Raw genomic sequence first — 116,536 nt, forward strand, 5'->3', positions numbered from 1 at the left:
AAAAGAGCAGTGGGATTTTGTGGAGGAAAATCCACGTTGGCTGCTTTACCTCCAGGGAAAGTCTGTTTGTACTGAGCCCCACACTCTTCTTTCTACTTCCTACTTGATGCTTTTCAGCAGGGCTGTCCGGGCGTTCACAACCGCTTTGAAGGCATCTTCACTGCCAGGAGCCACACACTTGTCAGGGTGAAGCAGCACGGCCAGTTTCCGGTACGCTTTGTTGACTTCGTCCCTACGAGAAGGAGCAAAGCTCGATGTCAGAAACAGGGTCCGCCCCACGTGCTGCGTTCAGCTGTTTGGATAACGTAACAGCTCTTGCAGTAAGCATGTCCCAAACAATTGCTACCCTTTCCAAAGGTGGGACTAGGAAACAAACAAATAATATGTAACATACAAGTAGAAAAAATAAAATGCAAAATGAATATATAAACACTAAGAAAACAGTCAGTAAAGGAAGGGTCAGATGAAAACAGACGGGACTTGGCACCTGGCAGCCACTTGGCAAGTCTTTACTGATTGAGCAATGAGGCCATGGGGCGGTCAGGGCAGGCCCCCTGGACTAGAGCTCTGAAAGGTGGGGCTTGGGGATTAACACAGGGGTGGGGAAATACAGAGCAACAGGGAAAGAGCTGGCAGAGGCTAAGAACAGAGCGTGGGCACGGCGTGCAGCTCCATGAGGAACTTGTGCTGGGAAGGACAAGACAGCAAGTAGGCCAGGGAGCAGGGCCAGTGAGTGAAAGGCCATGAAGGCAGAACAACAGAAAACCAGACTTGATAAACAGTAACAGTGGTAGGCAGCTCACGGCAAACGGTGCTGCGAGCGCCGTTTCTTGAAGTTAGGAGAAAGGTAGGAGGTTGTTACCATAACCCAAGCATGGGCGTGTGAGTTTCGATATGGTGTCTGTGGAAGATAAAAGAGGTAATATAAAGAGAGAATTGGCAGAAGCAGACGATGAGCCAGGTAGACAGGTGGATAAAATATAAGAAAAAGGGCTGGAACGAGTTCCAGTTTCAGGGGGAATCTGAGGCCCGGGGAAGAGGGTGACACCAATGGCCAAGAAAGGGGCATGGAAAGGGGTACCTGAGAGTTACAGTGGCTCCTTGAGACAAGAGAAAAATTAATATCATCCGGAGAAGAAAGGAGCAGCAACAATGAATATTTCTCCAAAGACCAGCAGAGCTCCAGGGGAGATCTTTAGGTTTCTGAGGTCCTCAGTGAGCAGGAACTAGTGGGGAGGGGCTCGGGGACCAGCTGTCCCTGTAACCTTGTCTGCTCTTCACTATCCTCAGGTGTCAGGCCTTCAGAGGGTTCTAAGTCCCCAGCCATGACCCTGGTCAGAGTCTGGCTCTGTCTCTCCCAGACGGCTTTACCTTCCACCTTCCTTTTGTAGTTCAGGGTTCCCTTATCCCATAAGCCTGAATGTGGTACTTTCCCGAATGCCCTAGCTTTCTTTTCTCCTTAATTTTTATCAGGAGGACTGATAGTTTGGCTCTGCAAATTAGGGGCATGTGGTCTTTGATATCTTGATGAGACATAAAGTCTTGTGTCAACTTAGAGAGACAGAGGTCACAGGGCCATGTTAACAGTTCTCCGTGTCCTGAATATACATTCTAAGGCTTTTTCTGGTTTCTGCTCTTAGGGAGTCCTGCATTTTCTTGTTTTAATCTTGCATGTAGGTTTTCTACATAGATCATTTTGATATTAGCTAACAAGAATCACATTCTCCCTAACGGGCTCTGTCTCTGAGGCAGGTTCAGCATCCTCTCTATTCCCATGAGTGAGTCCTGGGAAGGCCCCTCTAGCCACTCTGCTTCCTGAGGGAGCATGTACACAGGGGGTTAGTAGTGAGGCCTGGTCCTCTGCACTAAGAGTGCTTTGTAAGAATTCTGGTGGCAGGGGAGACTGTCAAAAGAATTCTGAAGAGACAGGACTGAGTAAAGTATATAAGAGATATATTAATTCTACTGAAGATGAAGATTTTCTTAAAGTTCAAGAATAGTAAACAGCATTGAACAAACATTAAAACTGTCTATAACTTAAAAAATTATTTTTAGGTTTTGCCTAAATGTGCTCAATGCCATACACAATTAGTTTCCTATACCCAGAGGAAAAAGGTAAGAAAAGTACGTGTTTCTATTGGTTAACAGCATGGAACTTATGGAGGTCCTATAAATTCTGGTAGATTCCAATTAACCACAGTGAATAAATAAGAAACCAAAGTTTATTTTTCCATAATAAATATTGTTCAAAGTTAATTAATAAGTAAAGTAACAGTTTCTTAGTTTTAGAGCCAGTATCCCTTGAGGATGAAATGGAAGAATTTAGAATGAAAGTCTAAATGTCCTTTTAACCTTTTAGACCATGGAAGTCTAAAAGGACATTTGAAAGATACCAATTAACTCTGTGCTATATACATGAGGTCATCTGAATTCCTTCCTTTTTAAAGCATCTCTAGTAATGCCTGGAAGTCGAGGTGACCAATGATTTATTCTTGCATAAGCAACAAGAGTAGTGACTGCGTTTCTTTTTCTCCCAAATAATTCTTTTGGCTAAAATAAAATAAAAAAAATACACACAGATGAGGAACTAGCAGGATTTTTTTGAGAGAAAATGATGAGAAAGACACACACACACACACAGTGTTCAGGGTCAAGAACCATTCTACCACTAACTCCTGAGGTTACTGAATGTATTTAGTCTCACTACATAGTTCCCACATCAGGCAACTGCTAACAAATGAATGCCAAAAAGACAAAGTTGTTTTTTTGGTCTTCAGTTAATTAAGTAAAAGAGCATTATTAAGTAATCTAATGTATTTCCACACATCTTCATATTTCTAGACAATTACAAGAAGATGTATTGTACCTGCAATTTTGACACTTGAGACTTTCTCTCTAATATAACTCAGCACTAATATCACAGAGCACTGCTTACCTGGAGGCCCCAGGTTTGACTCCCAACATGTCCCAACTGTCTTTACTATTTCGAATTCTGCGAATGGTGTCTGCTTGTTCTTTGGTGAAACTAGCAACGCTATTTGTGATAGGACGTTTCCCACCATTTTCACATAAATCAACTATGGAGGCATAAAATGTCTGCAAAAAGAAAACACATATCACAGAAAAAATGATTTTGCGAAAATAAGAATTCCTTTTAAGCATCAGCTTAAAGGATTTTAATATATTCCAGTAACTCTTAAAATTCATAATAAAGCAAGTGTTTCAGAGGTAAAGGAAAATACCATCAAAGAATTAAAGGAAACTATGCTGTTAATGAGTGAAAAGATAGAGAATCTCAGCAGAGAATTGGGAACTACACAAAAGAACCAAATGCAAATTCAAGAACTGAAAAGTGCTGAATTGAAAAATTCTCTCAGTGGATTTAACAGCAGACTGAAGTCAGAGCAATAGAGACTGTGCAATCTTAAACAAAACAAAACAAAACAACAGAGAAAAAATGGAATAAAAATAAACAGAGCCTCAAGCATTGTGGGACAAAAGCAAATGATCCAATATATAGCTGGAGTCCTAGAAAGAAAAGAGAGTGCGAGTATGACATATATACATACATATATATATATATATATATATATATATGCACACACACTTATACATATGTGTGTGTGTGTGTGTGTGTGTATATATGAAGAAATAAAGGTTAAAAAAAAAATCTCCCCAAATTTCCTGAAAAATACCTAGGCACATAGTACAACTGCTGAAAACCAAAGAGAAAGAGAAACTCTTGAAAGCAGCTGGAGGGGGGAAAAAGACATTATACACAGGGGTGGGAATAAGAACGGGTGCTAACATCTCATGAGAGACAAGAGACCAAAAGAGAATTAACTAACATCTTTTAAGCTCTGATTTAACCTCTAACAGTTACTATTTATAACTCCTGGACAAATCACTACTATCTAGGTGCCCTCCTACCTGAAATGAGAATGATACCTGCCACACATTGTTCAGTCTTAAATGTGATGAAATATGTAAACCCCTCCAGAATTATAAAACACTATTCAAATAGTTAAGAATTATTATTGCGCATATATAGGTACAGACCCACAAAGGTCTATGTATGCAAAAAAAGAGAAACCTGGCAAACCAATATCAGCCTTATTTGGTCTTGAAATAGAAGCTACTGATGCCCAATTCAGCCTGTCAGCTGAGGATGAAACCTGTCTTCTAATAGGAGGGGTGACAGCTTGTGAGGAGAAAATTCAGCATAAAAGATGAAGCAAAATCCCACTCAATAATTAAGAACAACTCTTTACAGTATAGCTACATTATTTGAAATGCTAAAAATTCCCAAAATATCAGATATATTCATAAGAAAAAAATGCATTATTCATCCCACCACTTACTTCCAAATGGATCATCAAGAGTTGACTTGACTTTATAACTTAGTATTTAAATAGCCTCCTCCCCTTTAAATTATTCAAGTTTAGTAAATTTTAAAAAATGACCATCTATTCAGGTTGCAATGTGAATACGCCCTTCTATTGTCTACTTGGTTGGTGAGACCTAGTTTTTCTGTGACTGACAGGATTCTGCAGTGACCGTCTCCTGTTCTCTGACTGCACCCCCAGGGCTACAGCACAGGGTTATCTTAGCCATGGCAAGGCAATTCTGCCAGAGTAACGCCTCCATTTGGTTATGCATACAAATGGAACCAAAGGTGTTCTGGAAGGAATTCTTTGTCCCACTTAAATAAGTGTGTAATAAGTGTTGTTAAACTTGATAATCATCAGAATCACCTAAAAAGTTTTTTCAAAATACAGATTCCTAGCTCCATCAAAACATTAAGCGTCCAGCAGGTCTGGAAACCAGCAGCCTGTATTTTGCAGAATTTCCCCAAGTCAGTCTGATGATCAGCCAGGTCTGGTCTAAAGTAGACAGCAGACAGATATCACACATGCACCCATACTCATGCCCATATTCTTTCTCTCACCAGCTTCTGAAAAGGAAGAGCTTATTCCAATGAGAAATTCCTTTTTCACTTCTCATAATTTAAACTAAAATTTGGCATGGGCAGCCTTGAGACAAATTCTGAAACAACAAAATGCCGGGTTACCTGGAACATCTCATTAATTCCTTCTCCCGTTTGCGCTGAAGTTTCAAAGTACAGGAACCCTTTGCTTTCGGCCCAAAGACGCCCTTCACTTTCGTCAACACAGCGGTGCTTGGTACAATCGATCTGAAAGAGCAAATTGAGGGGCAGAGAAGAGTCCCACTTTGTCCCACCAGAGGAGCCCAGTGAGGCCTGTCAATCCTTTACTAAGCAAATACTATTCTTAAATGAATGCCAGCACTAGCACATAAAGGTACCAGGACCAAAGGGACAAACCAGTCACCAGTGTTGACTGGGGACTGATTTTCTGCGGCAAAACAAGTGCCTTTTCCCGCACTCCCCACTTCATCCCTGGAGGACTGCTGCTGGTCACCCCTGAAAGCTGCCTTCATTACAGCTGACACACTCCAGGGGCCAGGTCTGTTCTTCACCCCTTTCCACACAGTCCACTTTTCACCTAACTAGCACCCCTCCTCCAATCAGACCAGAGTGTGATAGTGAGGGTCTACCTCCCCTGCTCGGTCACCAGTACCATTCCCCACATATGTCCGGCACCAGACACAAAACTGGGTGAAAACCCTGATAGAACAGGCTGTTATTTTTATTGTTCTTGTTTTAGGGACACCTGTTCTGAGAAGTTGTTGATTCCTATATTACCAAATAAGGAATTTTTCTTTTCTTTTCATCTGTTCCCCCAAACTCAGAGCTGCCCTCTTGCCATAATCAACCTAGAAAATTGAGCGTACCATTCCCAAGCAGTTACCTTATTGGCACACACTACAAATACAACATTTTCCATGCTCCCATGGGGTCCGAGGTCCTGCTTCATTTCTGCCAGCCACGCATCCAGGGCATCAAAGGAGTCCTTCTGCCCGACGTCATAGACCAGCATCACACCCTGTGTGTCCTTGTAAAACTCGTTTCGTACCTTCACAGAAAAGAACAGATGCACATAATCTGAAATAGCAAGTTGAGGGGAGGTTGTGATTTTATAAAAGTATCTCTCACAGTCATTAACTTAGCAAAGTATGTTCTTTAGTGTATTCACAGTATTTGCTGTCGTATCTCAGTATCTACTGGTCTTTAGGGGATTTTTTTATAAAATCAAAGTAACACGACTTTAAAAATCCGTTAGTTCAGAAGGGCTTGTAATGGAAAGTCCAGCCTCCTCCCCTACCCCTTCTCACCTCCAGTTCTACTCCCCAGAGGCAGTCAATCTTTAAGTGTTAACAGACCTTAAAAGAATACAAATTACATAAAGTTCTTCTCAGGAAGAACATGAGAGTGAGTGGACAATTAAGAAGAGCTTAAGGCAAAAATGACACAGAGATCAGCAATAGGTACAGCCATTTAGACATCACATCCCGAAGTCAACTCTCCAAGGATGCTAGGCAGGTTTCTCTATGGTTGGATCTGTACCAACTTCAGACTCCCCACTCAGAGCCTCGGTGTAACGCAATGGAAAAGAGCACAGGCTCCGGAGTCAGATCTGGGTTTGGATTCACACTTAATGATTATCATGTGATCTTGGGCAAGCCACTTAACCTCTCTGTGCCTCAGTTTCCTCATCTGTAAAATGGGGATACTACTACTTACTCCACACGGTTGCTATGAAGAGTAAATGAGATGAAGAGGCAAAGCACCCACATGGTGCCCAGAAAACCATGTGTATCAGCACCTTCTCCCTTCCTTCCTTTCATTCATTCTGATTGTCCTCCTTTGGTATTTTCATCAGAAATGGCAACTTACTCACCTGGGGCATATCTATAATTCTGGGAAGAGGCGGCCTGGAGTACAGGGCACGCTCAAGTGGCAGAGGCAATGACAGGTGGCGTGGGTGAGATGTAGCATTGACAGATCTGGGGTTTCAGTGGCAGAGGCCATGCATTATATATTCTTTGCAAAGTATTCCAGCGCGTATTCAGACACACACTGGATGTGTAGTAAGAAATAAAGGTGTTTTATACTCATCACGCATGAAGTGCCTGGAGTTTTCTGAGCATAGACACCTGGACCTAGAATGTAAGTGCCTATTAATTAGTAGAAACATAGGAAGCTATTCCCTAAAACTAAAACCAACAAAATCAGTAAGAATTTAAAGTGACAGAAACCAGGCGTCTTCTCCCTTGCACTCATGGTTGTTAGCTGCCTGCAGCAGTAAAAAGCAGGCCCTTCCTTCTTTCCTGAAACTTCGCTGCCTTGTTTCCCATATAACACACTCCCCAGGCTCTTAACTGACCCCTCTTTCACCAACTCCTCCTCTCTCCATGGTCCTCACTCCAGCCTGCCAGCAAAATGCCCCAAATGGTGTCCTGGGCCCTCTTTTTTCTTCAATATGTTCGACAGGAAACCCTCTAACTTATCCTTCCTAAACTTTTCTTTCTCTTGAACTTCCAGCGATGAAAGCAGCAGGCCACTCAGTCGTTTCGGCTGAAAGCCTGGTGCTAACCTCGTTCTTTCCTCTCCTTGGCTCAGCAGATTCCGTCGGTCTTGTAGAAGCCACCTCCACCATACTTCTTGCACCTGTCACTTCCTTCCCATTTTCACTGCCAACATTATCTCCACGAGCCTTCTAAGTAATCTCCCCAGCACCATTATACGCTGTGCATATTTATCTTTTCAAAACCCTGGCTCAAAAATTCTCGAGTGTTTCTCCACAACCATCTCCCCAAAGTTCCAACTCTCTTAACTGACGTTAAAAGTTTCTGATGAGTGACCAACTTCTCAGTGTTATTCTCCTGCTGCTCCCCACACTTCAAACTGGATAATCTCTCATCCCCCAACCTACGCTACGCCTTCCTAACTCCATCGGGAAACGGCGCCTCTGTATCTCCCACCTCTCAAGGCCCAGTTATAATCCTGTCTTTCATGAAGTTTTTCTGCCCTGCTGCTCGCCATCCGACTCCTTACCCCTGCCAGACAGAAGATAACCTCTGAATCCCTAGAACACCGCAGCATCTCGTACTTCTAATGGTGCTCAAATCACTCCCTCTCTGGTCTTACAGTTAGTAGCACATCCGCTGTCTTCCCCACCAGACTCAGTGCCACGAAGGCGGCACCCTGATGCACCCATATTTGTATCACCCGCTGAGCCTGGGAGGTGTACAGATCTAAGACATACATGTTTGTTTAGTCAAACAGCTGAATGTGGAATGGCAGAGAACAAAATAGAGGCCAACGTGGAAAAGAATTTCAAAACACAGATTGTGTTGTCCAGGGGGAGGTTTGTTTATAAAAAAAAGACTTCATCTTGAGTTAAGTGATTTTATTACCTCAAGCCTGAGTTTCCTCATCTGTAAAATGACAAGGCCAAAGTAGATTTCTCAGTGGCCACCTACAACTCTCTTATTTTGGTCTCCCAAACAGCTTTCTAATGTTAGTCTTGGCAGACTTGCTACAGCCAGAGTTTAAGTAAATAGGATGCTACAAGAATTGGGATTATTTGATTCTTCTTTTTTTGGGGGGGGATTATTTGATTCTTAAAGCAAAGATGGTGAACTTTCTAGTTTGTAGATTAGAAAAAGCTGTTAATCACTCAGAAAGTTTCTATGGACCCTCTAACTCACCCCAATAAACCCCAGTGGAAGCACGACTGGTGGGTGGAGACAGGCCCCACCATTCCCTTGGCGGTCCTCTCTTTGACACTTGCCCCTGAGGCTGTTGTCTCACATACTAAGCAGACTGTCCTTTTTCAGTGGGCCCTTTGGGTAAACCTGTCAAGAGAACTGTGACAGGGGAGGCTTCAGTGGAGGACAGGCAACAAGGATTCGAGGACGCCGGGGATGACAGTGGCCGTGTGTGCTTCACGAGGTATATGCTGAGCAAAGGTATACTTCGGCCAACCTAAAGCTTAGAAAGAAGACGATGGCTTTGGGCTTGCCAAAAAAGAGGGTTTCAGCTACAGACAGCAAGTACTTGATAAAAAGGAGTGATCAAGCCTGTTTTGGAGAAAAGCATCTTCCGAAGTGATGATTTCAGGAGCTGCTGTTAATTACATGACCGCTTTTATGAGCTGCTATTAAAAAAAAGGTACTGCGATTTCAGGTTACATTATGAAGGGTAGTGTCTAATGATAGAGAGTTGCAGAACACTCAGTGTTCTCCCTGGTTAGACACTATCTGGAATGGTGTGTTCAGTTTGCAGCTCCCTATCAGCTAACTAGAGTTTATCCACAAAGGATACTGATAGGTCTAGCTGTGGCAGGAATAAAAAAAATGTTTTACCTGGACAGGAACAAATTAACAAATATTAGAAAGGCTCTTTTGTACAAGAACAAACTCAGTGTATGTTGCTTCAGAAGCAAGGTGAGCCCTGGCTGGTGTGGCTCAGTTGGTGGAGCACTGGCCAGTGCCCCGAAAGGTCGCCGGTTCGATTTCCAGACAGGACACACACCCAGGCTGCAGGTTCGATCCCGGTAGGGCAGCCTGCAGGGGGCAGCCAGTTGATGTTTCTCACATCGATGTCTCTCTCTCTCTTCCTCTCTCTCTAAAAATCATTTTTTTAAAAAACAAACATATCCTCGGGTGAGGATTAAAAAAAAAATCTAAGCTCCCACCTCAGGGACCTAGAACAAGAAGAACAAAACAAGCCCAAAGCAAGCAGAAGGAAGGAAATAACGAAGACAAGAACTGAAGTAAAGGGCCAAATGAAAAAAGAGAAAAAGCCTCCTTAGGAAAAATGGAAAACCTAAGGAAGGCAAAACAAAAGAGAACCGCCCTGAGATTCACTTTGAGAGCTTAGGAGTGACAAACAGATGGAAGTAAAGCAAGTGGGGTCCCCCCTGGGAGAGGCTCACATGGCCGAGGCGGAGGTGGGACAATCACTAGTGCCCTGCTGCGAAAGAGGCCACAGGGCTGAATTTTAAGTCCAGTATGAATGTAACTATCCTTTCACATCCTGGGCTCAGGTACAAAGTAAAAAGCACAGTCCCTTGAAGGGTAAAATGTCTTCCACCAGCTACATTTACCTATTTCCACACATGATTTGAATATGGGTTATTTCAGATAATTCGGGATCTTCGCCTCAACCACTGAGAATATTGGATAGAGGTGTTCTCAAAACGGTTTTCTTACCTCATAGAAGAAGGGGTGTCCAGCCATATCAAAGATGTTAACTTTGATTTCTCTGTCTCTGACTTGTACCCTGAAATGTTCAAATGAAAAAAAATCCCAAAGGAGGTCATAGTTTCTGCATTCACATTAATATTTGTCACTTATAAATATTTGTCATTTATAAATTTCAAAAGCATACGTGTATGAGATTTAAAAGAGCTCCTTAGTGCCTCCTCTTATTCCAGATCATCTTTACAACAGGAGACAGCAACTGGGCAGATAATCCTGCCTCCTTATTTTAATAACATTGAACCCACCTGGAACTAGTGCTCTCATTTACCTTCAGGTTCCTCAGACACTTCAGTCCACACTCCTTAACTAACAAATGGTGGCTATTACTATGGTACTAAGAAAAATTGATTTGGGACAAGTAGGAGCGTCTGAGATGAAGGAAAACAAAATATTTCATTTCCCTTAGTAAGACATCTTAATTACTACTGGTCATATTTGGTTACCATGCAGAACAATAACAAATATTATATTATTAACATCTGTTTAATTTTCTTGTAATCTTCATTCCAGTACCAGCAATAGTCAATGTTTTCAGAAATTTGAAAACAGAGAAAAGAACAAAAAGGGAAATAACAACCATTCATATTAGAATTAACTACTGTTAACATCATAGCATATTTGCTTCTAATATTTTTTAAAGGAAGATCACTACTGAAAAATAAATGAATAAAACATTATAAGTAATTCAAACACTAAAGAAAAATACAAAGATGAGAGCTTAAAAGTAAACCCAAATCATGTCACCCAGAAAAAACCTTTATTAATCTAGATAAAAATCACTGCAGGCTTTTTTTATGCGTAGATAAGACTAATATGCAAAAATTTTAATAAATATGGGTATACTAATTTAAAATAGAAAGCATAAAATTTACATTTATTGGATTTAACAAAAAGAAAAAGAAACAGAAACTGAAGCTAATTAGGAGGAATTATTGAGCTTAAATATAAGTGTATCCTCACCACAGAAATATTATTTCCCAAAAGATTCCTCTAAGGTAAAAGAATAGAGATTATTAACAATAAATTAACAAATGAGAGTCTTTTTGAAAATGACATTTCCGTTTTAGACAGCATTGGTACGACTCCCTCCTGTGGAATACACGGACATCAGCACTTGCGCCCCTTGTCCCTCTGCTATCTTCTGGTTCATTTATTACTATTCTCTGTCCAAATTTACAACATCTACTTTCAGTTCTGAAACCCGAATTCCCATGGTTGTTTTCTATTACTTGTATATTTAAACCAGCACTAAACATCTTATCATGATTTCCTCATTGCTGAATTCTCTACCATATCGCATCAAGTTTAAGAGGCATATTTGTGTGAGAACAGCAAAATAAAACAAAACAATAAGAGTTTGAGGGCATCTGGAGATCTGGTATAATAATTTATATTAGAAATTTTACTTTAAAGAGAGAGCATTTGAGAAGGGATGGAACTGAAGTATATAAAGGCAGGAAGTAACACAAGTGTGTTCACACGCTGAAACTCAAAAGAGGTCAACTTAATTTAGAAGCCAGAGAAAATTACCTTAAGGGAAATGGCAAGGCATTACCGAAAGGCAGTGCTTTCTCAAGGTGTGGCCTGAAGACCACCTGCCTCATGATTTTGGGGGGAGGAGGGTGTTAAAATGCAGACTCCTGTGCCCCACCTCAGACCCAGGGAATCAGAATCTTAGTGGGCGGGTCCTAGGAATCTGCATTTTGACAAAGTCTACAAGTAATTCTTAAGCATACTGAAATTTAAGCTTCACCATATTGAAAACAGGACAGGTGGAATGGGCATCTATTATTTTAATGGGCCAAAAGAGTGCTCCTCTGCCCCTTTTTTCTCCCAATTGTGATGCAGAAGGGCTCTGCCGTGTTCTCAGTGATCCCACAGCAGAGTTGGGGAAAGGCGTCTGTCCCTACCTGACAACCAAAACCTTCCCTGGGGTTTTTTAAACTTGGAATATTAATTTTGCTCCCTCTCTGGAAGTAAAATTTACAATGTGAGCCTGAGAGCTGCTGGCAGCTGTGCAGAGAAAGCCTAAAGGTAGAGAGAGATGTAGTGAAATGATCTGGCTTATTCTGTCCCTGGTTCCAGTCATCTTGAGGCCCAGCTACATCTGTGTAACTGGATTATGTGAACTAATGTCCTTTTATTTTTTTGCTTGAGTTCATCTGAGTTGGGTTTCTGTCAATTATATTCTCCTCCATGGGATGACCATCTTCTCCAAAAATAATCCCAGCCAGAAATAGAAGAGTGTTGAATAAATCACAGTTCTGTGGCATAATATGGTGATTCTCATTTCTTAGATGGGAAAAATATCCTCAGGTGAGGATTAAAAAAAATAAAAATTAAAAAAAGATCACAAATCAATACAGCTCTCTGGTAGAAAATTTTCCACGTCATATTTAGACTTTTTCAGAGAGAATGTTTCAAAATGCTCTAACAACATACCTGCTAACGGGACCTCCTTCCATAGAAACAAGCTTCCTGCAAAGCGACACGTGCCAGTTAGGCTCTGTGTTGACATGCTCCACACTGTAGCCCTACACCTAACACAAGGCCTGGCAAGGACAGTGTGCTCAGTGATGAACTGATAGTGACAAACGATACGATCTCCACATATCTGCAAAGGCTTCATTTCTATTCTTTCCCGATTTAGCTTCAGAAGCTCTATTTCAAGACATCATTTTAGAAGAGTTCTGAATTTTTATGTAATTTACAAGCCCAAATAAATGATATACTTACTTTGTAACTCCATAGTCAATTCCAATTGTCGCAAGGTATTTAGACACAAATCTTTTCTCACAGTAGCGCTTTATAATACAGCTCTAAAAAAGTGAAAATACATGCTTTCAGTAAATATCCTCTGGGAACATACATAAAATAAACACATTTCTTCATATGGTTTCCTCATTCATCACTATAAGAAAACATTTTTAAAAGCCAAAGGTATAAAATAACTGAAACAAATGCTAAAAGTGAAGATGTTAAAGAAAAATTATTTTTAAATTCTCCCCTTAGTATCAAATATGGGTACGCTTTTAGTTTAGTTCTCAATCTCTGTGCTCTTTTCTTTGAAGACCCCTCCTGCTTTCAATAATACCTCAACAAATCTAAGTCCAGCTCTGACCTCCCTCCCAAGACCAGGTCCCCACCTCCAAATATTTGTTAGACTAGTTTCTACTTAGATGTCCTGCTGTTACCTCAAATTCAACAAGTCCAAAAATAAACTAATTTATACGTAAAACAGCTCATCCTGCTGACATCCTAGTTCTGTTAATAATACTACCATTTGCCCAGTCACAGAGGATCAAAATATTAAAGTCATGTTTGACTCTGAGCCTTTCTAAATCTTGTGAATGTTTCTTCCATCTTTCTCTTCATTCCAGCTGCCATTGATAACCCTTTGGTTTAGGTCATCATCTGCTCCTAGACAACCGCAGGAACTTCTTTCTTGGTCTTTCTGATTCCTTTCCCTCCCAACTTCAGCCAGTACTGCACATCACTAACATTATTTCAACTCAGAAATCTTCAGCGGCTTCTCATCGCCAAGAGTTCAAACCCAAATTCCTTTGTCTGTTAGTCAAGGTCCTCCGTAATCTGTCTTCTCTGTCTAAACCCTTCTACATAAACTCTCCATTTCTGCAAAATTCGCAGGACCCAACTTCCTGACTTTTGCCATTACTTTTCCTTCTACTTAGAACATGCTTTCCCTCGTCTTTTCAAATCTCAGTTACCCTTTAAGGGCCAGCTCAAACTGAGCATGCGAGTCGTAAGAGCTCTTGTCTGCATCTGAAGTCCTCCAGCACTTCGCATGTACACTATGACATCCACATACGCCCTGCATTTGCCATATGTCATACACTGCCTTGCACTGTTAATCGCCTTTTCACATGTGTATATTTACCTTATGTCTTCAGCTAGACAGCAAACTATGTGCAGGCAAGGGCCAGTATTTTACTTCTTTATAACTTTTACAGAATTAGCTCAGTGCCAATGAGAAACCAGTTTAAAATGACTTGTATATTTATAATAATCCTTAGCACTCATGAAGCTTATAATTTACTTGAAGTGCTGATAATGGAGTTTATTCTGCTCAAATCCTTTCCTGATGAACCTCAATCTAAATTAAATAGGACAGTTACTATAAAAAGGACTTAATGAGCTCATTGTGAACTAAAGGAAAAACTTCTTTGGAGTGACTACTGCTAAGAGGCTACACTTTTAACAACACATTATAGCTTGAAAGCACTTCACAAATGTTTTCTCTCACAATATACTAGAAAAATATAGTCTTTTTCTAAATTATTCATGAGATTAAGGGGCCTGGAAGTCCTTTAACTCTATACGCTATGTAAACACTAGTCCAGAGTGTTTAAAGAGATATACATTACGCCCTAGCCAGGTGGTTCAGATGGTTGGAGTGTCGCCCCAGACACCAAAAGGTTTCAGGTTTGATTCCCAGTCAGGGCACACACCTAGGTTGCAGGTTCAATCCCTAATTGGGGCGCATTGGGAGGCAAGGGATTGGTGTTTCTCTCTCTCCCTTCCTCTCTCTAAAATGAATAAACACACCCTTTGGTGAGGATTAAAAAAAGAGAGAGATACACATTAAAATAATAACGCAAAGAGACAGGGTTCCTGGTCCTTAGGCTCTTAGGAGCTAAGTTAAATAACATAAATTGAATTTGTTTGCTTTCACTATTTTTCTTAAATAGATTTTTAAGGCACTTTTCTTTTTTAATGCACTTCCAATTAAAACCTTAACAGCTTTGAGTCTTTTAAAAATTTTTTCTTGGTTATTTTCATGTTTAATTTTTCATAAAGATTTTAGTATCTTTTGTTATGGGCTGAAGAAAAACCCTATTGAAAATGTAACTGGAATTGAATTACATTTGTGTACTATTTTAAAGAATTAATATCTCTACAATACTGAGTGATCCTAATTAAGGAGAAATATCTTTCCATTCACCTAAGTAATTTTATGTCCCTTTGTAGAGTCTGAAATTTTTCTTCATATAGGTCCTACCTATTTCTTCTCAATTTTAAACCTAGGCATTTATTTTGGCTTTTTATTGTAAATTAAAATAGTTTTTAATCATATATTCCAAACAATTATAACTTTATATAGTAAAGCTATTAATTTTTGTATATTAGCTTTTCCTTATTGAGTTTTCTTGTTACTAATAGCTTTTCAGGTAATTATCTTTGGGTTTCTAGATAAACAATCATATATTACCAAATAATGATAATATTGCCTTCTTCTTTCCAGTACTTCTATCTTATTTCTTTCTCTTATCTAATTGTACTAACAAATGAATATAGTGACACTGGGCATTTTGGGCTATTTCTAATGTTGCCCCATTAAGCATAGTAAAATTACAAAAGTGATGCATGCTCACTTTGCCAATTTAGTCCATGACCTTCTAGAGGCGTTTTATTCTTTCCTTTTCAATGCCTGGCACATAGCTGACGTTCTGTAAATGTTGACTTTCAGTAAATGCTATGTTAGTACTTCCATTTATACACACTGATACAATAAGTAGTAAAATGCTGCTAACTAGAAATAAAGACACTAATAAACATTTAATGAGCATTACCTATGTGCAAGCTCTTTTAACATGGAGATCCTATTCCCAGTTGATTTTGACAGCATGCAACCATGGAAAGAGCTCTGCAGTGGGAGAGTGAAGACCCAGGTTCTAATCCTGTCTCTGTCACTAATTTGATGAACTTGAGAGGTCCTTAACCAACAGCTTCCACTTACCCAGGAGACAATTTGGGCAAAGAGGAGGCGGTCTTATAATTCATTTAGGGAAAGACCTCCGCCCCCCCCCCCCCCGCCGCCCCCCCCCCATGAGAGAGCTTTAGCTTGATACCCCATGGACTGAGAGTGGAACTAAGGCTTCTTTGAGAGAACAGATGTGGTGACATTACCAAAAATAAAAGCAAAACAAGCATGCAAAGCAAGGTAACACAGGCTCCTTGACGTCCATCGCATCTCGCAGTTAAACATGTCAGCATCAGTTATGCTCTCTTACGACTGAAATGCTGAATTCTGGGCTCCAGGTCTGCAGAGAGACATTTTACAAATCCCCAATCCTCACACGTACCCCAGTAAGTTCCCTTGGGCCCCCAAGCACTACCTGGGGTAACTAAACTTTTATTCCCCACCTCTAAGCCCTGGATGGGTCACCTGGACGCAGCAGACGGTCTGACCTTAGGATCTAGGCCTCCATACTCTCTGTGGAATGCATTCAAGGGTTAAGGGCCACAGAAGGCACCTTCTTAGGGAGAGTGACGTCGGTGGAGGAGGTGACAACCCAAAGGTCAAAAAGGTCAGGAGAGTTTTCCTGGAGGAAGCCAGTCCCCCAGGAGGAGACCCGGGCCTTCTCAGGGGCGGGGAGGCGGCTGTTGAGTGGCCGCCCGCCCAGCCAATCGGCACGCCGCTCCGCCGCGCGGCGGTCCCGCCCCTCCTAGCGCAGTACTCACTTTTCCCACCTCGGCGTTGCCCATGGAGATGACTTTGATGCGCAGGGACTTGCCAGGCTCCTTCCGCTTCGGCACGCTGGCCTCCATTGCCCTCGCTCTCTCGGGGCCACACGCCTCTGCCTCTGCCCGCTCACCACGCCGGCCCGTCCCTCAGGCCTCCTCGTCCAATGGCGGAACCGCTGCTGGCGTCACGGCCCGGGCTCCGCGGCTCGCCATCCCCGGCGCTGCGCGGCCGCGGACCTGGCGGTTGGGAGCGCAGGGAGGGAGGGGGGCGCGGCGGCAGGGGGCGGGGGGAGTCTCGCGATGCTAGAACAGGGAGGCGTGACGTCATCACCAGGTCCTGGAGATGAGGTTGTGGTTACCTGGTCCCTGGCGTGCGGCGGCGGAGGCCGGGCCGTGTGCCCGGGCAGGCAGGCGCCCACCGGGGCTGGCTGGGTTTACCCTGCGTGGAGTGTGCGGCTTTATGCCCAGGGGCGCCAGGACATAGCATTTATTACGTTCGTTGCCAAGTGGTAGAAATTTATAGGCTGTTTAGGGCAGATCTTACTGCTTGGGTGTATCTGGAATTATGGCTTAATTAGTTCAAGGCTCAGCAAGATAAAAATTCGAAGTAGACCATGGTCCGTTTGGGGTTGTTTTCTGGATTCTTCAGTCCACAGTGGCCGGGCCACTCACCCCTCACCTTCCAGTATTATGTTTCCCCAGCTCTGGGTCCCAAAAAGGCAGAGCCGGGAGCCAGGGAAATGGGGAAATTGGAGCCCTGGCTCTGGAGGAGGGGCAGGTCAACAAAAGGTCTCTGCCCCCAGCCCAATGCCAAAAGTAGTCCCCAGTCTGGGGTGCAGAAAAAGGAAAGACTTGACTCCAGTGAACTTTGCAAACTGGGAATGCAGCCTCCCGTGAAAATCACAAGGAGCTCCCGCCGAACATCCAGAGGTCCGCTCAGGCAGGGAAAAAAAGCTGCCCTCGCCCCGACTGGTCCCTGGTTATGCAAATAAGGGATCCAAGAGTTCACAATTTAATTGGTCCAAATAGCACTGTCCTGATTGGTTGGAATCATGCATTACAATTGGTCGGTAAGTATGCAAATGAGGATATGGTTGCTTAGTTCTGATAGAATGGGCGGGTCTCAGCCCACTGGTCAAAATAGATTCCAAGAACTGCTTTACGAGGTTCTGCTGGGGCGGGATCCCGGTGGAGGGGGCCTGACGGATCCGGCTGTGACTTTTCCCTCATATGCTGGGGGGGGGGGGGGGGCACTGTGAACAATGGCTGCTAGACTCTGGATTACTAATTTGGATCCAGTTAACCGCAAGGAGTCCTTTTCTTTTTTAAAAAAATATACCTTTATTGATTGCAGAGAGATGAGAGGGAGAGAGAGATAGAAACATCAATGATGAGAGAGTCATTGATCGAGCCTGCAACCCGGGCATGTGCCCTGACCGGGAATCGAACCTCGATCGCCTGTATCCTAGGTCCATGCTCAACCGCTGAGCCACGCCCGGCTGGGCAGAAGTCCTTTTCAGCAGATATATTCCTTCTGGGGATCAACGCCTTAGGCAAGATCTGAATCCTGTTCCTCTCATTAAAAAAAAAAAGTCCATTTGATGTCAAGATGGGTTTAAGGTTAGGCCTTACTCTTCTGTTATGCAGCTCTAATGTGCAGGAAAGCTCAGGCTAGACTTTCCTGAGCTCCCCCAGCTCTGTCCAGGTGTGTGTGACGGCACCTGTAAGCTCTTCATTTCCTCCGCTTCCTGCCGCTCACCCCCAAACTTAGCCCCATCTGTTCGCAACTTTCCTGTAGCCGACAACATGACAGTCAGATAATAATGAATTTTAACGTAACTTTTATATTCTCTCATTCCAAGGGATAAGAAAAGCATCTGCTTGATAAAAATCAGTCTAAAAGGAACTGTAATTTTTTTTTTTGCATCAATATCTTCAGTTACAGAAGATAAATAGAACTTGATAAATTGTTATTTAGTGCCCTGACAACAAATGGCTGCCAATTTTGCAGTAAGTTACAAGGGCAGAGGTAGTATTGCTTGTGTTCCCACAAAGCTTAAAACATCTCAAATGCACTGCAGGAAGACAGTGAATAAAGGCTGAAATTCTCATAAGTTATTTTAAGTTAGATTTTCAAATAGTTCAATTTAAAATTTTAATTTTAAAACATTATATGCTTTTCAAAAAAAGCCTATTCTGTACTGTTTTCATAACCAGCAAGTAATATGACTTAGTTCAACGAAGCTTCTATAATTCTTTACATATATGAAATGTACGTCATGGTTAGAATTTTGGTGGTTTTAAGCTTAAAAGAACTGTATTTTAACTGAGTCTCCAGATGCTGGTCTCTCAGTCTCATTTAATAAAGTCAAGAAACATCTGTTTCTTTGACAGTTCACCTTTGACCCTCTAATAGAACTGGTATTGTGGTAGAATAATTGCAAAATGTCAAGTCTTTAACTATTAAAGACCGATTGGGTGTGATACTCTTGAGCATAAGGGCAATAAAACATGCTGAAGTTTAAAATTTATTACCAGTTTTTCATATTGATGCTTTCAAAGTTTGAATATGAATAGCCGTATTTTCTACTGGGTGTGTTAACTAGTTTGGAATTGAAAGAGCAAGAAAGTAGCTTTCTTTTCCAGCCTTTAATGTAGAAAGAAGGAAGAGAAGCATGAGTTCGCTGCATCTGGTGTGGAATATTTTACATTCGAAATTCTCAAGGCAAATCAAATGAAATCTAACACCATCCAGACCTACTTGCTTGAGGTTTTTGCCATTTCTACAATAGATGGCGCCATAGGACTTAAATATGTCCTGTGGGAAACTGATAAAACCAAGTACAGTGCAAAAATCAGTGTGGACCAGGAAGTTAGAGCGGCATTGTCCAACCTGATTCCAAGGTTTGCAAAGTCGTGCAGTGCCCAACAGGTGCACAGACACCATTAGTAAGTAACTGTGGTTAAGAATGAAATAAAAAATATTTTTGTTCAATTTACATGTAATATTTTTCCAAATAGCAACTAAATTGTTAGGGCATAAATACTTAATAAGTTGCTTGGATCTAGATATTTCTTTTGGCCAAGGGAGACCATGAAAAAAATTATTGAGACACTGAGGGTACCTTAAACCCAGAATATTTGGGAAACTTTGATCTAACCCACAAACAGTTCATATTCAAATTTCACCATTTGTCCAAAATATCCTTTAGAGTTATGTTCCCCTTCTCATCCCTCACCTCCTAGTCTGGAGTCTAATCCAGTATTATTTAATTGTTATCTATTTTCAGTCTTCTTTCACCTGGCCTGGTTTCTCAGATTTTCTTTATCTTCCAAAATGACAGTTATTTTTAGAATATTCCTCATTTTGTGTTTGGTGAATCCTTTCAATTAAATTCATTTATGTTTGGCTGGAATGTCACAGAAAGACATAATGTTCTTTTAAGGGCATTAATAATCAGAAGGTCGGTGGTTCAATTTGTTCCATTTATTAATGATGTTAACTTTAGTTAGTTGGTTAAGGTGTAAGGTAGTGTTCACTAAAGTGAGTTCTTCCCTTTGTAATAAGTAACTTGTAAGGGGGTATTTTGAGGGTACATAGATATCCTTTTTTCATTGACCTTTCACCCACAGATTTTTAGAATCCAACGAATTCACAGCTGAAGAGATTATTACCATAGTGGATGCAAAAATCATGATTTTCCAACTCCATCATTCCTCCTACATTTATTACTTGGTATTTTACCTTCAGGGAGAGCTTTCCTTTCTCATTTGTTCATTAATTTATTAATTTATATCAGTATGGACTTGTATATGCTTATTTTACTTCATGAATATTGTTTTATTACTATTATTTATTTTGATGCTCAAGCTGGCTTTTATGTCTTTTTAATATGTCTCCACTATTTTTTGAGCACTCCCTTGCTTTCTGGCATAACTAGGAGCCCTGGTTCCCTAAGTCCTTTTAGTGGAGAATGGTATTTAGAAACCAAGGTATGGATGTTAGGTGTGCTCATTGATACTAAGGTGTCTTTGCTTTGGGCCCTTTTAGTTGACCGAGCCAAAAAAATACGTTTACATACATACATGCATCTAAATCCATATATTAAAATATAGTTCATACTGATATTCCCAATTGATTTTAGCACAACAGGATTCATTCTGATCTTCTCCCTTTCCATATGTAGAACTTCCCTCTTCACCAGTGAGAGACTTGGCTCTCATCCCTAATATTTTTACTCACTTGCTCAGTCCTACAGTACACAGGAAGTAGTTTAAGAATTGCTAACCCATTTCACAAAACAGAAACACTTCGAATTAGAGTTCACTATTTGCTCATAGTTATTTTTGCCTTAGACTGACATACAGTTTATCATGATTTTATGTAGTATGAATTTTGTGTTTAAAAGTTAATTGGGTTAGCCCGGCTGGTGTTGCTCAGTGGTTGAGCATCAACCCATGAACCAAGAAGTCCCCGATCAGGGCACATGCCTGGGTTGCAGGTTTCATCCCCAGTAGGGACATGCAGGAGGCGACTGATTGATGGGTCTCTCTCATCTCTCTATCTCTCTCCCTTCCTCTCTCTCTAAAATCAATAAAAACATATTTTTAAAGATTAATTGGGTCATTCCTTTCCCCCCCCCTTTAGTGTGGTTATGGTTTTCATTTGAAATATAGTTAAGTTCATTTATTTCTGTTTATATGTTATTTCCGTTTTCACCCTCCATTACTGTTGACTTTATTTTATCATTATTTTTTGGATATGTAAAACAATGTTTTGAGAGTCAAAAAATGATACGTATTAGCATACTCAGAAAAGTGTCACTCTCACCTCCATCCCACTCCTCTTTTCCTCTCCCACCTGTGGGCAACCAGCCACCCCAGTTTATTCCTTCTTGGGTTTCTTTTTATAAAAACTAAGCAATTACATATATATTTTCTTATTTCTCCTTTCTTACATGAGAGGTAACTGTACGTATGTATGTTCTTTTGAACTTTGCTTTTTTCATTTAACAATATATCCTGGAAAGCACCCCTGCTAAGTCACAAAGAGCATACTCATTCCTTTTTACAGCTACACAGTGCTCCATCAGTGGATATGCCATGGCTTTTTCAATCAATATACTTGGCATTTATGTATTTTCATATTGTTGTGGGTGTGTCTTCAGGTCAAATTTCTTAAAAAGTGAAATTACTCGGTCAAAGGTAAACATATGCATAGTTTTGTTATATATTGCCAAATTCTGTAAGGTAACATTTGAGAATTTTTGCATCAGTGTTCTTAAACATATTGGAATTAAGTAATATTCGTAAGTAATGTAATTATAAGTTAAGTAATTTGTGCTACCTTTACCTGGCATAAATATTAATGTTATACACTGTACTTGCTTAACAAAAACATTTGGAAGTTTTGTTTCATTTTCTATGTTCTAGAATAATTTATGTGACAAAATTCATACATGTGTAATAGCAAAGAGAACAAAACAGTCAACAATTCATGTACTCATTTCCCAGCTTATGTATAATCTTGTTTCATCTATACTCCACGAAGATTATTTTGAGCCAAAGATCTATAACTGTACTTATTAGAAGGTAAGGCTCTTAATTACAGACATACCAGGGGCACATTGTGATAGGCAGAATTCCCTGCAGACCAGCTCTTCCACTGATAACTATAAACTCTGGGAAAAGATGCAAAACAACTACCTGGGGATCCTGAAGAGTAATAAACATCAGGCAGGTGGTAAATGGGAGTAAAAAATACTTGGAGGAGCTCCTGGGCTGAGATGAGTTTCTCCTGAGCAATACAAGGACCTTAGAACATGCTGACTGATGAGCCCTTTCCATCTGACACACCAGGGTACAGGATTTAGTTCTGAGCAAGCTCTGCACCCTGTCAGAGGAGTAAACATGATGCTACCATGTGGACATCTATGGGCTCACCCTCCTACTGTTCCAAGGATTGTGTGGCAGTTTGTATTTTCCACAAATGGCTGCACAGTATCTCCCATCCTATATGATTCTTTTTTAAAATTATGGTAAAATTCAAATATATATAACAAAATTCACCAATGGTGAATGAGAGTCCCAATTGTTCCAAATTCACATTGGCCCTCAATTTTGTCAGTCTTTTAATTTTAGCTTTCCTTACAGGTTCGTAGTGGTATCTGCTACTAGTTTTAATTTGCCTATCCCTGAAGAGTAGTGAGGTCAGGAGCATTTTCATATGTTTATGGGCCAATTCCTCTTATAGGAAGTGGTGGTTCAATTATTTCCCCCAATGTTTCAGTGAGGTTTTTTTTTGTTTTACCAATTTGTAAGAATTATTTGTATATTCTAGGTATATATCCTTTATCAGATATATACACCTTGCACAAGGATATTTGTAGCAGTATTATTAGTAATAGTAAAAAACTGGAAACAACTCATTTGAATGCTTGTGTGGCTTAGAAAAGCTAAGTCTGGGGGTGTGGAACGGAGCATGGCTTTATGCACATTCCAGAGAGAGCACTACCAAATTCATGGGAAGCCCTTTCCTACTTATCTGAGCCTGGACACGAATTTCATTTTGCATAAACACACACAATAAATGTACATTGTTTTAGTGTATACTAAGTTTTCCACAAATGCAACTGCTAGTTAAATTGCAAGAAGATTGCATTTTGTTCTGTTGGGAACTTGACCAAGGGTTGCTCCAAGTTTCAGAAAATCATTTCACGGATGGCAACGTTGCTCGTGATATTTGAGTCAGCACATTGGTGTCAGCTTGCATTTGTGTCTCTTCAATTCACAGCACTTTTATGGATATGTAGAAGCATGTTTGTTTAACCTTTATTTCTAATTGTTAACTACGAAGATGAAAGGTCGACAGTATGCAGGTGAATATTGTCTTGCTTTTCTTAAATCCAATCTTACTCATTGCGAGCAGGTGTAGGCATCTGCCTGTTTTATTGTATCTTCTAATTTAGCTGTGCCTGAGCATTTATATATATGAAAATACAAATTATTTCATTTTAAATTGTTTTCCTTTATTTCTCCTTTACATCACAGGTATAGATCAATTTTAGGAAATTATGCGATTATGTAGGCTATATTGCTTATGAATTTCATTTTGGTATTATCAATTTTTTAAAATAAAAAGTTGATATTAGGTCTTATAGAACTGGAGCAACTGTCTTAGAATATTAAATGAACTTGTATTTTCTGTATTTTTAATGTTTATATTGATTTTAGAGTGAGAGGAAGGGAGAGGGAGATAAAGAGAGAAACATGGATATGAGAGAGAAACATCAATTGATTGCCTTCTGCATACCCTCTACTGGGGATCAAACCCCAAACCCAGGCATGTGCCCTGACCAGGAATCGAACTGGCCACCTTTTGGTGCATGGGATGATGCTCAACCAACTGAGCCACACTGGCCAGGGCTAAACAAACTTTTAAATGTAGTTGTAGAGCTATAGTTTACACAAACATACCTATGTGTCCATACATACTGCACATACAGAGCAAATCCACTCTTAACAATTAGATATAAAATATGTCAAGTGATATAACAACTTCCTGTGGAAAAACTAAATATCCTTCCTGGCCAGACTTACATTCTTGGAACAGGACCAAACTAAAACAGTTTTGGTGAATATTATTTTCTAGCTTCAAAGGAACCATAGTTCTTGTCAGTAAGATTCCACAGTCTGTATATCACTCAATTTGCGCATGCAGTATACATTATATTGCATTGCATATTATATTATACATTATATTGCATGGCAAGTTACAATAGTTGCAATTACAGTAAGATCCTTTTATAACTTTAGCTTTCTCTTCCTTCTGAAGTAACATCAAGCTGGACTGCAGGACTGTTGCTGGAACATATTTAATCTCATCATTTTCTATTTTAGGGACTGCAGAGGCCATATAGGAGACCATTTTTGAATCTAGAGCACCTAGATTCAAAGTTCAGAGGCCTTTGCTCCTCTGCCTTCCCTCTTCTTCCTTCCCACCCCCCCTTCCCCCCCCGTCCCTCTCCCCCCCTCCCACTCTTTCCTCCCTTGGCTATGCCTCCACAGTTTGAGTCACAGGCTCCATCCGACTTAAAGGCGTGATCATTAGTCAGGGATGCAGGCTCAGCCTCCCCTGGCTTTCCCTGGCTGTGGAGAGCCGTGTGCAGCCGGTGCTGGCTCTCTGCGGGCATCTGGGGAAACTGCAGGGACAGCTCTGGCAGCTTGCACAGCCCAGGTACCTCTGGAGAGCAACTGAGGCCAAGGGGCAGCAGTGACAACGAGGATGGGTGCTGGAAGCTGACGAGGCTGTGCAGGGGAGGCAGGAAGGGCAGGTGCATGTGGGCCTGGCAGGTGGCAGGTCGAATGGCAGATCAGGGCTGTCACCTGCCTGCCTGGGGAAACCTGCTCCAAATGCGACCCACAGGATGTTAGGCCAATCATCTTCCTGTGGTGTCACCCGGCCCTAGGGATGGCCATGATGGGGAGCGAGAGTCCACCCCAGCAGTGCCTGGGCCAGCCCTTAGCCTCGCCTCTCGCCTCTGTGCCTCGGTTCTCAGCCCTCCTCCAGCTCCCTCTGGGAAAACAGTGCGAGTGCACACACGTGTGCTACTTTTCAGTCGTTGCTATGAGGTAAAGCTCTGGAATCCCGGGTACTCGAATTATATAAACCAGGGGATTGGGAGGAAGTAAGTGGGCCCTCAGAACCCAGTCCTGCAGGCAGGAAGCGAGCACCCTTTTTCCTTGCCTTCCCTACGCTCACCATGCTGTTCTCTTGAGACGTGGTCACCACCTTTCCACGTCTTCCTCAGCGTAGAGTCCAGGCAGGACTGAGACCTCGGCATTGCTGAGTAAACGGGGGCACAAAAGCTGAAATGGCTGGAAGGGTGTGGCTTCCTATGGTGGTCTGACAGAGCTGCGCCCCCCGGGGGCACTGGGTGGACCATGGAAATAGCTTCCAAGAGAGAAAGTGCTCTTCTCCGTGTGTTTTCGTCGTTCTGAGTCTCTCTCAGGGAGGAAATTTGGTAGCAAGTATCAGAGACATAAATGGTGGACTCTCAGCATTTTTCACCCTGGCATCTCCAGAAAGGACAAATTGGGGCTAGACCAGCAGCTCTAGCCGTCAGTAAGTTGTGAAGATATTGCAGTTTATCTTGGGTGTCCTCCTTTCTTTTCTGTGCCTCTCCCTGATTCCTCTCTCCTTTCAGTCCCTATGCTGTCATTGCAGGGGATCATGTCCCCCATATGGCTCTGTCGGGAAGTGCCCAGCCAGACCTCCTGGGGTAGGAGTGCCTTCTATCAAATGACTTCTCTTTTCTCCTTCCACACGTCATCACAACTCTGGTTACCTTGGGTGGTTTATAATTTTTGTTTTGTTTGTTTGTTTGGTTTTAGAATGTATTTTTATTTGAATATTGAATATGGGTATCCCTAATGTTCTAAGAATCCATAATAATTAAAATAATATTAAGAAAACAGAAGAGAAACTGTAAAGCTGTCAACTCCACATCTTTATGAAGTTAAGTCAGCAAAGAGGTGATGATATAATTAAATATGAAAGAAAATTTCTTAAGGTAATCAAGCCATTTGCCTATGATACTATATTAACATCTTTTTTTTCCAGTTAAGTTTTTAGCATTATTTTATTTATTTATTTTTAAATTTATCTTTATTGTTGAAAGTATTACAGGTGTCCCATTTTTCCCCTCCAATTGACCCCCTCCACCTCGCTCCCACCCCCTCCCAGGCCTTCACCCTGTTATTGACTGTGTCCATCGGTTATGCTTATATGCATATAACTTCTTTGGTTAATCTCTTCCCACCCTCCAACCCCCTTCCCTCTTCCCTCTGAAATATGATCGTCTGTTGCCTGCGTCAATGTCTCTGGATCTATTTAGTTCGTCAGATTCTTTTGTTCATTAGCTTCTTCTTAAAGAAGACCCTTCAACATTTCCTGTAGTGCTGGTCTGGTGGTGATGAACTCCTTTAGCTTTTCCTTGTCTAAGAAGCTCTTTATCTGACCTTCAATTCTAAATGATAGCTTTGCTGGGTAGAGCAATATTGGTTGTAGTTCCATGTTTTTCATCACTTTGAATATTTCTTGCCACTCCCTTCTGGCCTGCAGGGTTTCTGTTGAGAAATCAGCTGACAGTCGTATGGGTGCTCCCTTGTAGGTAACTAACTGCTTTTCTCTTGCTGCTTTTAAGATTCTCTCTTTGTCTTTAACCTTTGGCATTTTAATTATGATGTGTCTTGCTATGGGTTCCTCTTGTTTGGGACCCTCTGTGCTTCCTGGACTTGTAAGTCTATTTCTTTCCCCAGGTGGGGGAAGTTTTCTGTAATTATTTTTTCAAATAGGTTTTCAATTTCTTGCTCTCTTTCTTCTCCTTCTGGCATCCCAGTAATATAAATGTTGGGCCTCTTGTAGTTGTTCCAGAGGCTCCTTATACTATTTTCATATTTCTGGATTCTTTTTTCTTTTTGCTCTTCTGGTTCGGTGTTTTTTGTCTCCTCATGTTCCAAATTGCTGATTTGATTCTCAGCATCCTCTACTCTACTGTTGATTCCCTGTAAATTATTCTTCATTTCAGTTCGTGTAGCCTTCTTTTCAAGTTGGTACTTTATTATGTCATCGATTTTCTCAGTTATTTTTGTATAATTCTTACTATGGTTGAGCATCCTTATAAACAAAATTCTGAACTCTGTATCTGTTAGCTTGCTTGGATCTATTTCATTTAGTACCTTTTCTAGAGATTTCTTCTGTTCTTTCCTTTGTGACATGTTTCTTTGCTTCCACAGTTTGGCTGCTTGCAGGTATTTGCTTGTATGTATTAGGTAGAGCTGCTATGTCTCCTGGAATTTGTAGAGTGGCTTTGTGTAGTAGGTGTCCTGTAGGGTCCAGTGGCTCAGCCTCCCCAGTCACCTGAGCTGGGCCTTCTAGGTGCTCCCCTGTGTGGGCTGTGTGCAATGTCCTGTTGTAGTTGAGCCTTGGTTGCTGTTGGCATCCCTGGGAGGAATTGACCCCCAGACCAATCAGCTGTGAGGACCAGCCACAACTACAGCCAAAGATCTTCTGTGCTGGAGATACCCCTATGGAGCAGGATTTACTTCAGTGGAGCTTTGGTTCACCAAGTGCGCCTCTTGAGTGTGTCACTCATGGATGTGGTAGGGCTGTAATCCAGCATGGTTGAGTCTGACCACCAAGTGCACTGTTTCTGGGGCCTCCAAGGAGGTGCAAAGTCAGCCTCTGCCAGTGCCTTGCCCAGGGCCACCCAGCCTGAGCAACACAGCAAACCGTAGTTGGCTGCTATTTGTGCTGGGCTTGTCATTGTCTAAGAGGCCAAGCTATGAGCCAATGCAGGCTGCCATTAGTGCCAGGCCTGGGGCCACTTATCAAGCTGTATGGGGCATGCTGCTGCTTGTTTGAGGGAAGGGAAGTCCTCACAACTTGTTAGGAAAGTCCTAAGCATGAGGCTCAAGAGGCCACTTGCATAGAAAAGCCCCTGGAAATGGTCTGCATGAGCCTGCAGGGGAGGGGCGGGGACTCTGGGAATCACAGGGGCGGGGCAAAGGTGTGAGTCAGGTGCTGGAGAGTCAAATACAGCTCCTGCCTGCTGGCTCTGTGCCGGGGAGGGCTCACCACAGGAGTAATGGCCTCCGCCAGCTCCTCTGCCTGGGAGAAAGCTGCCCCTCCACCTCTCGCCCCGATTTCAGGCAGGTTAGTTCCTCCCCGAGTGTCCCAGGTCCTTTCAAGCTGCTGCCCGGCGCTGGGCTCAGAGGGAGCGCGTCCGAGGAGTCTGTGCGCTGGCCCTTTAAGAGGAGAGCCTGGGGCTCCTGCAGCCTCCGAGACCCTCAGCGACAGTCCCCGCTGGTTTCACTGCCCGGAGTTGTGAGGACGTCTCTTCCCGGCCCTGGAGCCCTGGGCTGGGGGCCTGCTGTGGGGCTGGGACACCCCACTCCTCCGGGAAACCTCCACCACTGAGATTCCCTCCCAGGTTTACCGGAGGCACCGGGTGTGGGCCCGCGGCCCTGTGTCTGCGATTCAGCCCCGATCCGCCCGTGTCTCTGCCCCTCCTACTGGTCTCGGTGCTTCTTCAGTCCCCTGGTTGTAGGGCTTCTGTTCAGCCAGGTTTCAGGAGGTTCTGAGTGATGGTGGTTCTGCATTTTAGTTGTAATTTTTTTTAAAAAAACGTATCTTTATTGATTTCAGAGAGAGGAAAGGAGATGGAGAGAGAGATAGAAACATCAATGATGAGAGAGCCATTGATCGGTTGCAGCCCGCAACCCGGGCATGTGCCCTGACCGGGAATCGGACCCCGATCGCCTGGATCCTAGGTCGAGGCTCTACCGCTGAGCCCCGCCCGGCCGGGCTTAGTTGTAATTTTGATGTGGCTGCGGGAGGCGGCGGGTGCAGCTGTTACCTGTGCTGCCATCTTGTTTCCTCAGGTGGTTTATCTTAGTAGTTAGGAGAGAAGCATCTAATTAAACTAATTCAAATTAAAGTCAGGGAAATGCTCCTCTTAAAGAGCTTGGCTATTTCTCCTTACTCCTAGAGACAGCCACGGAGAGCACCCAACTGAGAAACCAGGCTTGAGGGAATCTTCTTTAAACCTAGACTCTCCTCTTTCCCCCTTTTGTGGTCTACAAACTCTGTGGGCAACTTTAGAGAAGGCCAGCCTTACCTCCCCCCCTCACACCTCACTGAGAAGTTGCCCAGATCTGAGGTGAGAGCTGGAAAATATCCCCACTAGTGAGTCCCTGAAATGCACTTGGCGTGTTTAACTTGGTGGGTCCTTGAGGTGGCCCTGCTCCTTACCATCCACCTTAGACTCCTCACATCCCCAGAAAAAAGCTTCCAGAAGCATAGTAGATTGTTGTTGACCTCAGAAGAAAATAGATGCAAATCGGCAAACATTTTGAATGCAGGGCCACAAGCATGATATGGCCAAAGGTGTGCACGTGTGTCATGAGAGCCCCCCAAAGACACCTATTCAACCTTAGGCTCAGAGGAGCTGACGCATGAACCAAAGCTTGAAAAGCAAGTGGGGATCAGATGACGTTAAAGGGTAGGAAAAGGTATCGTGGGCAGAGGGACTATGTGTGCAGGGGTACAGGGCTGTGAAGTAGGGTGCTGTGGCTGGAGAACTGTAGATAGTTTGAATGGAGTACATGAGGGGATGCAGGGAGAGCTGAACCCGAAGGAGCCAGCTCACAACGGGCCTGTGCCAGGCTCACAGATTTGAGCTTGTCCCTGAAGGATTTTAAACAGGGTGTGGACGTGTCCAGATTTGCAATGGAGCATGCTGCTTCTGGCAGCAGGTGGAGTGGAGAGAGCCAGACTGGAGGCAGGAAGGGTAGTGAGAAGATGGGGGGTGGGGGTGGGGAAGCACACAAGGTGTGATGAGGACTTCTTTACAGAGAATGCCAGCTAATAAAATAGGAGAATTAGCAAAAATCACCATTTGCCATCCCAATTCAGGCAAGGACTGTGATTATCAACAGATGCTAGGAGATTCGTGTGGTCTCAAAGCCTCACTCCACAAATTATTAAGAAGGGGAAACTGTACCTTTACAACGAAAGATCTGCTGGTCATCACCTTAACCTAGAGGCCAACTTAACACAGCGGGACGACCCAATGTTATGTGCTTTCTGATGTGACACAATAAGAGACAAATACCTTTCCAAAGATGATCAGTCTGAACCTAATTATGAGGCAAATCCAGAATGTGGGACATTATCTAAGAAACCTGGCTGGAACTCTTAAAAAGTTCAGTGTCATGAAAAACAGAAAAAAAAACAAAAGGTGAGGGGACGGTTCTAAGTCAAAAGAAATTAAGGGCACCCAACAACCCCATAAAGTATGTAACCCTTGCTGAAATTCTTAAAATCTTGAAACAACTATAAAAGACATTTTGAGGACATTTGGGGAAATTTGAATAGGAACTGAGTACTAGATACTTGTTTTCCTAGGTGTGATAGTGATATATCTATGTAGAGAAATGTCATCATTCTCAGATGACGCTGTAGGATTGAAGAGTTAAGTGTCTTGATGTCTTCAACCTATTTTCACATGGTTCAGAAAATGTGTAATGTACATGTCTGTACATATGTGATATATGTGGACGTTTTTACATATGTATGATCTATTTATGACATGTATGTGCTCGTACATATATATGCTATGTATGGCGAGTGAGAGAGAGAGGTGACAAAATGGTAATTTTGTTTAAGAGAAGGAAACATTAGAGTTCTTGCACTATGTCAATTTTTGGGAGGTTTGCCCAAGACAGTGGCAGTAGGTTTGGGGAGAAAGGTTGGAGTCAAGAGAAACACAGAAATAGTGGGAATTAATCGAACTTGGAATAACGTTAGAGGATCCACCTGGAGTGAGGTTAGGGAGCAGACCCAGTCAGGAGCTCAGTCCTGGTCAAAGGTTATGCGATGTGCATTCTCAGCGCAAACACTGGCAGCAACCAGAAGAACAGAAGCGTGTCACACACTGGGAAGCAGAGAGCTGCAGGGCCAAGAGCACCGACTAGGACTCAGGACGCTGGGGTTCTAACCCCGGCTCCACCGCTAAGCAGCTGTGAGCGAATGAGCTCAGCTTTTCTGGGGCTTTTCTTTGAAAATGAGGTTGGACCAGCCATCCTCTGAGGCCCTGTTTAACCTTTGAAAGTGCGTAGTTGTAGTTGCCCTTCCTTAGTGAAGCTCCTCAGGGCCAGCTGAGGGGAGCATTAATGAGATTTTGTCACACCTGCCTCTTCATTCTCTCAGTCTTAATTTATTTCTCCTTTTTGGCCACCCTCCGAGGGCCTGCCCTTGACTGGAGAGCCTCCCTGAGCATTGCTTCCTAAGTGGAGCTCCTGCCCTGTCTGCCCCTTGACTTAATGGCAGGGCTCTTTCCCAGGCTCTTGGATACTGCTTTCTATTAATAACTCTTCTGATTTTCTCTTTGTTGTAGAGCTAATGCACACTTATGGTAGAAATGTGGAAAAATTGGAAAACTATATAGAAGAAAACTTAAATTGCTCACAATTTCACCATTTCACTATGTGTGTAGCATAGCCGATCTCTTATCATATACGTATTTTGTATTCTGATTTTTTAGTACTTAATAACATATCTTGATCACACTCTCTTGTGGGGGAATGGGACAGATCACCAGCCTATAATTTCTTTTCCAGAATTTTATAAGTTTGGAATGTCATTTTGGAACCTCATTTTTAACAGCTCTCAATATAATGAGATACATTAAATACTCAAGATATGTAATAAAATAAATGAAATATTAAATATGTTAAGATGAGATATGCTAAAATTAAATATTTAAACACATTCCTTTTTTGTTATTTGTATCTCCTTATATAATGAAAGGATTCATCATTTTCATATCAGACATTTTCCAAATGATTTGGCAGCTCTTTGCCCATTTCTTCTTGATCCGATCGAAGGCTTGCCTGTTACATCATCAGTACTGCTGGGGAAATGTGAGGATAAAGAAAGGACAAGGGAAAGGAATAGGTTCAGAATTTCTCAGTTTATGATACTACATCTATAATGTTGGGTCCATAGAACCGCTTCTGGGTGGTCAGGATGGATTGTGTATGGGGGGTGTGGTGAGTGGGGAGTAAGGAAACAAATTAAAGATGATGGGTGTTGAGGAACATGTGGCAACTACTTTGGAGATTCCTTCTCTGCTGTTCTTATGCCAAATAATAGAGTCTAATTTCAATGTACTGTGTATGTACATGTATGTATGTGCATATGTGAGAGAGAGCCATAGGGGAGCCATTGGAGGAGTAATGCATTTTAGAATCTTTTTAAAAAGAAATCAAACCCAGCACTGATCATGAGCATTTTCTAATGTCATTAAATTAATTCAAAAACATCGTAGCAGTCAACAGATGGATACTCTTTAATGTCTCCAAGGAAGAACCTGAGCCATTCACTCATCCAAGCATCTGATATTTTGATCCAAGAAGTTCAAAGCACTTAATTCATCCTCATGGCTCCCCTGGGAAAGAAGGAGAAAGAAGAAATTAATCTCCACTCTTTCATATGATATATGCTTAGATATGCTTACATTTTCATTACGCACTTGTCATCACAGAAAAAGAAATCCCATAAACCAAGTACATCTGTTCAAAACCACTTCTAACCCTCATTAAAATGTATACATTCACTGTGCATTCTCTTTGTCTTTCTGAATTTTTTCAAATATACACATTTCAATGACTCTCATACCTATTATTTTTAAAGGCTATATAGTATTCCATTTTATTGGTATGTCATAGCTTACTCAATCATATCTTTATTGTTTTAGGGGTTGTTCTTAAATTATTTTAAGCACCATAAGTAATACTATGAATGCATCATGTGTGAATAATTTTTGTTCCTTTTGGATTTTTTACTTGAGTCTCACTGATGCTGGCTTTTATTTTTTCGCTTTTACTAGACTTGTAGGTATGTAATAGAATCTCTGAGCTGTTTGACTTGCATTTACCTAATGTCTATGGATGGTTTAGACCATGGTTTCTATCTATTTTCTGTGTATAAAACTGTCTGTCCTTGACCTTTTACACTCTGACCAATCGCCAAGTAGAAGCTAAGGATTAGCCATGTAAATTTTTATTAGATCTAGATTTTTTTAGAAATGTAAGATTTTAAGAGTTATGCTTGTCATGAATCATGGTCACATTCTGTCTTCCTTTTTGTTTTTGTTTTTTGTTTGTTTTTGTCTTCCTTTTTAAACTTTGCTCCATTTGTTATTTTATGTGATGTGTTCTTAGATGTTGAAAAGGGATGTAACAGGATTTACTCATGGGCTCTTTTCCAATCAATTACTTCTACTGCCCTCAGAAACCTCCATGTCACCCCTGAAATTCCAAATACCTGAATCCTCCAGTGTCATAGCAAGAGAGTAAAATACCATCGACTCTGGGATATCCTAGGAGCGTGGCCTCTTCCGTGGGGAGCGTGGCTGAGAGCTGGGCTGTCAGTCCCCAGGGACATTGCTATCAGCACTCTTCCTTTCGACTTCACTATTTGTTCCACCATGGCCATCATGATATCTCAGAATTAAATCTCTGCCTGTCCCTTAAACCATGTGGTTCAGGGCCAGGAATAATTACTCCCAGAGCTGCCTCTGGGTCACCAGGGGAGAAAGGAGGAAGGCCAGACAGCGTGCTTCCTGGACTCCAACATAATTGCTCTGGGCCACTGTGATGACACAGTTGTCTCCCTTCCATTATCCTGGGCCTGAACCAGGCAAGAACTGGAGTGGGAATATATTTAAATATCTGAAGAATTCAGGGAACCCTATACCTCTAAACCTCACTGAGTCTCTGTCACTAGCAGAAAGCAAACCTGTTCCTATGTCTAATGAGGCCATTATTGCTTAAGGCGAAGATGCACCTAAAGAAGTAACCTTGCAAAAGGAAGCCAACTACCTGTATGCTCTTCTCCCTCCACTCCTCATGATCTCCAAACACATAACTAGAGTTAGGTTCCAGTGTGCCCAGGGGGGCCGATTATAAGGTATAGCCCAGGAGTCAATGAGGAGCACATGCTGAGGATAAGATGCATCCACACACCAAGATTTGCTAGTTTCATGACTGTGGGGGAAAGACACACGGGAATGGATTTCCTAAGGAGGAAACAACAAAATTTTAGATTCAGGCTGAATTTATCAACATGGATGTATTTTCTAGAAATTTGGATTTAACACATTGATTTGAATAGTTGGAAGTGTTTCTAAATATTTTCTTGGTTGGTTGCCTAAAACGTAGTCACAATAGAGGAGTGCTGTATGGGGCTGAGACACAATGGGGTATAAAGTTGAGGAAGGAATTCAAAGATGTTGAGAGAAATACTGAAGGGGCACTTATCATGTCCTCTTTCCACATCCCAAAGGTGGCCCACAAAATAAATACTCGAGGGTGCTTCAGTGGCTAGTCTAACCTGTGATACCACCGCTGGGCTGACCCCGCTGTTTCAAGCACAGTGGACAGACCCTGGCTCAGCAGAAACCAAACGATGGCATATAAACGCTAGTGGCATGGAGACATGATTTCCATCTTGGGCAGCAAGGCCAGCGCCATAATCAAAACCTTCCAGGTTTGTTGGTCATGGGTCCTCAGTGGCAAAATAAATCATTAACCTCTAAAATCCCATTTTGTTTAAAATATATTTAAAAATAAATAATGCAAAAATTTAAAAATCGGACCTCGGGTCTGCTGAAGGAAAACATCTGGCTCAAGTCATGACAATAGAGTGACAGTCCCACACCCAATTACTAGACCCAAAACTCCATGCAGAAGGGAAGCCTGGGTACTTTTAAATATATAGATATATATATACTGATTTCAGAGAGAGGAAGGGAGAGGGAGAGAGAGATGAGTGAGAAATGGGCTAGAGATTTAGAAGCTGAGAACTGGGGCTGAGTATCAGAGCATTCTTGTGGCTGAGCAGCATCCAGGGAGGGGCAAATGGGCATAGGTAGGGATTCCTTACTGCAGGGCTGCCAAAGGCTGAGCAGGTGAGTCTACAGTCAGCATTCTTCAGGGGAGCAGAAGGGGTGGTTTCAGGGTCCAAAGCTAACACAAGGCTATGAACAGACAAGGCTGGAGAGCAGGAGTTTGGCATGGGCAGGCCAGAGTAACTTCCTTGGCAAGTTGGCATCTGGCCCCATTGAAGCCCTAGAGCGCTTCCTCCATTAACACCAATTTTCAGGTCTTAGAGTTCAACATCTGAAAAGTCCTTTCTCTAGTAGCCAGGCTTACAATTTTCTGTAGGTGTTTTTCTCCGTCTTCCAATTTCACTTAAATCATTCTTTGATTAGGTTGGCCCGCCTCTGGACAAACCTGTTCCTTCTGGCTGGGATGCAATGCAGGTCTCCTTAGCCACGGCCTGGAAAGCCAGATCTGACCTTCTGAGATCATCTGTCTGACCAGCCATTCACTTTCCATGTCTTCTTCCCATGTCTTCTTTTCTCTTTCAAGTCATGCCTATCAACAGATGACATGGGCCTTCAGAGTGTGGGTGGGGTTGGGTCTCTCAGTGGGGACAGGTGTCACATAGGCTGAAGATGGGAGGTAATGGATGGGGAATAGGTGTCTCCTGACAGCTAGGAGTCAGGAGAGAATAAGAAGATGGAAGAGTCAGGGCTAAAGGCATAGTAATGCCTGAGCTTTGACCATGGATTTGAGCTTCATGTGGGAAACAAGCCTCTTCTGCAGGGACCATAGGGAGCCAGGGAGCCACAGATAATGGAAGGAGTCTGACCCTGCTCAGGAGGGTGAACACAGGATAAACTAAAGGCAGTGAAGAGGATAGTGGCTGGGAGAATTTGCTTAGTACTTTTAAACCTCAACGGGTCAATAATCAATATCCCAAACGTCACTCCCTCTCTGGTAAAATCTGGTTTAGAGGGGGTAGAATCTGCCTGCAGCAGCCTTCCCACCCTGGGCACTCCTTCCCTGATCTCATGGCAGCTCTGTCCCCACTGCGTCCCTCCTGTACCCAAGGCAGCTCCCAGGAACGGTGCCAAGAGCACGTCCTACTGACCTGGCTCTGAGCTGTTTTTTGTATTGTGGAGATGCGTTCTTCAGCCCTTGGTTACCCAACTGCTCCTATACTTGGTTATTGTTTTTATAGGCTGTTCTTTCCCTGAGGCTTCTGAGAAGTAGGTCAAGGTACCTGCTTTAAGGGAGAGGTGCCAGGAGTTCAAGTCACCCGGCCTGGAGTCAGGAATCCTGAGTTCTATTTCAGGCTTCCTAGCTAATCAGCTATGGGGCAATCTTAGGGACACATTCCCCCCTCCGGTTCTCCCTGGGCCCTTCTCTAGGCCTCATGATTTCTTTTTCTCTGAAGCTGTCTTCCCCTGGGGCTGTCATCTTCTTCCATCTTCACTCCCTCTGGAAGGCCCTTTAAAGCTGTTGGCTGCTCAAGGCTGGAGCTGCGGCAGCCGGTGGGGAGATTAGAGGCTTTTGCGCAGAAACAGTGCAGCGGGTGGGGCCGTGTGAGGCTGGAGCGTCTGGAAGCCAGACTCTGGACTAAAGGACAGGCCTGGTGTTGCGCCCTGGATACTGGAGCTGGGGATGCAAGTGAGGGTCCTGGGTTTTATGTGATTGTTGCAGATTGCCTCCTGCTTCCAAGTCTCCCTTTCTCTGCAATGCAGGGAAATTTAGCCTCTGGTTCATATGGAAACTCTGGAAATTGTAGTGCTTGCTCACGATCATTTGAGCTGTCAGAGCAAAAGACACTGTTTACTGTGACTGTGTTAACTAGGGTGCACTATGGCCAAAAAATAATAACCTTTTCTAAAGCTTAGCTCCTCTGGCCTGACCCACCAGTCCCAGGAGGGCTCTGGGCTCCAGATTTGGCCAATGCTGATGGCCTAGGAGGGGGTGGAAATTACAGCACCTGCCTAGGTCTGGACAGCCTGAAACCCTCTTTAATCTCTACCCTCCAAACCCAGGTAATGGGGGAGTGAAATATAGATGAGAAAGGAAAGCAAATGCAGGGAAAGGGAGGGAAGGGGCCTGGGGCATTAGACTGTTAGGAAGACCTTGATTGAATGTGCAGTTGGGCCCTAGCTGGTTTAGCTCAGTGGTTAGAGCATCAGCCCGGGTTTGATTCTGGCCAAGGGCAGGTACCTCTGTTGCAGGCTTAATCCCCAGTCCCCGGTCAGAGCGTGTGCCAGAGGCAACCAATCAACGTGTCTCTCTCACATCGATGTTTCTCTCTCTCTCTCTCTCTCTTCCACACTCTGAAACGCAATGGAAAAATATCCTCGAGTGAAGATTTTTAAAAAAAAGCAGTTGTTATGTGGATGTCAGAGTGGACTGCCAGGCATTGTGCTGTGGTGGAAAGAAATGGGGCTTGGCACAGTGCCTGGGGCTTGACTGCCTGCTTGACCACTTACTAGACAGTGGTCTCACCTCTCTGGGCCTCAGTTTCCCATCTGTAAAATGAGAATAGTACTGCCCTTGCAAGGTTACTGAGGTATTAGAAGATAATGCATGTCAAGTGCCCGGCACAGAGCCTGTGGCATAGTGAGCACGCAGGAAGTGTTACTTCATTTTCCACATTCCTTCCTGTCACAGCCATCACTGCGTTTGGGGGTTTCTGAAGGTAAGTAAAAACCGATTTAAGATAAGGACCCCAACTCTAACTTTCTCTTCTTCCCTTGGTTTACCTAAATAATTGTTACTTGCTTAGTGTCTTTTCTTGGTTACACTCTTCTGAATATTGAGTCCCTTGGGGTCCGCTCTTTTGCTTTAAATTGTGAGTGAAAAGATAGTACTCCCCGCAAGTGACTTCCTCATGTGGGAGTAACACCCCTACCTGAGACTTCCACAGCAGGACTACTTCCTGCACAATGTTATCTAAACAGCTTGACTGCTCCTCAGAGAAGCTGGGTACGAGCCGAGTCCTTCACCACTGAACACATAGAGTCCAGGGGGACCTTGGCCCTCTGGCCAACACCACATGCCAGGCTGGCCAGAGTGACTCCATTCCTGTGCCTTTGGGAGCCATGTACCAGTAGGATCTACTTGGGAACACAGATGGGGAGGGAGAAGGGCTGCTGCAGGCCTGGGTCAGTCACAAAGCTCTCGGAACACCTTTCAAAGGATGGCACTAATAAAATTATCAGATGTCACCTAGGCTGAATCTGAATTTCAGATAAGCAACACAACTTTTTTTAGTGTAATTATGTCCCAGATGTTGCATGAGACATACATAGACAATTGTGGGTTTTTAATTTATTTAAATCTAACTGGGCATCCTGCATTTTTATTTGCTAAATCTGGCAACCCTAGACCAGACATGAAAGGCTTTGGGTTGGGCACTCCAGGCCCTCCCAATGGGGCCCTCGAACACCTTGCCAGCCTCCCTTCTGTTCCCGCTCCTGGTCCTGGCCTCTGCTCCAGCCAGGCGGATTCTACTCTCTCCCCCTACCACCCTGACCTTAGCAAGTGGTACTCCCTCACCCTGGGACTATTTACATTATATCTCCACACCTATCTACACACGGAGAAACACTGCCCATTCTTCAAAGCCCTTCTTGAATTTTTTCCCATGAAACTCGACCCTGCTCCTTCTATGAGCCTCCACCATAGATCTTATTAGATTTTATATCATTTTTGCATGTCTCCTGAGTGCCTTGCACAGCATCTAGCACATAATTGGGAGTAATCACTAAATATTTCATAAAAGGAATGAATTAACCCACCAGCTTCATCGAGAGTCTAAAATAGAGGTCTGTGCCTCTCGTGCACAATTTCCTGTATTCTCTCGTCATGTAATATTTTTATCAGTATTTGTCTCGAGCTCCCTGCCAGACTTTTCCCTCCTGAAGACAGACACTGCATTTCCCACCGTGCAGACACCAGTGAATAATGAGTTTATTTTGTGTTGAACAGATTGTGGGGTGGGAGTATCTTCAATGTCCAGAGCAAGCTAGTCTCCTAATTTTCCTTCCTGCCTGGTTCAGATGTGACTGTCTGCAGATCTCAAAGCCACTTGACCTGGTCCTCGAACCGGCAAATAGAGACAGAGCTGCTTTGTGAGTCCACCAAGGGTCTAGACTAAATGTGAGCTCCAGGGTTTCCCGGGGGGCCCAGGGCTCCCATGTGTTGCTAAAGAGAGGGAAAGAGGTGAAAGAACAGGAACGAGACCTGGAAATAGCAAGGAAGTGGGAGGGGGTGGCGAGGACAGAGAGAAACAGAAAACGTGGGTTTGGGGTACAGCAGAGAGACCAGCCATCTGGATTCGCTCTCTGGCTCTGTCTTTGCCTTGGGTGAGGAAGGAAAAAAGTAAATAAATAGGAGAGTGCCCGCTGTGTACTGTCAGGTAGATTTTATATTAACTCCCCAACAGTCCTGCAGGAAGCTGAGGTTCAGAGAGGGTAGGTGACTGGCCTACAGACACACAGCTCCGTGGATGTGGGAAAGAAAACACAAACCAGCCTCTCAGAGCCTCAGGTTCCTCTTCTGTAGAATGGAAGACACTACACTTCCCCTCCCTAATTTCTAGGAGAAACCTCAACCGTGGGCCAAGAGGAGAAACTAAGAAGTGAGTACTGAAAGCTGGGCTAGGAGGTGTTTTCAGGGTGCGGGGCGTGAGCCTGCTTCCCCCCCACCCGGGTCTGTTTCTCCCGTAATCACAGAAGATGGAGCAGCCGGCCCTGGGGCACCAGTGGAGAGGATCCTGGCCGCAAAGCTTGTGACTGGGAGAGGGGAGGCACCCCGACCTCCTGCGGCCCCGCGCGGGCGGCGGGCAGGGTGCGTGTCCCGGTACCGGCCCAGGGAGGACGCTGTTTGGTAGCCGTCGCCCGGTCGGAGAGCGGCGGGGACGCACAGCTGAGCGCTTGGCTAGAGAACGGGGCTCGGCTGAGGGCGCCGGGGGAGCGGGAGGGCTACTCCCCAATTCATCTTCCTCGCGCCCCTGGCTCATGCTACGAATCCCGGAGAAATCGGGGAGAGGGGCGCGCCCGCAGCCGGCAGCGCCGCCGCCGACCGGTCCCGGCTGACGGCCCGCGTCCCAGCGGGAGGGGCGGGGGCGCAGACTCCCGCGGGGCGGCGCTGCGGCTGGAAACCCCGCGGCCGGCGGCGGGAGGGCGCGTCGGGGATCCGGGTTTGCGCGCGGGGGTCGGGCTGCCGCCCGCGGCGGGCGGGGCGGGGCGGGGCGGGGCGCGGCGGAGCGCGGGGGAGGGACGTCATTAGCATAGCCCCGCCCCGGCGCCGCCCTGCGAGAAGCCCGAGCCGAGGCCCGCGGCGCCCGGCCTGGAAGCGGACGGGGCGCGCGGCTCCCGCCCGGCCCTCCCGCGCCCGGCCCCGCGCCCGCTCCCGCCCGCCGGCCGCCGCCACCCGCCGCCCGGAGTGAATGAGAGGCGGGCGCCGCCGGGGCTGGCTGCAGGCGACCCGGCCTCGCGGGCGGCGCTCGCCCCGCGGAGATGTACGGTAAGGGGGCTCTGCCTCTCGGCTCGCAAACTTGCAGGACGCGGACCATTGTCCCCCGGCGGCCCCGCGAGGCCCGGGCGCGCGGACTCAGAGCCCGCCTGGGCTCCTTCTGTCGCTGTGAACGCGCGTCTGTGCCGAGGACAAAGATGCCCAGCGCCGGGCACCGTGGGGTCCTCGGAGCCCTTCGCGCCGGTGGTTTGCAGGCGCTGGGGCGGTGGGCGGGGGTCCGTCGGGGGCCCGGGGCTTGGCTGGTCCCGCGCGCTGGGCTCTGGGGGGACGGGTCTCCCGTGGAGCTGAGCGGGCGGGCGCCTTGGTGAAGGTGGCCATGTGCGACAGCGTTTGCAGAATTGACAAAAGCGGGTGGTGCTGCGGAGTTTTCTGCGGAAGCCGGTCGGGATTGCGGGGGGCGGGGAGGGGGCGCTCGCGGCCCGCCGTGTCCGGCTCTGCGATGTGGGAGGCGGCCCGTCCTGGGATCTCATCTCGGGGTCCCTGGAGGGATGTGGCCTCTGCCTGCCCCGGTCGCCCGGGGGACCCAGGTTCCCCCACTTCCAGAGTGGCCCTCCGCGGTGATGGAGGAGGGAGCCCTTGCTGAGGGCGCAGCGCAGCTCTGGGTGGCCACCCTCTCGCTGTCCCCTGGCCTCTCTTCTTCCGCCACCACCTCCTCTGCTGAGGTGCAACCGCCAGCCAGACCCTCATGATGCACTGGTCAGCTTTAAGGTCGGCCAGGAGTTCCCCTGGTTTTGGAGGCAGTGTGGGTGAGGAAAAGAGCCCTTTGGATCCCACGACCGAGCTCCAATACGGGGAGCCCTGGAGACCCAGACCAGTCTAGAAATCAACTGCGTTACAGAGCATCCAGGCCTCTGAACTGCCCTGTGTGTGTGTCAGAGAGACAGAGAGAGAGGATCAGATGGACCTAAGACCATCAGGACCCAGATTCTGACAGCTCTTTTAGGGCGGGCAAAAGAACTGGACTTGTTCTCATCTCCTGCCTCCACTGCCGGGTGGGGGCTCAGGGGACATCCCAGGGGTGAGTGTTGGGAGAAGAGCACATTCCCAATTTAACCTATCACTGAGGCTGCTCAGCTGCCTCACTCTGCAGACTGTGAGTCACAAAGTTTGTTGGAGGCAGAGGAAGCGGAGAGCTTGGTGGTGCATAGGCTCAGCAATCAGTGGGCCTCACTGTTGAGAGAGAGAACCTTGCATCAGTCTCCTTCCCTGCCCAGTTGGTAATACATCTGCATTTCTGAACCAGGTCAAGACTTCAGCAAGTCCCCTCAGCAAGTACCATTGCTCTTGGATGGATCCAAGGGGGCAGTAGGGAGGTGAGGTTAACCTCAGAGCCCCTCTGCTGGCCATGGGGACTCTCGGGAAAGGTAACCAGGCAGTTGTGTTTTTATAAGGTAGGAAGTTGTGAGGTCCCCAGGAGAGGGCTATATTTTCTTACTCTCTGTTTTTCTCTCTCTTCTTTTCTGCAGAGTGAGCAGCCTGAAGCTGCAGATCACTTGACAAAAGCATGTGACTGCAGGGGCACCTGCAGTGGGGAAGGAGTTAGGACAAGGCCCATCAGAATGGGTCAGAATTAGGAACCCTAGTTCTGCTGGGCCGCCTTGTGGCATTTAGTCTGAGTCAGGCTGGCACCTGAGCATTGGGGTCCCGGTCTGCCTCTACTGTTGAAGGAAGCCGAGGAAGAATTGGATGGTACAGAAAGGGGAACCGGGAAGCCAACATATCTGGGTGCTATTTTCAGATACCCACAGACTTTTATTTCTCTTTTATATGCTTGCATTCCTCCAGATGCAAACAGAAGTAGCACGTGCCCCTGAATGATTCATAGAAAGATTATAGAGGGAATCCTCTGGGCAGTTGCCTGCAGCAAAGGAGTCACAGCAGTGCTGTTGGGAGATTGTTATAGCGTCTCATTTGGTGCAAAGCCTTCTTTGGCAGTGTGAGAGGGCGCCCACTCTCCAAGGGGACTAGCTCATTGGCCTGTATTGTAGCATTTTCTTGACTTCCATGTGATACTTGTAATAATTCTTTCCCCAGAAGTCAACAGAGTGATGAAAAAGATGTCGGGGGAGGTCGGAATGGCATAGAATCTTAGACTTCTTATATTTCGTTCTTATTTTCCCATATTTTCCAAGTGAGATGTCCAAGGTGACACAGTTAGATGAGCAGTGCAATATGCAAACTGAGAATTCCTAGGTGAGTACACGCCCCACCTATGACTTGGGTAAAGTCTCATTAGGAAAATGTCACCATGGACTTTATTAACTGATGAGCAGCGAGGCCCCCTGTGTAGAGCCAAAAGCCACCTAAGAGCTTTAGGTAACGATGACGCTTGACTGCCCACCTTGGTGACTTGATCTATTGTGAATCCATGTAATCTAAGTCTTGTCCCCATCTCTCAGCCGCTTGGCGATTCTGGACAGATCTCTCTTCACCCCTCTTCACCTTACCTCTGCCCCCGACAACTCAGTCTTCCCGTGTCCTCAGTCTCCTCCGTCTTTTTCCTCCTGTCTGTGGGGGAATGAGAACCTCTTGTCTGTGCTGGAGGACACAGTGCTATAGGGACAGAAAGAATCCTAGGCCTGGGGTCCCCTCATCTCAATCCAAGAGCCAGGTCCCGGGCATGTGACCTTAGGCAGGTGGGGTCGTCTCTTGAAATTACATATATCTCAGTAGAAAGTGGTGAGACGCCATCTCCCCCCCAGGTTGGTTGTGAGCCTCAGAGCCTGGCACTGGCTGTGGCCTTGCAACAGGAGAGGTTCTGCACACACAAGATGCGTTGCTCAGGAGCGTGGCCTCTTTGGCTGGTCTTGGGCCTCTACTTTTCTCTCTTCCTCTCTGCCAGCCCCTGAAGATGCCTGTTTGTGTCACCTTCCACCCCACATTAAACACACAGATCACCTTGACCTAGCTAGCCACTCAAGCCACCAAACTCACCCCAGGAGCCTCCTCAGTACTCACTCCTTTCTAAACCCCAGGTCCCACTGAAACAAAAGCTGCTCTGTCGAATCCCCCTCGCCTGTAGGTGCTGCCACATCCCCAACACATGTCTTTCTTCATGCTTTGTGATCGAGAGTGCTGACTGTAGGGAAAACGGCGGTGGGCTACAACTCTCTGTAACTGTGCTTCACAGAGCAATGTGCGTGCTGAGACTGTAGTAGGTGGCTGGAGAACCTGCGGGGTGGGGCCGACTCCCCGAGGTGCAGAGGCTCACCTTTGCAGAAATTTCCATAGGTCCTGCTGCTCCTCATCACAGGGGACTCCCACGACCACACACACACACACACACACACACACACACACAGACACGCACATGCCGCCAACCTCCTGGCCTCCCTGCCACTCCCCCTGCCCCCCAACTCCTTTATTCTTAGGAGGGGGCGGGGTGAATAGAACCTGTTTTCTCTCTCTTGCTGCTCACAGTTCCGTGAATTCAAATAGTTGCATTTTTCTTCTTGCACATAAATAAAAAGTCACCATCACCTTAGAGAGTAGGGCAGAAACGCCATCCACACTTCTACCCACCAAAACCAACCTTTTATATTATTATATAAATTACCACTAGGATTTTGTGCTGGTCTGCTTTTGCCACTTCCTTTCTCTTTCCTTAGGGATCCTGTCTGTGCTAACCCAGGCATGGTGATAAAGGAGCAGCAGGGGGCCCAGGGACTGGCTCTGCCCGCAGGTAACCTTGGACCTGACCCTTTCTGAGTCAGTTCCCTGGCTCTACAAAGATAACAGTGCCCATCTCACAGCCGAGAGTAATCAGGATGGGAGAGCTGCCCACTTTTCCCTTCCCTCTCTTCAACTCTCTCTTTCCTCTCTGTTTCTTAATTTTTATTTTTTTTAAAAAGGGCAAAAATTAAAATAAATTTATGTCCCATAAGCTTAATAAACAGTGCTTGTGAAACTATTTCTTATATCAAACAAAAGAAAAAATCTAATTTACAAAAAGCATCTTTTTCCCCCCCTGATAGTTATCCAATTCTTCCAGAAAATCTGGAAAACACAGTAAACTATAAACAGTTATAACTGCTTTTACTGCTTTTACTGATATCTTTTTTTTCATGCATTTGTTTACATAGTTGGAATTATCATTTTACATAATTTTGTATTCTATTTTTTCTAGTTAACATTAGAATATAAGCATCCCTCCTAAATTAATAAAAACTTACTGGCTGCCATTTAAAATGACTATAAAACAGTCCACCAAATGGATGTATAATTTCCTCATTGTACATTTAGGTTATACATAAAGATTCAATATTATAACCCTGGGAAGAGTACCTGGTGCCCAAAGGTTTCTCTAAATTTTGGAATATTTCCCTAGGCTGTAGCCCTCCAAATGGTTTCATCAAGGTATATAAACATTTTAAAGATTTGTTATATATTGTCAAATTGTTTTCATGTGTATCAACTACATTCCCACTCGCAGTTAGGGGAGTGCGTATCTCCCTATACTCTCAAAAGCATTAAATACGGAGATTTTTACCCCCTAATCTTTGCTAATTCAGTAGAAAAGTTAGGTTATTTTAACTTGTATTCTTTATTACTAGTGAAGTTAAATACTTCCTGTGTTTTTTAGCCCTTTGCATTTTAGTGAATTGTCATGAGTGCTTTATTTATTGAGGGTATTAACCATGGCTTGTCATTTGCTTTATATTGTATGTTTTAAAGGGAAATAGACATAAAGCATTAAGTATGTGTAGAATGCTGGTTATATATGATACTACATAGGGCATCCCGGGGGACAGAGAAATGTATAAAAGTCCTTTGCATCAAGAGGATTGCAATTTCAGTGGGCAAACGGGTTGTCAAGTGTGCAAAGAATTAAATGATGCAAAGATACGTTCAGTAAAATTGCACAGTTGTTCAAGGTGGAATGAGTAAGTCCCCAAATGAGGGTCAGCCAGCAGTCCTGCATGGAAGACCTCTGGGAGGTGGACTTCTTTGGGAGGGCTTTGGGGGAGAGCAGGCATCCCTGCAGGGTCCTGAGCTGGGTGGGGAAGGAAGAGAGGTCATGTCAGGGTGGAGGCACCAGTAAGTGCTCGGAGATGGGGAAAGAGAGGACCTGTGGCGGAGAGTTAGGAGAGGGAGCTACCTGGGCCTGGACAGAGTTTAGGTGGAGAAGTGTGTGATGGAGGAGATATGTCAGGATAAGGTGCTTCCACTTATCCCTGTGAGCAGGAGGAGCCACAGAAGATTTTAAATTGTCAAAGGGCTGATTTGGTCCATTGATGTTTTAGGGAAATGAAGCTGGGGCGCTGTGCAGAATGGGGATGGGCCGGAGAAGATATGAAAGTGAGGATAGGCGGAGAGGTACCAGCCACAGGTGGTAGCCCGAGGAGTGAGAAAGCTTTGGACCAGGTAGAATTGTGCATGTGCAGTGGAAGAGGTTTGCCCCTTTTAAAAAAAGCAGTAGGACCGGGAGAGATGGGGGTATGGGATAAGGTGAATTGAAACTTTTTAAAAAACATTCCCAATGCACATTAAATGTGGGTTATACAGGCAGATACAGAAAATGGTGTATTTTGAAATAGGTGCTAGATTACCTAGAGCTGTAAATTTATTATACTCTAACTTGTTCTAAAGAGGATTTGGGGGCATATATTTTATGTACACACCTGCTACAATAAATAAAGGAGACAAATCAAAGAAAATCTACGAGTAAAATGGAAAAAATAATGCCAAGAATAAAGTTATTTCAGGAAAAATTGCCTACCAGCAGATCCTGTTGAAAATTCAGTTTTGAGTTTTCTGTAGGCCAAAAAAAAGAGGGAGCAAGTCATTTGCAAGTCTCATAGCATCTATAAAAAGCTTTCTTTAAAATGCAGTTGCTGAGGACAAATACAGCTTTTTGAGATGCTAAGAGCTAATTCTTCCCTGAGCTCCTCCTAGGAGTATTTTATAAATGTTGGCCTAAATTAGATTTTTCTTTTAAAAATATCATTCCCTTAATCTGCTCTCTACCATGTTGGAGAGTATGAGGACTGCTCCAAATGCAAGTTTATGGGTCCTGAGTCCTCACTTTGGGATTGCCCCCAGCTCTGCTCTTGGCTTCCCGCCTGTGTTTGCCGGGAGCCAGGACTCCCGGGCTTCCCTGGCGCTTCGCAGCTGCGGCCGTCATTTCTCCTTCCTTGGTGAATGTGTCTTCTGAGAGTTTGCTGGAGAGGCGGCTCCTGCCTTCCTAATCCAGGGAGGCCGTCTGGTGCCTCTCGTCCACGTGCCTTACTCACTGCACAGCCACTTATCACAGTCTCATATTTCTCTTGTTGAGCAGCCCTGTGAAAGCAGGGAACTTATTTCTCTCATCCCCTGCTGCATCTTTAGGGCCTAGGGCACTGCCTGGGACAGAGCAGGTGCTCGAAAACCTCGGAGAATGGATGAATACTGAGCTAGATGTCATTTTAAAAATGTACCTCTCCATAACTCTGACCCTCCACATATTTTGGCCTTAAGTGTGTCATGAATAACAATACATGTCCTGGATAACAAAATAATAACTGTGATCTCAGCTTCCATTCGTCGGGCACTACTGTGTGATAAGCAATATTCTAAGCACTTTTTACATATTAACTGGTTTACTCTTCCTCAAATTCTGTGCGTTAGGGATCATTATTTCCCTTTAGAAATGAGAAAACGGAGACACGGAGAGGCTCAATAACCTGCCCGTGGCTGCACGGTTTTGTGCTGGGCTGGGATTTGAACCTGGGCACTCCAGCTCCAGAGCGTTGGACTCGCCCTCCCTCTCTCACCGCTGTCCCTAGAATATTCTTTATGTTCCAGAGAATACAGGTCTTTCCTTTTGCAGAGCTCACTGTACCTCACAGACTTGCACATCAATTTGGGAAGCGCAGGAGAGCACAGAAAACATGGCTGAACCGAGGGCAACAGGCCTTCTCTGTGGTCCCAGGACAGTCATCGAGGAAGCTGGGAGCTGTCACTTCTGATTGGAGCCTCTGCCACCACCCTTTCTGCCTCCTTTATCGTTGTTTTTGCCTTGTCAGAGAGACAAAGGGCTCCAGGAAGAGCCTTGGGGACCTAAATGAAGATTGATTAATAAGAGAGGAGCCAGGACAGCAGGTAGGGGAGGGTGGAAGGCAGAATGCAAGAGCCAATGATGGCATGAAAAACAAGGAGGCATGAGCATCCATCCCAGAGAGAGAGGGGAAGACAGCAGGCAAGCAGAGCAGGCTGCCACAAGCAGTCACACACATGCCCGGGCTGGCAGTGTGCTTAAAGGGCGCTCCACGGTCCGCGCTGGGCCCGGAGAGAGCAGAGGCTGGACCTTCTCTCGCAGAAGGAGCTCCTGCTTCTCTGATAGTTTGGCTGTGGGTTAAAATTGCTTCCTACCTCTTCAGGTCCAGCCATTCAGCATGTGGCAACCGCTGCCTCGAGGAGGTGGGGTTAGGGCTGGGCTGTGTATGTGAGAGGGACAGTGGGCCAAGTCCCAGATGGCCACTTTCTAGTCATAGGGCCCTGGACAGTTAGTTCATCTTTCTCTGAGCCCATTCTCTCCCCTGCAAAGTGGGGACAATTGGTCTGCCCTGCGTGGTGAAGGGTCAGATGAGCTGTCTATAGCCATGTATGTATAGTACAGAACACTGTACCTAGGAAAGGTGAGATTATCACCATCCCAGCAATTTTCGTGGATGCTTCTGGGGCATGGCCACGCGCTCTCCAGAAACAGTGACAATCCCTGTGTACAAGGACGGGTCTGTCATATTTAGACTGTGCTTGTTAAAATCCTTAGACACGGTCTGGTGATAAGAGTGGAAAAGCGGAGAGCTGCTGCAATACTGGTGAGGGGGGCACCTGCCTCTGTGAGGTCGGCCTGCTAGACTGGGCCCCTGCGAGGGGACAGCACAGTGCTGATAATGCTCAGCACCTCTCGTCTCCTAGAGGGCCATCTGCAGATGGGCGGTCCATGACTGTGTCCCTCTCATCCCTGCACTAGAAAGGACAGACGTGACATCTTTGCCTAAATCCTTATGCATTCCTAAAATTTAGCAATGTTTATTCAATGTCATTGCATTCATCACCTCAACTCAGAGCAACCCTTTGGAGGTGGGTGTCATTGTCTCTGTGGCTGAGCCGAGGACACAGAGCAAAGAAGCCCAATAACTTGCCCAAGGTCCTGCAGCTGGTTGGGGTTCTGTTCTCCCCATTGTCCCCTAAGCATGCGTTCACAGAGCTTCATGTGAGATTAAAGCGCCGCTTTTGTATGTGGTGGCAACTCCATGAGCCTTATGCCGAACAGCAAATTTCACTACAAGAGAAGAATTCCAAACTCAATATGTTAGTAGATTTGACATAGTTGAGTTGTAGCTTTGCATCCAGGAATATGGGTGCCCTAGTGCACAGCCTGTGGCCTGACTATAAACCTGAGAATGAGGATTTCTGAGCTCAAAGGCTAAACCTCCACAAGGACCCAGATAAATTCAAGCATCCAAGAACCAAGAGTCTTAGATACTTAGCTTGGCAGAGCTGCAAGCTTCATCATAACTATTCAGAAAGACCTCTCCGGGTCCCAACTTTCTTCGTAGGTGGATATTCTTGAAATAACATTTATAAATCGTGTGAAGAAGAATCTCTAAATTACAAGATTGCTTAGAAAAGCACTACTTGCAATAGAGTGATGCATTTCCAGCCCCGCCCCGCTTCCCACTACTCGTGCTGGAAGGATGCTCCTAGAGCAGAAGCATGAAGGGCCGATACTGAAAAAAACAGCGCCCTGCAGCCTCCTGCCAAGCCCTCTCTGTATCCTCACTGTATCTTATACTTTGATGTTATTTTTGTCATTTATTTGCCACAGTGAATGTCATTTATTTCCTTGTAGACTAGATCTGTGAACCTCTTGAGGACACAACCTCTATCTTAATCATCTTTGTTTTTCTAGCATCCAGCAGAGATCTTTGGTATGTAGTAAGAGCTCAGCTGTTTGCGTTGAACTGTAAAATAGTTATAAGTGTCAGCCACACATCTATACAAACCTAGCAGCCTCTGTTTCCGGGATCTCCATGGCCGTGGGCTGGGATTTCAATACTTACAGCTGCAGTATTTCATCATCTTGGTACAATATGCCTTCCCACGTTGGTTATAATTCTGTACAGAATAAAGGATATGCAGGAATATAACCATTTGGCTTTTCTCTAGACTTTGATGGTGTTAGTCGTGAGCAACAGCCACTTGGCCTACCCGCTGAGAGGTTAAGGCAGGTAGGGAATTATTCTCACATATTTTCTCCTGTGGGGCTTGGAACAAACACCACACTCTTTTTCTTCAAAAATTACACTTAGTGGTGTAATTATAGGCAAGTCTTTATTTTGATTTCCATTCCTATAGTCTGTGCATTATTCTTTCACCGAATGAGAAAAATGGAGAGGCCCCTGAGGCAAAGGCAATGAGTCTGTTTCTCATTGCATGGAAACACCTGCCAGGATGTTCCTAGATCAACCACTATTCAGGCTGCTGTGCCTTCAGTCTGGGAGCTGGATGGAGTGTGGGGGCACCAGGCAAAAAAGCAGGGATGCTGACCTTGGCTCAGGGTTATATGCAGACAGAGGAGAAGAGGGGAAGAAATGTCAGAGTATTTTTAAAATTTTTTCACCTACATACACACGCGTAACACACCATTATCAGAATCGATTGTACCCCTCATCGATGGCATAAATCAGGCTGGGCTGATGACAGCCTTAGTCACCTTATTACTCAGGGTGTCTATAAAAGGAGACCCAGAAACCGGCATCATTATATTCTTTGGATCTCTGGAAAACTCCAACTCAAATTAAGAATGTCATTCAAGTGCTGTTTTTCTTTAAAGAAAGAAAGAAAATTTGTGTTAATAAGACTGTGGGCCTGTCTGTTCCATTCTGTGGAAGTGGCTGGAGAATCGATGATCACTTTTGGAGGCTATGGTCGGGATGGGTGGTCTGAGTTAATGGCAAATGTGTATTCACCTTGGGGGGCTGCATCTCAAGGAGCTGGTCATTGTCCTTCAGAGCAGTGAAACTGAGGTGCCATGAGAGGTCCATGTGACTGCCAGTGGGCAGAGGCATGCAAGACACAGCCCACAAAAGAAAGTAAACAGTGAGTTCATATGTCGGCCGCAACTGAACCACAACGGTTGGCTTCTTCAATTGCAGGTAGATTTTGGCGTGAGCTGTGTTGCACATAGGTAACTCTAAATGGCATACTCTGCAGCAATAAACTTTATTTATTTACAAAAAAGCTAATAATGCCCCACCCGGGAGCCAGTCTATAATCAATGCATGTCTACTAGCCCTGAAAGAAACCCATAGAACACAAACAGTGGTTATTTCTAGATGATGGGATCACAGATGACTTTTAAATTTCCTTTTAAAAACTGTTTTGTATTTTTTTGCATTTTATATGGTGAGCATCAATTGTAGTGGCAGAACATAAGTAAGTATAATTAAAAGTGGTTTTCTTATGTGGATAGTTATCTGGAATCTTCTAATTATGTTTTAGAAATGCTTATCCAAGAAGACATGCAAAAACAAATATATGATAGAAATTAGAAATTAGATCATGGCTGGGTGAGGGGGTTGACTGGAAGGGGAACTTTTAGAGGGGATTAAAATGTCCTATGTCTTATTTGGGTGGTGTTGCACAGTATATAAACAGTTGTCCAAACTCAAGGCACTGACCACTTGAGATCTGTGCATATATTGCATGTTAATTAGATTGCAGCAGGAAACCCAGGAAAAGAAGAAAACATGCCTGCAAACAATCACTGGTCTGTTCTGCATCATTGGCACCAAAGGGCTAAAAGACAGCCAAGGACCTGTGTCAGCCAGCACCAGGGCTCTTGCCCAGGACTGTCCCCAGTGCTCCAGTGACAGTGCCCATTAAGAGCTGCTGGTCAAGGGCACGTGCTGCTGGGCAACGTATGTGCTGAGCAGAGAGCGAGGACGCTGACCTGGGAAGTCCAGCTTGTTGTTGGCAGCTGGGAGGCTGCTGATGCCGGCAGGGCAGTGGGCAGAGGGCTCTTAAAGAGAGCCATCTGGTGTGAGGCCTTTGAGGCATTGCTGGCTCTAATGGGACCTTAAATGACAGAACAAAGCCCGGCTTTAGCAGGCCTGCAACACCGGCTCAGCACCAGCATAGGCAGGACTGATGGCTGAGCGGGGCCGGGCATGTGTGCAGGATTGATTTTCCCATTTCCCCTCGGGGCTTCTGTGACCTCGCAGCCCACAGTGCTGTCCTACTCCTAACAATGCTTGGCCCTTAATGGCATTACTATTCACCTCTTTCTTAATAATGTGCTGGCTGTGACACCTCTGCACAAAGACCTATATCTCCCTGGCTAAAAATGGAATTTTTTCCTAATGGCACAGTGGAGTAAATCTCAGTGTCTCCTTTGCAGCCCAGGGGTTAGGTGTGAGGACCCTGGACTCTGACAGGCCTGGGTTTGAATCGCAGCTCTCCCATGTAACAGTTGTGTGACTTTGGAGGAGTTACTTAACCGAGCTCAGCCTCATGTTCCCGTAAAATAGAACAATAGACCCCACCTCGATATTGTCAGAAGGATTAAATAAAATAATGCATTCCAACCTCTTAATGGTTCCTGATGTGTAATGAGAGCTTAACGTTAGCTAGTATTGACATTAACTGGAGGGGTCAGAATGCATATTTTACTATCAACAGATCCTTTTAAATAACAACATAGCAGTAACAGAGCCCCCAGGATCTGCACAGAGGACGCATTCTCCACTCCTTATGTAGAGCTTTGGAAGGAGCAGTCCCCACCAGCTAGGTTTCTGCTTTTGGAGATCCACTCGGCTTAGCCCCTTTCTCGCTCCATCTGCTTTTGCTCCTTGCAGTGGGCAGACTTGGCTGGAGGGACTTCCATCCTTGTGCAGGTACATCCAGGACGCCCGTGTGCACTTGCGCGGCTTCCTTAAAAATGGGTCTTGGCTGTGCCTGGCCTGCCGCTTACTTGGCATTTTTCGTTTGGCTCAACTGAGCACCCGTTTTGCATTTTTGCTGAATTCTGCTGCTTGCTCCTGATTCTGCTTGGAGTTTCAGAAGTGTTGCTTCTGAAATTTCCCTCTGGCACCATGACCACCCAGGTCCTGGCTTTGTGTCTTAGCAGCTCGGGGCCCAGCGCCTGCTTTGTGTTTTGGCAGCACCGCTCATGCTGTGACAGACTCTCTGATTATAGATTTGGGCCTTTGAATGATCGATCTTGGATTCCTAGCCTTTAGGAGACTGCGGTTTAAATCTGTCCGTTCTTCTGTGTATTTAAAGCTCTCGTGCTTGCTCTCAGTCAGTTTGGCCCCATCACAATGCAGCCTCTTCTGGTTTCTATATTTGACGGCGTGTGTTCACTTGGAAACCTGGGGGTGAGCAACCCTGCTTTTTATAGGCTGCCTGGTGACCACAATAGGAAACAGGGCGTATTGTGTGGAGAAAGCATAAATGTGTCATCAATTGAGTCCTGATTTCTAGTCTTTAGCTCCAAACTTAAACCAAATTGCTGGTGAAATTTCTAACACTGTATTGTTTTCTTGTGGTAGATTCTACTCTCTGTGCTGCAAGCTCTTTGAGGGCAGGAATTATTTATTGGAAGGCTTCATATCCCCATAGTTCATGTGCACTTAAAATAAAATTCAAGTGCCTTGATGTACCAAGTAGTAGGTATTCCAATGGATGGATTTCAGATGAGTGAATTCCCACCCTGAGCTCAGAACACTGCAGAGAGACACACACATCAGCATTAAGTTTCCCTCTTGCTCTCATTTATTGAGATTCCCTGGGCTTAAAGGGTCTACAAAGTACTTCCTTCCGTAAATGTAACCAATACACTACTTAAGCTGATAAACAGTGTTTATAAAGTGAGTATTGATGAAATTATAAAATAAAATACCAACAGTGCTCTGTTAATGGTAATTCTCTCATCAAAGCTACAAGATGTATCTAGTGTCCTAAGGCCACACTGAAGCCCAAGATGTCAGGGTCACATCAGAAGTTCACCCCGGCCCAGGGGCCTGCGCCTGCCAAAGCAGCGTATCCACTGTGATCGATGCAGACAAGCCAAGCATTACCCTTCTTGTTAAATAAATGATTCCTGTAACATTTCATGCAGCTTCTAAACCAGCAGTCACTGAAGGTGAGATCACGCCTCCCCTCCTCCCTTAATAGTCATTCCCCTCTCAACCCACACTATTTGAAATTGCACTGTCACCTCTCTACTGAAAACGGTCCCGGAGTCACCAGCGGAGGCCTGACTGCCGAGCCCTATGCCTTCGCCGCCTTCTCAGTTCTCACTGTTTTACCCTCTCCTGAACACTTCCACTATCAACTCACCTGCCCGTTCAACTCACCTGCCCCTCTCTGTGCAGATGCTGTGAGGTTCTGCTTCCCCTTGTCTCTAAATGTGTCAACTCTTAGAGACAGCTGTCAACTCTCTTGGGTGACTTTCATGTGTGAAGGGAGAGAGGGGGCCGAGTTTAGCCTGTGTTTTAGTGCACCGCATCTCTGGTCCTCTATTCTGATCCCAAATGTCATCACTCGGCTCTGGGGCAGGTGAGACGCCAATCAGAAGCCTCTGCTTCCTTTCTGACTTCCCCTGTCACTCACCTACCACTTCATTGGGGCTAGAGGCTGCATATGCCCCGCCCTCCCATGTGGCACACTCACTCAGTGTGACTCCCCCATATTTGTCACACCGCAAGTGGACACTTCTAGTTCAGGGTCTGGTCCTGTTCCTCTGCCAGGATAGTCCCATCTTAGTGGCCTGTTGGGATGGTCAGACCATGCTCCATCTGTGTGTCCACTGGCAGCAGATTCCTTACACATTCTAAGGCACAGTAAAAGGTGATAGTGGCTGTTACTTAGTATAATGACATTTCTCCCCTGTTGACCTGGCTCTGGGGACATTTCACCACTTGGCCCCTCCCTAGGGCCCCAGCTTCCCTATCACTGTCCTAGACAGACTGGCCCACTGATTATATTCCAAATGCTCCTTTGCACTGGCTCCTCTGATCTTTTGCTCATGCTGTTCCCAGTGCCTGGAATTCCCTCCCTTCTCTTCTTTGTCAACATATTATCTATGCCTCACATCTGTTTGGAAGCATCTCAACTGAAATGATACCTCCACCCTTGGAAGTACCAGCATGCTGGCTCAAGTGACACTTGCACTTCCTTTTGTTATGGCTGCTTGAGCGCATGCACAAGGGACAGGACTGTGCATTCTATTATTTTTCATCTTCCACCGTGTCTAACGTGCTCAGTGCGTTTGTCTTGCATGCATGCGTGTGTGCGTGAATAAATGAAATGACTCCTGGGTCTTTAACCAGCTCCAGCAAGACCCAAGCTGAGCAAGTATAGAACACTGTGTGTGTGTGTTTTTAACTCTTAGATTCCAAATCTTTGAACAGCAAATTAGTCTCATCAGATTTTGTAAGGCGTCTTATTCTGAAGAGAAAATGGAAGAAACAGTCAAAATTATATTTCTTTTAAGTTAAATGAGTAATAAAACATTTTTGTTGGGGGAGGAAATTAAAATAAAAACCGAAGCCCTAAGTTCGAGCTGTCCAAGAGAACTTTCTCCAATGATGCAAATGTACCTGCGTGTCCAGTAGGGTGGCCATTAGCCACATGTGGCTGCTGAGCACATACAAGGTGGCTTGTGTGCCCAAGGAACTGAAGTTTAAATATTATTGAATTACGTAACCAGAGGTGACTAGTGGCTACCATTGTGACTACCTTGTCCCCTCATCCCTAGGCCCCCAGCTCCAGTCCCCACACTGGACATGATCACTGATAATGCTGCACTGTGTATCTTTACGGATCTTTGTGCATTTACAGCCTATTTTATACACATATTTACACACACGCCAAGTTTGTTTGGGCTGTGTTTCGCACAAATGGTATCATGCTGTACCTGTTCTGCGGCCTGCTTTTTAATTGACAGTATGTTTGGACAGCTATCCGGGGCAGTGCTCATAGATCTACCTTATTTATTCCATCTACTGCACAGTGTCCACTGCAGGAGGTTCCCTGGTCTATTTAGCCAGTCCCCTATTGATGAACGTTTAGGTTGTTCCCAAACAAAGCCACCAACCCATTCTTTTCTGCTTCCCTGTGTGCATGAGCAATTGCAGATACTGTGAACGGGATTTCTGAACCAAGGAGAGGAAAAGTCTCCATACCCCCATCCCCGTCCCATGGTTCTCCCAGCTCCGGTTCTCCTCGACTGTGCATGGGGGTGGGGGTCAGGGCTGACGTGCTGCACCAGCCCCTGTGTCTGAGCTGATCCTGGGAACCGTCATTATTATCATTCTTATTATTATTATTTTGCCAGAAACTGGCAGCCGTGTTCTCCTGTGACCTTTGTCTTCACTCGCCCTGCTGAGAAACTGGAACCTAGATTTTAATCACAGGCTGTGATGGGCTCTGAAAACGCTGAGCCATTAATAACAGTGTGGAGATGACAGACACAGACGGCCTTCATCTGCAAGCCGCTTTCAGTGCAGACTTGAGGAAAACCTGGATGTTCTGGGCCTCGTTTTTAAGTTAGGTTTCTCAAAGGATGTTCATTCTACCCATCTTGGGGCACAAATATAAGGAAACTGGGTTTAGAGGCCCATCTGTTTGCTAGCATTTGCTGCTGGGTGTTGCGCAATGAGTGAAACAGTGATTCATGGTATGATCTGTATGGGAGTCACTTTCTAATGAGGCAAAGAAGGCCCGGACTCGGGCATGGCCAGGAGTCTGTGTAAATTAAAGTAAGAAGAGAAGCCAGTGCCTGCTTCTGGTGGCCGCAGTTCATCTTATCCAGTGCTTCCCCTTCCCCGAATTTCAAAGCATGTCAAAATAAAAATTATTAAAGATTCCATACCAAGTTTTTTCCCAGTGGTGATTTTTAATTTCAGCCTCAAAGGAGTTGGTGATAACTGAGCTGAGATCAAAAATGGGGGTGGATGAGTAGCTGATACCAACATCCATTAAATTGGAAACGTCCCCCCATAGCCAGGAGTGGGAATGGGCCATTATCCAACAAGGAACAGAAGAGAGGAGAGGGCAGTGAAAGTGAGAACAGGGAAGGGAAACAGGCTCAGAGGGAACAGACCCTGCCGATCAGACTTCAGAGAAGCTAAATGGGGGCGGGGGGGAGGGAGGCTTGGAACTATCTATACAGCATCTGTTGACATGAAAACAAAGGGGAACACTCCTGTGGTTTGGTACTGTTTGGTCAAACTGTTTTCTTTTCCCCACGCTCCTGCCCTAATTCAATCATAATTTTATTAGTTCGGGGCGTACTGCAGATGGAGTTTAGGATAGACCTTTCTCATTAAACAGTCCACCCTAGGAATTTTTCCATGATGTCACCTAGTCTTCCAAATGATGCCAAAGAGGTTTGCACTTAAATTATTTATTCAAATACATTTCAGCCAGCTGGCTAAGTTTTAGTCCAAGTTCTTTTGTTTACAAGTGCCTCCGTGAGAGAGTATCCCAGCTTAGGAGGAGTGAACATCTGAAAAACAGAGTACTGAGGCTGGCAGGCTGCCGCCTTGCCTTCCCTCCAGGTTTTCCATCAGCGTCTGCATTGATTTTACCAGGTAGTTTTCAGACTCTGGCCCAGTTCCCCTTCTTTCTCATGGCTGATCTCTGGTGATGTGATGTTATTGATGCTGTCATCCCACAGTGGTGGGTGAGTTTCCAATCAGTTTCCAGGACCAGTGTGGCTGGTGATGTGCCATTGGAGGTGGAGCAAGGCCTGATTTTTGTCACTGATTCCAGGCTTTGGACTTGCCCCTCCCTCTCTGTGCTGTCATACTGTGAGAAATGTCAGTCCACCCAGGGCGGCTTACATTTTATTTCTTGATTGTGCCTTTTCTCTCCAACTAGACTGTCAGAGCCCAGAAAGCCCGGCCTGGGTCTTGTTAATGCTTCATGTCCCCAGGCAGCCCTTGGCACATTGGGGGCCATAATAGCTGCTCAATATACAGGGTGGAGCAAAAGTAGGTTTACAGTCGTGAGTGCACAAAACACGGAGTATATTTTTATATTATTATTTATTAATTATTGCATCCCTTTCCATAGGAACAATGGTAAACCTACTTTTGCCCCACCCTGTATGTGTTGTCAACCCTTATTTCTCCCTCCAGTGGCAGCCAACCTAGTGTGGGGCTGGCTGGTCACTCAAAGGGGTGGTGGGAGAGGCCCTGGCCTGAGGCTGGCTCTTGGGCCCCTGCAGGCCCATCAGCAAACTATGTTAAGGTCTTCTGCCAGTTACCACTTGCACTCAAAGGAAGTGTCTTTGCCTTTGTTATATGCCAATTTTAAAAAACTTCTTATTTTGAAATATTGATTCTTCAGTAGTTACAAAGAGATGTACAGGGAGAGCCCGTGTACCCTTCACCCAGCCTGCCCTAGTGTTAGCATCTTCATAACTATAGCTCAGTATCAACACCGAGAGATTGACATTGGTACAATCCACAAAGCTAGTTCAGATTTCATCATCAGTTATAGATAACTTAAAAAAAAAAAATAATCCATCTTAGAAAGTACCCTTTTCTACTTGAACCCATTTTCTTCATACACCCCCGTCTAAATATTTACTCTCACTTCATATCTTTAGACTTCATTGCTCTAAAGTCAGAGGGCCTCTCTTGCTCTGTTCCTGATTCTGTTCCTTGCTCCCTGTGTGATCTTGAGCAAATTAACTAACTTTTCTGAGCTTTGGTTTTCTCACCTGAAATACTAACCTCATGGGATTTTTTTAAAAGTGCAAAGTGCTTAAGTTAACATAATATACTAGGCACTCAGGAAATGCAGTGTTTTCTCTCCACCCTCTTGCTACATTGCAAGCCCTCTTTTTCTCACAGTTCAATAAAATCCTTCTCTTTTAAATAATCTTCAAGATTAGTCTCCTTTGACACTCTCCCATCCCATGTCTAGTTACCGCAGCAATCCCGCTCTGTGTGTGTAACATTTAATTAGTATGATCCCAATGACACATTCCACATTCCTGTTGAATACATTTTCATTTCTATTTTTACCCATCAATCACATAATGTCTTCTAGGGCAGAGATCTCAGCGCTTTCATTTCTACAGGTCAACATATTGGATAAAAGCCTCGGTTTGGTGCCATCTGTAAAGCAAGGGTATTTGTATCCACATCAGAGGCTCTTTGTGAAGATTAAATGGACAAATGCAGGTGAAACACCCAGCAGAGTGCCCAGCACAGACAAGCTCAAAACACACATCTGCTGCCGCTGTTCCTAATAACAGCCCCTCGGTTGTGTTTCTGCTGGGAGTCTCATCCTTGGGCATCTGAGAGGTGATGTCTGGCTACCTCTGATTTCTTAGTAACTGTTTGTGCTTCATATGCCAGGTGTAAAATAAAACCAAAAGACTGTAAGGACCATTCCTGCCCTGAAATCCCATTTTATTCTTTCCTGCCTTCTCTTTCCAAAGTTGGGAAAGAGGTTTTCATAATAATCATCATCATAATATCATGATGATAATAGCTGAGTGCTTATTAAATGCCAGGCACAGTTCTAAAAACTTTCTTGTGTAAACTTATCTTGTCTCCACCACAACAGAAGTAGGTTCTGTTACTCCCATTTTGCAGATGAGTCCTGAGGCACAGAGACTTGAATACCTTGCCTAAGTCTGCACAGCGTGTGAGAGCTGGAACTGGGGTGGGAAGCCAGCCTGCCTGGCTCCTGAAAAGAGTTGGGATATATTTTTTCCTGCTGTTACTGGTTCCAAGAGACAAGGAATGGAAAACCATTCTGTTTATTTTTATCTATGATTCGCTTGAAGAGTGATACCAAAGCCCAGGGAAGTGTACAGTTAGGAAAGAATGGAAGCCCTGCATTGAATCAGTTCGACCCACTTCTCCCTTTTTAAACCCTCATGCTCAGTGAAGGTGGCAATCAGGTCAACCAAGACTGGCTGGAAAGCAATGAGCGTGTTGGAAGTGCAGAGAGCTCTGGAAGGCCAGGCTACTGACAGCTACTGCTTTGCCTATAAATTCACACACGCACTGGCCCAGCCTGTCTCCCCAGGGAGAGTTCAGGGGCTGTTTGATTCCAATAAAACTTGTTTGGAAACTTGGACTCTGCCTCCTTCCCAAACTCATTTTCCTCAGCCTTTCCTCTTGCTTCTTCAATCCCAGATCGTCCCCAGACGAGGAGGGACAGGCCCTGGCCCCTGCAGGATCCCCCTCCACGACAGTGGCACAGCCATGTGGCGACACTCGACTTCTTTATCACCAGTAAAACCAAACCAGGCTCTTGCTGTATGACTCCCGGCTTTAATTACCAAGGGCAAATTGCGCGTCATTCAGAATAATGAAAAATTGGAAACAGCAATGGGAAATGATTAAATAAATCAGAGTCTGGTCAAAAGGTGGAATAGTAAGTAGCCATTAACGTGAGGTTCTGGAAAGATATTTAGTGAGAAGACAGATGCTCATAATATAAGAAGAAAATAGGTCTTTACATGGACCTGTACGATCCCAATTTTATGCATATACTTTAAAATTATGCATAAACACGGAAACAAAAACTAGGACAAATACACTAAAATTGCTATAGTTAATCATGACTAGTGTGAGTATAAATGATGTTTATATTCACTTTTACTTATCTTACAGACTTAAACATGAGAGTATATTCCTTTTAAAAATCAGATGTAAGAGAAAAGAGAAAAGGGAACCTTTTTAGTTTCTTACATTTTTCCCCTTTGGAGGGCTGCTGATTTTTCCTTTCATGGATTCGCCAGTACTTACCAGATTGCTACACCCCTAGAGATCCAGCTCAGGTCTTGGCTCTTCCAGGAAGCCTTCCTGGGCTCATCAAACTCCCAGAGATTTCTTCCGTTGTGTGGACTCCTTAGTCTCACTGTGACACATCATCAACTTTAAATGTGTGTGTGTCTCATGTCCTCGATAGAGAGTAAGATTTTTTATGGCAGAACCTATATATTTTTAACTTCCTCCTTTTCGCCACCCTACCCAGCAAGTACTGTGCAGACTATTTACTGAGGCTCAGTTAACATCCGCTGGACACAAGGCCTGATCCTCACCAGAGGCACTTGAGTCTGACGCCCCTTTCTCTCTGAACTTTGTTCTGTTTCCTCCCATTCATTTGAAAGGGGTATCTGTGCCAATGGCCCTGGGTTAAATTTTATTGTAAATTGTTTAAAAAGAACTCAGTTTGCTTTGTTAGGGATGATCAAATCCAGCCCTTGCCTTTACAAGGGGATTGTGACGTTAAGAAAATAAATATGAACTATTTTGAGCAAAGAGGCATTTTTCTTGGAGAAGGGGGATAATGGCATTGATGTTTATAAAAAGGAAAGCGAGGGCTAGGAGAGGAGGTGACTTCCATGGGTCGCACGCCGATCAAAGACATCACAGGTCAGGCCCCTTTCCTTGAGTCCTGCCAGGCTCAGGATACTGTAGCAAGGTCTGAAGAAAACGAGGCCCGAAGAATTTACAGTTTATCTAAGGGGGAAAATATGAGTCACTGAAACAACAGCCTGATCGCGCAATGGTAGAAAACTGTGTAGGATAACATGGTGCGAAGTCCATGCAGAAGTCAGCTGGCAGGCGAAAGGGATGCCTAGAGTTGGGGGTTTATTAACTGGGGGCTTCCAAGGAGGCTCAGCAGGCGCTAGGGTCTGGGAGGCCCCCCCTAGCGTGATAATTTCAAGGTCCCAGTTCAGTGGCTCTGACTCTCCTGCCCCTTCACCGTGTCTAGTTTCTGCCCTATCCCTGTCACTTGAACATCCTGTCACCCACAGCTGCAGGGCTCCCCACGGCTGGATGGCTCTCCGAGTCCGCTCCTCCTCCCACCTCCCAGCCCTCCTCACGCTGGACTCTGATGTGGCCTCTGGCTGCCAGACGAGGGCTGTTCCAGGAGACAGCATGAGCGAGAGGCCCCCTCCAGCAAAGGAAGGACACAACCCTCCACCTCCCGCCTCATGGGGCACCCCTTGTCAAATACTAAGCTGAAGCGCTGAACTGACATTTAACGTAATGAAGAGCCACCTCAACTGCTTGACTGTAAAGCAAACTGAATCAAGCAAAGAGTTGCCTTAAAACTACATATACAATGAATTGAAACAAGGAGACTGGCCAAGGGGCATTTACAAGGATTGGATCTCAAGTGTCAAGGAAACGTCCTAGTGACCGTGGCTATGGCAAAGGAGAGCACAGGCTGAACCTAAGAAATTGTTGAGGATTTATTTTGGGGAAAGCGATGGGAGAATTAGGGGACAGAGGAGCATGGCAGAGAGGTACATGCTGTGTGGCCTTGGGCAGGGCACTAAACCTCTCTGATCCTGTTTCTTTATCTGTCAAATGAGAACAATAGTAATACCTTCGTGGTTGTTATGAGTATCATCTGAAATATTTGTCAAGTGCTCAGCATAGTGCTTAGCACAAATCAGGTGAGGTAACAGGATCAGGCAAACAGAGCAAAAGAGAAACAAGCCACAGTGTCTGAGAGTCGTGGGCAGATAGATGCTGCTGGCGGGCAAGATGAGAGGTCCAGAGTCCACAGAGCTGCCAGCCACTGTGAGATCTGCCATCACATGCTGGGCAGGCAAAGAGTTGGCTCAGTGCTTCTCACCGTGGCTCTGCACCAAGCTCACAGCAGAACACCTCCAGCCCCTCAGAGATGCACGGGTGATTCTGGTGAGCAGTCACGGCTGTGACCACAGACCAGACCTGGGCGCCAGCATGTGACAGGGGCGGGACAGAAGGAACTCTGACCCCGTGCTACCCACCGCCCAAAGCCCCTCGCACCCCACCCCCCAACCCTGGAGAGAGATTGGCCCCCGTGAGCCAGCCTCCAGAGCCCCAGGTGATGGCCACCCCAGAAGACGGCTGGTCAGGATTCAGGAACGGGAGCCAGCGGAGCATTGCCCCCAGGCCTCCTAGGAGAACTGTCTTGCAAGCACCTGGAGGTCTCGAGAAACTTACCCTGTAGTGGAGACGAGACGTAGACACACATGAGGTGTGCCAGCTAGTGAATAGTGTTGTGAAGAGGAATAGACTAGGGGTAGAGAGTGAAAGAATTGTGGCCAGGGAAGCTCTGCACACTGACATGACATTCGGGCAGACTCAGGGCAATGAGTGTGGGCGCTGGGACGATGTAGGAAAGAACATTCCAGATGGGGAATATAAAGTGCGAGGGCCAAGTTCAAGGAGCCCCTGCGGCTGGGGCAGGGTGAGCCGCAGGGAGATGGCGGGAGGGGCAGGGCTGTGGGCACGTCTAACCATAAGTAGTTTTCAAGTTGGAGGAAGCCACTGAAACCTTGCCATTGGACACCCTGTTAATTCCCACTGATGTGATTTTTCAGTAACCAGAGCAGCTACCTACTAGTCCAGTTGGCCATATCACGTTTCCCTCTCGAACTTAAAATAGGTATAAACGGGTTAGTGACAGAAGAGGATCCTTAATAAACACGTTTGGTGTCCAGTGTTTGCATCTGCCAGACGTGATCCCCAGAGAGTAAGAGAGGGGGGAGAGCGCTCTCTCAGAAATAAAAGGACTCAGAATTTGAAAGGTTTTTGTACAGGCTCATGGCTGTGAGTTCAAACTCCACCTACTTCTAGGTACCAACATTAAGAATAAATACCATCACCTGCGGCCGGGCGGCTCAGTTGGTTGCAGCGTTGTCCTGTACACCAAAAGGTTGCAGGTTCGATCCCTGGTCAGGGCGTGTATGGAAGGCAACCAACTGATGTTTCTCTCTCCCTCCCTCTCTCTCTAAAAAATCAATAAAATTTTAAAAAACCATATCCTCAGGTGAGGATTGAGAAAAAGAAGAAGAAATACCATCAGAAGCAAGATTAAAGGAATATATAAAACATATCCCTTAATATTTAGTATTGATGAACTGTTTTCAATTACTTTTCAATGTCTTCTAGTATTTGCACCTTCGTGTCCCCCCCCCCCCCCCCCCCCCCCGCCTGGTTGTGGCTATTTTGAATTCACCTTTTTCTGGTTGGAAGCCTCGTAGGGGTGCCTGTGGGTTCCCATCACCTCCCGAGCTGCTGTGACACTCAGGGGCTGGGGGCTTCTGTCCAGCCTCTCCCAGCTCTTTGCCTTATCAGACAGGAGGCCTTTATCTCGGTGTTAGGCTCCGATTACCCACCCAGGAGGTGTGGAGCGCTGCTGGGGTTTTCTGCCCTCTGGCTGAGATCCCAAAAAATCACTTTCATTGTATGATGGGTCCTTTTCTAAAGTGGAACAGATAAGATGGCAAAGGAATAGCCGTAGGTCTATTTGGGAAGTTGCTCCTGCCACCCTCCCTCCAGTACTAAGAGCCCCACAGCTCCTACGAAGCCCAGGAGCCCCTGCATGGAGGTTTCTGCCCTGAGTACCCACAATGGGCTTGTACTTTCTCAACAAGTCTGGGTTTCCAATATCCGTGAGCCTGGCCTCCGTCTAGTGCAGGCCTGGCTCTTGGGCCCTTGAGGAGGGGACTGACATGGGTATTTTCAGTCCTAACTTCAAGTCTCTATTGGTTCACACCCTTAAAGCACAGGGCAGCGTTCCGGTCTCAGGTTCGCTGCCCTCCCTGTGCATGGCCGAGGGAGGCTGGGGGCACACAGGGGGCACACAGGTGGTTGGGCGAGGAGTGCCACAAATCAGCGGTCTGGTATCCTGCCCTCTCAGGATGCCCCTAGGCTTTCCAAGGACACACCCATTCCCTCATACCCGAGTCACCCCTAGAGCCCAAATCTCTTCTCCCTGCTCCTCCTGGCGCTGCCCTGACCCCCAGCCCCTCCCAGTCATGACTCCCGGAGCCCTTTTCTCCACCCGCCTTGTGTGAAGCTCTGTGATTAAAGCAATTCCTCTAAAGTACTTGATTCCTTTCTGAAAAGCCCTTAAGCCTGACCTTTCCAGGGCACATTTGCATTTCAAGTAGAGTTTTACCAGCAGAATTCAGCATTAATGGGTAGAAATGGGGGGCAATTGTTTGGGGAGGGACTTTCCCAGGCCCTGCCGTGCTCTCCTCTTTCCTTTCTACTGGGAGCAAACACTCGCCGGCCCAGCAGCGAGGTGAAGGCGGCTGGGTGCCCTGGAGGCCCCTGCTGGGGTGGGGGGCGGGTACAGAAGAGCAGTGGTTCCCAGAAGGCTCAATTTTCTTCATCAATTGAAAACTTTTTGTGGTGGGACCTAAAATGGCCAACTTTCGCTTTCCCAGGTCTGTTTTATGTCATTGATTTTCTAACGCCATCACTTCACAGCACCGAAGACAAGGAAGGAGGTCGCCTCAGAGCCTCCTAATGGAATAGATTCAGCTTCTAAAATGTATCTCGTTTTTTCATTTGGCCACAGCGTGGGGAGGAAGGGGAGGGAGCTGGCATTGAGAACCACGGACTGGCTGCCCATAAGGTCCTGCCCAACTCTCAAATGCCACCATTTTCAAACACCCTGGTTATGCCGCCTTAAAGATGCATTTTCCAATGTTAATAATTAATGGTTATGTTCATTTATCATAGTTTCACAGAACATTCTGCAATGGAAGTGACCCTGGAGAGAGAGTGGGAGGGGAAACAGGAGCAGAGAATGAAAGAAGCGGGGAGCAAACGAGGGGCCAGCGTAGGAAGAGCGACCACTCCTCCAAGCTGTGTCCATCTTCTGGACACGGGGAGGATTCCTGAGCTGCAGGAGCAGTTTTACAGTCCCACCTCAGCTTTATAGAGCGTGTGTGTGTGTGCGTGTGTGTGCGTGCCTGGAATATGTGGGGCAGCACCCGACCTAGGTAGCCCCCATCCCAAAGCCTCACCCTCATATGCTCCTCCATGGCCTGGCCCCACGCACAGGTGCGGGTCTGCTGCTGTGGCCCTTGCACAGGACACTGCCTGACCCCAAGCAAAAGACATGAAGTGAGCAAGGCGAATGTTTTGGACTGTGGGCAGTCCTAGGAGATGCCAACCCCGGGGACAGATGAAGCCCTGCACTCTAAGCGAGGGACCTTGCTGTTTCCAGCTTGGGTTCAGTTTCTTACAAGCCACCCTGGGAGCCAGGCCACCGCAGCCTGCCCGGAGGCTGCCCTCACGAGTTCCTCTTCTTGCCCTTCTAGGCGTGTGCGGCTGCTGTGGCGCCCTGCGCCCCAGGTACAAAAGGCTGGTTGACAACATCTTCCCCGAGGATCCCGAGGTGCGTCACTTCTCCAGCTGGCTTTGTGCGTCTTCTCTCCATCCTAGCCCGTCCAGGGCTCTGAGGGCTGCTGCCAGGGGAAGGCAGGCCTCCAGGGCCCCTTGCCCCTGGGTCCCCTTGGAGAAGCTGCTAGAGGCCTGAAGGCTGAGGAGATGTAGCTCTCTCTGAAGTCGGCTTGTGCAGAGGGCTCTAGAAGTGTGTTTGGCCTGCTCTTGGCCATCGCTGAACAGCTGAGACATCTTTTTCACTCACGTCTCTGGGTGATAGTTCCTTGAGCTGCTGACTCTCTTGGGTACTCTTTCCTGCTGTTTGGTGTGAGCACTGCCCTTCTTGGGTTTTGGCTCAGGAGCCCATATCTTCTCCCCGCTCCCTAGGTGTCTGCACACAGGGCACCTGGCTTCCTGGCCTCCCAGCCACCACTCCACCATCAGGCCACATCACATTTGCGGTTTCGGGAATGTCAGAATCAGATGTAGTTGACTTGCTCTCTGGGAGCCAGTGACCTCTTCGTGATGGGCAGTGGGAGTCACATTTCCAGAACCCTCTAGAGAACTTCCTCTGAGTTACAGAGCTGCCTTCTTCCTGTCATACCTTGGTGCTGGATATCCAACATGCTTTACTTCGGAATCACTTTGGATGAAGCCTTCATACACACACACACACACACACACACACACACACACACACACATACACATACCTATACAAGCATGCCTATGTGCTTTTGTGTATATACATACATTTGTGTACAACTCTATATGCATACATGTACACACATATACATTTATGTCGCTTACTAGTTTTAGTTATAGCTAATACACTTTGGGCTAAGTTGTGGGTTCCTAGAGGACAAGCGCTATATTTTGATGATCTCTATCCCTAGAATCTGCATGTTGCCTGTCGCATACATAGTTGCGCTCTGCTAAATGCTGATTAAATGGAATGAATGTTTACCTTGAGACTTCAACTCCTCTGGCATGGTGGGGCCGCCATGAGCAGGAATGGTCTGTCTTTTGCAGGATGGCCTAGTGAAGACCAACATGGAGAAGCTGACCTTCTATGCCCTCTCAGCTCCAGAAAAACTGGACAGGATTGGTGCCTACCTCTCTGAGAGACTCATCCGCGACGTGGGTCGTCATCGATATGGGCAAGTAGTTTGGCAAAGTGAAAACGATATTTTCCAAAACTATGTTATATTTTTAGGGTAAAACATAGAACCTGGTCATTCCATGGATACTGCTAGCTATGATCTTCAGAATGCAGATCTGAAGCTACGCTTTCCTAGCTCCTTTAGAATAAAATCCAAGCTCCTCAGTTTGACTTCTAAAGCCTTCCACAGCCTGCCCCAAACTCACCATTCCATCCAGCCATGCCCGCCACACCTGCTCTAGACCCACTCCTGATGGACCGGTGTCAATCCCCCCAGCTCTCTTGCTGTCCCCTTGACCTCCTGCATGGGCCCCCACCACTGCCCATCAGCACCGCCTGCCTGCAAAGCCCCTTCCACCTGGTGAGGGAGATGGAGAGGCATCTAGAGTACAAAGGTTTCCATTGCTGACGGCATGTGGGAATCCTCTGCACGACCCACCCGCCAAGCCAAAATCAAGCTGTGCCTGGTATAAAAGCAATTCGTTTCTATGACCATTTTAAATAATACAATTTTTTTATTGAAGAAAAGGGGCATGAATATAGTGTACATGCTGAATATATAAATCACTTGATATATAGCAAAGCAGTTTCACGCAGGTAAAAACGACTTTATCCTAAATTGACTTTATCCTAAAACCAACATTAAACATTAATGCTAATTTCACCTGCCCTCTCTGTAGTTCTCTCAGTGAAAATATTCTGTGGCCACCAGACCCACTTAGAATTATTCCCCTGCCTTCAGAACTGCAGTTCAAAACTGGCATCATCCTGTTAAAAGTAGCCATTGCGGCATCTGAGTATTTAAATCTTTGAAAGCCTCCCTGGGGGCTCTAATCATAACCATTTAGAGAAGAAAAATCTGTTGGAACCGATCTCTCTCCTCCCGTCCATCTTTCCCTGCCCAGTGCCTCCCTCCTCGTCGCTGACGGTTTGGAAGAGCGGAATATTTGCACCCCGAAAGGCTGAGGGGCCGCGGCTCCCCGCCGTCATGCAGGGGTCTGTGTTTGTAGTTTGATCATATGGGCGTGAACCTTGGATGTTGGACGCAGTGGCAGAACCACCCTCTCAGCCCCACTGCTCCCGCAGCACCGCCCTTTCCACCTGTGTGTGAACTCTGCGCTCACGTGGGTTTGGCGTCAGGGGTGATAACCAGATGTGGGCAGACAGAGCACACGGTGTGAGTTTCAAGGTATTTTTCATTGGCATGGACCGTGATGGGTGGTCGATGTGCAGAGCGGCAAAAAGCAACAGGTCTGGGAAACTGAACTTCATAGCGTTCTCCAGCCTTTGTACATTTCCTGTCCAGTGCAGCCCAACTGCTGGCACACCCCAAAAACTGGAGAGCGGGGCAGGTCACGGCAGTGCTGTGTGAGACTCAGGGTCCCTTGACAATGGCCACGGAGTGTTAACCATGGCCACATGACATTCTGCCAGGTTCCCCAGTGCCTGGCACCCTGGAGGTTGGAGATGCCCACACCAGAAGGAATGGGCTGCTCCCTGAGAGCCTGGCCCCGGAGCTGACCTGGTCGGGCTCCCGAGAGATACACATTCTCCAGATGACCCCGAGCCTGGTTGAAGGATGGGGCTGAGAGATACCATGATTCCTACTAGATGAAGGGATTCATCCTTCCCTCCATTGGCTGAGGTCAACCACTACTTTTGGGCCCCAAAACCCGGAAGGTTCTGTCCAGGAGTGGGGCTGACCAAACACATTCAAACGCTCCAGTAGTTCTTGGTCAAGGCCACCACTCTTTGAGTGGTTCTTGGGCAATGACTGGCCTTGCTAAGCTGCCCCTCTCTCCTGTCTGCTGGTCCTCATCTCTGACCCTAGGTCTGTCTTTCCTCTCCAACTGCATCTGGTTCCCAGATTTTTCACGCCCACTTCTCCTTCCTGGAGGCTCAGGGCCTCCCTGGCTCCTGGGGCCACTCCTGATTGAGCACAGGGTGTTCAAGCAGAACCAGCTGCCTATTCTAGAATTCAATACAAGGGACTTCATGCCCCACTCCTACACACCAGAGCCTATGTCCGCTCCAGGACTTGGCTGCTCCCCATGAAGCCCAATCCATCCTAGAGTCCTTGGATCCTGCCCTTCTCCCCTACTGGGAAGCCCTCCTAGTACATCAAGGCCCTTGATTGTCACCTGCTGCTGTGGTCTGTCACCTGTTCTTCCCTTCTCCCTTGGGCCCCTGCAATGGGCTAGTGCTCCCCACATCCTTCCTGCTCCATTCTGCTCCAAGTGCCCGGTCAGGCCAGTTCAGTTTCCCAGACATGTTGCTACAGTGGACACCTTCCAGGACACCAAGCCCAGATCAGATCTCTGCCGAGGCCAGCCTGCCTGACCCCCTACTCTTATTGAGCAGGTGTCACCCTGAGAAGCCTGTGCTCTGTTCCCTTTGAGAGTGTAGGGTGTACCCTGGTTGGTTATGATAAGAAAGGTCCAAGGCAACAAGCATTGGACTAGGGACTTCCAGGATCCCATTGACTTCTAATCAAAGATACTTCAAAGAGTTCAAGTTCATCATCACAATCCTTCCATCCTTACTATTGGGATCAAAGATGGGGAATGAAGACTAGTGTATTCAAAAAACAAGGCCTTAACCCTCACCACTTTCAGTTTCACTTCTGCCATAATTTTTACTTTCCCACAGTTTCCATTCCTGGTCAGTAGCCAATTTTATTTTATTTTTTTCTAGCCAAGGATGCTTTTTCTTATCAGGGTTTTCCTGGGAATTTTTTTACAGGAAAAGGAAAAGCAACAATCTAAGCTCTGAGGTTTGGAAGGCCTTCTAGTTTCTTCTCTTGCCAAACCCCACCCTACCCTTTCCTTTCCCTCGTTTAAACTCTATAAAATAGCGGTGAAACCTTCATACAGAAGGATGCTGGGGATGATTCATTAGAGAAGAGAATTCCACGCTGCCTGTCCCTGTTCCCCCCACCTGCCGTGTCTGATTAGCAGAATGTGTCCAGGTTTGTCTGCAGGGAAAGTCTGTCCCCTTTGGAAGGGCCCCAGCCCTGCAAGATTCCGTCTGCTTCACTGGCCCTCACAGTGGACCCGACACAAGCTGGAACTGGGCCCGTGAGGCACAGCAGGTTTCCTGGACTGGGACTGGGATGGCCTCTGAAGGTCAAGGCTACAGCGAGAAGGGCAAGACTATGGTGAGCCAGGAATGGCCGGTCCCCCGGAGCAGGGAAGAATGGTGGCTTTGTTCGCTGAAGGAGCTCAAAGCCCCAATGCTGCCTTTATATTTCAAAGACACTCTGTAGATAAGAACATGACCTGATCCACTTGTGAATGTGCCAGAGATGACTATTTCATAATATTTCATAATATTTTATCCTAATAATATTAAATGTAATTTGATAATAGTTGACAGTTCACATAGATAAAAGAAATAAACATTTTATAAGCATAGACAGGAAAATTTCAGAGTAGAGAGGCTCTGTTTCTTATGGTTGCTCAGTGAAGAAGTTAGCTCAAGGGTACCTAAGAAATGCTTTCTGATGTCTCAAAAAAAAAAATTTTAGAAGATGCCATGATTGTGTTACTTTATATGTTTGGATTTGCAAAGCTGATTCATGTGCAAGACAGTTTTGACACACAAGAAATGAAATTAAGTGGCTGCCACAAGACGTATTGTGGAGCCTTGTGTTGTGATCAGTGCAAGTCCTATCAAAATACCAATGTCATTCTTCTAAGAGCTAGAACAAATACTCTGAAAATTTATATGGAACCACAGAAGACCCTGAATAGCCAAAGCGATCTTGAGAGAGAAGAACAAAGTTGGAGGTATCACGCTCCCTGATCTCAAACTATACTACAAACCTATAATAATCAAAACAGTATGGTACTGGCACAAAAACAGACACATAGATCAATGGAATAAAATAGAGAACTCAGAAATAAATCCCTGCTTATACGGTCAACTGATCTATGACAAAGAAAGTAAAAATATACACTGGAATAATGACAGTATCTTCAACAAGTAGTGTTGGGAAAACTTGGCAGATACATGCAGAGAAATGAAACTGGACCACTCTCTTAGGCCATATACAAAAATAAGCTCCAAATGGCTTAAATACTTTTAAATTGCAAGCCTTGAAACCATAAAACTCCTAGAAGAAAACATAGGAAGTAAACTTTATCTGACATCAGCCTGAGTATTATCTTTTCAGTAATATCCCCTTAAACAAGGGAAACAAAAGAAAAAATAAACAAATGGAACTACATCAAGCTAAAAACCTTCTGCATGGCAAAGGAAACTTTCAATAAAACAAAAAGGCAATCTACTGAATGGGACAATATATTTGCAAATGTTATATTCTGGTAGGGGTTGATATCCAAAATATATAAGAAAAATTTTGACACATTTGCAGCAGCCTCCTCATTAGAAGTTAAAAGATAGCCCCCCTTTAAGAATGTCTACCTTGTTTTCTTTAGAATGCAAATGGTTTATAAGTGGGGGAAATAATCTTTCACCATTGACCTTACCTGATCATATTCTCCTTTTGCCACTATCATGGAACAAATGTTGGGGTGAGCTTAGACATGCACTCCTAACTCTCAGGAGGAATTTGATGCTTGGCATTTTTCTTGGGATTTAAGAGAGGCATTGAAGGAGACAACTGCCACCAGAATAACTGGGGACTGTCCTGTGAAGGCTGGTTTGGGAAGGATTGGGTATAGTTAGCATGGAGAAGAGAAGAGGAAAAATTAGGTTGTTGTTTTCAAGTGGACGGAGGGCTGGCAAGTAGGAGGAGGTTCAGCCCTCTTTCTTGCTGCTCCTAAAAGTAGAATTGTGAATAAAGAATAGAGGTTATTAGGATTTGCTTGAAATATAAAGAAGTTTTTATTTGGTTGTCAACAGGATGGGCTGACTTAACTGGTAAGCTCTTCGCCGTTGGATGTTGTATATTCCTGGTTCTGAGGGTACTCAGGTTTTAGACTTTAGAAGAAGCTAGGGAGTTAGAATTGATACAAACATTTTCTCCATAAGGTGGGAAGAATTTTAATCCTGCGTCTGTCTAATCCTCCGTGAGGTCAAAATGCCCCCTACGTAGGGTAAGTGTCACCTAAACATGGTGATGCCGTCAACCATATCGTTTGTGTAGATCATCATAGGACTGCTGAGATCTTCAAATACAAAACTTGCAAATTTTATATTCCTTAACCTTTGCAATTGGCTGGTCCCAGGCCCATCTCAGATTTTTCATAAACTTTCTTCATAAAGTTCTTCACTGCCTCCCACCTAGAGCCATCTCTCCCCTTCTTTGGAACTCTCATGGGATATCTCACTCGATTTTCTCGTAGCGTTTCTCGTTTCCCCTTTAGAGGAGATATCTGTGTACTTATCCCATCATCGGACTCTAGGCTTTTTAACTTGACAAACTTCATCCTTACACCCCCTGCAGCGAACAGCGCAGAGCTTTTCCTCAGCGGGTGCTCAACAGTCACTTCTTGATTGGATCAATCAATTCTCTGATCTCGCTGGATTTGGGTTCAGAGTTTGCCCTTCTGGGCACTGTCCTCTTGGCTTGTGTTTACTCATGAAGTGGAACACTTCATCTGTCCTCATGCTCTTTGGCTGTAAAAGGAGAGGCTAGAGGAGATGGCCTTTAGGCTCTCTTCCAGCCCTGATTCTCAGTGCCCGGCTGGAGTGGGCACTTGAGGGAATGGCACCTAGGCATCGACAAGTTGTAGAAGAGCCTCATTTCCCGGATGCTGCCCAGGAAGTCACTGCATGACCACCTGGATTGCCCCTGCCATGCGGTGTGGGTGGGATGGGCGCGAGGCTGGGTGATGGCATTGGTGCTGTTTCTGCAGGTACGTGTGCATCGCCATGGAGGCGCTGGACCAGCTGCTCATGGCCTGCCACTGCCAGAGCATCAACCTGTTCGTGGAGAGTTTCCTCAAGATGGTGGCCAAGCTGCTGGAGTCCGAAAAGCCCAACCTGCAGATCCTGGGCACCAACTCAGTAAGGAGCTGCCCGGGGCCCTGGAGATGGGAGCGGGGGCTGGAGGAGGGTGGAACCCCTGGCTCAGCGTTACGGTCCATTCCTATTTGGTTTCTGACCCTAAGTAGAACTCAGTGCTTATCTTAGAGTCCGCCTTTGTGTGAATAGAGGTATTTTTAGTTTTTTATTTGAATATAAATATATGATTTATATATTATAACTTATATAAATATGTTATAGATAAAATAAATTTTAAACATAAAATTCACCATATTAAAGCATATGACCCAGTGGTTTTAGTGCAACCGTCAACATTGTCTAATGCATTTATCTTTAGACGGATGATCTTCTAACTTTTTTTAGCAATAGACTTTTCCCTTAAAGAATTTTAAGTGAGGTCCTAAGAAATATAAAAATAGATGGAGAGGAATGGGAGGGGGTGCTTGGTGCCCTCACAGCCTGGGCCCTGGCATCATGGGACATGCTTTGAACCTAGTCCAGGTTGTGCCTCTTTCAAAACTAGAACAAACTGACATCCACAGGACAAAAGTGCCAGATACGTGGAAAGATCGTAGAGAAGCAGGAAGCGGGGCCCCTGACTCAGTTCCTTCCTTCCCTAGCTGCGTAACCTCGAGGGAGTTACCTTCTACGGGCCTCAGTCTTTTCACGGATACCACGAGCAGGTGGAATGGTCCAAGCTCTGTCATGCTGGTCTCAGTACACTGGCTGCTATCATGAGAGGTCATGGTTTTAGGAGAGAAGAGCTATCGGGTGTGTTAAGAACTCCCAGCTCCATATGTGTGTGTATCCATACTGAATATTCTCGGTGCCTTCTTCCATTTCTTGCCCGCTCTCCTATTTCCTCTTCAGGACACACTTCCAGCTGCCGGTCTGCAGGCAGCCAGGTGTTCAAAGCTCTGATATGGAGCTATTTTACAGATAGCACACTCAGAAAGTAAGGATGGCCCTCCTAGCATCCCCCTCCTGCCTTTTCTGAATTTTTATTGCACAGGTCACAGCTGCTTTCCTATCCTACGGAAGTTGATTTAACCAGGAAATAGTCTTCCAACTTTACTTTTTTACCAAAAGTCACAACCTATGCCCTTCTCTTTCCTCTGTGAGCCAGCCACCTTTGACAAATTACATATACAATAGCTGAGGGTGAAGTCCTTTGTCAGGTTGCCCTGGCAACAGCTTCAGATACTGTTTCCCTTATCCTGTTTCAGATAACCATAGTCTAGAAGAGAACATCTGAAAGGAAAATAAACCAGTCATCCAGAGGGCATGTCCCCATGGGGGACACAGAAGCAGGTGGCCACCAGCTCTTGCTTTCCCCAGAGCAAATCCTAGCCGGGGGTGGGTGTTTTGTTAGCTGCAGACTTGAAAATTCAGGGCCCTGCAAATTCCTAGATTCCCCCTCACGGTGAATCATTTCATCTGCAAGACAGTGAGTCAACTAATAATCACTGTGCTGCACACAGTGAGGATTGTGTTGAAGGACGAACAACTGTAAGTTAAGTCAAATAATTGCGGTAGACTCAGAGTCCAGCTTCGGAAGCAGCCTTTGCTAGTGTCTGTCATCCAGATGCTCTTTCCAGCTTTCCAAGCCTGGAAGCTTCTCGAGCCTTCCCAAGAACGACGTTCTTTCACTTCCATCATTTTAGCGCTGCCAGCATGCTAGTGCCTGATATCATCTTGGAGAGTCCAGCCTAGGCGTTTCAACTGCTTTTCATGGGGATTCGAGGCGCTGTGGGGAAAGGAGGGTCTGCAGGAGCAGGAATAGAAGGACTCTGTATGGAAACTTGCATTTGGATAAAGGGGTTTGCTGCCAGAAAGTTAAAAGAAAGACAAGGCAGGAGGGGAAAAGAGAAAGAGAAGGAAAGAAAAAGAAAACCAGAGCTTATCTACCACCCCAATTTTGCAGGACTTTTCTGCCCGGAAACAGGGGCCCAAAGAAGTCAAAGAGCCCGTCTGTGCTCGCACAGCTGGGGCACTAGATTTAGACGGTGATTTATGCAGCCCCATGTCGGGTGTTCTCTTCTCACTGGGCCCCACCCAGTGTGGGGTCCGCTCCCTAGAGCCCGGCCTTGGCACCAGCCTCCGAGAGGTCAGGCTCACCCTGAGTCACCTCTGCCTCCAGGTAGCTTTTCCCTCGGACCTGGTTTTGCTGCCGGAATCTCATCCTTCTGCAACCCAACCCCCTTCAAGGTCCCCAATCTGACCAATGACAGAGTCTCCTGCAGAGCGTTGGAAACCTACAGATTCCTAGGTCTCAGCATCTGGGAGTCCATGTTTTGGTTTCTCTGGCACTAGCAGCAGTTTTGGGGACCACTGACACACTGCAGTCTCAAGCCTTGGGAGCGTTCCCTCCTCTCTCTCTTACTCTTTTTTCCTTTCTATATCCATTATTTCTCTCTCCATGTCTCCAACTTTTTCCTTTCTCTGGTTCCTTCCCTAAGTCCAGACATAAGTTGAAGTCTCTTCCAGTATATAAACAAGTAAATAAACAAGAAAAACAAAAAATTTTATGTTCTACATAGCCACAAAATATCTTTAGCTCTCCTGACAAAACTAGCATTCCCTGATTTAAAAAAAAAAAAAAAAATTAGTCCCCAATTCAAAGTTTTCTAATAGTCCCCAAATTGTCTTTTATGGCTGTCTTTCAAATCAGGATTCAGTGACGATTGCGCGTCTACTCTGTTTTCTGTCTTGTCTCTTAATCAGTCCCAACCCACCTCCTGCCCCTCTTTGCTTCTCGTGACACTGACCTTTGGGGGAGCCCAGGCCAGCTGTGTTGTAGAGTGGCTCCCATTCTGGATTCGTTATTGCCTTGTGGTGTCCTTCATTTTGCTCTCCTGTCCCCTGTACTTCCTGCGAACTAGAATTAGATCAGACGGTTTGATTGGATGCGGTTAAAGACTTTGGCCATACTGCTTCGCGGGGGTGCTGGGTATGACACTGAGCACCCCACCAGGAGCACCCGCGTCTGTGGTCCCGTTTTCATGGGCGCTGAGTGCAATCCCGGGTTAAGGGTTAAGGTGGTGACCTGGGATCGCTCTGTGGATGGAAAAGCATTTTGGTCCTTGCAGTTAGAAGTTTATGAAACCATGCAAACAGCCGTTACCCACTCATCTTTCAGCTGAGGTTTGATCTTTGGTGGCCTTTCTCCCTGTTGATTATACCTCTTCATACTCCCCTGGCTTCCTGGCTCTGTCACTCTGGCCCTTCTCACCTGGCTTTTCCTTCATTTTCGAGGTTGGCCAAGGATGAACATGTTCTAATCCCTGGAACCTGTGAATATCACCTTATATGATAACAGGGATTTTGCAGAGGATCTTGAGATGGGAGATTATCCTGGATGGGCCAATATAATCACAAGGCCTTTAGAAGAGAGAGGCTAGAGGATCAGAGTGCTTATGTAGGTAAACAGCGAAAAGGCCTGCAGTCCTGGACCCGGGGAGGCTGGGGTTCGCTCTCTGCCCAGCATTTTAAACTGGGGCTCTGTTGTAGATGGAGGAAGTAGTGAGGCTCAGTGTGCCCGTCTGCAGAGGGAAAGGCTAACCTCTGCTTGGAGAGGCTGGGCCAGTACTGAAGTGAGGCCAGACAGCTCAGCTTATGTTTCCCAGACCAGGGGAGAGCTGGTTTTGCAATGTCAATATTTGGAGCTTCTCTCTCTCTATTGACCCAGGCCCTTAGTAACTCTCAGCTTTCACACAGCGGTGGCTCCTTCCTGTCTGTGCCAGAGCGTTGGTGATCTGCCCCAGCAAGCTTGGCACCCTTCGGAGAGTGTAAGGAACTGAAACTTTGATCTTGAAAGGGTGGCCCTAGCGGTACCCATAACCTTTGAAGTGTCACAAGTTCAGGATTTTCAGTTTGTTGCTATGGAGACCTTTCTCATCATTGTAATATCTTTAAAAAAAGAAAGAAACCCACTTTATTATTTCACAATCATGCATTAGGTAAGTGGCATTTTCATAAAAGCCATTTGTAAGGTATGAATTAGCAATGGTAGGGGTGAAACAGACAGAAAGTTCCTGCTTGTAAAAAAAAATAGTGACCAGTGGCACAGGGAAGTGTTTTAATTATTCTCAGATGTGTGCACTTCTGCATACACCCAAGTAGTCGGTCTTATTTTAAGCTGCATCACCATATGTGAAGTAAATATAGTATAAGTGAAAAGATTCAAACCGTCGTGAATGAAGAGTGGGCTGCTCATTGCACACATGGGAAACCAAAGCCGAAGTCCCACTCAGGTCACACCACCAGGCAGAGTCGAACCCCCGTAGCTGCACGGCCGCCCTGAGTGGGCAGACGCCCTGCCCCAGCCAGGCTGCGGCTGTGGGGAGTGTGGCCTGAGAACATCCTGTCCGTGGAAGAGCAGCAACGCACCCAAATTTAGCGTCAGACAAACTTAGCTTGAGCCTCCGTATCAGCCTAAGTCTGTGTCCTGGCCTTAGGGGGCTTATGAAGATCACGTAGCCAAAGGCTGACTTGATTGTTGTTTCTAGAACTCCTGAACTGCGTCTAATCAATGATCTTGTGATCACGTGGATTCCCACTACTCCCCTTCTCATTCATAACAAGCCCCTTTCCACCATAACAGGGGGGTTATGTTAATGAGGTGACTTTTGGAGGAGACCCAGCCATGTGATCAGAGGGCTGGAAATTTCAGTACCCCCCGCCCCACAACCTCCAGGGAGAGGAGAGGGGCTGGAGATTGAGTTCAATCACCAACAGCCAATGATTTGATCAGTCATGCCTGTGTGATGAAACATCCATAAAAACCCCAAAGGTTGGGGTTCGGAGAGCCTCTGGGCTGGTGAACACGTGGAGATGCGGAGAGAGCGCAGGAGCTCCTCACGCCTTCCCGCACACCTTGCCCTCCTTGTCTCTTCCATCTGGCTGTTCTTGAGTTACATCCTTTTGTAATAAACAGATAATCTAGTAAAATGTTTCTCTGAGCTCTGTGAGCCACTCTAGCAAATTAATCAAACCCGGGGGGGGGGGGGGGGGCCACCTCCCATCTATAGCCGGTCAGTCGGAAGCACAGGTGACCACCCGGACTTGCTGCTAGAGCCTGAGGGGGGAGGGGAAGTTTTTTGGGACTGAGCCCTTGCCCGTGGGATCGGATGCTGACTCTGGGTGAAGAGGGTCAGAACTGAGTTGAATTCAAGAGGCCCAGCTGGCGTCTGCAGCATTGCTGTCGGTGCCGTGGAAACCGCGCCACACAGACACACACACACACACACAGACACACAGACACACTGGGGTGGGAGCTAGTGTCAACTCAATTGTATACCCTTTTTGAACCCATAGAAATGTTTGCAGCAGTTAAATAATACAACTCAGAATAATGGAGAATATATTTTAAGTCTGATCTTTTTAGAGTTGTTGGCACTACTAAGTTTATAACAACACACTAAGTAACCTATAAGATTTATACTTAACTTTTTAGTAATTTAACTTGGTTGGCGGTTCTTGCTTCTCTATGGGACTCGGTTGAAATCAAGTCCCTATTTAGGCCTGCACGTGTCCAGCGTGGTGACAGCAGAGGCCTCTAGCGACCAAGGGTGCTGAGCAAGACTTACTGAAATGAAAAGGCAAACTTAAAAATGTACTCCAATTGTTAACAATCCTGTGTGATTACACTTTTTAATCCAATTTCGGATGTTCTTGTTTCCCGGAATGCACTGTAGGGTGGTGCCGTGTGCTTCGGGGGGCCTTGCTCAGTGTCAGGGGTCGTCCTCGCAGCCCCTCGGCCTGTGTGTGGCAGCTCCGGTGCCACAGGAAGCCAGAGCTCGAGAGCCCCCCTCGCTTTCCCGCCTCTCCCCGCTCTGCTCCCCCGGGCAGGGGCGGAGGGGAAGGGCCGGGCTCTGGTCCTGTTGTGTAGACAGGAGCCGTGAGCAGGATTTGGAACTCAGTGTGCTCTGGGAGGCAGACCAGAGCCGAGTCCTGGGTGCATGGTTCCCGGGATGTGGATGTCGCCTGGCTTTAGATGGCAGGGGCCTGGGGACGCCAAGGCCCGGAGCTCAAAGGCCAGGAGCACAGTGGTCACCTCTCCGTGCATTTCTCTCTTCTCCGGGGTAGTTTGTGAAGTTTGCCAACATCGAGGAGGACACCCCATCCTACCATCGGAGCTATGACTTCTTTGTGTCCCGCTTCAGTGAAATGTGCCACTCCAGCCACGACGACTTGGAAATCAAGACCAAGTGAGTACAGAAGGCGACGGGGCCGCGCAGTGCATGTCTCATCCCACCGGCGTGTCCCCTGCGCCGAGTTACCGGGGAGGAGGGCACCTGCTGGGGCCTGGTGGGGTGCAGGGGGAGCGGGAGGAGGTTTAGAGCACCCTTCCCGAACCTGCCGTGTCTTAAGTCTGTTGAGTTCAAAACGGCCAATGTGCCAGCGCGGCTCCTGCTTGGGTGAAGTGTCCGGTTCTTCTGCGCAGTGCCGGGCGGGCGGCTTGCTCCTCTGGACGCCCTCACCCGTGTCTCTCTCACATCGATGTTCCTCTCTCTCCCTCGCTCTCTCCTCCTCCCTCCCTTCTCTTTCTAAAAGTCAATGGGAAAAAATATCCTCCAGTGAGGATTAACAAAAAATAATAATAATAACAAAATGGCTGTGACGAGGCAGAGGGGCGAGAGCAGTCGGGCCTGTGCAGAAGCAGGTGTGGGGGGCGGCGCAGGACTGTAAGCAGGTGTGGCTGTGACAGGTGGCGACGGCTCAGGCGGTGCCAAGCTTTCAGGAGTGGGGCAGAGGGGATGCCCCTCATGCCACTCTCCACGCACACACACACAATCGTGGCAGTGGATGGAGAGGCACAGAGCAGACATGGCCTGTACCACATTCTGACCGTGTCGTGAGTGTCCTGAACATCGGGAGAGGGTTGCTCACATTTGCTCCTGGCAAACCGGGCAGTGCCATTTGCACCCACAGCCTGGCACTTGCCACCCATGGAAGGAAGACCTGTGGGTGAGATAAATTCCTGGCATCAGCCCTCTTCCTTGCTCTCATTGTCTCTCTTCCACAACCTCCCTATACCTTCTTTACCCAGAGATCTCCCCCTTTCACTCACAGCCCTTGCAGAGCCCAGAGCCCCTTTCTAAGAACCACCCTTGGGCCCCATAAATAGGTGTGTGTGTGTGTGATTGTGTGCAGTCCCTTGGGGTTCAGGGACACCCTGGGTCACTGGCATGTGGGTGGACCTGCACGCAGCCCATTACAAGGAGAGGTAAGAGGTTTCCTGTCCCCCAGATCTGACCTTTCAGAATTTATTTTGAACGGGTCAGTCAGCTCTGGTGTCATGGAATGAAATGTGTTAATCTGTGGAAGGGATTCCCAGGAGACTGAAGGCAACGAGAAAACTAAATTCACATTCCTGCATGAGGAAGCCCTGGGAAGAAAAGTTTCCACCCACCAGGCCTGCTTTCTTGCCAGCCAGGCTCTCTTGGGTGGGACGTGAGCCCAGCATGTTGGGATTATTTCTTTTGTGCCTCAGGAAGCACCTTTGAACTCAGAGCCCAGAACAGTTAGTGGGATACTATTCTGGTTACTTCACTCTCAAGTCCGGACAGCCTCTGGCTCAGGCCTGACTAGGGGTCAGGGTCAGAGCGGCTGAGCAGTTCCTGGGGGAATCCTGTGCATCTTCAACAGCCCTGGTTGGTCCTGGGCCACAGCACCCCGGTGCTGTTAGGTGTCTCCCACCACCCGGGTCTGGTCACCAAGGAAGGCCCAGGGGAGCACCCCACTAACCAGATTTAAAACCGAAGCTGAAAATACAAACATGAATTGAATATTTAGAAAAACTGCTCAACCTCAACAGTGATCAGAAGGATCCAAATTCAAGTAGCTACAAGATGTGAGGCATTTTCTGAGCCATGAAATTAGAGCAGATGTTGGAAGTGAGGTACCCGGGGCCACTGAGGGAAAATCGAGGGTGGCATTCTTCTGCGGCCCACGCACTCAATAATTCAGTAATTCCACTCATGGCAATGATTTGAAATGTGGTAAAACCTTTTATACAGTGATGTCCATCATAGCATTATTATAGTAGCAAAGAATTTAGAAACAAATGACCCATAGGGGACCATTTAGAAAGTTCTTGTGACAATACATCATGCAGCTAATGAAGTGTTAATGATATAGAAAATGCTTATGATAGAATGTTATGGGGGAAAATACATATACATATGTAATAGGTTCTTAATTCTGTTATATGTTATGCACAGAAGAAAGGAAAGCCACCCAAAGGCCAGTCATGGTTATCTATGAGTGGTTAAGGTGGGGGTAAATCTTCTTTATACTTTTCTATAATTTGCATGTATTATTTTATAATTAGAAAAAAAGCTTGATTTAAAAAAGAAAAAAATGAACTTCAGGCTGAAATAAATAGCCAGTAAAGAGGGACCCGTCCTGCAGGGCCACCCTGACTCTGAGTGTGTGAAACGGCTCTCTGTGCTGTGACTCGATTTCCTCTGTGGTTTCTCAGCCAACTTAGCCCCAGTCTAAACACTTTTGTGCCAAGAGTGCCTGGTAGCCCTGTGCCTTTCCCTCCAGATCCCCCCTCCTCACTCCTAGGTTGCTTATAGCCCTGGATTTGGCCTCATCAGTTCTTGGCAGCACTATGAGCTCCTGTATCTTGGGCTCAAGCTGGGACAAACCCAGCTGAGAACTAAAGAGACAGAGCCTGAAGGGATGAAGCCTGGGTGGTACCAGGGCAAAGGCAGCCAGAAAGCATGGCATCCCAGGCTGGTGTCCACCAGCGCAAGAAACCAGCCAGCCAGGAGCCCCAGTCACAGGAAGTGTGGAATGCGGGCTCCATCCTGCCTTTGGAGGGATGAATACATCCCTAACCCTTGCACTTGCCTTAGAAGCCGGACTTCTCGGGGTCTGAGGACTTCATCTCACCCTTTTCCTTACAGAATCCGAATGTCAGGCATCAAAGGGCTGCAAGGGGTGGTGAGGAAGACGGTGAATGATGAGCTGCAGGCCAATATCTGGGACCCACAGCACATGGACAAGATCGTCCCGTCACTGCTTTTCAACCTGCAGCACGTGGAGGAGGCAGAGAGGTAGGCAGGCAGGGACCGGCTCGACAGCAGACAATCGCAGCCCTCTCAGGCTGCCTGCCCCGGCCGCTCGGGAACCACACGGCAGGCTGTGTGCTAAAGCCTGGCTATGAGGCCCGGGATCTGGGCTTTGTGGCTTGTTCTGCAGTGAGTCCAGGGCCAGCTTTCTGTCAGCCCCTTGCGCCCTCACACCCTCAAGGTCTGTGTTCATGAAGGCAGGACAGTAATGGTGCTGGGCTCCCCGGGGTGAGTGTGTGCTGGTAAGAACGAAGACTCGAGTACCTCTGTCTCTCTGGAAGCAGCAGACCAAGCAGGTTTTAAAATGCTTTGCGTGACTCTGCTTATTGGGAGCTTTCCCTCCCTGACCTTCCTTCCTCCCTCACTTCCTAATGCTATTTCAGGCCCTGAAAACATGCCTGTTTGACCAGCCAGCAGCCACTCTACACAAATCGCAGATACTGGGTTTTAATTTGGAAGCCCCCAGACCTGGAGTTCATCCTGTCCCTGCCCCTTGCGCTTCCCCCTGTGAAATGGGGTGGAGGGAAATGTTCGCGCCCCTGTCCACCTCCGCTGCACCAGACGCTGGCTCAAGGCATTGTTGGGTCCCTCACTTTCTGCCTGTTGGGCCCGGGGAGCTAGTCAGGCAGGGAAAGTAGGTGTGCCCTCTGGCGGCTGATTTCGGAATTGCACCTCACTGACAAGATTGGTCTGTGGTCTCAGGGCCCCGGAGTCCTGGGGATCCTTCTGTCCATGCCGGGGCCCACGTCCTGCGACTCAGGTACCACTGAGTCACACCTGAGCCAACCACTGTGCCTTTCTCCCCCCCTTCTCCTCTCTCCCACTTTCTTTTGCTTTCTGCTATTGTACCCACCTCTCTTCGTATCACGTCTCCTTTTTTCCTTCTGAAGCCTTAGGGGCATGGAGACTCACAGGCCCACAGTGCTCAGGGCATCTGTCCTTCTGACAGAGGCACATCAGGCCTATCCTTGAGGATTTCCAGAAAAGCTTCATCTTTTCTCCCACAATCTTCCTCCGCTCTGGGCTTCTTTACCCCATTTAGTATCTGACAGCTGTGACATCTCCCCTGTGACCTACATAAATTTCCTGCTTGTCCTACTGTCACCATTTGCATGGATGCAGCACACGCAAAGCCTGGCTCCCAGCTTTGCCTCCCATCCTTCACCCACGAAGCTGTGTGTTCCCACAGCCGGTCCCCCTCGCCCCTCCAAGCGCCAGAGAAAGAAAAGGAGAACCCGGCAGAGCTGGCTGAGAGGTGCCTTCGGGAACTGCTGGGCCGGGCTGCCTTTGGCAACATCAAAAACGCCATCAAGCCTGTTCTCATGTGAGTCCTCCCCTCCCCTTCCCCCTCCCCACATCCTACCCCGCCAAGCAAACAGTTCCAGGTCCTGGCATCTACTTGAGCTGTTCCGGTTGTGGTGCTGTGGCCAAGTCCGTCCCTTCTCTGTGCCTGTGTTCCCTGTTCTGGGGCAACAGAAGCTACCCCACAGTGGCCAAGTGCACTTTGGGGAAGAAGTGTTGGTAGCAGGGCCCCCGAAGCTGAAGGCAGGTGCCCCGTTCACTCCTAAATCCCCGGCTACAGAGCCCTGTTCCGGGGCTGGGACTGCCTGCCCTGGGGCCCCTCTTGCTCCCCTTCTCTCCCTTACTGAGCTATGTGAGGGCTGGGCCTCGCCCACCAAGCTTCTCTCCTCCCTAACTTCACCTTGCATTTCTTAGCCAGTCCCCCATGTTTTCTCCCTCACAGCCACCTGGACAACCATTCTCTGTGGGAACCCAAGGTGTTCGCCATCCGTTGCTTTAAAATCATCATGTATTCAATTCAGGTACAGTGGCTCCCCTGGTCCAGCTTGTCTCCCTGGCCAAGGGCACCTCTGGACAGTGCACCTGTAGACAAGGCCAGCTGTCTCAATGGGTCCTGCTTAACCTCGCTGTGGAGAGTGACCAGTTAGTGTTATTTCTAATCCATCACAGACCAATACTTCCTAAAGTTCAATTTAAAAGAATTCACAGAAAACGTAAATGAATAATTCGCTCAAACTAGAAGCCCACAGACCATGCTTGGCTGCCACGGCATTGTCAGATTGCTTCCTAAACACTTACTCTCGATTTCTGTACTTATCTCAGTATAAATGGGCATCAGACAGATCTTGAATTGTCACCAGACTATGGGCCACACTTTGAGCAGCGCTAGACTAAACCATGTGGCCTCTCATGGCCATTAGCAATAAGACATGAGAAAATGAAAAGGAAGACAGTATTTTAACATTGACGTTCGACCCATTTGAAGGGAGAGGGCCCAGGGAAAATGTGGAAACCCAGGTCTTCACTGGGCTTTGGCTTTGTTCCTTGTGGGACCAGCAGGGAAAAGGAAGCAGGGTATCTCACCTGTGTCCAGGCTGCCCTTTGGGTCCCAGTCCAGGGCTGCCTGGCTCAGAGGCCGCGTGGGGGTTGCTGTTTGGGGACCAGCACATCTTCCTCCCCCCAGCCGCAGCACTCCCACCTGGTTATCCAGCAGCTCCTGAGCCACCTGGATGCCAACAGCCGCAGTGCGGCCACGGTGCGGGCGGGCATCGTGGAGGTCCTGTCAGAAGCCGCCGTCATCGCAGCCACCGGCTCCGTGGGTAAGGTGGCCCTGAAAGGAGTGGGGGCTGGGAACCCTTCAAGGACAAAGAACTGCCCTTGGCAGGAGGCTGCCTCCTCTTCCAGAAAAGGGCGCTTTAGGGAGGTGTCAGAGCTGGTGGTCCTCAGGAGGTCAGACAGGGAAGGTGGGGGCTGAGGAAGCCCCTGGCTGGAGGTGCAGGGCAGGGAAGAGCGAGCGAGGGGTGCCGGCCTTAGCTTTGGGTTTCCGGCCCCTGCACTCAGGGCCCACGGTGCTGGAGATGTTCAACACCCTGCTGAGGCAGCTCCGGCTCAGCATCGACTACGCCCTCACCGGGAGCTACGACGGGGCCGTCAGCCTGGGCACCAAGATCATCAAGGAGCATGAAGAGCGCATGTTCCAGGAGGCTGTCATCAAGACCATAGGTGCTGGTCCCGGGGGCGGGGGGGGGGGGTCCAGGAGGGCGTGGTCTGGAGATAGCTCCCACAAGGACTTCAGTCCAGGGCGGTCTAGATTGTCATCTGTTCATGTTACTCGCCAACACGGGGGAAATGGAATCAGTCCACGGTGCGCTCAGCTCACAGACTGCCCCTGGTCAGGCCTGAGTGAGAGCCCAGAACAATCTTCGTGGATTTCTCGGCCCCGACTTCAGATCACAGGCCAAGAGAGGCAAACTATTCCTGCGCCCTGTCCCCCTTTGGCCTGCCTGATGCCCCCGAGTTTGAGGGATTGGAGGGGAGGTGGGGAGTAAGGAAAAGGAAAGGGGGAAAGCCGTGGAGAAAGTGTGTGTGCGTGGGTGTGGGGGGGACTACAAAGCCACCTCTCGTGTAAGGCTCATCACTTTCAGAGCCTTCCTGTCCCAGTGCCACCCGACCGGATTCCCCTCAGCTCTGAGGAGTAGGCAGGGCAGGAGTGATCCCCGGTTACAAGTGAAGCCACTGAGACTCACGGAGGTGTGACTTACCCAAGGGCACCCAGCAGAGCAGCCCACTGGTGGCAGAGCCTAGGTGGGCACCCAGGGGCTGCCCTGGTCCCAGGGTCCAGGCTCTCCATCCCAGAGAGCTTAGCCTCAGGCTCGGGAATAATAAGCACAGGGACCAGAGCCTGGGCGAGTCCTCTGAAGTCATCTAGGTTTCTCCTCTGGGCCTTAATTGTCCCCCCAGAGCAGCAGCTGAAAGGCTGAGCTGAGAGACCCCCGCAGCCCTCGGTCTCGCCCAGGCCAACCCCTCCACCGCCTCTCTCCCGCAGGCTCCTTCGCCAGCACGTTGCCCACCTACCAGCGCTCCGAGGTGATTCTCTTCATCATGAGCAAGGTCCCGCTGCCTTCCCTGCATCACCCCGTGGAGACCGGGAGGACAGGGTAGGCCACCTCGCCGTCCCTCCCGGCCTCGGCCTCGGCCTCGGCTGCGCCCGGCCACCCTTTCCCACACTCCCCGCTCTCTCCTCTGGTTCTGCCCTCACTTCTCTAATTCTGCTCTCAAATCCCTCAGGCGCCTTTAGAGGGGCCCTTGGCTCGCCCAGCAGTTACTCAGGGCGCCACCTTCCCCCCAGTAACTGCCTCCCGCCTTGAGGGGAGCCATTAATTCCCTGGTCTGCTCCCTGGCTCTGGAGGTCACTGTCCTGGGTAACCCAACAAGATAAGCCTCATGGAAAACTAACCATGAGGGAGAAGTAGGCAGCAAGCGTGGGGTCTCCGCCCAAGTCCCCGTCCCAGTGAGAATGTGCATCTCTGGTCCACAGGGAGAACAGGAACCGGCTGACCCAGATCATGCTGCTGAAGTCCCTCCTCCAGGTGAGCCTGTCCTGTCCCCACTCCTGCTTGGCCTCTGCAGGAGGAAGCAGAGCCCCAGCATCCAGCTGTGCAGGTTGCACGCTACACAAATATGTTCTTCCAGAGGGATGAGGTGGGGCCCGAAATCCAGCCTGTGTTCCTCTCACTAGCCTGGCAGGACCCACAGAGCTGAGTTATCCAGAGCAGGCCGGGTACAGTTTCTAATTTTCACAAAGGTTCCTTATCCGCTGCTCAGAGCACTGTCGCTCGAACATTATCTCTGTACTGAGATGGAATCTGTTGGTTCCTGCCCCTTTCCCCTCCAATGACCTACCCAGATCCTTCCCCCTCTGTCTCCTCCTTGGCATTTGTGCTCACCTCGGTCTCCCAGCCACAAGCTTTCCCTTCGTCAGTGGTTTATATTCCTCTTTTACACCTTTGCAGCCATCACTGGAGTCTAGATTCATTTTCCTCAAGAACCATTCCCATGACCAGCTTGTTGAACTGTAGAGACTCTGAGCCACACTGGTCTGAGTGGGGCCCTGAGTCTTTGTCTATAACAAGCGCCCCACTGCCCTGAACCCTGGACATCTCACAAATACATGATTCTCCTAGTTGCTTTTATCTCCAGCTCTCCTCACCTATCGTAAATACAACCACAAGAATTTTCTAGAAATGCTGTTCCCCACACGTTGCCCCTTATTAAAGTGAGGTCTCAGTTTCCAGCTGATGTACATCCAGGATTCATACAGGCATACCTTGAGATATTGCGGGTTTGGTTCCAGATCACCACAATAAAGCGAGCGTCGCAAAAAAGCGAGTTACACAAATTTTTTGGTTTCCCAGTGCATATAAAAGCTGTGCTTACACTATATATACTGTAGACTTTTAAGTGTGCAATACCATTATGTCTAAAAACCAATGTACATATCTTATTTTAAAAATAATTCATTGCTAAAAAATGCTAATCATCATTCGAGCCTTCAGCGAGTCGTAATCTTTGTGCTGGTGGAGGGTCTGACTTTCAATATATAAAACAATGCAATACCTGCCAAGCACAGTAAGCAAAGTGCAATAAAATGACATATGCCTGTCTTTTCACACTGAGGTTGGAAGGTCTTCAATCCCCTTTCCCTCCCTAGACTGCCCATCGCATCCCCCAGCCGTCTCTGTCCCAGCCTGGCTGTCTGCACAGCCCCCTCAGCCCACTCATGCCTCCCCTCCCCTCCCTCAGCCCACACCTTTCCTGTCACTCTATTTTTATAAAGGCTTTTCGTGCCAGTGCTGCCCACATCTGGTTACCTCCCCCATCTGCGTACTCCTGCCATTTCTTTGCTGAGTTTACCCTCACTGATTTGTACCTGGCATCTTACTAAGGTGACAGTTTGGGATGCACTCAGATACATCCCCCTTCAGTGAACACTGGTGTTTACCATTGATGGTGCCAGGTTTTGCTGGCTCCTCCAGGACACGCTGAATCACCAAAGGCATTGTTTTATAATATAGGGTAACAGTAAATATGTTTCTCTGCTTTTGACTGCTTTGACATCACATATAATGTGTCTGTGCCAACTGGCTTTAATCAGAAGACCCCCTTCATGGCTATGCTAGAAGGGATGGAAGCAAATGCTCTGTGTGCTCTTGGTGGCTGCCCTGTGCCTGGGTTCTGATTCCTCAGGCCAGCTGTAAGTTCTTCCCGTCTTTCCATCTCTCTGTGACTGCCCACACTCTTAGTACAGCATTATATCCATAGTGTGTCTTCATTAGTTGTGCCCTGATGGCATGGAACATAAGTTCGGAGGCTCCCTGACTCCTGCTTCCCTCCGGTGCTCATCCCTGGCTTGCTTTTAACCACGTTATGTTCCCACACACTGTTCCCGTCCAACCACATGTCTACTGAGCTGAGCTGAGCTGAGGAGGTTGTCTAGGTGGATGTTCGAGTTGCCGAAGGCATCCAGGGCCCAGGGTGGCTCTGGGCTGGGGGATCTGGACCCGGGGAACTGGACTAGGAGATGCCCAGAGAGGATGGATGCTTCAGGCCCAACCTCTGCCAGCTGCTCCTCCATCTCCTCGCTGCACCTGAGGGGGCCGGCATTCCTAAGTACAGCTATCTTTGGGCTCCCTTGCAGGTGTCCATAGGTTTCCAGTGCAACAACATGATGTCAGCCCTGCCCAGCAACTTCCTTGACCGCCTTCTGTCCACTGCCCTCATGGATGATGCAGAGATCCGTCTCTTCGTTCTAGAGATTCTCATCAGTTTCATTGATCGTCATGGCAACCGCCACAAGTTCTCTTCCATCAGGTGAAATTGGGGCCTCCCCCTGTTGATGTGTGAGGGGCCTGATAGGGCCACGCATGCAGATGGGGGTACAATTCAGAGATTCAGTGAGACCCACCAGGGAGCTGATCACAGACACTGACCCTGGAGCCCCACGCGGGGAGGAGCGACTGAAAGAGCACTTGACCTGGGGGAGAAAGGGAGGGGCTGGAAATTTGGGAGCTAAAGAGCACCTACTAAAGGGAGTTTTCAGGTGGGGAGGAAGAGAAAAACTAGAGTAATGTTTAAGAAAAAGGGGCAGGAACTAGAGAACTTGGGAGAAAGTAGAGAGTGGGCTAGGAACCAGGGCGGGAGGAGCACTGGGAGGCTTTGGTACAACTATTGACTTGGGGATAAAGCCCAGTGACGCCACATGAGCTCTGACTGTCCTCGCACAAGGGCTAAGGTGGCCCCTCATGTCCCCTTTCAGTACCCTCAGTGACATCTCTGTCCTGAAGCTGAAAGTGGACAAGTGCTCCCGGCAGGACACCGTCTTCATGAAGAAGGTTAGCAAATGTGACCTCAAGATACAGTGAATCCTGAGCAGACCAGGTCCTGGGACCCTGACCTTCCAGCCCCAAGTCACTGCTGACTGCTGCTCCAGAGCCTGCCTCCTGCCTCTTTGACTGCTCGTAGGCAGAATGAGCAGCCGACCCTTCTTGGGGTCAAGCGCCCAGGGTCATACTCATCACCAAGACCAGAGTGAGGACCGGGGCAGTGACACTGTGTCCTGCTCTTTGCAAAAACAATTTGGGCAGCAGCTTTTGTTGCTGGAAGACTGGACCCAGCCTTCCCTAAATATGCACTCCTGCACGTATTCACATCCGCTGGGTCTGCTTGACAGGCATCCTCCCCCTGAGGGTGGAGGTGGGGTACGCACGGCCTTCCCGCCCTCTTCAGGTTGGTTTTTCTATTCTTCTTGCCCCTCCTGTCCTTGCCCTGCCACCATGGCCTTGCCCGCACCCTTCTCCCCATCTCCAGCACTCCCAGCAGCTCTACAGGCACATCTACCTGAGCTGTAAGGAGGAAACGAACATACAGAAGCACTACGAGGCGCTCTACGGCCTGCTGGCTCTCATCAGCATTGAGCTGGCCAACGAGGAGGTGGTGGTAGACCTTATCCGCCTGGTGCTGGCTGTTCAGGTGAGATTGGTGTGGGCAGGACATGGGGGTTCGGATCAGGGGAGAGGATCTGTTGTGACCAAGCACTGATTAGAGTGCCGAGTAGCAACTGCTTAACAGCTGTTTTGGAGCCTTGGAATACTGTGCCCCTGGTTGGCCATTCCTCCATGAAGAACACCAACCATGGCCTGTAGGTGAACCGCTGAAGAATGTTTCATTCATGGCTTTGGCCCATTCTCAGGCTAAAGGAGACCCAGGCCAACAGGGTCATTCAAAAATACCCCTTAACCTCTAGTATATCAAGTCTCTAAGGATCTGAATGGGACTCAGTATTGCCAAGAGGCTGCTTATAAGCGCCGAGTGATCCCAAAGCAAATCATCTGGTTTCCAAACCTGGATGTGCTTCAGAATTGCCTCAAGCACTTATTAAAAATACATGTTTCTGGTTCTCTCTGAGCCTGGGGGCCTGTAGGTTCAGCAGGCCTTCCTTATGACTTTTAGCAGGCAGTGTGGCATTATATAGGGCTTCAGACTTTCGAGATCTGCCTGGGTGGAAGTACCGTTTAGGCCTTGGGGTGTCTTTCAGACCTCAGGGATAAGGGTCTTTGGGGTCCTGAGGCCAGGCAGGCATTGTGTTCCGAATTGTGGCAAGCCTGGAAATTCAGTGGTGGCGAGTCTCAGGCCACTTGTTTGGCAGTGCTAAATCCTGCAAGGCCAACCCAGATGCTATGATTGTCTTCATTGTAGAATTTGAGATTCCTTTGTATCCCAATCCCTAGTAACTCCCACAACTTTCTCAGTTTAACATGTGAACCGAATTTAGCAAGCCAATCCTGCCCTCTAAGAATCATGCAGGGTCTGTAGTGAAGGAAACAGCATCCCAGAGGTGGGCTTACTGATGAAGGTTTGGACGAAGTGACTAAAGATGGAACTGCAAAGTGTTGGATTGAGGTTATCACCTCTGGTGGACTGTTCTAGGAACCATTCATTTCAGTTTTAATAAGGACGGCTGTGACTTCCAGGGCATTATGAGGCAAATGCTGAAAAAGGCTTAGTCTAGAGCAGTGGACCGTCTCCCTGTGGTTGGGGGAGGTTAGGTGGAGGGGGGGCATCAGTATAGTTTGTCAATTAAAAACTGCAAAGGCCCCTCTGTGTTGCCACAGGACTTGGCCCAGGCCAACGAAGAGAACTTGCCTGTATACAACCGCTGCGCACTCTACGCGATGGGCGCCGCCTACCTGAACCTCATCAGCCAGCTCACGACGGTACCTGCCTTCTGCCAGCACATCCATGAGGTTGGTGTCCCTGAGATGTCCCTGAGATGTCCTCATGACCGGGAGAGCTCAGGAAGCCCTGTCTTGGGGTTTCCCCAGGACTTCTCCTTAATTGCACTTAGGATTGCAATTAAGTGCAATTGCACCTGTGCTTACTCATCTCTTCATTAAAAATAGTGGCGTCATTGTTTACTCGCCTCCTCCACACACTTGCCTGCCAACTATCCTCCCACTTCTCATCATGTTAATAACTTTCACCTTTCTTGTCAACACTTTGCGAAGGATATTGAGAGAAACTCAAGATGTCACTGTCCCTCAGGATGTGTTTGCAATGCATGCACCAGGGCTTGGGAATGGTGTGACCTGGGCTCCATTTTTCAGGTGTAAAGAGAAAACAGGAACAGGTCACAGAAGCAAGAAAGAACAGTCCCTCAGGAGCTAAGACCCTGCACTCAGAGGACACTTAGCCCCTATGTGTCACTGGGGAGAGCTTGAGCAGACCACCTGTCCTCTCTGGCTGCTCCGAGGGTCACTGTGATCTGAGTTTGTCGCTCGGAAGCCAGCTGTAGAAGGCTCTGCCATTGATCTGTGGGAGAGGAAACACAGAGGGGGCGGGAGCTCTTACATTTGCCTGTCTGGGGTTCCTCTCCTGCTGAACCCAGCTCTTACCTTGTGACTCCTCCCAAACTCCAGGTGATAGAGACCAGGAAGAAAGAGGCCCCGTACATGCTCCCTGAGGACGTGTTTGTGGGGAGGCCCAGGTGAGGAGTGCACCTGGGACATGGTCCAGGATACCCAAGGCAGCTGAGTAAGAAGGTGGGAGGTGGGAGGCAGGGGCATCGGCTCCTATGGGCTCTGGGGCTGCAAATGGACCCGCCTGTGGCCCACAGGTCCTGGGTCAAGTTTGACTCTCACCATGTGACTGCAATACACACCTTGAGCTATACTGATGTGCTGTACCATGTAGGGTATGTGATGCCACCTCTGGGAGCTTCGGCCAAGCCCATGGGGAAGGAATCTTGGAGCGGTTGTTCTGGACAAGACACTACCATCAATCCAAGTGTCATTGTCAGACTGTAGTCTGTGGGCCAATGTCACATCAGCATCAGAGGAAGAGATATTCTGCAAAAATAAAATGTCCAACTACAGGGGCTGGCTTTATCAATTACGGCCCATCCACACAGCAGATGATTGGTAGCTCATTTACAATGGTTCGGAAGAACAGTTAATATGAAATATTCATATAGAATAGGTACATTAAATAGATCATAGGGCAGGAATGTGGGGGCAGGGTGGGGTGTGTGTGTGCATAAATGTGCGTGACTGGGGGATTCTGCTCACTGAAGGTTATCTTTGGAAAGTGGGACTCTGGGTGATTTCTTTACCATTTGCATCTCCATTATTTGGTATAATGAATGCTACCTTTATCATAAGGAAAGCCTTCAGGAATCATCCCAGTTACCCATGGTTCTCACTAGCCCCTTCCTCCTTTGTCTTCCAGGCTGTCTCAGAATCTGGATGGAGTGGTGATTGAGTTCCTCTTCCGCCAAAGCAAGATCAGTGAAGTCCTGGGGGGCAGCGGCTACAATTCAGACAGGCTCTGCCTGCCCTACATCCCTCAGCTGACAGGTATGAGCTCTGCCCAAGGGCTTCCAGGCCTACCTCTGGCTTGTCTTGGCCAAGTAAGGACCTGAGTGTAAGGGACTTTGGTCGCCTTCCATGGCACCTTGGATGTCATAGAAGAGCTGAAAGGCACAGTGGAAATCTATGTGAGATCCTCTGGATTTCCCAGCTGGCCCATATAATAGCTTAGCTCATGGATGGGAGAGGCCGCCTTGTGTGACACATGGGCTACAGAGACCCAGTCCTCTGTAACTGACTTCCTGGGAAATCTTAGACAAGTCTCTTGGCATCTCTGAGTCTCAGTTTCCTTGACTGTAAAATAGAAATATTAACAGTACTTGCCTTAGGGGATTGGTGGAAAGGTACATGAAATAATGAAGGCAAATGCACGTAGCCAATACTACACAAATGACAACCGCTAGTGTTATGAGCAAAGTCAAGATATGCTTTCTGGTCCTAAGCAGCTTCTTTGTGCTCATCAAGGATTTCAAAATCTTAGCCCTAAGTTGCAGAACTCGCCACCCTAAGATGGGCAGAGAAGGCCCACAGCTGTTTGTAAAGTCCAGCTGTGGCCTCACATGCCCTGAGCCCTCAGAGGACTGTGGACCAGGCATAGACACAAGGCTTAGGAGATGGTACCAGGGGCATGATCCTGGCTCGCTCCCCCGGGGCTGGGAGGTCAAGCATCTGGCTTCTCCTTTCCCAGATGAGGATCGCTTGTCCAAGAGGAAGAGCATTGGAGAAACCATTTCCCTGCAGGTGGAGGTGGAGTCTAGGAACAGCCCTGAGAAGGAGGAGGTGGGTGTCTTCTCGATACACTGTCCTGGGGAAGCCCGGCATCCCCAGGGGAGGGGACCTGCTCCAGCCTCCCGTGCAGTCAAACGCTCCATGCTCCAGGCCCCCTTAACTGCACAACACATTTAAGGTTGCACAGAAAGTAAATTTCTCAAGGAAGTCCAATTTTCTTACTATCATCATGTATATCATAGACATTTCCATCTGGAAAAAAGCATTTGTATCCATCTTTCTCTCTACTGCACTCCCCTGAGGATGTCATCAAAAATCTCTCTTGAAAGACTTCCTGGTGGTTCTTCACCATTCATGGTGGGGCCAGACGTGCTCCATGCTGGAAATTGGGAAGCCTGCTAGGAGAGAGGAGGCCAAGAATAGCTCCCACGGTGTTTCCTCCAGATATACCCATACGGTGCTTTCTGAAAGAGGGGCTGCAGCTCAACGCGCTCTCTCCCATCTTTTCTTGAGGGCTGTGAATATCTAGTCTCTGTACAAATTAATATGCGATACCTCCCCTGCCATTATTTCTTCTACCCCAGAAAATAAAGTAGACGTACCCACGAGAAAGGAAGAATAGGGAATCATAGCGGAAATACCAAATTCACTCCTCACATGAGAAAGATGTGGGGGAGGGACAGGGAGGAGGGAGAAAGGAGTCCTGAGGGAGCTGAAGCCACAGGATGCAGTGCGCTTGTTTTTCATGGTGACTCTTCCGATTAAGGGAATCGACGGAGATGTGGGGGAAACCTCAGCAATGAGTGAGGACTTGGACAGGAAGACTTGCAGAGTTTGGGGGCAGGGACAGTTTCTGCCCACTGGGGCTGGTGTGGCCATGGAGCACAGTCTGGACACCTAGCCTTTCCCCAGATGTGAGTGGAGCAAGAAGGCATTGGGGTCAAGATCAAGCCTCCCTCAGCCTCTCACAGCTCCTCGCTTACGGGCCAGACCTCCAGTCCAGGGCTTTCCAGAGCTTGTCTGGAACCTTCCCACGGCAGGAAGGAGGGTCTGACTCAGGCTAACTGGAGAAGTGAAATGAGGTTGAACCAGGCCCTTCCAGCTCTGCAAGACTGGGAACCTCAAGTGGGTTAGCACCGCAGCAAGAATTGGAGGCTACTGCCCACCCCCACCCCATAAGTCCTCAAAAATGTTACTCAGTTCTTGAAATCTACATTTGAAATTATACTTACAGATGGTGATCTACACATATAAGGCCCTCTTCCAATATTTTCTGTTAGGTCTCTGAAGATTTTTTTTATTATTATTACAAAGTGTTTTCCTCCTGCTGGGCTAATGGGACAAGCCAGAGGGAGGGGACAGTGAGTCCTTTTAGGTGAGACTCTGATGAGGAATTAGCCTCCCCACCCCCATGTCACTACTTTTAGGGAGCTTCCGGAGACCCTGGTGATAAGGTGGGTATCCTGAGGGAGTTTCTGCCCATGGGGACAGTCTTCTGAGAAGTGAAGGGGCTGCCAGATAACCGAGGAAGCCAAGGCTGCTTCCTCCCCTCCCGCCCCTGCTCCACCTTTCTGAACACTTGTTCCCTCTCCCTCAGCGAGTGCCTGCGGAGGAGATCACCTATGAGACGTTAAAGAAGGCCATTGGTAAGTGGGAAGCCCCCAGGGACTCTGGCTGGAGGGGAGGGCAGGGCTGGGTCCCGGTTGGGAGTGGGTGTGTGCAGCCCCATCTGCGACCCTCCCGAGGATGATTCAACATAGACGTGAGGGCAGCTGCTAGAAGCTTCCTCCGAAATCATCCCACCCACCAAAGCTGCAATGAAAGTCCTGCCTCCTGACAGGGATCAATAGTGGTGCCCCGTGTATCTAGGTCAGGCGGCCTTTTTCCTACTGATAGCTGCCTTTAAGGTAATCCACTGAGGGTCACAGCCAGCCAGGGTAAAAGCATTGTGTATAAAGACTTGGGCTAGTGTTTGGTAGAATGTGATACCAAAGAACAAGTTGACCAATGACAAGTATTAAGAACAAATCATATTAATATGTATTTAACAATGGCAATAGATTTTAAAATGCAGTATTACATCTTCTGTCTCAATTACTGGTCAATGAAGTATTCCAAGTGAGAGAATTCTTCTGAATGCTGATGACAAATTATGTCTTCAACTGCCAGACCTTTTTTATTTTTGTTGTCATTGATGGTACTCTTTCCAACCTACATTCGCTCTGCCTTCTTAAACAGAGAATAATGGACATACTGGAGGCCCCTCCCCTTTTTTTCTAACTGATTTTGGATACCAAGAGGAATATGTAGAAGCCTGAAGGGGCTCACATCGCTCTGCCACAGGGGTTCTGCACTGGCTTTTGTGGTGTGTCTGGCTTTTCCATTTTTGATGTCCCTTTTAAGCCCCCCACCCCAGGGTACTTCCTGTTCGGGTTAAGAGTCCTAGCGTTGGTGCAGCTACATGGGGCTTGAAAAGCCCAGCGTAAGGGTCTGCTCAACTGGTTCTCGAACCCTCACATGAGGAAGGAGGCTGAGCAGAATCAGGAAAAAGTGTAGCCCTCCTGGGGCCACGTGATGGCAACACACCCTCCAGGCCCCCGAACTCTGCCCATCAGCAGAGGGGGAGCCCGAGTTGCCATCACCAAGAGAGCTCCTGGGAGGAGTCCACCCAGGCCTGACCCCACTCTTTGCTGCAGTGGACAGTGTGGCTGTGGAGGAGCAGGAGCGTGAACGGCGGCGGCAGGTGGTGGAGAAGTTCCAGAAGGCGCCCTTCGAGGAGATTGCAGCGCACTGCGGGGCCCGGGTAAGTGAGGCATGACAGGGGCGAGCCGGCAGGGACCAACAGACACTGGATTCGGCTCTAGGGCAGAACTGAGTTGCTAGAAGATCTTGACACTTTTGTCACCCAGAAATTAGGGTTTAGATGCCAATGACACCTTGGCCCTACATGGTTTCCCCATGAAACAAAAGACTTGCCTGTTGGTCATACAGGCCTCCAGGCCCCACACTTTCCATGTAAGGAAGAAGCCCTGACCTCAGGAGCTCCTGCGTCAAACAGACAGACCATGATCATTATTACCGTAAAGCAAGTACATAACACACTTCCTATGTAAGATGTATCAGAACACCTTACATTTAGTAGCTTATTTCAGTCTCATGACTACTCTGCAAGGTTAGTGCCAGTATGATTGTCACATCACAGAGTGATGGGGGAAGGGAGCCATGGGGAAGGGAAGATGGCCAGTGTTTGCAACAGGACCCACTTCCAGACAGGGGGAATGGAACAGCAGCCTTGGGAAAGGTCTGCAAGAGAGGGACCCAGACAAGTGGAAAGAAGGGCTCATGTCTATACTTAACAGAAGGGCATAAACATTTCTTGAGACTGATTTTATAAGCCAGGATTTGTGTTCATCATAGTAACAATGAAATATAATTATAAACATCCAAAAGTTACAAATAACTCATATTTTACTGTATTTTTTTCCTTTTAATAAAAATACATGCAATAGTCTTTTCTATTATATAATATATATCTAATATACATACTTACATATATATATTTCTAATATATTATGATAATTATATATAATAACATATAAATACATGTAAGTATGACATCGATTTTTGGAACCTATATTATCCTAACTTCTTGTCCCATCTGAAGCGGTAGATGCTGCTCATTTCACGAGCTCGGAGCTGAACATGTGCTCAGTTCACTCTCTGTGCACATGGACTCAATTGGAGCCAGAAGGGACCAGAGAGAGCATCTTCCCTAACCCACCGGTTTTGCACAGCTCCTTCTTTGGAGTTAAGGAAAGAGCTGGAGCCAGCTCTGCGCCTCCTGACTGCATGCCCAGCAGGCCCTACTGTCCCACTTGGAGGAGCTAAGGGTCCCTCAAGAACTGCCTTCTGAAGCCCTCCTAGTGTTCCTGGCCTCCATGCTCTCCCTAGTGGGCCTTTGCTGGGCTGCTCTGGCTGACCTGAACCCACAGCCAGGGTCCCCAGACCAGTGCTGGGAAAGAGCTCGCACCGTTAGAGCTCCCACCATTCCCTTCCCGAGGCTGCACTGCCCAAGCTTCCAGTGTGAGCTCTGGACAGGTGGGCCCGTGACAGCCGGCAGAGGGTGGGAGCCCTGCTGACTCTCCCTCTGTTTGTGTCTAGGCATCGCTGCTGCAGAGCAAACTCAATCAGATCTTTGAAATCACCATCCGGTAAGTGGCAGCCCTGGCCAGGGGATGCTACTCCTGTGGCCCAGTGTTGGGCCCCCTGCCCCCGAGTCTTCCTCTCACTGTCTTCAGTCTTCCCTCTCCCCAGCCTCTGTCTCCAGGGCTGGAGTCAGCCACCAACTCTCCCCAGAAAAGGAAGTGGAGACTAGAGAGGGAGAGAGACAGCTCAGTGAACCCTAGAAAAGAGCCAGGGATCCTTTTTTCCCAAGATGAGGCTTGACTTTCTAAAGCTACACTGTCACTGTAGAGCATGCCATGGAGCTGTAGATTCTAGAACTTGAAACCTGGGAACCCATGGGGTGACAAAGGCTCTGGTCCCTGTTCAAAGAGAAACACAATTCAGTGGCTCTATTTGGTGGCACAGGGTGGGACCCCTCTTCATCCCTTTCTCCTCTGTGTGTTCCTGCCCCAGGCCCCCGCCGAGCCCGTCAGGAACCATCACCGCAGCCTATGGGCAGCCTCAGAACCACTCCATCCCTGTCTACGAGATGAAATTTCCAGATCTGTGTGTGTACTGAATTCCAAGAGATGGAGCTCCTCAGAGGGGTAGGGTGTGAGGGAGGGGCTCACCCTCACACCCCACCCCTACTACGTGCAAATCTGAGATCTCAGAAAAGGCCACCTTGGATGGCAGCACCTTCCCAGCTAAGCAAGGTGGAGCCCCAGGCCCTCCCACTCCCCCCTTGTCTTCCCTGAGGGCATCGGCCACCTGCCCCTCTAGGGCCAATAAGCCTCTCACCTGTGCCCTGTAGTTTCCTCCGTGGTGTTGGTGAGGGGCCTAGAATTGTAGGGGGTCTGAGGTCCTGAGGAGCTCCTATGTGATGCAGCAAGTGAAAGGCTCTTACGGTGTGTGGGTGGGAGGGGGCACAGCAGCCATCCCCTCAGGAGGAAACTGGATGGGGACACAGCTGGTCAAAGGGAGCTGCAGACAGCAATCAAGAGGAAGCCCCCAGGGAGAGCTGGAAGCTGGGCGACCGCTCTCCTCCAGAGCATCCCCTCCCTCTGGTCCCGAGGCCCTCAAATCTCCAGTGTCTTTTCCACTCTCCTGCTCACCCTGCAGCTGTCTCCTCGTGATTCTTTCTATTATTAATTTTGAGCCCTTATAACAGGAGCTGGGGTAGAGACACCACGGTGGGGGCAGCAACGGCTGAAACGAAGGGCAGGCGGCTGCTGATGGAGGGGCTGGCTCTCCCCAGGCTGGGCCTGCCTCCCCGAGGGGAGCAGCAGGCAGAAGTGGGCAGGTCCCTCTGCAGCGTCTTCTCACCCCCTTTTCTCAGAGGGAGCTTGCTTGGCCCTCCCATGGTTCTCTCCCTTCTGGATGTTTCTCTGAGTTGAGCTCTCTCTTTGCTGCCTTTCTTTCTGAGGAGCCCAATGTGTTTCCATAGCCTCTGGGTTGAGGGAGGGCAGGACCAGATAATATGGCTCTAGGTGACTCAGGAGGAGCATCTGAAGTGTGGAAGAGGCTCCTGGCCCAGCCTGGCCGGGCTGGGGATGGAGGGTGGGAAGGGATGGTAGTGGGGGAGGAGCACTTTGGGACTCAAGGGTGTCAGAAGTCAACCTTTTGGATGTTTCATTGGAGGAAAGAAGGATCCAGCACCTGATACTGGGATGATTTTTTAACTCTTTGGACAAATCTGAACCTCAGTGCCAACGGCAAAGCTCGAGGCCTGGGGAGAGTGGTGGAAACCCCCTTGGGCTCTGTGTTTCCCTGAGTCCGGTCTGTCTGTGTGCAGAGTAGGAGCCAGGGAGCTGTTTGCTGTGCACTGCACTTCCCCTCTCTCACCCCGCTGCCTCTGACAGGACCTCACCTGGGCCTCCTCCTGGGACAGCGCCCAGTGGCCCAAAATAATTCTCCTTTTCCAGTGAAACATCCATAACTTTTCTGAGCCAATATAACTTACAGTAAGGTGGGAATGGCCAAATGATTCCTCCCTAGAGAATTTGTTTTTTAAAAAGAGGGAGAGTGAATAGATTTCTTGACCCAAAGGAATCCCTTTTAGGGTACAATTTTAGGTGGTAGGGGCTGGGGTCAGAAGCAGGCTGTTTCTGCTGAGGGGATGGCAGGCTTTTCAGGACACTGCAGACAGAACTTAATGGGTGTGAATGTATTTGAGATTTGGAAATTGTATTAATTGTATTAATTTGGTTGAGAGCCCGATGATCAGCACAGACAGGTGTCTTCTCAAATTGGGAGAAATTTAGCATACGCGTTTCCCACTACATGTGCAGCTATCTCCTGGGCAGGGGGCTTTCTGACCCTGCTCTTGTCGTTTCCCACTTGGTCGCTGCCCCCATGCTCTGGGCCTGCAGCTTCCAGATGGCCCGCATGATTACAGGGCTTGGGGCCCGGCTTCTGCTCCCCTCGTGGCTTTTGGCTAATGCTCATTACAAGCATGAACTAAGACTTCTCCTCACTTTAATATCTTTATTAAGAAACCACATTTCAAATAACTGGAAACAAACTTGAAGGTGAATAACCTTGGGAAGAAACTTCACAGGAAATCTAAATCGCGAATCACAAACACATCCTTCCTCTCAGGGTCTTCCCCGCTGTGTCCCCTGCTCGGCTTCAATGAGGAACCCTGCTTCTCCCTCGTGCCTCCTTGACTTCAGGGTCCCTCCCATGGCAGCTGCACCCTGAGCGCTGATCTTGTGACCCTGGTTCTGGAATGTGGGAGGCAGGGCCCTGGGGCCCCTTTCTTGAGCCAGCGCTAGGACCAGAGACCTGCAGGTCCACGCAGACGTCCCTCCCTCCCCCCTCCCTGGGAACGGGGTGCAGAAAAGGGGTGGGCTCCCATTTTTCATATGCTCAGCTCCTTCCTCTTCTGCATCTGAAGCAGCTTTTTCTTTCCATCACAACTGCGTAGCAAAGATGTGTTTCTTTTAGAAAATTGGCCGTCTTTTTTTGAGTGCCATCTTCCCAGTTTCAATTTAAACTGACAGTAGGATATTAGGTTGCCGGCTAACAGGAGGTAGAACCTGGATTCTGGCCAAGTATGCCTCAGAATCAGAAAGTTTAAGGTGCATGCTAACTCAAATTGACAAGGAGATGATAAATTAGGCAGTCTCCTTCACCCCCACCCTCCACCCCTCCACAAGCCCTGGGAATGGATGCAAAGCAATTTGCTGAGCGCCAGACCTGAGGCCTAGCATCCATCACTGCTTCCTACCCTCTGAGCCCCGTAGTGTCTGATGGCACTGTGTCTTGTGACTGACCCTTTTTGCTACCCGTCTGTTATGACTTTGAGCTAGCAAGCCCACCCCAACAAGCTGCTCCCCAAAGCCGCTGAGGACTCTTGCCTCATGGGCAAGGGGTAGGTTTGGTTAGCACCCTGCAGACAGAACTTAATGGGGGTGAATGTATTTGAGATTTGGAAATTGTATTAATTTGGTTGAGTCATGTCCGCGCATAAGCAGCAGGTCAGCAGAAAGCACCACTGTGATCCTGGAGGCTCCTCCTGTTTTCCGCACAGTAGGGTCCCCAGTGCCCTGGGCCTGTTCCCATTTCCTTCTCTCTGAAAAGGAGAAATAAGTGATTTCTCGACTCCTAAATGCCTCCTCTCCAGAGAAGGAACCCAGGCAGGGCAGGGGAAGAACTGGAAAAGTTCTCAGATTCTCTCTGTGCAGCCCTCCACCTCATGCACAGGTCTCAAGGCGTGAGCAGTGAGAAGGTGGTGCTGGGACTGACAACAGTGCTTGAAGAAGCGTGAGGGTCACATATGCACTGCCCTTTGCCCTGGGTGCTCTGGGTCCCAGAGAACATGTTTCAACCAGCCTAAGAATTAGCACAGCCTCAGGGTACCTTTAAATGGCTCCGAGGCCTGACCCCTGGGCTTCTCTGGGGGCCTCTGGGTCACGATTCCTTCCAGTTGCTATTTTATTGTCCCCAGTCCATCCAACCTGGGGCCAGAGAGTATCATGGAGAAGGGAGGCTATTTCTCCCAGTTCCTCCTCATGACCATAAGATGACACGTGGCAAGCTGGGGGCCTGTGGGAGGGGACAGACCTGAGCTGTTAGGCCCAGTATGAAGTCTGAAGGTGGATGAGCTCCTCTGGGCAGGCCACGCCCGCTTCCCCCGACCAGTGGACCCCGAAGGCGGTTGTGTTGAGACAATGCCTCTGCCTGACGTCTGGGGAGGCAGCTCAGGGCGCTGCATTCTTCATCTTACTCACCTTAGGAATCGTCTAGTTAGAGGGCCCCTTATCCCAAATCTGGCAACACCCGAAGACTGGCAAAGGATGGTCAAGGTGGGCCTGGCCAGCCAGGGAAGTGGGGAGAAAGCACGGGGCAGTGGCCGGGGCTCTGTGGCCTGTTGGGGTGAGAAGGCCGTTTTCCGTGCCTCTTGTCACAATGGCCAGGTTGGCCAGCACTCTGCTCCTCCAGGAGACCTTAGGGCCCAGTCGTCGTCGGGAACCCCCTCTTGAGCGCTTCCTCCGTGACTGCTGGTTCTGGCCTGTGGGGCGCCCAGCTGTAACCCCACAAATGCTGCAGCCCATACACTATGACCTGTCTGTGTCCATTTAGGCCTTCAGGACCTGGCTGAGAGTGTGCGTGCCCGTGTGTGTGCATGTGTGTGTAACCCATAGTTCCTAGTTGACGATGTATGTATATAACAGCGGACGTATTTATATGGGAGTGCACAATTAGTGCCTGTGGCAGTTTTCTGTATTTTAAACTCATTGAGTCAAGTTAGTTTTAAGGAAGGGGGGAGAGGAGTGGGGGGTGGGGTGTAGGAAGAAGGACTCTTAGCAAGATCCTTCTTTAGGACTATTAGCGTGACTTCCCAGTCTTTATGATGCCCTTTTCAAATAAATGTTAATGTTGTCACCACCTAGCTGTCTATTTGATTTCTTTAGAGTAAATGGTTTTTTAAGATGCAAATAGGATCTGAAAATACCAACACGAACCACTGACATTTAGCCACCCCCACCTGCCATTACTTTACTTGCCTCAAAAGGAAGGAGGGTAGGGGAAAGGATGCTACCAGGGCGTAAACATGAGGCCCAGGATTCCCAGCATGGAGCACCCTCTGACAGAAGGTGTGGGCCATTTTTTCATTACAGTGGGGGAGATTTTATCTTAGGAATCTGGCTTTCTGATTCCTCTTACATCAGGGCATTCCAGTTTTCTTTCATTGTGAACTCCTAGATCATCAAAATAGTATGTGTGCCATATACAAATATTTCCCAGCCACTTTGATCCAATACCGCTCACTGGTATGCCTAATGCAGTTGACATGTATGTGTACATCTCTCTCCGTATGTGTCTGTGAGTCTCTTGTGAATTGGAAATATGTGTGGCTGCAAACCTACGGCCCCAGCATTGTGCAAACATCATGAGGACATATGAAAAGAACCCAGCCCATGGCCTCTGCCCTAGTGGAGCTTAGGTTTCCCTGAGAGCACACAACATACACACTGCAAGGAAGTTGCCACCTGAGCCAGACTGCATGCCCCCCACTGAGGAGGAGCTGACACAGAAACACTGAAGATGAGCAGGTGTGGCTGGAAGAGATCACAATTTTCCCAGTGGAAGGGGATTGAGCCTAACCTTATGTTGTAAAAGGGGTAACATTCAAAATGATGGGGAAAGGTGGGGAATTCCAGGCATAGGGTGAAGGAGGATGGGAGAAGAGAGATGCCCAGTAGGTGGGAACATGGGAAGTATGGTTCAGTAGGCAGCGGGAACTTCATTGACAAGGGCCCTGCACGCTGTGCCCTGTAGTTTAGAATTGATGGAAAATTGGGGTGGGGCTACTTTTTAGCTCTTGAGCCAGGGATGTGGGGCAAGCAAGATTTTGTATACATTACTATGAAGAATTTATACCTGATGGTTTGAGAGCGTAACTGGAGACAAGGAGACCAGCTGGTTAGGAAGCTGTTGCAATAGTGGAGGCCTGAGCCAGGGGCCCTGAGAATGACCCGAAGGGTTTAGGCTGAGCAACACCAGAGGACAGAGTGTGGGAGGAACTGGGGAAAAGGGGAGACCCCAAGGCTTGAGCCGGGGGCTGGAATAAGTACCCATGTATACTGCACTGTATTTACCCAGATGTGTCTCCATGAGTGTGTCTATGTGAGTGAGACCATGTATCTGAGAATGTTTGTATCTGGGCATGCAAATTGCAACCGACACCATCAGCACTCACACTTAGCTTCTCAGTGATAAGATCATCAAATCCATTTTTTAAATTAACCCGCACAATAGCCCTCACACTACGGAGGGGAAGATGGACAAAATCTTGGAGAAGGGGAGACTTGCCTAAGGCCACACAGCTAGACCCCGGGGAACATTACCACAGCTTCCCACCTTACAGCCCAGGGAGCCCTTCCAGCTGCCACTGAGCTTCACCAATGTCGGGCTGGCCCTTGGGCAGGTGTCGGGGTCACTCTTGCAGGGTCAGTTTCGTAGGAATCCTGCCTTTTCATGCATCTTCTAGCTGAGCATCTTTTCCCACCCAACGGAGTGTGGCAAACGTAGCCGCCCTGAGCCGTGACCTAAACTACCCTGCCCCCTGCAGGCTTATTCACTGAGGGGACAGGGACGCTCACTTCCTGGCCATGGCCCTAAGGAAACACACTGCCGCGTGGTCACAGGGGAGCCAAGCTGCGTCGCCTCCTCTAAGCGCTGGGCTTTATTTAACGGATATGTATGTTCATGTTATTCACCCAGCCAACAACGTCAGAGGCAGATGTGCAACTTGAGAGGGTTTATTTCCTAACTACAGACAGCTTGAACGGGCCGCTCCCACCGCCCGAGCCAGCCCCCGCCCGGCCCGCCGCGCGCTCACGGGCCCTTCTTGTGGGCGTTCTTGATGATGGCGTTTTTGAACAGCGTCACCAGGGGCGTCTGGCCCTTCTCGGAGCTCATGAAGCCGCCGTAGCGCTTGTCCTTGGGCGGGCTGCCCCAGCGGAAGTGCTCCATCTTGTAGGGCCCCTCGTCCTTCTTCAGCGCGGGCTGGGCCTCGGCCTCGGCCTCCGCCACCAGGCCGTACTCCAGCTCTGTGGCGGCCTCCGCGCGCTCGGCCGGGCCGTCGGGGCGCTGCTCGGGCCGCTCCCCGGCCTGCTGCCGCTTGAACTCGAGCGGGAAGGCCTCGGCCGACTCGTCCTCGGCGCCGTTGGGGTACACCTTCACCGGGCGCCGCTTCTTGCCCACCGGCTTGCCCCAGCGGAAGTGCTCCATGGAGTAGGAGCGCTTGCCCTCGCGCGGGCCGGGCTCGGCGCCATCGCCGCGGGGCCCGGGGCCGCCGGCGCCCGCAGCCGCCTCCTCCTCCTCCTCCGCGCGCCTCGGGCCCACGCCCGCCGCGCCGCTGCCGTTCGGGCGGCCGAAGCGGTCCCAGCGGAAGTGGCCCATGACGTACTTCCGGGCGTTCTCGCTCAGCGGCTGCTCCTCGCCGTTGCCGGGAAACACGGGTGTCTCGGCGGACAGGTCGGGCTTGCAGGCCCGGATGCAGGCCTGCGGGTGAGCCGAGCGCGTGAGGGAGCCCGAGCCCGCCCGCCCCGCCGCCCCGCCGCCCCACCTCCGCCCTCCGCGCTCGGCGGCCTCTCCACGTGCTCGCGTCCCACCTGCAAAGGGCTCCCTGCCGAAGACTCTGCCACCCGGCCCCCTTGGCATCCAGGGGCATCTGAGACGCAGCGTGGGCATCGTCTCTTTTGGCCCTTGTCCGCCTTAGTACTTCTGCCCGGTAACTACCACAAATACCCCATCCCCCTCGGTGGTTTCCTCGCCCCATAGCTTTTGTGAGCAGGGTCAGCATCTTACCGTTATATGCCTCATATATAGGAATGAATCAGTGGCAGGTGGGTGGTCATTGTTGGCACTTAATAAATATTGGATAAATAAATATGGTGCAATTTACGAGTCTCGGTGGAGCATTGGGCTGCAATTGGGAGAATCTCCCCAGGGCGAAAGTAGAAATTGGACTTGTAGGGCCTCTGTTTTCAGTAATGCCTCAGCCTTACCCAGTAATCTGCAAGCCTACCTCATGCCCTACCTGCCCAGCCATCTCCTCCTACCAGGCCTCAAAACTTGCCCACACCCATCTGGCACTTTCTCTGTTTTTTCCCAGTCCCCTGAGGGAATCCTGTGCTTTCTCCAACCCGTGACCTTTGGAAGGGGGCGGTTCATTTCCCTGTCACCTCATTCTGGTTGGAGGGAGCCGTAGAAAGCCAGGATTATTTCCACCCCACGGGTCTTAAGCCGGTGTCTCTGCTCTCTGTGACTAAACAAGTCCCCTGTGGTACACATTTGCTTAAGAAAATGACCTGTAGCCTGCAGCCTTGAGTTTTCAGTTACTCAGGACTTCCAAGGAGGAAACAGAAGGCTCCCACCCACTCTGAGTTGGGAATTTTATGCTCCACAGATTTAGAATTATAGCACAACAGAATATTAACAGGAAAATTAAAATGGCCTCTTACTCCTCCCTGCTGGCCACATGAAACAGGAGGCTCAGAGACGTGAAAAGTCCTGGGCAAGGCTCTACAGCTTACTGGTGACAGAACTGGACTAGAGCCCATGGGTTCTGACCATGACCAGTGCCCCTGCCCTAGTGAACTCTCAGTAGGAGAGGCTGTGCAGTGGGTGTCTCCAATCCTGAGCCTCTTGGTTCCCTCTGAACCAGAACCCTCAGAATTCCCTGGGCTCATTGTTTCTATTTTATAATCCACATGGATCCTGCTCTGTGATTCTGAGAAAGTCTCTCTCTTACCTTAACTTAATTTCTGCACTGACACAACACTGAATGTAATGCTTTGCGTTCCACCCTCACAGGCAGGTGCTGGCAGCAGGATGGAACTCGGCCACCTACATCAGCAGTGTGTCTTTTAGTCCTTGACTTGCTATCGTTTATCACTTGTGCCTCCCAAAACACTCACACACACACCCTGTAGTGACCTGGAGGGAATTCTAGCCTGGCCCAAAGGAACTTTACATGCTTCTGGAAAGGCTGAGATCAGTCTCCCAGAAGCAGCTTGAGACATTTGGCGCCAGTTAGAAGAAAATAGTGCCTGGGTTTCACTTCTGCCTCTAAAGGTGATTTGCAGAACTACCTAGCTGGCTTTGTAACTGTTAGTAGGTAGAAAGGGAAGAAAAATTGAATGAAATAGCAAAGGATATGAGGGTATTTTCAAAGGAATAACTTGGGACCTAAAAGATTGAAAATGTAGGCTCAACTGAGGAGCAATTGTTATTACTATTATTAGTATTACTTTAGTGGCACTATCTCTAAATAACTTAAATCAAGTGAGGTCTCCATATGAGAAAACAGGAAATAAAGATAATCGAGCAGAAATTGTGGGCCAGACCCATCTTCCTGAAGCTGCTTCCTGTCCTCCTTGGTCCAGTGCTGACTTCACCCTGGGGGGTCTGTTCCTGACCTGGGTTGAGTTACCCATATCTCTGAGAATGAATTTTCCCAGGCCCATAGCACTGTCCCAGCCCCAGCCGCAGCTGCAGCCGCAGCCGCAGCCCCAGCCCCAGCCCCAGCCCCAGCCCCAGTTCCATGTGATACCGAAACCAAGATGGCAGCTTTGGCCCACGTACCAGCAGGTTACTTTCCGTGGTGAGGTCCTGACACTGGCTGCTTTCCAGACACCAGCCACGCACTTCCATGGAGGCCTGAAGCAGCAAGGCAAGCAGTAGGGCCCCCGAGCGGCTGCAGCATGATCTAGGCATTTTCTAGGCAGGCTGGGGCTCTGCAGAGGCAAACAAGATTGGTGGGACCCCTGCAAGGAGCAGAACAATGTTGGCCACTCACCAGGAAGGACCAGGAGCCAACATTAACAACACAAACACTTGTGGAGCTCAAGGCTTTTAAGGACAGGAGCGGTTCAAGGAGAAGGTTAGTTTGCAGAGTTGTGTTAGGAAGGGAATAGGACCTGGGCAAACCATGTGCAATTTCTCCTTTATCTCCTATTAAAAATCAGACCCCAAAGAAGCTATTTTAAGGGTCACTTAGTTAAGCCTATTATTTGAGAGACAGGGAAACTGAGGTCCAGAGCAACAATAACTTGGGTGTTCGTCACAAGGTAAGGCTAAGTTCCATTCATAGCACAGGGCCTTCCTATTTCACCACCTTCATGAAGCTATAGTTCTAACCCTTCAGATCCAAGGAATAACTTGGGAAAAACAAGGACTCTGAAACTCCAGCTCAAGGTGGTCTCTCCCTACTTCCCCACCAAGATCCTAGCATTCCTCAGAAACTCTATTTTCTGTGAATACTAGGTTTGCATAAAGACAAACAAAACCTTTGGCCCATTTAGCCAAAACCTCAACCAGCCCAATCTTCTGTCCTGTACACAAATCACTCAGGTGATCACTATTTCACAGACCTCTGCAACTTTGGAGAGATTTATTTTAAAGTGACCCCCATTCTTTTAAAAGTGCATCATCTTCTGGACACATTACATGTCAGACCTCTTAATCTCTGGTTCTCTCAGATGTAGTCTGAAATAGCTGAACTTGAAGATGCTGTCGGTGTAGAAGGGAAAGAGATGGACACAGAGGGCAGAAGGGAATGACCTCCCATTGTGAACACCTACCAAGGACACTTTCAAGTACCTCTGTCCAGACGCTGAGGTCAAGAGGTCAGGGTGCACATTGCTGGCTGATGCTGCCTTTTGCCCCTTGTGCCCAAGGCTTTCCCCTACCTCTAGGTCTCATGCTGCCAAATTCCTCCTCTCCCAGGCTGGCCCATTGAAGTGGCCCTAAGTTCTGTCATCAGCTCACCACCAACCCCGCAATCATTTTGTATTTCAGAAGATCTTCTCAACCAGCTGTTAAGAAGGAACCTAATTAGATGAGAAAAGTAATTCACATTAAGGTGAGGATGATTGTTTGTCTCCCCTAAGGGACATTTGCATTTTTAAATGTTTGCCTAAAAGAAGCCTCTCATTTTTGGAGGCATGGGCCATATCTTTTTTATAGGGAAGGCTTTGGAAGTGAAAGTTCTCTCTGGCTCTCATTGTCTTACTTCAGAAAGCCACTTCCTTCTCTCTGCCCCACCCCTACTTATTTCCCCAAAAGCTGAGCCAGCTCAGGGCTCCCTTCTGAACTGCAGCCAGGTATCGCGAGAATGTTTTCAGAGCAGCCATTAGATGGCGCCGGCATCCAGTGAGCTGACCCATCAGCATCCCAGGCAACTGGGAGAGCATTGGTCAACCTTGATATCCAGTGGTGACCAGGGACAGGCTGCTCCTGTTGTGGCCTGTTGATGATCTAGTTCAAGTATGAAGCCTGAACTTGCTGGACAAGGCAATTTATATTAAAGCTCTGAGACCACACAGCACAGTTGGGTCAGGAAAATGCCCAGATTTACACAAGAAGCAGAAAAATTATAATCATATATCACTGCATGTATAAAATAATGTCAAAGAATTAAGTAGAGAAAGAAGTAAAATCATACAGTTCTGACAGTTCCTTCAACTATATATCAATTCTCAAAATTGGCCATTCTGGAGTGATTTCCATTTTCTAAAAATCTACCTCACAATTGCCGGCCTCCTGGGGAGCATTTCCTTACCTTCTGCCCCAGTGGCGGTGTTGTACACATGGTCAATTTCTCATGTCTCACCCTCTCAGAGCTTCATTCTACTGCTAAAAACTTAGATTGTCTCCTGAAAGCAATTTGTTTTCTTTTTGCTTGTATGTAGTCTTTATTTTTCTACAATGAATAAATGTTGCCTTGTGCCATTAAAAAAAAAACAAAAAACCACAATATCGTTATGGGGAGATGTAAAATATTGTGCTTTCTGTAAGTAGGGAGAGTGATTTGAGAGCCTTGGAAAAATAAATAGGAGTCTATACTATGTTAATCTTGACATTAGCTTTATAATAGAACTACACTTGTTAGAACTTCACATGTGCAGGTGAATTCTCTGTGAGCTAAACAAAACGTTGTGTTCCTCTAAAGCTGCACACTGGCCATGCCCTTCTGTAAAGATTAGAGGTGCAGAGTTTTGTCCTTGCACCGAGATACACATGCGTCAAGTCCTAAAACAGAAGCGTCAAAGGATTAAGTTATTAAATAAGCCGTAATCTGAACAATTGATAAAACAAATACACACTTTTATTTCCCTTGGCTCTTTCCAGCCATTCTGTGAGAACCACCTCCCTGTTTAGACACAAAGAATTTGGGGGGTCCGAATGCCCTGCAGACTCTCCCTCCTTCACCGGAAACTGCCCTTGCCTGAGCCTCGGTCGGCTCAAACGGCCGCGCCCGCCCTGCACCCCAGGGCCTGCGGGACGGAAGGTCCACCCTGACGCCCACTGAGGCGCTGCCAGGGCGGTTCAGCACCTCGGACAGTTCCCGCCCGGGCCGCCTCTTCCAGCTCAGCGGGGGCTGGCGGAGGACACCAAGTCATTTTCACAGCGCAGCCCCCTCGAGCGCTAAGCTGAGCAGACGAACGAGAAGTCAGGGATCTGAATCCTGAATCCACAAAATCTGAAGTGCAGGGAGCTGCTTGTGACTTTTCGCCTTCTCTCCTGCCCTCGTTTCCAAGGCTAATTTGCGCTACAGTACATGGCACCTTTTAACTGACACCTACCCAGAAAATCAGGAGGGAGTGGTGCCCTGAGACCGAGCGCCCGGAGATCTCCCCAGACGACGGTAGGAGCCTCGGGGAGCCTAGCAGCGCCCTCCCCGGGGGAGCCGCGGCCTCCAGCTCCTGGAAGGCACCGCTCCCCCTCGCACCGGTCGCGCTCCGCTGCGGGCGGCTCCCCTCGCCGCGCTCGGGAGAGAAAGTTTTCAAAGCACCCGGGCCGCGGGCGGGAGTACCCCGCGCTCCCGGCAGGGGCCCGGCTGAGAGCGGGCTCCCCGCGCCCTTACCTGTCGCGGAGGCGCTGGCTCTGGCTGAGTCCCGCCGCGAGGATGCTCCGCGGCCTCTCTCCGACGGTCCCTTTCCTTCCGTTCTGTCTCCTGCTCCCCGCCTGGTCCTGGTCTCTCTCCTCGGTCCTTTTATACGGGGCTCGCGGGAGTGGGCGCTGGATGTGAATTTCCCGGCAGGGCAGCGTAACAAGCAACTCCCCCGTCCCCGGGAAGGGGGGCCATGGGCGCTGGAGGGGGCCTTCCAGGTAGGGGCTGCGCCAGGGCGTCGGGGAGGGGAGGCAGGAATTAGCACTGCCCCGCGGAAGGACGCACCTGGCGGCCGCAGGAAAGAACTTAATTAAGGACGGTGCTGGGCCTCCAGTTGGGACGGGCGGGCGGCTTAGCACCCGGGTGTGGGGTGGGCCCGCGCGCCCGCTGAGGTCGTGGAGGAGAGGGTGACGTTCCTTGTGTGCGTGCTTGGGCTGGCATCTGCCTCGCATTTGCAGGTAAATATCACCGCAAAGAGAGGACATCAGTAATACCTCAGATGTCCCCAGCATTTGGAAACTGATTTGAAGATGTCACGAGGAATCACAATCCCTCTGTTCCAGGTTGGGGGTGGGGGGGAGCAACAGAGAAGGTCAGGAGTCACTCACCTGAGGTCCAGGACAGGCTGCCTTCTTGGGGTGTGAAAGTGAGTTGCACTGCTCCACCCCCCACATATGTGTTTATGGCTGTAAGTTTCTAGTTATGGTTTTAGTTGCATCCACAAATTTTGACGTCATATTTTTATTACCATGTAGTTTAAAATATCTTATTTTCATTGAGATGTCTTGATTGGCCTTTGGGTTATTGAGATGTGTTCTGTTTAACTTCCAAACATTGGGGATTTTCTAGTTATGTTTTGGAACTAATTTTTAGCCAAAGTCTCCCGTGGTCAGAGAACAGGCTCTATTTGATTTCAGTCCTTTGAAACTGGGGGCAGGGGGCTGCTTCGTGACCATGTGGTCCATTTTAACTGTTTCATGTTCATTTCAAAAGAATATGTATCCTGTGATTGCTCAAATATTCTGTATCCTTTCTATATACCTCTGTATTTTCTGATTATTTGTCACCTTACTCTATTAGTTACTCACTGAAGTATGATTTTAAAATCTCCCCATTTTTTGTGTGGACTTATCTAGTTCTCCCTTTGGTCCTGGCATAAAAACAAGTCTTTCTGGAAATCTAATGGTGAATAATATGGTGAGTGTGGGGCCGTGGTAGAGGGTACTATAGGGCCAGGGATGAGACAGCAGGAGGTACTAGAGCATGGCTGCATGCCAATGGGAATAATTCAGCAGAGGGGGCAAGTTGGCATTGCAGATAAGAGTGGGGAAAACCAAAGAATCCAAGCTTAAGTAGAAGCGAGATCCAGAAGAAGAGCCTGGCCTAGGAACATGGGGGGGCCTTCTCTTCCCCCACGGGGTGGAGTGGGTGGGGGAGTGGGGGGGTGGGGGCAGCTCAGGCACAGACATAGGGTGAGCCCTGGGGGACGCTGGGCTTCCATGTGACCAAAGCTTTTACCTTTTAACTCAGCATTTCCTGGAATTATCCTGAGGAAATTCTCCAGCAGTTATACTAAATGCTGTTCAAGACTATTCATACAATGTTGTTTATAGTAGCAATAAAATGAAATTAGACTAAATATCTATGGTAAGGTATAATTATAAAAATTATTATGAAGCCATACAATGAAACACTTGACAGCTACTCAAAACAATAATGTAGATATTAATTTCCAGACACAAGAAATGCCCACTATAAGTTGTTAAGTGGAGGGAGTGTGATAAGATACAGATGTAAATATAGATAGCGATAGAGATAGAAGATGAAATGGTTATCTACTGCTCTATCACAAATCACCCCCAAAACTTAATGTTTTGAAACAACATTTATTTTGATCACAAATCTGCAGTATGGTCAGGGCTTAGCAGACCAGCATGTCCCCAACTTGGCATCAGCTTGGCCAGCTCACAGGCTAGGGTGTATCGTTATCTCCAGCCAGTCCCTCGCATGACTGGTACCTGGACTGGGAAGACTCAAACAGCTGGGGCAAGAGGAGTTGGGGCTCCTCCGACACCAGTCTGCCTGCGTAGCCTGCTGTGTGCTGTCTTCAGCATGGCAGCTCTAAGGGAGCTGGACTCACACATGGGCTCAGGCCTCCCAGGCTTGCATCTAGAGGTTACTTGCCCTGCCAGGTAGAGGGGGTGGCTGGTCGGCAAGGGCTCCCCAGAGAAGAGGATGCTGAGTTGGGCTGAGCCTTGATACAAGAGGTCACCAGGATGAAGAGAGGAAAGGCACTCCAAGCAAAGGGAACAGCATATGCAAAGTGCTCAAAGCAGAGGAAACCCCATATGTTCATGTGTGTGTGGTGGAGGAAGGGAGAGAAGGCTGGAAACAGACAAGAGGGGAGGAGATGGGGGGCCGTTTAGGGATTGAATCAGGGAGCAACAGGGTCAGATCTCTATGGCAGTGAGTTGGAGCAGGGCCTGGCCCCTATTTAGCCCTATAGAGTGCTCACCCGCATCCTTATTACAGAAATGCTGACCCCAGAGCACCCAGCCGAGAGTGGGAGGAATAGAGGAAGAAGGAAGGGAGGGAAGGAAGGAGGGAGGGAAGGCGGGAGACAGGAGAGAAGGAGGGAGACAGGGCAGACACATTGGGCAGAGTAGCTGATGACTTCATTGGAGACCTGAGTGGGAGGAATCCTGGAGCTGGGGTGAAGCACCCACACCTGGCCGCGGACGTAGGGCCAAGGCTGCTGTCGTCATCCCTGCTTCTCACCTTTGAGTGTTTAATTGGAAAAGCAATGTCACCAAGGTGTGAGTGAGTTCCAATGACAGGTGTGGGGGCGGCCTCCTGCGCAGGGGAGAAGGGAGGGCTGGTAGGTTAGCAGCAAGGATGGGTGGCCAAGAGCCCAACACGGGAGGAGGGCCACGAGGAGGGCGCCTTGCCCTCAGCCTCAGGATACTGCCAGGCAATAGGGGACATTTCACTGGGAGAAGAGGAAACTCAGGGAGGGGGCTGCCCTATGCCTTCATTTGGCCGACGTTGCTAGATCCAACTCAAGCCAGAGGAAGGGATGGGCAGGAAGGAATCCCTGCTCCGTCTGGCTGGCCCTTCTCCACTCACTCTCCAAGTCTCCAAGCTGAGGGCTGCCAGCACTGACCAGTCAGAACAACTGCCCCTTCTTGGGCTCCTGGGGCCCAGCTGTGACCTCTGACCTCTGTCAGAGGGAGCATTCCATTCCCGCCATTGTCTGAGTGAGAGTGGCCTCAGGCCTGCTCAGCTGGTGCAGGGGTACAGTTCCTGTAGTCAAGGTCCCTGGCAAGGTACCTGATCCAGAATTGGAGCTCAAGTAATATTTGCAGAGAGGGTTAGAGGGAGTGAATGAGGGAGGAAGCCCCCTAGCCTCAGTTTGCAGAAGCTCATGATTCTCTAAAACTCTCTCCAAACTTCCTCTGTAGGATATATGAACCCAATACAGAGAGGCAGTCCGCTGCTTACATTGTGTCTGAAGTAGAAATAGCTCAGCATCTGCCCCTTTGTGTGTGTGTGTAGTGGGATGGGGGGATGAGAGGGGTTGAAGGTCAGCCCTCTCTAGTCGGAGCGGCCCAGCAACCAGGGGCAGCTTGGGGCGGCTCTGGCTCCCCATGATCCAGACCTAAGTCACTGCAGGCTTCTTGCCTTCCAGCCACCTCCCTTTCAGAGATGAGGGAGGACACTGTGTCATTCTACAGGCAGACACAGGGATGCTTACCTGCACAGTGTACTATGGATGCTGAGAAGGGAGGGAGCAAAGCAAATGTGGAGTCTCCAAGGGACAGGGACCCAGCCACAGGCAGACCAGCCCAATGTGGCAGAGAGGAGATACCATGGGAAGCATATGGTTGGGAAAATGGGGAGACCAAGGCTTTGGGCCAGGGCTTTCTGCCTCAGGAAAGGAGGAGGGGATAGAGGGAAAAATAGAGAGAGACTCGAGAGGAAGCAACAAGCTGAGGGGCCTTGGGGAGGAAGGGTCAGGGAAGAGCCATGGCCAGGCCTTGAGTCTGCCTGGATGCTGGGGAGAGAGGGAGAGAGAAAGAAGTCGGGCAGGATTTAGGTGTGGGGCTGGGAACAGACTGGGAGGACTAGAAGGGACCCTGAAGCCTGAAGCATGGCAGAGGAGGTCCTGGCACCCCAGGTGGCCCAGGAAATGGGGTGCCACACACACTCTGAGCCATGGTTCCTTTCACCCAGCTCCCCATTCAGCTCTGCAGCTGGGCCCTGTTCACTGACCTTCATTTTGACCCCAAGGGCAAAGAGGAATCAATTTGTGCAAAGAATTAGAATGAAAGCTATTTCAATTGACCTTTGAATGGGGTTTTAATTTCCTTTATTGCAGCCAAAGGGGCCTCATGAAGAGACCCTTGAGACTGCTTTTATCCACTAAGCTAATGTGTGCATTAGTGTAACCGCCTGGGCCTCATCTGGACCAGGGCAGAGTGGGAAGGCCAGAGTGGGCCCAGCGTCATATCCCTCACAGGAATCAGTTTCCAGCCCCCTTAGGGTCAGCAGCAGAGTCAGGAGTGTGGAAGAAGCAATGGGACTTAGCCAACCTGGGTTCCAGCCCCAGCTAGCTTGCCGGATGGCCTTGGAACCTGGGCTGGCACTCTAGACCTGGGCTGAGACCCTGCCGCAGGCTCCTCATCTGAGCATTGGCAGGGAGGGGCGTTTGTGGACTAGATGGTCCCTGGTCCCTTCCAGGCCCAGTTGTCTATGGTGTTAAGTTCAGATCTAGAGTCAAACTCTACAGTAGAGCATATGGCTTAGAGTGGGGACAGCACAGCCCACTGTGCCAAAGAGCTAAGCTCTGTCCCTGGTCTCTTGGGCCTCTCTTCTGCCCTGTTTCACTCTAAACTCCTGCTCTAGTTCCTCACATAGGCCATCAGTTCTCTGTTCTTTCCACTCCAATTCCCCGAGGAAGCCCATGGGCTCATTTCATGAATCACTTTCCTTCTACTGGGCAGAGCCCTTCAGGCAGCTACATGGGGAAGTCCAGGTGCCCTGCAGATGGCCAGCCCCCTGCAAAGAGCCCCTGCAATTGCTTCTCTCCACAGGGCCAATTTCAGTGTGACAACCTGGGACAGATGCCTGTGCATGTGAATCTACAGTTCTGCATTAATGTCAGGCTCTCTTCCCCTGCATTCTATACATGGGGGTGGGGCCACGCAGAATCACATGTGTTCTTTCAAGACCACTCCCTTATCCCAATTCCCTTCTTCAAAGTGAGGGCCTGTTCCTGTGCAGTCAGAGTGGACTTTGTGGAGGTGGGGTCTTGCCAAAGATGCCACAGACATTAAGGACACACTAGGCTCTCCTGTGAGATATCCCTGCAGCCACTCATTCCAGACAGAACTCAGGCACCGGCAGCCACCGTTCTGATGCAGTGGTGGTCATAATGTCCTTTTATGGCAAAATGTCTTTGTTAGGGCCTCCAGCATGACAGCTGCTTTTCCAAAAGAATGCCAGCTCTCCAGTTAGGGTTGAGATAGGGAGCGTGACGTGGTGGCCAGGAAGGACTGATAATGTACATCCATTAGTGCCTCGCAGGAGAGGCATTCAGAAGCCCCGGAACTGTCCTCCTTCCTCCAGACCCAACAATGGTTGCGTGGAGGGCGCTTGAAGTGGTCTTTTTACTGAGCACTTAGCTCAGTCCCTACCTCTGAGCCCCGCCCGTTGGGTGCCCATCTTCCATTTTCATGCCCTGCTCAAAGGCATGGAGCAGCCAGGACGGTGAATCCAATCAGCCGGCCTGAGGCCCAGAGAGCCCACACCTGTCCTCAAGCCCCGTTGCCCTGGGAGAGTGACGCAGGCCCAAGCGGAGCCGGTGCACAGTGACCTGCTCTGTGGCAACTCCAAGAGCCCACTTTTCTGCATAGGCCCCCAAACCTGAGCACTGTGTGTGTGTGTGTGTGGCGTGAGTGGTGCAAGGACTTCTGGAAAGTGGTTTGATTTGTTTTGTTTTAAATTTATCTTTAT

At 47.9% G+C, this 116,536-nt stretch overlaps 3 protein-coding genes across 8 annotated transcripts in view; 1 reads left to right on the top strand and 2 right to left on the bottom strand.

The window, feature by feature from the left end:
* Window positions 1–16,761, bottom strand: part of DNAJC27 (DnaJ heat shock protein family (Hsp40) member C27) — a 17,213-nt gene extending 452 nt beyond the window's left edge. The window contains exons 1-8 of one of the 4 annotated variants that reach the window (XM_087823402.1): window positions 16,402–16,504; window positions 16,120–16,253; window positions 12,928–13,010; window positions 10,141–10,210; window positions 5,832–5,996; window positions 5,072–5,194; window positions 2,936–3,096; window positions 1–232 (exon numbers count right to left, since the gene is read on the bottom strand). The exon at window positions 1–232 is cut by the window's left edge and continues 452 nt beyond it. In XM_087823402.1, the coding sequence (XP_087679528.1) occupies window positions 100–232; window positions 2,936–3,096; window positions 5,072–5,194; window positions 5,832–5,996; window positions 10,141–10,210; window positions 12,928–13,010; window positions 16,120–16,206 (822 nt within the window). In that variant the 5' untranslated portion in view covers window positions 16,207–16,253; window positions 16,402–16,504 and the 3' untranslated portion in view covers window positions 1–99. The other 3 variants (XR_015715514.1, XM_016209059.2, XM_087823401.1) reach the window with 3 other exon arrangements.
* Window positions 16,762–40,553: 23,792 nt separating this feature from the next.
* On the top strand, window positions 40,554–102,233 carry EFR3B (EFR3 homolog B). 3 transcript variants are annotated; one of them, XM_087823403.1, is made up of 23 exons: window positions 40,554–40,641; window positions 65,735–65,811; window positions 66,830–66,957; window positions 72,782–72,932; window positions 78,999–79,120; window positions 81,830–81,979; window positions 83,184–83,318; window positions 83,739–83,817; window positions 84,480–84,615; window positions 84,857–85,018; window positions 85,842–85,953; window positions 86,334–86,385; window positions 88,494–88,666; window positions 89,112–89,187; window positions 89,663–89,824; window positions 90,967–91,098; window positions 91,771–91,838; window positions 92,579–92,706; window positions 93,407–93,498; window positions 95,045–95,093; window positions 96,144–96,250; window positions 97,609–97,658; window positions 98,086–102,233. In XM_087823403.1, the coding sequence occupies exons 1-23, from the start codon at window positions 40,635–40,637 to the stop codon at window positions 98,189–98,191; spliced, it is 2,454 nt and encodes an 817-aa protein (XP_087679529.1). In that variant the 5' UTR covers window positions 40,554–40,634; the 3' UTR covers window positions 98,192–102,233. The 3 variants fall into 3 exon arrangements, with proteins under 3 accessions (XP_087679529.1, XP_087679530.1, XP_087679531.1); XM_087823404.1 differs by having other exon boundaries at window positions 84,507–84,615; XM_087823405.1 differs by having other exon boundaries at window positions 84,510–84,615.
* A 2,224-nt stretch (window positions 102,234–104,457) lies between these two features.
* On the bottom strand, window positions 104,458–107,343 carry POMC (proopiomelanocortin). The gene is made up of 2 exons (XM_087823902.1): window positions 107,212–107,343; window positions 104,458–105,126 (listed from the first exon to the last, which is right to left on the bottom strand). Exons 1-2 carry the CDS (start codon window positions 107,341–107,343, stop codon window positions 104,458–104,460), a joined length of 801 nt encoding a protein of 266 aa, XP_087680028.1.
* Between the last annotated feature and the right edge of the window lie 9,193 nt (window positions 107,344–116,536).

The sequence above is a fragment of the Miniopterus natalensis genome, chromosome 13 (genome assembly GCF_054644295.1).
Source record: "Miniopterus natalensis isolate mMinNat1 chromosome 13, mMinNat1.hap1, whole genome shotgun sequence".
Classification (NCBI taxonomy): Eukaryota; Metazoa; Chordata; class Mammalia; order Chiroptera; family Miniopteridae; genus Miniopterus; species Miniopterus natalensis.

What these genes read in the sequence shown, in the direction of transcription:
- EFR3B (XM_087823403.1), top strand. An exon ending in GCCTGGTGCTGGCTGTTCAG is followed by an intron (nt 89,825 to 90,966) that starts GTGAGATTGGTG and finishes GTGTTGCCACAG; the next exon opens with GACTTGGCCCAGGCCAACGA. An exon ending in CTACATCCCTCAGCTGACAG is followed by an intron (nt 92,707 to 93,406) that starts GTATGAGCTCTG and finishes CTCCTTTCCCAG; the next exon opens with ATGAGGATCGCTTGTCCAAG.
- POMC (XM_087823902.1), bottom strand. Translation starts at nt 107,343, where the DNA reads ATGCCTAGATCATGCTGCAGCCGCTCGGGGGCCCTACTGCTTGCCTTG. An exon ending in CCACGGAAAGTAACCTGCTG is followed by an intron (nt 105,127 to 107,211) that starts GTACGTGGGCCA and finishes GCTCACCCGCAG; the next exon opens with GCCTGCATCCGGGCCTGCAA.